Raw genomic sequence first — 121,896 nt, 5'->3', positions numbered from 1 at the left:
GTCTTTATTTGCTGAATGAATGCACTCTGTTAAAGCGCTTTACTTATGTTATCTTTCACTAATTAATTCCGTTAAAAGTATTTACTGAACGTATATTAAAGTTAAGTTACCGGGATCGGCAGTATGACGGCCGGTGGGCGCGGTGGGAGGGCGGAGCTTTTCGGTTCTCCGCCTATGAGAGCGAGGCCCAATCAGACCCTCGGAAAAGGTGGGGTCCCGCCCTCTTCGCCGTTGCAGGCCCGGAAATTGGGTAGGGTCGGCTGCATGTATTTCCGGTAGAAACTAGGGGCCGTGGGAGGTGTGGATTCTGATTTCCAGCCTACTCCGGGAAGATGTTCTACCACGTGAGCAGGGAACCGGGTGGCGGCACGGGCCGGGTAGAAAGGAGCTAGACCAGCGCCGGGGCTAGGGGCCGCTTCTCGCCCCATAACCTAACCTGGCCTGGTCTACATGCCACTTTCCCCCGCAGATCTCCCTGGAGCACGAGATCCTGCTGCACCCGCGCTACTTTGGCCCCAACTTGCTCAACACGGTGAAGCAGAAGCTCTTCACCGAGGTGGAGGGGACCTGCACGGGGAAGTGAGTACCGCGCCAACCACACCGTCTGATCGGTGCGGATGCGCACGGGGGCTATATCTGCAACCCTTCCCCAGCTCCCACTCATCCTGCAGGGTCCTAGCGCCGACTCTTGGGTACCCTCTCACCCTCCCAGGCACCCCAAGCAGCTAACTGCTTCCTGCTTTGGGTTCCCATGGCGCCCTCGTGAATGCTGGATAATAAGACATCCTTCAGCTGAGGCCATTCATTTATTTACTCCACAAACATTTTTAAGACTCCTGCTGCATTCCAGGTCCTATGTTTGGCTCTGGGAACATGCAGTGAACAGGAGGCCAACCCTTGTGGAGCTCACAGTCTAATCATTGTTCCTCTTTATGCTCTCCTGTGATTCTGCTTGTTTTCTCTATCTCCTGTACCCAGGGACCGGCATAGCACATCATGGGCCTCTGTTTCTGAACAAATGACCAGAGAAAGCATATTGAGAGTTCTAGGAAGAGGGAAGAGGATTAATGAGTGAGGACTCACTGTCCAGGGCAGTGGGGTCCTTGGGCCACCAGCCTCAGAATACCCTGGGGCGGTTTTTGAACATGCAGGTTCCTGAGCCTTATTATTTGCTACAGAATCAAGACACTCTGGGGGCAGGCATGAAAATCTGCATTTTAATAAGATAATTCTGAAGCCTCCCAAAGATTGAAGTCTGTTGGTTCAAGGACTGCAGCCTTATAGGGGATTTATTGTAAAATTACCAGAGCAGCATTTGGCCTTATAGATATTGATCTGTGCCCTGTCTTCTGGTCATTAAGTCCTCCGGGGACAGAGGTGCTATCTACTACTTTTGCTTCCCCCTGCTTCTGAAGCTCAGTGACTTTTGTTGCAGGTGGCTTTAGAGGCTCTTTCACCCACAGTCCATTCTCTTTCTCATCCTTCTCCCAGGTATGGCTTTGTAATTGCTGTTACCACCATCGACAATATCGGTGCTGGTGTGATCCAGCCAGGCCGAGGCTTTGTCCTTTATCCAGTTAAGTACAAGGCCATTGTTTTCCGGCCCTTTAAAGGGGAGGTCGTGGATGCTGTTGTCACTCAGGTCAACAAGGTGAGACCATACATAGGGAAGGCAGTCTAGGAAGGACTGGGTTGGATCCTGGCTTGACTCTGTGCCTTTGGTTAAGTCACTTGTGCTTAACTTTCCTCACCTGTCAAATTACGTGGTAATCTTGCCCTGCCTAACTCAAGGGTCAAGGGAGTCGAAAATAATATTCATAATGAGGGAAGTATGCATTGATTGAGTAGTTACTGTGGGCCAGGTAATGAGCAAGGCCTCACAATGATTGTAAGGTGGGTGTACTTCTGTCTCTTTTTTTTTTCCCCCTTTTGAGACAGGGTCTTGCTCTGTTGTTCAGGCTGGGGTGCAGTGGCACAGTCATAGCTCACTGCAGCCCTGAACCCCTGGGGTCAAGTGATCCTCCCTCTTCACCTTCCCAAGTAGATGGGATTGCAAGCATGAGCCACCATGCCCAGCCACTTCTATCCTTTTCTACAGAAACCGAAGCTTAGAGAACTTAAGTGTACTGATCAAGGTTATGTGGTCAACAAGTGTTCAAATCTTGGACTAACAAGTTCCAGGCCTAAGCTCTTTATTGTATTCGCTTAATTGCTTTCCTTCTTTTCTTTCTTGCCTTTCTCTCCCTCTCTTTCCCTTTCTTTCTCTCTCTTGTTTTTATTGAGATGGAGTCTCACTCTGTCACCTGAGCTAGAGTGCTGTGGCATTAGCCTAGCTCACTGCAATCTCAAACTCTTGGGCTCAAACGATTCTCCTGCCTCAGCCTCCTGAGTAGCTGGGACTACAAGCGTGTGGTACCATTCTCGGCTAATTAAGTAGAGACAGGGTCTTGCTCTTGCTCAGGATGGTTTGAACTCCTGAACTCAAGTGATCCTCCCACCTCAGCCTCCCAGAGTGTTAAGATTACAGGCATGAGCCACTATGCCTGGCCTCTCTTTCTCTCTTTCCTTTCTTCCTTCTCTTTCAAGATGGGAGTCCATGCTCTATTGCTCAGGCTGGAGTACAGTGGCACGATCATAAATCATGGCATATATTTACTTAATTTAAAATGAAAGATTAGGCCGCGCGCGGTGGCTCACGCCTGTAATCCTAGCACTCTGGGAGGCCAAGGTGGGAGGATCACTTGAGTTCAGGAGTTCAAGACCATCCTGAGCAAGAGCGAGACCCTGTCTCTACTATAAATAGAAATAAATTAATTGGCCAACTAATATATATAGAAAAAATCAGCGGAGCATGGTGGCGCATGCCTGTAGTCCCAGCTACTCGGGAGGCTGAGGCAGTAGGATTGTTTGAGCCCAGGAGTTTGAGGTTGCTGTGAGCTAGACTGATGCCATGGCACTCACTCTAGCCTGGGCAACAAAACGAGACTCTGTCTCAATAAATAAATAAATAAAATGAAAGATTAAAAAAGAGAGAAGCCAGGTGCAGTGGTTGAAGTCTGTAATCTCAGCTACTTGGGAGGCTAGGGTGGTAGAACCACCTGGGCCCAGGAGTTTGAGACCAGCTGGGTGATATAGTGAGACCCCCATCTCTAAAAAAAGAGAGAGAGAGAGAGGCTGGCCGCAGTGACTCGCCTGTAATACTAGCACTTTGGTAGGCCAAGGCTTGAGGATCACTTGAAGCCAGGAATTTGAGACTAGCCTGAGCAACAGTGACACCCTGTCTTTACAAAAACACTTAGCCAGGCATGGTAGGCAGCTACTCAGGAGGCTGAGACAAGATCTCTTGACCCCAGGAGTTTGAGGTTGTAGTGAGCAATGATGGCACTGCACTCCAGGCTGGGTGACAGAGTAAGACCCTGTCTCAAAAAAAGAAAGTGAAATGAAAAAAAGCTACAATTCAGATTAGTTTCAAAACATGAATAATATTATTAGGAATCAGATAAAAGTGGGAAGCTTAGAGGGGCAATATAAAAAGCAAGATCACTCGTTTTTCTTCTAGGTTGGACTCTTCACAGAAATTGGGCCCATGTCTTGCTTCATCTCCCGACACGTAAGTCTAGGCATTCTGAGTAGGGCTAAGCGCACCCATTCACGGCCATCTATTGAAACATCCATTTAAAGTGCTGACCCAGTCTCACTTTCCTTTCAGTCCATCCCATCAGAGATGGAGTTTGATCCTAACTCCAACCCACCATGTTACAAGACAGTGGATGAGGTGAGTGGTCAGGAAGAAGTCAGTGAGAGGGAGGAAAGAGTCGGCCACTGTGAGGGAGAATATTGGCCTGGGTCGGAGCACAGCCGGTCCCCAATTTACAATGGTTTGATTTATGGTTTCTCGACTTTGATGGTGGCAAGCTGACATGCATTCAGTACATTTGGTTATCAGGAAGTAATTCCATTGTAAGTGAAGGAGCATCTCTACACTGTTCCTTCCTCTCCCCAGGACATTGTGATTCAGCAGGATGATGAGATCCGCTTGAAGATTGTGGGGACCCGTGTAGACAAGAATGACATCGTGAGTCTCTTCCTGCCTTCCCGCCTGTACCAGGCAGAGCTGAGAGCTGTTGTTTTTTTGCCACATACAGTTTCTGGGGATTTTATGCTCTTCTGCCAGGAAGAAGGGATGGGCGGGCCAAAGGCCTGGGGTTGCGGGGAGAAGGATGGTTCTGTGCTTGCCTTGGCTCCATTTCCTTTTTGCCTTCCCTCCTGCAGTTTGCTATTGGCTCCCTGATGGACGATTACTTGGGTGAGTGCCTGATTGTACCTGCCAGGGCCATTGCCTGGGAGAAGGGGTATGTGGGGGTGGGGAGCAGATACAGGATTTAATGCCTGAGTCAGAAATGTAAGAACTTTCATGCTGTCTGCTTGGAAGATCCAGGACATGTGCCCTGCCCTTGGGATGGGAAGTACATGGTTGTGGTTGCCTCCAAACTCTAACTGATGTGCTTTTTCTGTTTTCCCAGGGCTTGTGAGCTGAGCACGGGGGCCTCCTACCTTGAGTCCTAATCTAGGAAGTATAACTGTCACATTTACTGTGTTGTCCAGAGGCCCAGTCTGGCTGCTGTTAGGGAGGCAAGGAAGGTACCTTGTCCCCAGAAGACATCTGGCACTCCTTTGGCTTAGCTGCTGCTCCCAGCTTTTTGACTATGTGTTTTCACCATAAAGTGTTCTTAGTTCTCATGGAAGTGTTATCTTTTTCTGGTAGGAGCAGCTCTTTTTTTAAAAACGCTGTGGGGTCTATTGCTCACTAGCCCTGCTTCTCCTTAGCCTGATGACTAGCCTCAGCTACCCATGGGTCTTGACTAACCTGTTTGCCACTGTCTAAAGTTGACCTCATAGAAGGCAAGGCTCTTATGTTGGGTCTTCAGCTTTCAGCAAATGATACCATCATTGGTGCCATTCTGAATCCTAATCTAGTTCCAGAGTGTTTGCCTTCCCCTGCCCTTAAAAATAACCAAGAGTAGCTTATGCCTTTGGAGGACTACTTGAAGCTAGGAGTTCAAGACCAGCCTGGGCAAAATAGTGAGACTTCATCTCTTTAAAAAAAGTAACCAAGAGTATAATTGGGAAAGAGGGGAGCGGAGACAATAGATAGAGAAAAACAAGAGTCTAATAATGATACAGATTATGAGGTCCTAACGTAGCCCTTCCTTTGATGGGCATATAAACACAGGGTCCTTTATTTGCTAATTAATCAGTATATTAAACTGAACTGAAGATGTGAAAGGTGTTACTCTAACTAGATGTGCCCATAATCTAGGTAGGGTAACACAAAAATACATGAAATACCTACAAGATTAAACAAACATGCTATTGTTCCCTCACACTTATATCTTTGCAATACTATTTGTCTACCTTGGAATGCCCTTTCCCAGTTTGTCCACTTGCTATCTACTAATCTATCAAATCTCAGTTCAGTTATGGTCTCCACCCCACCAGATTTCCTTGACTGACTTGGGAAGTGGAGCTGTGTAGTAGAAAGCAAGAAAACATGGTATATGAATTGATACAGAGCTGGCTTCCATTTTAGCTGGGTGACCTGTTTCCTTATTGTAAAATGGGCAGGAAACCCTCTTTGTATCACAGATCATGTATTAAATTGGCTAGCATAAAGCCTGGCCCATGATAGGTTCCCAGTTGTTAATTATAATTATTATAAAGTACATATAATAATGCACATCAGAGCTGAGTGCAGTGGTGTGCACCCGTAGTCCCAGTTGCTTGGGAGGCTAATGTGGGAGAATCGCTTGAGTCCAGGAATTTGAGGTTGTGGTATACTGTAATATCATTGGGCCTGTATTGTGTGTATTGCCACTACACTCCGCCTGGGCTACATAGTGAGAAAAAAAAGCATCTGAACTGGGCTGGTGTTGGCCCCTGATGACATTTGGCAATGACTGGAAACATTTTTGGTTGTCACGACTGGCAGGGGCATGCTACTGCCTTTTAGTGAGTAGAGGCTAAGAATCCTGCTAAACATACTACAATGTGCAAGAACAGTCCCTCACAGCAAAGAACTACCTGACCCTGAATGTTAATCGTGCTGAGATCTAGAAACCCTGATAAGGTGAATCATCTAGGATGATGCCTGGAACACGGTAAAAGAGGCACTTAAATGTGATTCCCTTCCTCTTTCCATCACCACTCCTAGACAGACAGCAGGTTATTCCTTCAAATTCTTATTCATACTTCATATTTTGTTAGAGTGTCTCTCTCTGTCACCTAGGTTGAAGTGCAGTGGTATCATTATAGCTAACTGCAGCCTTGAACTCCTGGGCTCAAGTGATTTTCTTGCTTCAGCCTCCAATTAGCTGGGATAGACATGCACCACTTGCATGGTACCTCTTCATTGTCTTCATCTTTTATTATATAACATTTTTTTTGAAGACAGAGTCTCGCTTTGTTGCCCAGGCTAGAGTGAGTGCCCAGGCGTTAGCCTAGCCCACAGCAACCTCAAACTCCTGGGCTCAAGCTATCCTGCCTCAGCCTCCCAAGTAGCTGGGACTACAGGCATGTGCCACTATACCCGGCTAATTTTTTGTATATATAGTTTTAGTTGCTCAATTAATTTCTTTCTATTTTTAGTAGAGACAGGGTCTCACTCAGGCTGGTTTTGAACTCCTGACCTCAAGCAATCCTCCCGTCTCGGCCTTCCAGACTGCTAGGATTACAGGTGTGAGCCACCACGCCCAGCCTATAACATGCTTTTTAATTGAAATTTTATTGATAAAATTGTATATTCAATGCATCCATTTTTGGCACTGTGCTAGGTTTTCAAAGTTTGTTGAATCCAGAAAAATTTCTTTGCTGGATTTGCAGTGAATTTTCCAATGCAAACAATGTTACAGTTATCTAGATACCACTCCACATAATATGAGTTGGTTGCACAGGTTGTAGAATTTTTCCTATCCTTTAAATACCGTGTGTCTTGCTGGGAGTAAAATTCTTCCCAAGTTCTTAAGTGGAATCACCTATTTGTAACTTGTGTACATGATAACCCAGAAGTAACACCAAGCCTGGGCTGGGTGCAGTGGCTCAAAACCTGTAATCCTAGCACTCTGGGAGGCCGAGGCCAGGTGGATCACTTTGAGCTCAGGAGTTCGAGACCAGCCTCAGCAAGAGTGAGACCCCGTCTCTACTAAAAAAAATAGAAATTAATTGGCCAACTAGAAATATATATATATAAAAAATTAGCTGGGCATGGTGGTGCATGCCTGTAGTCCCAGCTACTCAGGAGGCTGAGGCAGAAGGATTGCTTGAGCCCAGGAGTTTGAAGTTGCTGTGAACTAGGCTGATGCCATGGCACTCTAGCCCAGGCAACAGTGAGACTCTGTCTCAAAACAAAACAAAACACCAAGCCTGGAAGGAAGAGACTGATGCACAGAGAAGAAGCATCAGCAGGTGGGTGCTGGCAACATGCTAAATCCTTCATATACATTCCAGAATCTTCACTACAGTTCCATGAATTAATTTCTCTATCTTTGCAGATGATCAAACAGGTCAGAGAGGTGAACTAATGTGCCTGTGTTCACTCAGCTAGTGAGCAGTGTAGCTATTTTTGTGTGTGTGTGTACAGTCCGATTCGAAAGCCATCATAGTTCAGGCCAGGCACTTAGTGTCTAGAGGGAGTGAGCAGTAGCTACCTCTCTCTCATTTGTCGCCATGGGAGTCTCATTACTGCCCTCCCTGGTCCCTGCCTCCACTCAAGTTGGGGATAAATAAGCCTCAGACGGGTTGGATACATCTTCACTACATCTGACAGTGCCTGGCAGTCCTAGGGCCTTCCTTTCTCCATACTCTTGTGTTTCCAAGTTTGCCAGTGGCTGTCCAGATAAGTAAACCTTAGCAAGGAGATCGGCCAGGATCCCAGATCTGGCTGAACTGATTTTGAACTCTGACCTCAGAAGGGCTTCCCTCCTTCCCTTAACACATAGGTGGGAAGACATTTCAGAGTCCAAGCATTGAAACCACTCTGTCATTCTGAAAGTGACGGGAAGAGAGCAGGGTCAGAGTTTCAGGTGGAGTTGCCATGGCAACCCCAGTAGCATCCATCTGGCTTTCCCAGCTCAGGTCCCAGAGGATTTTCTAGCCCTGAGAGGGAGGAAGGGAGAGAATGTATACATTCATGCTCCCCTGTAGAGAAAGCTCCCTTCTGTAATGAATAGCCCAGAACAAACTACCCCATCGTTGATGAACATAAAGGAATTCACTGTGTGCCTCATGATGTGTGAGGGAAGGAAAATTTAACTTCCATTTCTGCCAGGTGCTTTCACAGACATCTCATGTAATCTATAACTTCTCTGTGAAGTGGACGTTATTACCCTATTATCCCATTTTGTAGATGGGGGAAATTGTGGTTAGGTAATATGTCCAAAGGCAGTGTCAGAATTTGAACCCAGGTCGGTCTCACTCCAAATACCATGCTTTACTCACTAAACCCATTGCTCATCAACTGAGAACAGCCCAAGTCGCTGCTGTTGCAGTGAGTTACAGAAAGAGCCGTCTGTGTACTGTGCGCGCGAAACAGTCATGGAAGTCCGCAAGGCAGGTGAGGGCTTATATTTGGTTCACTAGACGGGCATGGGCAGGATACGAGGTAGGTGCCGAATGAGCAGAGGTGCCGAGCCTGGAGTCCCAAGCTTGCACGGAGTGTTCGGTCTGGTCAGAAGTCCCCCTGGCTTGCAGAGAACACCCACCCAGAGCCCCATTTATCCCTTCCGGAAGGGGAAGTGGCAAGTGATGTTGGACAGGTAGGTTGAGTAGGAAAACTAAGCCTGACCAAAGTCGCGAAAATGCAAATGCTAGGAAACTCCAGGAGCCGACGAGGCCAAGGGTGTGGGGATGCTTTCCTAGAGAATATACATATTAAACGTATGCCAAAGCATACACACCTACTCGCAAAATTAGCAAGAACTGTTGCTTTAAGAAGCGCGACTCTTTAGCGTCACATGACCCTGACAGGTTCTTTACCGCACGGTTCGCATTGGCCAATTACGTAGCGGGAAGCCTACTGGAGGGCGGGAACCTCGCAAGGCGCCCAGTAATTGGTTGTGCTCGTGGAGGGCGTGGCCTGGGCTCCGAGCGAGGGAATTAGCGTGAGCTGGTGGAGTGGGAGCTGCTGCCGCCGCTGGCGTCTCGCTAGCCGCCTTCTCCGCGCCAGAGCTCTCAGGTGAGGAGGCCTTGCCTGAGTTCAGGGACTCCCTCTCCCTCTGCGGGCCGCTCACTCACCAGCCTCGGCGCCCACTCCGCGGGAGCCCGCCCCTTCGCTGACCACGTGACCCAAGTTCGGTGACCCCTGACCTTCTCTACCCCACCCCCTCTGGGTCTGGGGCGAGCGAGGTTGGGTGGGAGGATGCGCATCCCCGAGACCTGCAGAGGCCAGTTCCCACGCTTCCTTACCGGTGCGACTAGTGGCTGAGGACGCGGAGGAGAGCAGGCTGAGGAGGGGGAGACCTTAGTTAGAGTGTGGACTTTGTGAGGTCTTAATATGGGCACATAATAGGGAAACTGGCTCCGCACCTTCTGCGTGCGCAAGAGTTAATGCTTCCATTTTACAGAGCCGGAAACTGCACTTTAGCAAAATCTGTTAGCGGGTCTGGGGTCACTGAGTGGTGGGCATTGCCAACGCTGAGTCTTTAGGCTGAGATTCAGGCCTTGTTCTCCACACAGTTGGCCGCTCCTGAATGTCGTGTAGTGTGATGATCAGGAACAAGGGTTTGAGTTCCTGCTCCCTACTTGACTTAGTGCTGCTTACTGGATGATCTTGGACAAGTCATGTAACATTTAATGTCTCTGAGCTTTGAATTCCTTGCCTGTAAAATAGACAATATACGTAATTATTTATTGATGAAGATACAATGAGGTAACCCATATAAAGCACTTAGCTCAGTGCTTTAAGCATAGCGCTATTCGTTTTCAGCAAGTGTTTATTAAGGGTGTATTATGTATTGACACTGTGCTGGACACTGGGTATGCAAAGGTGAGCAAACAGACATGGTCCCTTGCTGGCCGGGGGCTTACAGTCTCGTGGGGCAGTAGGTGTTAATCAAAAAGGTACACAAATATATAATTGCAAACTTTTATAACTGTTTCGAAGGCAGAGTATGGGGACATTAGGGGATCTGGGAAGACTTCCCTGAGCAAGTCACATTTGCACTGAGAGCTGAAGGAGCGAGTAGGAGTTCGCTGGATAAAGGGATTGGGGGTGCAGGACTAGGAGGAGAGAGCACCAAGCAGAGGAAACAGAATGTACAAAGGTCCTAAAATAAGTGTTTTTGAGGAAATGAAGGGAGGCCACAGGTGGGAATGCAGAACACAAGAGAGAGCATGGTAAGAGGTGTAAGAGGTGTCGCAGAAGTAGGCAGCATATGCAGAGCCCCTGGAGCTATTTATTCCAGAAGCAGTGGGGAGCCATTGGTAGGAATGCTGTGGAAAGACCTGGTAGGATGTCCATTGGATCTAGGGACGTGGGTCATTGTGGAGCTGGGCCTTGCTGCCGGTGGTGCTGGTGCCTCACTTTGGCATGTGTGAGCCTACTTGCCAGTGGTGGTGTGCATTGTTGGAGTCAGTCGCCAGCTGCTGCTTTTGTTGGGTTCTTATTCTGCCATATTCTGTGAACAGAACAGGTTCACACATTTAGGCCTTGCAGCCAAACTGGGGAAGACCATACACATGGGCATGTGACAGTCCCAGATGGCATTTGGAACAGAAGACATCAGAGACGGGGAGGGAGCAAGCCTGAGCAAGGCCTGATGATGGGTCATAGACGAGGCTGGAAGACACTGGCTGGTTCTGTGGGGAAGAGGGCTCAGGTTCAATAGCTGAGGGGATTTGGGGCCAAATGCAGAATGTGAATTTGAACTGGGAATTTGAACTTTCTTTTTGTAAGCAGTATTGAAGATTTTTGAGCAAGGGAATGTCAGAATAAAAGTAGTGTTTTCATGAAAGTGTAGTGAATAGTGGCTATAGTAAGAATTGGAAGAAGACATAACATTTTTGTTTATAATTGACGGTGGTGACCCTTTCCGTTGGTGTACTATTCTAGTCCCTTACTTTCTCATACTTCATCTCATTTTATCCTCGCAGCAATCCTACAAGTTAGAAGGGGCAGGGATTATTAAGCTGGTTTTACAACTTAGAGCTCAGACTGATGAACGTCCTGGCCAAATTTACATAGTAAGGGACAGGGCAAGGCTGGGGCCTACCTCTGTGAACCCTAAGGTCAGGTGCTTTCTCTGGCTTCACTGTTGTCTGCCCACTGGCCAGTGTGTTTCCTTCTCTGCCCATCTGCCTCAGTTTCCTCACCTGGTGCTTAGAGCTCCTTGTTCAGGAACTCTGCAGCAAGAGCAGCAAGACTGGTTTGGAGGATCATGTGTTTTGAGTCACTCTCCTGGGAGAGATGGAGTTAGCATTTCTAACATTCCCTTCCAACTCCCAGCTCCACTGGGGCCATGTCGGAGCGAGAAGAGCGGCGCTTTGTGGAGATCCCTCGGGAGTCGGTCCGGCTCATGGCAGAGAGCACAGGCCTAGAACTGAGTGATGAGGTGGCAGCCCTGCTTGCAGAGGACGTGTGCTACCGTCTCAGGGAGGCCACACAGGTATGTTCCCTCAATCCCCAGTACCCCCAATTCTCCTTGTCCCTGCCTTTTTACCCATCTCCTCCCACACTGCTTGATTCAACAAGCATACACTGGGCACCTACTCTGTGCTTTGAGGGCATACGGTGTAGGCACTCCACGCCTTTACAGAGTTCCCCTTGTAGCCATCTGGGCTTCCAGCAAGCAAAGCGCTCGCTGGGCATCATCTCATGTACTCCTCACAGTAGCCCTGTTGGCAGGAAGAGCAGATAGATAGTCACGTTCTGCACATGAGAAACTGAGGCACAGAGCGGGGATGTGGTGTCCTCTTTGCCTTCTCCGAAGTCTGGCCCACCCCACGTAGGGGTTTCCACACCCCTACTCCCCATCCCTGACTCTGGCTTCTGTTCCTCCTTCCCAGAATAGCTCTCAGTTCATGAAGCACACCAAACGGCGGAAGCTGACAGTTGAAGACTTCAATAGGGCCCTCAGATGGAGCAGTGTGGAGGTGAGTGGGGCGCAGGCCACAGAGGGCTCAGGTGGCACGAGCCTACTCTACTCTGGATCCAGTTCAGGGCCAGTGATGTGGTGAGACATGAAGACCAGACTCATAGGCCAGGCGTGGTGCCTTACGCCTGTAATCCTAGCACTCTGGGAGGCCGAGGCGGGCAGATTGTCTGAGCTCAGGAGTTCGAGACCAGCCTGAGCAAGAGCGAGACCCCGTCTCTACTAAAAATAGAAAGAAATTAGCTGTACAACTAAAAATATATAGAAAAAATTAGCTGGGCATGGTGGCACATGCCTGTAGTCCCAGCTACTTGGAAGGCTGAGGTAGGTGGATCACTTGGGCACAGGAGTTTGAGGTTGCTGTGAACTAGGCTAATGCCACAGCACTCACTCTAGCCTGGCCACAGCAAGAGCAGGCCAGGTGCCAGGTGCTGGGCCCAGTGCACAGGGCTGTGAGTTCAGCAAAGAGGGAGAGGAGGCCCTGGAGGTTAGGGAAGTCTTTTTGGAAGAGGTGGGACTTGAGCTGGGCCTTAAAGGGTGGTGAAGAACTTGAGCTTGGCTTAAATTAGGACAAGAGGTAAAGAGGGCATTCTGAGTAAGAGAGGAGTTCAAGCAAAAATGTGGGTGTTAGGATGTCCTAGTATAGTTATTCTGAGGCAAGGAGTAAAGGGATGAAGGTCATGTTTAGAAGAGAGTAGTAAGTTTTCAAAATTGGGTGAGTGAGAATGAGGAGGACCAGCAGCTTGGAGCTGGGGCTCAGGACCCCTGCAGTTACATGAGGACTCAATGAGCCTTGGATGTTCTAGCCCTTGACTCAATGAGCCTTGGATGTTCTAGCCAAGTTCCAAATGGTGGCTCTGAGCCCCAGGCTTCCCCCATTTCTGTTGGGTCCTCTGTGCTTCTCTTAAACATAGTAAACATAGGTCCTGGTCAGTAGAGCCCCATCCTGGATTCTGGCTACCTGTTCCCTCCCTAGATTCAGGCTGCTCTCCAATCCTCTTTCTTCTTAGGCTGTGTGTGGTTATGGATCCCAGGAGGCACTGCCCCTGCGCCCTGCCAGGGAGGGTGAGCTCTACTTTCCTGAGGACCGAGAGGTGAACCTGGTGGAGCTGGCCCTGGCCACCAACATCCCCAAAGGCTGTGCTGAAACGGCTGTCAGAGGTGGCTGCCAGGGTCCTGCATGGGGTGGGGATTAGAGCTGGGCCATCAGAGGAGTGGTGATGGGATGGCTGGAGGGAAGGGCAGAACTTGGAGTAGGTGGTGCTACAAGGGCCAGAACCCCAGGCCGACACATCTCTCTGCTCTGGTTCTAGTTCATGTCTCCTACTTGGATGGCAAAGGGAACCTGGCACCTCAAGGATCAGGTAAGGGTGCTAGATGGGGTGGCTTACGCCTATAATCCTAGCACTCCGGGAAGCCAAGGCAGGAGGATTGCTTGAGGTCAGGAGTTCAGACCAGCCTGAGCCACATAGTGAGACCCCGTCTCCACAAAAAATAGAAAAATTAGCCAGGAATGGTAGTGTGTACCTGTAGTCCCAACTACTCAGGAGGCTTAGGTAGGAGGATTGCTTGAGCCCAGGAGTTTGAGGTTACAGTGAGGGCTGTGATGATGCCATGGTACTCTAACTCAGAGCAAGACTCTGTCTTAAAAAAAAAAAATTAGGATCAGGTAAGGGGTAGTGTAGGCAATGGTCCCTCTGGATGGACTTTGATCCCTTAGGTGCTGAGGGTAATGCCTCTGTGCCTCTAGGCCTGCATCTGACGAGCATTTACTAGTGCCTGCCTTGTACCATGTCCTGAGTGGGCACTGGTCCCTGCCTAGAGGGCTTGGAGTTGGAGATGGGAGCCCAGACCTGTAACCAGTCATGACACGGTGTGTTAGATGCTAGAATGGAAGTCTTGGTGTCATGCCGGGGTCCCTGAGGGGAGGAGGAGGTATCTCACCTCCAGAGTATACTGAGCAGAGCTTCACAGAGCCTGAGGCTTGTGGGAATCCACGTGGCAGAGGATGGGTAGGAGCCAGTGGATAGAGCACAGAGATGTGCAGAGGCTGCATGGTTAGGGCTGAGCAGTGGGGGTCCCTGCCCTGGCTGTCCCATCGGAATAGCTCCTTGTGGATGTGGGTGGGGGGTGGCGATTGTGGGTAGCAGGCTGGGGAGGCTGGAAGAGAGCCAGCTGTCACCCCTCCCACTTCCTGCCCATCCTCTCACAGTGCCCAGTGCCGTGTCCTCCCTGACAGATGACCTTCTCAAGTACTATCAGCAGGTGACTCGGGCTGTGCTAGGGGATGATCCCCAGCTAATGAAGGTGAGCGGAGTGGGCTCAAGTTGGGGGCACAAAGTTGAACTTTTAAACTCCCATGATCTTGAACATGCCTATTTTCTGTACTCTCCAGACTGATGGACTGAGGTGAGTGGAAGCTGCTCTCAGCTGGGTGTGGTGTTCTAAGGTTAGCCCTCCTGTGGGGGGCTCAGGTGATCAGTCTCCCTACACCTTAATTCTAGAGCCCACTCTCTGGGGTTTCTACTGACTGGGGCCAAATGGAGCATCCACATTGCAGCCTTCATTTGTCTGGACTCGGGAAGGAGAGAGGGAAAATAGAGGGGCCAGGGCCAGGTGCCCAGCCAGGCTGCTTTGAGACTCCTGCTCTTCAGCTTTTTGTCCCTAGGCTTCACACCAGCCCCTGCTGCTTTAGCCTCTGGGATCCAGAGGGCCTGGCCTGCTGGATGCCACCCACAGTCAGTCCTCTCCTGTACAGAGTCAGATGAGGGCTGGTTTGGTGGTTTGCTCAATCATGTGGCTGTTCCCACGTGAGAGTTTACATGCTGCATGTCTTCACGTGTCTGGCTGCTGCTATTTCCCTTGCAAAATTAGGCACCTTGCTACCATAAGTTCCTGCCTTCAAAACTTGGCTCCTGGCCGGGCGCTGTGGCTCACGCCTGTAATCCTAGCTCTTGGGAGGCCGAGGCGGGCGGATTGCTCAAGGTCAGGAGTTCAAAACCAGCCTGAGCAAGAGCGAGACCCCGTCTCTACTATAAATAGAAAGAAATTAATTGGCCAACTGATATATATATAAAAAATTAGCCGGGCATGGTGGCGCATGCCTGTAGTCCCAGCTACCCGGGAGGCTGAGGCAGAAGGATCACTCGAGCCCAGGAGTTTGAGGTTGCTGTGAGCTAGGACGCCACGGCACTCACTCTAGCCTGGGCAACAAAGCGAGACTCTGTCTCAAAAAAAAAAAAAAAAAAAAAAAAAACTTGGCTCCTGTTCCCCAGGCACAGTGCAGGTGGCTGGCTGTGGGCCTGGAAGCTGAGCTGCTTCCTCACTAGTCTGTTGTCTGATTTCATGCCTGCTAGGCTAAAGATCTTTTTTTTTTTTTTTTTTTTTTTTGAGACAGAGTCTCGCTTTCTTACCTAGGCTAGAGTGAGTGCCGTGGCGTCAGCCTAGCTCACAGCAACCTCAAACTCCTGGGCTCAAGCGATCCTCCTGCCTCAGCATCCCGAGTAGCTGGGACTACAGGCATGCGCCACCATGCTCGGCTGATTTATATATATATATATTAGTTGGCCAATTAATTTCTTTCTATTTTTATGGTAGAGACGGGGTCTCGCTCAGGCTGGTTTTGAACTCCTGACCTTGAGCAATCCACCCGCCTCAGCCTCCCACAGTGCTAGTATTACAGGCGTGAGCCACTGCGCCCATAGGCTAAAGATCTTTATCCAAAGGACTTTGGAGGGCATGGGTGGTGGAGGTTCAGGGCTTTTATTCTTTTTTTCTCCTTGTAAAAGTAATACCAGTATATGTTTATTGTAGAAGTATATATAGTATATATAAAAAGTACATATAAAGACATACAAAGTAGAAATAATCCTATTCCTCCACACCCCTTTTTTTCTGTGTATACACTATTATTAGTATAAATCTAAGTGGTATTATATTAAACATCTTGTTTTACAGCTTTTCTGAATTAAAAATATGTTGGATATTTAGATTTATTCACTTTTTTGTTATTACAGATAATGCTATGTGTGGGTATATGTACGAGTGGGTTTCTGTGGGTTAAATTTATAGAATTACTGGGCCCGGTGCAGTGGTTCACACCTGTAATCCTAGCACTCTGGGAGGCTGAGGTGGGAGGATCGCTGGAGCTCAGGAGTTCGAGACCAGCCTGAGCAAGAGTGAGACCCTGTCTCTACTATAAATAGAAAGAAATTAATTGGCCAACTAATATATATATAGAAAAAATTAGCCCGGCATGGTGGCGCATTCCTGTAGTCCCAGCTACTTGGGAGGCTGAAGCAGGAGGATTGCTTGAGCCCAGGAGTTTGAGGTTCCTGTAAGCTAGGCTGACGCCATGGCACTCTAGCCTGGGCAACAAAGTGAGACTCTGTCTCAAAAAAAAAAAAAAAAAAAAGTAGAAATGCTAGATCAAAGAATATGAACATTTAAAATTACAATACGTGAATACGGTGCTAAACTGCCCTCCAGAACAATGGCAGTTTATACTCAGGGCAGGTGGATCCAGTGCAGTCTGGGCCCTTCCTTGTAGGTCGCTCTCCAGGACTTGCAGACGAACTCCAAGATTGCAGCACTCCTGCCTTACTTTGTTTATGTGGTCAGTGGGGTAAGTGACCAGGCTGGGGCAGGGAGAATGTTTTGTGGGGAGGAGTTGATACAGGAGTGTGTAGGGCTCATGGTAGGCGATGTCAGAATGGTGGGCTCCAGCCTGCCCCCTTACTAGCTTACATCCCCCTAAGCTACCTTCTTCTACCAATAGGTAAAATCTGTAAGCCATGACCTGGAGCAGCTGCACCGGCTTCTGCAGGTGGCACGGAGCCTGGTTCGGAATCCACACCTCTGCCTGGGACCCTATGTCCGCTCCCTGGTGGGCAGTGTCCTCTACTGTGTCCTGGAGCCACTGGCGGCCTCCATCAACCCCCTGAATGACCACTGGACTCTGCGGGATGGGGCTGCCCTCCTGCTCAGCCACATTTTCTGGTAGCCACTGGGCCTAGAGTGGAGCAGAGGGTGGGACTGCTGCAGAACAGAGTGGGTTGGGGTAGAGGGATGGGGTGAAGCCTCTGGCTTCTGTGTTGAGAGGATGGGGAATCTCTTCCCCTAGAGGTTCCTAGCTGGTGTCCTTGTGGGCACACTGGGATTCTAGAAATGGATTACAAGGTATCCAAGGTATTGGTTCTTCAGCCCTCACTTCCTGGGCCAGTCACCTTTGGCAGCCTCATTCATAAATCCCACCACACCCTAGTGTGCCATACAAATGCTGTTCTCTTTGTGTGCTGTGTCTTGTGCCCAGTGGGCAGTGCCAAGTCTCATTCCCCTCCCTGACTGAATATTCCTCCCACAGGACTCATGGGGACCTTGTAAGTGGCCTCTATCAGCAGATCCTGCTCTCCCTGCAGAAGGTCTTGACAGACCCTGTGCGGCCTCTCTGCTCTCACTATGGAGCTGTGGTGGGGCTACATGCTCTTGGCTGGAAGGTGAGGACCCTGGCCTTTCTCACAGAGAGCCATGAGAGCTCTTAGTTGTGTTAGAAAAATAGTATGTGTGTGTTTTTTATGATAAAAGTGATAAATGCTTTCTGCCACTATGTACTAAATTCTTGCTTTAGGCCAGGCTTAGTGATAGCTTTAATTTTTTTTTTTTTTTTTTTTTGAGACAGAGTCTTGCCCTGTTGCCTGGGCTAGAGTGCCGTGGCATCAGCCTAGCTCACAGCAACCTCAAACTCCTGGGCTCAAGCAATGTTCCCACCTCAGCTTCCCAAGTCTCTGGGAATACAGGTGAGTGCCACAATGCCCAGCTATTTTTAAAAATTTTGTGGAGATATGTTCTTGCTATGTTGCACAGGTTGGCCTCCAACTTTGGGCCTCCCATGATCATACGCCTCAGCCTCCCAAAGTGTTGGGATTGTTGGCTTGAGGCCAGGATTTTGAGACTAGCCTTGACAGCACAGCAATACTCCCATCTCTACAAAAAAATTAAAAATTAGCTGGGTGTGGTGGTGCTCAGCTGTAGTGCCAGCTACTTAGGAGGCTGAGGTTAGAGTATTGCTTAAGCCCAGGAGTTCAAGGCTGCAGTCAGCTATGATTGCGCCAGTGCACTTCAGCCTGCATGACAGAGTGACTCTGTCTCTAAAATTAAAAAAAAATTACTTTGTATTGTTAGTTTTATCATTAATTTATATTGAACTTTTATCAATTGCTTTTTCCCCGCATCCTTTGAAATGATTATAAGGTTTTTCTGCTTTTGTCTGCCAATGTGATTAATTATAGATTTTCTAGTATTAATAGTAAACCATCTTTACAATTCTAGGATAAACTCAATTTGGTCATAGTATAGTCTTTTTTTCCCTATGGCTCTCTCCTACCCCTTGATCATGGTATAGTCTTAAACCGAAACTCTTTATTAGAATATAATGTTTTTTTTTTTTGAGACAGAGTCTCACTTTGTTGCCCAGGCTAGAGTGAGTGCCATGGTGTCCTAGCTCACAGCAACCTCAATCTCCTGGGCTCAAGCGATCCTGCTGCTTCAGCCTCCTGAGTAGCTGGGACTACAGGCATGCGCCACCATGCCCGGCTAATTTTTTGTATATATATTTTTAGTTGGTCAATTAATTTCTTTTTTTTTTTTAGACAGAGTCTCACTTTGTTGCTCAGGCTACAGTGAATGCCGTGGCATCAGCCTAGCTTACAGCAACCTCAAATTCCTGGGCTCAAGTGATCCTTCTGCCTCAGCCTCCTGAGTAGCTGGGACTAAGTTTTTTTTTTTCTATATATATTAGTTGGCCAATTAATTTCTTTCTATTTATAGTAGAGACGTGGTCTCGTCTTGCTCAGGCTGGTCTCAAACTCCTGACCTCAAGCAATCCGCCTGCGTTGGCCTCCCAGAGAGCTAGGATTACAGGTGTGAGCCACTGCACCTGGCCAGAATTATTTAAGTTTTTATATTATTTTTGAGTCAGCAATAAGTTACATTTTTCTAGGAATTTCACAATTTTGTCAACATTTTCAAATGTTTATGCTGGGGATGAATGACCAAAGAACTCTGCCTTATCCATCAAAGCTCATCACAAATGTCATCATTTCCTCTGTGAATTCTTAATTGGTTTCCCCAAAATTAATCACAGGATTTAAAATTGTATAATTGGAGTCCAGGTCTCTGATTGGTGGTTTTTGTGCAGATGGTCTGAACTGAGTCCCAAGGTACATCTAAGTGGGGCCAGTATTTGTACTAGATAGTGGCGTGCAAACTGTAAATTTCTTTGTTGTTAGCAACAGACATTATTTAGCCCCTCTTAGCCTTTGGCACATATGACAGTGATAGTGGGGTCACTTTTGATTGTGTTTTTGTCCCCCGTCTGTATCCCTAGTGCTTACCAAAGGCTTGGGCATTCAGGAGGTTCCCAATAAATGTTGAACATGCCATCCAGGGAATTTAGGAGGATTGAGCCTTGTTTAGGATCAGAGATAAAAGTCGGTCTTTAAGGGGAAAGGGTTCTTGAGAGGCAGTAAGCAACAAAGAGGTGCTAACTGTATTCATTCTCTTTTAGGCAGTAGAACGAGTTCTGTACCCACACCTGTCCACTTACTGGACAAACCTGCAGGCTGTGCTGGATGATTATTCAGTATCTAATGCCCAGGTCAAAGCAGATGGGCACAAAGTCTATGGAGCCATTCTGGTGAGTGCCAGCCCCTTCCCTATTTGAGGTCAGCAACTCAGCGGGCTTACTTTGGAATAGTTGGTGGGCCCAGATTCCTCCCAGTTCTTGTCTATCGCAGTCCCCTGCTCTTACAGGTGGCCGTAGAGCGACTGCTGAAGATGAAGGCCCAGGCAGCAGAGCCCAACAGGAGTGGCCAAAGCGGCAGGGGGTGCCGGCGTCCGGACGACCTGCCTTGGGACAGCCTTCTCCTGCAAGAGTCCCCCTCCGGTGGCGGTGCAGAGCCAGGCTTTGGGTCTGGACTCCCGCTGCCACCAGGGGGCGCGGGGCCAGAGGATCCTTCTCCTTCGGTGACCCTGGCGGACATCTACCGGGAGCTCTACGCCTTCTTCGGTGACAGTCTGGCAACTCGCTTCGGCACAGGCCAGCCCGCCCCCACGCCCCCGCGGCCGCCCGGGGACAAGAAGGAGCCAGCCGCCGCCCCCGACTCGGTGCGGAAGATGCCCCAGCTGACCGTCAGCGCCATGGTCAGCCCGCAGGGCGACGAGAGCCCTCGAGGAGGCGGCGGCGGCCCCCCGTCGGCTTCCGCGCCCACCGCCTCTGAGAGCAGGCCGCTGCCGCGTGTGCACCGAGCGCGGGGGGCGCCCCGGCAGCAAGGTCCCGGCGCCGGCACCCGCGACGTCTTCCAGAAGAGCCGCTTCGCCCCGCGCGGCGCCCCCCACTTCCGGTTTATCATCGCCGGGCGGCAGGCCGGGAGGCGCTGCCGCGGGCGCCTTTTCCAGACTGCCTTCCCCGCGCCCTACGGGCCCAGCCCGGCCTCCCGCTACGTGCAGAAGCTGCCCATGATCGGCCGCACCGGCCGCCCCGCCCGCCGCTGGGCGCTCTCAGACTACTCGCTGTACCTGCCGCTCTGAGCGGCGCGCACCCCGCCTCTGTAAATAAAGCCCGCCCGGAAGTGACGCGCCCGCGCTCGTGAGTCGCGCCGGATGAGGCGGGGCTTGGGCGGTTGGCTCCTGCGGCGGCGCTTCCTGGTGGCTGGGGCGCCATGGCGCTGCCCTGGCTGCTGCGCGTCGAGCTCGTGCTCTTCGCTGCCGCCTTCCTATGCGGGGCCGTGGCGGCCGCGGCGCTGACCCGGACCCAGGTGCGGCTGCGGGGCGGGGCCGGCCTGGGGCCGGGCCGGGTCGGGTAGGCTGGGGGGCTGGCTGATCCTGACTTGAAGAAGCCACTACTGCTTTTTGGCCCCGCTTGCTGCTGCTAGGAGTTGTGAGGCCTGGCGGGCGCCAGCCTACAGCTGAAATGCAGTGACGTTAATCGCACTCTGGTCCGCCCGACTAGGTCATACTAAGAAGTCGTTCGCTCTCCAGAGGGACAAGTTATCAAGAATATGTCACAGCACCAGACATTCGGGCCTGGTGGCTCCTGCTGCATAGCCTTACCCTGGTTTTGAAACAGAAGTTGGCCCAGGCCCTGCCTCCATCTGTTAAATCAGAAGCCATTGTGCTTAGCTTTGCCGAGGAATAATACATAGTGAAGAGGAGATGATTGATTAAGCCACCACATGATTGCAACACAACGTGTTAAATGACAAAACAGCGATGTAGAAAACGCTTCCGTTAGGCAGAAGCCAGTAATTTACATTGAATGTTTACTCCAGCCAGCCAGTCTTGTTAATAAACACGCGTTGATTTAAGCCCCATAAAGTAAGCACTAGTATACCTATTTTGAAGATTTAACATCAGAGATAGTTGTTGAAGGTTACACAGATATGAATTTACTGTAGGATTCCTGCAGAGGGGAGACCGGATCTTGTGACATTTCTGTTAAAGCCTATTTCCTGATCCTTCTGGCCACTGCAGCTGTGTTTCCCCAATGGGCTCTCTCCTCCAATCTTCCTGTCCCCTAAGTAGGAATTTTTTTATTATTTTTTTTTATTTTTCTTCTTTCTTGGCATATAATACAGGACTTATCTAAGTAGGAATTGACAATGCACAAGTAACTTATCGAGTGGTCCTGGCCTAGGTTATCCCCAACACTTGCCATGAGCTTGCATCCAGAGGCACTAACCTGAAATCTAGGACTCAGCAGCTTTTCTTCACAGGGTTCCTTCAGGGGCAGCTGTCCACTGTATGGTGTGGCTGCTCTGAATGGCTCCTCCCTGGCCTTATCCCACCCATCGGCCCCATCCCTCTGCTACTTTGTAGCTGGGGCTTCTGGTCTCCTGGCCCTCTACTGCCTCCTGCTTCTGCTCTTCTGGGTCTACAGCAGCTGCATCGAGGACTCCCACAGGTGACCGCTCCACCCTGAGGGTCAAGGGCTAAGGTGGGATGTGTCCCATCTCTGCCACAAAGCTTGCTCTTTCCTCCTCACAGAGGTCCTATAGGGCTCCGCATTGCACTGGTCTTCTCAGCTATAGCCATCTTCCTGATCTTAGTGTCTGCCTGTATCCTTCGATTTGGCACCAGTTCCTTCTGCAACTCCATTGTCTCCCTGAACAATACAATTAGGTAATGACAGAGGGAGGGAAGCCTGGCTGGGTTGTCTACCGTCCTTCTGCCAAGTGGGCCCTGCAACTTCTCTTTTTATCCCCACCAGTTGCTCTAATCTTAAAGGGTACCTGGGCACAGGTGTGTATACCCCCCTTTACTCACAACTGTCTTTTTGACCTCACAGCTGCTCTGAAGCCCAGAAAATTCCATGGACACCCCCTGGAACAGCTCTGCAGTTTTACTCCAACCTACACAATGCTGAAGTGAGGCCCTGGAATATGAAAGACTGGGTGAAGACACAGAGATACATAGATATTCATTTTAAGTATTTGTACTGTAAAGGTCCTCACCTGGGCTTGGCCTACCAGTAAGAGACTTGAGAGAAGCTTAGGGGCTTGTCAGTTTGACACCAAACAGATAAGAAAGGTGTGGGTGGGAAGGACTGGATCTGTGATGACCCCATTCCTCACACTCCTGTTCCTGTCTCCCACAGACCTCTTCTTGGGTGAATTTGGTACTGTGGTGTGTGGTCTTGGTGCTCCAGATCATGCAGTGGAAGTCTGAAGCTACCCCATACCGGCCTCTGGAGTGGGGGGACCCTGAGTGGAGCTCTGAGACAGATGCTCTCGTTGGGCCACGCCTTTCCCATTCCTGAAGAGTAACCAGAGTGCTTCTTGCAGCCAAAGACTCCGAGCCCAAGTGCCTGCAATCCTCTTGCCCCCACATTGCCCTGTTTATGCTGGGAGCCTCCATTTTCCCTCCACGAGGGAAACATGATGACAGGCCCCCCCACACCTCTCTTCCCATAGCTGTTTTTGTACCAAAATATTATATTACTTTCTTCCTCTTGGTACTGAGTTCTTGATATTAAAGCAAGTAGATGGAAGGAAGGAGGAAAGGCTAAAGAGACATGGATGGAAATTTAGATGTACTGTCAGGCAGCAGCCTTTGCATGGAATGACTGCTCCTTTATTTGTTATTAATGAGTCTTGGGCCTCCTTGCATGAGCCAGGTTGTCACGTCATCCTAAGGTTTAGTTTCTGTCCCCCTCTGGGAGAGGCAAGTGACCTGAGGTGGTTTCTTCACAAGCTCCGGTAGGCACCCACAGTATTGTCAAAGAGTTTGGTGTTGGGGAAGTATCCAGCTTTGTCCAGGAGGAAATAGAAGCGCCGGCCTTTGATCTTCAGAGGCAACATGGCAGGGACTTCACCCCGGTGGGCCATGCATGATACCTGGTTCAAGGGAACAGTGAAATGGGCCCCCAAGCCAAAAGGGGCATGAGTGGTGAGGGTCACCTGCTGTCCTCCAGCTCGAAGCATCACTGAGCGCACAGAACGAAGGGAGAAGAGAAGACTGGCACCAACTACCAGGGCTCCTGCAGGAAGAGCAAAGTTTGGGGTGTGGGGTTCTCACTGGAGGGCTAAGCACCTTCCAGTGCCCCTGAATAAAAGAAATTGTGTTGACAGTTAACATATACTGAGCTCTTCTCACACCCCAGAATCTTTAGTTACTCCTCTCCACAACCTTAACAGACATCCAGGCTGCAGAGTGTGGGGCAGACCTTAGCCAAGAACTGGGTAGGGCAGGATATTCGAGGCCTTCAGAACTCCAAAGTATGGGGGTAGCCCTCCCGCCACTACTGCTCGTTTGAGACAGGAAGCCCCTTATTCCTCGAGTAGGCAGAGTCGCACCCAGCCATCCCACGCCTTACCGATGGCGCCGCAGCCGACTGCCAGCCCGTAGCGCCAGAGCCCGGAGCGCAGGTCGAAGGGGCCACCATCCGGGGCCTCCGCGTCCAGAGGCTGCACAGGGACCGGGGGCCGGGACAACGTTGCCACAGCCAGGGAGGCCCAGAAGACGCCCTGGCTGGCGCAGAAAAGCCCGAGGACTGCGAAGCGGCGGCCCCGTTCATGCTTGAACAGCAGCACGTCCTGTGGCGGGGTCGCGTCGTACAAGAACCGGCGCGTGAGCAGGGGCCGCAGCGCGACCGTCAGCCCCGCGGGCCAGCGGAGCCACACCGCCGCCATGCCCCGCGCCAGCCCACTTCCGGGGCGGGACTTCCTGCGCCGCTTGCCCGCCCCTCAGGCTCACCCGCTGGGCGGAGCCCGCCCTCCGGCTCTGGCTGGCCCGAGGAGAAAAGATCCAGCACGCATGACACGAAATACAAGGTCACTCTTTATCTTAAAAAGTAAGGGGGATCCTGGGGTTAAGTACACAAAGCACCTAAGTCCTTCGGGTAGTTTAGTGTCAGTTCTACAAAGTAAGCTTTGGCTTCCTGGCACCAGTGAGGCTCAATCTTCTGGAAGTCTTCCAGAAGGCAGGTGAGGAGAGGGGTCCAGCAGCTCTCCCTCCTCAGTCACAGTCACAGGGTGGCCTCAGGCCGGACAGGGGCGACAGAGATGATAACGAGACAATAATATCCAAGGGCTATTTACAGGAGGGCTTCTTCTGAGACAGGACTGTGGATCACTTCATGAATGCCACTTCTGGGATCTCGCCCTTGGCCTGGAGAAAATGAAAGGTCAGTAGAGGCAGGAAATCCCCAAAACTTACTCTACCCTGTTGAAGGAACCGAAAGCCCAGTCTCTTTTCCACTGTATTCTCAAACCTTACCTTTAGATGAGTGAAGACCCGGGCAGATCTGGTATAGTCCCAGTTGTTGTCCTGAAGGCACCTGGAGTGGGGGAACAACAGGTAGCTCCGTGAAAACCATCCACTAAATGCCACTTCAAAATCCATTCTATAGAAACACTCACCAGATTTGCCAACAATTATATACATTCTCATACATCCTTGCACTATTTATACAAATGAAAAATTAGTAAAAGTCCAATTGTCCACCAATAGTCTGTCAAATATAAGGAATATTAAATAGCTGTCAAGATCAGTTTTTTTATACTGGTAGGGAAAGACACTCATAGTATATAGCAAAGAAACTAAGTTGCAGGGCAGTATATAAAAAGGAATTTCAGGCAGGATTGCTTGAGGCCAGGAGTTCTAGCTCAGCCTGAGCAACATGGTGAAACCCCCACCCCCCACCCTTTTCTACAAAATTGGCTGGGTGTGGTGGCAGCACATGCCTATGCTCCCAGCTACTTGGGAATTTGAAGTTGCTATTAGCTATGACTGCTCCACTGTACTCTAGCCTGAGCAAGAGAGCAAGCCCCACGGCCGGGCGTGATGGCTCACGCCTGTAATCCTAGCACTTTGGGAGGCCGAGGCGGGCAGATTGCTCAAAGTCAGGAGTTCGAAACCAACCTGAGCGAGACCCCGTCTCTACCAAAAATAGAAATAAATTAATTGACCAACTAAAAATATATATACAAAAAATTAGCCGGGCATGGTGGCACATGCCTGTAGTCCCAGCTACTCGGGAGGCTGAGGCAGTAGGATCGCTGAGCCCCAGAGATTGAGGTTGCTGTGAGCCATGCTGATGCCACAACACTCACTCTAGCCTGGGCAACAAAGTGAGACCCTGTCTCAAAAAATAAAAAGGAACTTCATTCTGGCTTTAAAATTTTTTATGCTAATTTATGCATAGGGTAAATTTTCTACAGACTACTTTTTTTTAAGCAACAAAAAAAAGTTTTGGCTTTTAAAATTTCAGCACTCAATTATTCACTACCTGCCCCACCTCAGTTCATCCCTGTCCTACACATGCCCAGCACTCACTTCTGGGACCACTCAAGGTTCATGCCAGACTGGGTAGAGAATGCCTGCAACATTTCCTGCTGCTCCGGGGAGAGGGTGGGCACTGGGCTGGAAGAAGGCGTGGGTGCAGGCATGGCGAAGGCTCTTTGGATCTCTTCAGAGCTGGCATTCCGCACAAAGAGCTCATCGTTTACGATACATAGCCTTGGGGACAAAGAGCACCTTAAACAGCTGGACAGACAGATGACTTCATCCTCCAAACGTCATTCCTATCCTCACTGAAACCTGATACTCAGATTCTTTCAATACTCACAATCCCCTTTCTACTCTTAGCTATTGCCTTTTATCATTTACCCCCTCCAATGGACTCCATGTTTAGAAGGATTATCTACCAAACACGTTAGAATTATACATGCTCCCCCAACCCATGGACAGTTCTTAGCCCTTTTATCTTTTATTTGTTTTTATTTTCACAACCAACTTCGGAAGTGAATATTGTAATACAAATTTTCAGATGAGGAAACTTGTGTGCAGCTAGAAGGGGTGGAGCCAGGATGAAAACCCAGACAGTCCAACTCCAGAGCCAAGCTCTGAACTACTATGTGAGCCTCCTCCTCTGAATTCCCACTGCCTTTGTGAAAGTGCCCTGAGGACTAACTCTACCCTCCAGTTACCATACTGCTGGCCATGGCCTGGGACTCAACATGGTAAGCAGAACACTAACCCTGAATTGCTGGCAGGAACAGCAATGAATGTCCGGGTAAAGGCTCGCAGAGAATCCCGAGACTTTCCATCTACTGCAATGAGAACAACAGAAGTGACCCCTTAGAGTTGCTCGTGTTTTATGTTTACAAACAGCTTCTTGAATCATGGTCTTCTTTGATAAAAAGAACCCTAGTGGGTCAGACAGGGAAGATTATGTTTGTAAGAGGAGCAGAGTTGGGTGAACGGTCAGGTCAGGAGGGACGATAATAGTTAACAACTACTGACTCACTGATAGAGCATTTGTGTGCCAGGCCCTGGGTCAAGCATTTTATAAGTCACTTCATTTACTTCCTCCAGCACCACTATGAGATGGCTATTACTAATCTGATGTTGCAAATAAAGAATCTGAGGCTCAGAGGTAGTGTAACTTGCCCATAGACCCACAGAACCAAGACTGAGATAGAAATTTGGGCCTGCCTGACTTCAAAGTCTGTGTCCTCCTAATCACCAGGCTTTTCCCACATCCCAGACAAGACAGAGGGTAGGCCAAACCAAGGTAGCATGGAGGCAGGATGAAAGAAGGTGCTCAGGAAAAGGGAGGAGAAGGTAGCTGGGAAGCTAAACATGCTAAGAAAGATTCTAGCTGGGGGAGGGACCACACAAACTCAGGACTCAAGACATTCTCACCTTCCTTGAAGACCCCGTTGACAGAAAAACACAGCAGTGTGCTCTGAAAAGAGAAGTGACATCAGGTACAATGTAGGTTTACTAGCCAGAGCCTGAGCCTCCCTTCCATTTTAAATGCGACCCTGTACCTCAATTCTAGGCTTTTCTTTTTTTTATTCAGTCCCTGTAGGGACCATCAAAAAATGCCAATGCCAACTCTATTACAAGTCGTCACAGCAGGGTGTTGTGAAGTTTTCCAATTAGCAATAATTGCTAATTGATAAACCTCATTGGCTACGATACTGCCACTGCACAAAGCTGATTCGAGGCTTCTGTCAGAGCAGAAATAGGTGCTTACTGTCTGGGCGCTTATGTCTACCACGAAGGAATTGATGTCATGTTGGGTTTTGGGTAATTCATTGAGGAAGGCAACAACGTTGAGACGTGTGTGCTTCAGCAGCCGGAACCGCAGGGCTGTGGGCAGAGGAGAAAGCAAGGTAGGGTCTGCCACACTCCTGAGTGCTATGACCGATTCCTTCCCATGCCCTTCTCCCACCGTATTTTGCTCACATCACACACTTACTAGGGTCTTTAAGCTTCTTCACATTTCTGCTGTCCTTGAAGTATTCGGCCAAGTTGCTTCTGGGGGAATAAGAAGAAAAGGAGGTGGTGGTCAGAGAAGTGTGGCTGCTAGGAGGTGCTGGCCTGTATCTGCTGGGAAACCCTGTGGTCCTGGGCAGGTTCTGGGATGTGATACACACCGGGCAGGATTCTGGGGTATGAAAGGAATGCTCAGGGAACAGCAGGCCCCGTCATGGTAGGCATCCAGGAGCCCCTGCCGGTCTCCAGAGTCATAAATTGCATAGTACCTGGGGGGAGAACAAAAGGGAAAGTCTTAGTTCTGCAGTCTGGAGCCATAAAGGCACCCAGTAGCTTCCAAGATGAGCTGTGCCTGGACCAGCCCACCTCTTCCCAGCCTGAGGTGCCCTGGGATACTTACTGCTGCAGGAAGTGCAGGACCAGACTCTTAAGGTTCTCTGTTCCAAAATAGCTTCCCTGGAATCAAACAGGTATTAGGACCATGAAAGCAGTACCTTCCGACACACAAGTTCTAACTGTGTCCCCCTTCTCACCTTGCAGGGTGGTAACATTGTGGGGGCTTCAACATCAAAGGCAATTGGTGGGGGTAACTCATGCCCGTCCTATGGAAAGGAAGTGAAAACTGATGGTGTAAACCAGAGAAAAAAAAGACTGGATGTGTAAGTAGACTGAAGATCTAAAAATGAAAGGTCAGAAGTCAAGTGTAAAAGAGGTGTGAAAAGTGTCTTTTGCCTACAAGCATTTTTCTGGGAAGACAGATTATAGCCTTTATCAGATTCTCAAAGGGATCCATGTCCCCAAGTTAATGGTCACATAAAAATATGTTAGGCAAGACTTGGAGAGTGGAAGATGCTATGGTTGTTAGAAGAGAATGAAAATGTCACGGACTTACCAGGCGTAATAACTTGGGAAATCGTTCTCGAATGGCGCTGTCAAGAACGGGACAGGAGTGAGTGATGCTTCAGAGCCACCGTGCCTCCTGGGCTGCTCTAGAGCAAATATACTAACACCCGAGGGACAGCCCATCCCATCCTGCTCATCCCTCCACTCCTCCCCAGCCTGTGCTCAGAGAAAAATGGCCCCCACTCCCCACCTTACCCGGGGCACCCAGACATGGACTGCCTTGAAGGCTGACTGTCTCTTTTCTCTCTTCCTGACCCCAAGTGCTGCAAGGAGCAGCACTCTCAGCCCAGGCTTTAAGCCTAGGAACTCCTCCCCTCCCTGCCCCCCTTACCTTCCACCTACTCACCTGTACAGCCCCGGGAGGAGGGAATGGGGTGGGAGCCCAGGGGCTCCGCTGCCTCACCAGGTATCCATCTGTTCTGCCAGGTCTGGCCTTGGCCAAGACCAGAACACACCACAGGGATGGCACAGGATGTTGGGGCAGGGAGATGAGCAAGGTGGGGCTTAGGAAGAGGAGAAGCAAAAGAAGAAGAGAGGAAAGGAAAAGAAGAGAAAGAGAAAACGGTAGGAGGGGGCAGAAAAAGGGAGAGATGGGGGAGATATAAGGGAGTTGAGAGTAAAGGAAAGAGGAAGCAAAGGAAAAGGAAGAGAACTACAAGGCAAGGAAGCGTTTAGAAAAACGAGGGAAATAAGGGAGGAGGACACCCTGACACAGCCCTTTCCTTCAGCTGCCCCACCCCTGTGGTCCAAGGTAAAAACGGGGAACAAATCCTTGTTGCAATGAGTGGGAAGTTGCTGTTGGCCAGGTCTGTCTGCTACCTGGGTCCCGGTCTGAGCTGGGCGTGGGAAGCAAAGCAGCCATGGGGGCAGGAGACCTCCCTCAGAAGGGGTGAGGGTTCAGGCCCCTGCAAGGTTGGGGGGGTGAGGGTCTGTGCCCCACCTCTGTTGGCCCCCAAGTTCTCTCCTGATGGCCCCTCTGCGACTGTGCCTGTCTTAGGTTGTTCCTTCCCTGAGGAATCTTACCCGTCTCTGGCTAACCAGCCATCCTCTGGGGCCAAACAGGGTGATGTGAGGTGTGAGTGAGGCGGGGGCAGTGCCCCCGAGAGGGTCAGTTCTCTGTCTCCTTAGCAGCCTATGCCCCCGTGGCCTCCACGCCCAGCACCTGCCTTAGGACTCCCTCGCCTGCTGGCGGGGCCCAGGCTCTGGTCACATGTCTTGGGGAACCCAGGTTTCTTCTCCAGGGAGGGCCCAGCTCATAGCACTGAGCAAGAGAGACAGATTGCATGGCACCAGACCCCAGGAGGCCTCAACCTCAGCATGGGCAGAAAAGCCCAGGCAACAGCCTTGGGCAAGTGGATCATGAAGAAAGGGTCCCTCTTGGCATAAAGGCAAGAGGGGCCATCAGAGTACAAAGGAAGGAATGCTCATCTCATAGGAAGCCCCAGGTAGGAAGGGCTTTCTCAGCCCAAGTACAAGGCAACCCCATGTATGGGGCATATAAAACACCCCTTGATCAGAGTCGAAAAGGGGAGATGCCCTTCCTGGAACAATAGGGTAGGGAGATTCCAGAAAGGGCTGTGTTCAGGAAAGAAAGAGAAAGACCATAGAACCAGCAAGGAGTCAAGTGAAAAGAAAGAAGAGGAGATCTCAGGGCAAGGCTGGCAGACACAGACAGACCGAAGGGAGGAGCACGTGATCCTCTCAAAAGACAGGTGGTTCCAGCTCAGGGCTGCACATCTCCTGCAGACTGGCACTGGTCAGGGTGCATTAGCTCAGCCTCCCAGGGGGTGAAGGTCCCCAGGAGGGGAGACAGAGGCTACAACTGACCTGATGTAGGTAGACTGGTCTCGGAAGGTATCACACAGGGGGTTTCCGTCGAGCCACAGCTCTTCTAGCTTCAGCCCTTTTACCTTGTCCAGGTCCCGCTCAGACTTCAACTGGCATGGGTAGGAAAATGGCAGGGAAGAGGCACTGGTGAAGAGAGCCAGCTGGACCTTGACACCCTCCATCCCTACCCGCATCTTTGTGTTCCCACTCTTGCCACTCGCCATCACCAGGCAAGATCCCCCAACCCTCTGCCCACCCCATCAAAAACAAAGCTGGGCTATCAAATTCTCACTTCGTTTCCAGAGAGGTTTAGGATCTTTAGGTTGGGTGCCTTCTGCACAATACTGGACATATCATCTAGCCTGTATAGTCTATTGTTGCTCAAGTTCAAGGACAACAGCTGTGGGGAGAGAAGGGTTTAGTGGAAGCACCACCACTGAGTAGATCAGAGACAAATCTGCCTCCCAGGCTATCCTGTCTATTCCACCCCTCTTCCTTGTGCCTATTACAGGGCCAGAGGTCTCACCTCAGGGATGTTCTCTTCAATGATTCGCAGGGTAGCTGCCATACAGCTCCTACGATTCAGGACAACATCGATGTTCTGGGCCACCAAATCTTCAGGAAGCAGAAAAGAAGGGAAGGGAAGCCTCAGAGTGCTTGCCAAGGCCAGTGTTAGCAATAAACCATCCTCAAACCTTCCGTCCCTGACAGATCTCCCTCTCTCCACCTATCTGACAATTACTGCTATCAACCATACCTGGGTCTGAACGGAGGCCCTTGAGGTCAAGTGCTTGCTGGGAGCCATCGTATCGTTTGCTCATGATCAGCTACAGAGGGAAAAAAGAGTTCGGTGTTGGCTGGGGTTGTGTGGGGTAGGGTGTGAGAAGTGGTAAGACCGGCTTGGAAACACCTTAGTTGAGTCTGCCTCACCTTTAGCTGCTCTACTTGTTCTGGCTTCAGTTCGTTCTGTACCGTGTGGGGTGGGGTAGAGGAGTTGATGATGATAGATATCTGGAGAGAAGACACAAAGGGCACAATAAACTCCAGGGATGTCTAAGACCCAGGAACAAGACCCAGTCCTTGCACTGTGAAACCAATCCCCACCCCCAGCCAAAACAGGCCCTCTACACACACCCTTCGATTCTCCCGATCCAGAATCTTATAGTTGACAGCCTTCAATGCAGACGCAGTGCTGGCATCCTCAACAAAGAACTGGGCCCGTGTGTTCTCATAATGAAACTGCAAGAGGAAACAAGAACATTACACTTGGAACCCAGAGCCCCTTGCCCGCCCAGCCAGCCAGCCTGCCTCTCAGGCCTTGTCTTACCTCAATGGGGGTGAAAGGGACACTGCACTTGCTCTGAATCATGCTCAGGAGCCATGACTTGTCATACTTTCTGCCATAAGGAATCTAGAAATGAGAGAAAAAGAAAAGAAGGGAACAATTTGTAACTAAGGCTGAACAGCAGACACAATCCAGCACTCCTTTTTTACCTTCTGCTAAGCTTTAAAAGATTTTCTAAAGAGAGGGCTGGGCACAGTGGCTCATGCCTAAAATCCCACCACTTTAGGAGGCCAAGGTGGGAGGATCACTTCAGGCCAGGAGTTCAAGGTTACAGTGAACTATGATCATGCCACTGTACTCCAACCTGAGCAATAGAGTGAGACTCTGTCTTTAAAAATTAAAAATACATAAATAAAAATTCCAAGATGGGCCGGGCGCGGTGGCTCACGCCTGTAATCCTAGCACTCTGGGAGGCCGAGGCGGGCGGATTGCTTGAGGTCAGGAGTTCGAAACCAGCCTGAGCAAGAGCGAGACCCCATCTCTACTATAAATAGAAAGAAATTAATTGGCCAACTAATATATATATATATAAAAAATTAGCCGGGCATGGTGGCGCATGCCTGTAGTCCCAGCAACTCGGGAGGCTGAGGCAGAAGGATTGCTTGAGCCCAGGAGTTTGAGGTTGCTGTGAGTTAGCTGATGCCACGGCACTCACTGTAGCCTGGGCAACAAAGCGAGACTCTGTCTCAAAATAAATAAATAAATAAATAAACCTGTTCTTAGGTTTCTCTAAACTATTCTAAGATATTGATTCTTAGGAGAAAAGATGGATACCTGATTGACTGATTTTTGTGGAATAAAATGTAAAGACTTTCACTGAGCCAACTCCCCCCTCCCCCCATACCATCTACCTTCCCAAAGTACTCACTGTAATCTTGAACCAGTTCTTCGAGGTCCCATCCTGGCTGGTGCCAGCCCCTCCTCTCTCTGGAGGAGCTCTGTCTCTCCGCACAGTAACATGAATGCGATCTCGATCATGCCAAGTATCACCTCGACGGTTAGGTCGGGTGGTATAGGGGTTGCTGTGGGGAAGCAGAGAATAAGACAGCCATAAATTCTAGGAAAGTCTTCTCTAAGACCTTCTTGCACTGTCAGTGGGACTACAACTAAGACTGTTCAGCCATTAAGCTGGTCCTGGCATTCCTCACTCTTCCAGGTGGGGAATTGACATGGACAGTAAGAGAGCCATATAATCTAGTGGGTCACTTACTATCGTACTCGGGGACCATCCTGCGCATCACTCATTGCTACATCTCCATCATCTTCCTCAAGGCGGGAAGACCGAATACCAGAACCACCTCTTCCAGATCGACGGTTCCCCTCACCATATTTCCACCGGAAAGGACCCCGGCCTTTCTTCCTTCTTTGAGGGAAACTAACACGGTCATCATGCTCTGGAGTTGGAAACAGGAACACAAATTAGAATTACGTCACTGGCCCGGGTACTTTGGTGTGGCAGTTTCTAGAACCCTGTACTACTGGAAGAGATACACACTAACAACAAAGGCCAACTCGACGCAGACTCCTCTGCCTGCCCAGAGGAAAGAAACCTCTCTGCGGAATGGCAGCATCAGGGAAAACCTATTGGAAAACTGTGTAGGGTTTTTGAAAAATGAAGCTGAAACTGGAACTACAAAGAGAAGTAAAACGTAGAGGTCTGAGAGACCCAAAAGTGTAACTGGCCACAAATGAGCCATCTAAAAGCCACCTGAAGATCAGCTACTCCAGACTCTGTTTGTCCATACAGTACTAATGCTAGTTACAAATATGACCAATTAAGGGCCTCCCCCCAAAATTTCCTTATTCTCAAACTGCCACTCTAAAAGCTTTGTGAGGAGCTTTTCATTTCCTTGGCTAGAAATGCCTTTTAACTCAGGAGACACTTCTAGACTCAGGCTTTGGTGGCAGCTCCAAGGCCCTGGAATGCTCTCCAGGAATATGTCCTTCTGACTCCTGTTGTGTAGGAATGGCTTTTAAAAGAAGGTCCACAACATTCACAAAAGGTCTGCCTAATGCCTGGTACTCTGCAAACAATGAACTTCAACAAATGCCCTAGGAAAAAAGGAGGCATGCATAGAAGGCCCAGCTAACACAGGCTAAGAACTTTCTCCAGTGCCAGCCACTATGGTTCAAGGCACTCCACAGGAATAATCTCGTTTTAACACACACACACTTGGGAAATAGATACTGTTACTAGCCACGTTAAGGGGGTGTAAGAGTTGGCCTGAGAGTTTAACTCACGATTTAAACCTCAGCTGTCATGAGCTCCTAACCACCTCGATGGACTAACACCCAGTGTAGTGTTCGTAGTAGAACATCCAGCTGGGGTGTACGCCAAAGCCCAGGACGGAGGGGTCAAAACCCACTGGCCACGGTGAAAAATAGGGCACCAGGGCAGCCCACGAGCAGGACACTGACTCTCATTAAGGGAAGAGTCAGGCCTGCCACGCTGAACTGACAGGTTACCACCCACAAAGTTCAAAGGCATCTCGACACCCCATCTCCGAGCCATCTGCTCCAAGCCGCAGGTCCTCCTCCAGGATACCTGAGTCAACAACTCGGGTACCCACCTCGAGTCCGGGCGGTCTCCCGGGGCTGCCTCGCCCCCGGCCCGCCCCGCGCCGCCGCAGCTCCCCGCGGACGCCGGGCCCCTCGCGGCCTCACGCCCAGGGACTGCGGCCTACGCCGGCGCCGCCCACTCAGGCCCCAGATCGCCCGCTCCCGACCCGAGGACCCGCACTGACCGTTGTACGACTTCCCCTCGTCCGCCATGGCACAGCGAAGAGCAGGGGCGGGCTCAGGCGCGAGCCGCGACGCCTCCAAACGTCCGAACGCCCAGGCGCTCAGGATCGAAGCTCTCCTACGCCGGGCGCCACCGCATTTATCCGCGAAGCACGTCGCGCGCAGCTGACGTTCCCAGGCTAGGAGAGCGGCGCGGGGAGGGAGCTCCGCCGCTGCGCGTGCGCACATTTTCGGCAGCCGCGCGGAGGGCGGGGGCCGGCCCTCCACGCCCCGCCCAAGACCTGCGCTCGCGAAGGCGGGGCTCGAGGCCGGGTAGTCCCCGCCCCTCCCCAGCCCTCCGCAGAGAACTCGGCAGCTGCAGAGTTAATGCTGGAGCGAAGCGCAGGCTGCGGAAGACTGCAACTGCGTGGGGTAGGGGCCCGCAGGAAGGGCTTCCAAGAATTGGGGATCTGGCCTTGGAGTGGGAGTGATCGCTCACAAACCCCTAGCGGAATCTGGGCAGTGTTTCTCGGCTCAGCTCCTTCCCAGCTGAAGACCTAGGCCCGGCTTTCCTCGGCTGTTAAATGAATTAATAATCACAAAACTGAACTAGTGGGAACAGGAACCTTAATTCATGGCTCTTTTTCTCCAGCGCCTGGCTCAGTATCACACCAGCACACAGTAGAAACTGAATAGGCCAGGCTCGGTAGCTCACACCTGTTAAGCCCAGCACTTTGGGAGGCCCAGGCTGGAGATTTCTGGGTTTTTTTTTTTTTGAGACAGAGTCTCGCTTTGTTGCCCAGGCTACACTGAGTGGCGTGGCGTTAGCCTAGCTCACAGCAACCTCAAATTCCTGGGCTGAAGCAATCCTCCTGCCTCAGCCTCCCGAGTAGCTGGGACTACAGGCATGCGCCACCATGCTCGGCTCATTTTTTCTATATATATTAGTTGGCCAACTAATTTCTTTCTATTTATAGTAGAGACAGTGTCTAGCTCTTGCTCAGGCTGGTTGCGAACTCCTGACCTCGAGCTATCCGCCCGCCTCGGCCTCCCAGAGTGCTAGAATTACAGGCGTGAGCCACCACGCCGAGCCTCAGGCTGGAGATTTCTTGAAGCCAGGAGTTTGATACCAGCCTGGACAACATAGCAAGACCCCCGCCCCTACAAAAACTAGAAAAATTATCCGGGCATGGTGGCATGACACCTGTAGTCCCAACTACTCTGGAGGCTGAGATGGGAGAACCAGTTGAGCTGGGATTTGAGGTGGCAGTGTTATTGATGATTCCACTGCACTCCATCCCAGGAAACAGAAGCTGTCTCAAAAAACAAAAAGGCAACCCCACAAATATTTGTGAAATAAATTTGTTCTACACATTCCCCCCCCAGAGTTGCTGAGTCAAATGAGACAGCAGTCAGGGCTTTGATGAGCACTGTCTTCACAAGCCCCACCCATCACTGGTGTGCCATGCTAGCCCCCCACCCTGTGTCAATGGGGCAGAGAAGCTAGCCAGCAGTGGTAGACCACTCGAAGAGGTGCCAAATAGAGAGGAAATTTTAAAATGCAGGAGGCTACAGGCTCTCCCAGATCCCCTAAAATACTAGGACCAGCCCGAGTACAGTGATGATTGTTCTCTCTATAGCTTGAACTTCTTGTGGGATGAGCGACTCAAGTGACCTCAAAATATTGTGGCTGTGTGGTTCTGGTCAGGAAGGGCAAAGCAGCACATTAATCTCCCTGGGGAGAGGGTAATCAAGCCAGGTCTCTCCTCCATTTCTTCGTGACTGGCTTGGATTTGGTGAGGGGCTTGGAGAGAACCAAGTGACTCTGCTGGAACTTGGAAAAAATTCTTCACTCTGCTCCTGGCAGCAGGCAGAACTCCTGCCTCACTCAGTTCAAGGAAGAATTAGGGCCAACTGGTTGGAGGATACAGATGATACAGGTCCAAACAGCGCTTGAGATGGTCCTGGAGGTTGCCACCAATCGAGGGTCCACTCTGGGATCCTGCTCCCGTATTTGCCATATTTGCAAGGAAGTTTCCATGCTAATGAGGTGTTGCCGCATTTGGTTATCCCCTGCCTGTAGGCAGCTATGTGGACAGAGCCCAAAGCTGACTGGGTCAGCAGTGGGGTCCCTCAGAGCCATGAGCCCAACCCTTTCAGTTCTAGTAGTGGGCAGTGGGCTCACTCCACTCACTGCCTAGGCCCTTCGACGCTCCCACCCAGAAATGATGACATTGCTAGTGAGGCTGACAGTCTTGCTGTAATTGGGAGAAAACGGACTGCTGCACATTTGGCAGATTGAGTCACCAGCAGCCAATGTCAGGGGTTGTGCAGGCAGCTGAAGGGCTCAGGGCCCCCTGCCTCACATGGTGAAGAGAGGAACAAGAGGTCACAAGTTATAACCCAGATGGGAAAGTTGGTCCCTGGGACAGTTTTGCTTCCTCTCCTCACTCACAGGAGGTGGGCAAGGGCATCATTTCCCCTTGCTGCCAAAGTTTCATTTGGGAGAGGCTGGGGAGGGTTTATAAAAATTTCCTAGTGGAGACAACTTCCCCTACTGACCCCCAGCTGGCCTCCGCTCTCTTCCAGCCACTTCACAGCAGAGTCCAAATTCAGAGCTGTGTGTGTTTCATGGGCCTGAGGGTGCTGAGGGGAGGACAGGGTGGCCAGAAACAAGGAGTGGGAGATCATGGGCAGTGGCCATTCCTAGCAGTTCCAGGAAAGCAGGGCCTTTCTCCCAAGTACCCTGCACAGGCTCAGTGGCAGCACTGGCCACCTGCCTTCCTAGGAGGGTCCCAAACCCTCATGGACTGCCTCAGAGTGAACAGGGTTCAGGCAAGGAAGACCACAAAGATGATGAAGAAGACAATGAGGATGAGGAAGATTTTGACCATGAGCCACCGGTTGGAGGTGACTGACTGGAAGTACTTGAGGATCTCTGAATGGGCGGCCTCAACATCCAGCTGGGCTCCTAGCACGTTCTCGTCGATCCTGGGGACAGGGCCGGGAGAGGAGGAAACAAAAGGACACTGGATTAAAAAGAATGCTTTGAAGTCTATTTATTGACATGGAAAGATGGTCCCATATCGGAGTAAACAGTGTTTATATATACTATGATCCCATTATTGTGTATATATATATTTATGTATAGAAAAGACTCTAGAAGGGTACTAAAAATATGTCTTGCTTCTCATTTAAAAACTAGCTCTGCTACTTACTAGCTTACTAAGTTAGTCACTCAACTTCAAATCTCATTTTCCTCACCTGCAAAATGATGATAATGTCCCTACCTCCTCTCAGGTTATGGTCTTCAGTGAGTTAATGTAAAGTCCCCAACCTATAAGAGTCCCCAAAATGTTGTTCTTATTTTTGTTCATCAGTATTTACTGATTTTTATCTAACAAACATGTACTGCATTTGTAATAAGGGGGAAAAAGTTCACAGACTATTACAGTCAGGAAATCTTGGTTCTGAGTGAAAATGAAAGAAAAACCTAATGATATGGACAAGAAGTCAGGGGACAAGAAAGCTCTACATTATTAGGAGAATGTGTCTCTCCATAGTATAGAGAAGTCTTCAAAGGAAGTACAATCTCCTGAAAGATTTCTGAGAAAAATAAAACATTCCCCAGCCAATGTGTATATGCAATCCTAAAAACCAAATACAAACTCTGTTCTTTGCAAAGGAAGTCCCTGGGAACAGAGACCTTGGCAAGCCAAGTATGGAAAAGCCAGTGGGGCCTGGCAGTCCAGTTGTAAAGTGAAAAAGAAGGTTGGCCCACTGGCTACAAGGCCATGGTCCTGGGAAGGTGGGGAACATGATCATGAGAACTGTGTCTTAATTACAGAAGCCTGCACTATAATTCCCTATTTAAGTCAGATAGGCTAACTAAAGTGCCAGGTTTCCTAGCTTTTGGCTATAACTACATCCCTCAGCGTGGGTATACTTGTTATCTCATACTGAATAATGCTCACTTTGGCAACTGTGAATGGCTTTGGTTAACAAGAATGGATAAATGTGGAGCTTCCAGGGTGGTGAACACAATGACGTGCTGGGAGGACAGCATGGCCAGAGAGGCCACGGAAGCTCCGAGCTCCCCAAGGAGGCGCCACTGCCCATACCTCAGCCTATGTGTCTCTTCCATTTTGCCATTCCTGAGTTGTATGCTTTATAATAAACCAGTAAACATTAAAAAAATGAATAAACTATTCTGTCCAAATGACACATCAAAAAAAAAAATGAATAAACTGAATAAATGTAATTCGGCATATAAAAGATTTTAAACAAGAATCCATGAATGAAAACTAATAGAAGGGAACTCCAGTGGTGAAAAAAACAGCAATTAATGGGCTACTCAGAGGAAGTAGCAGGGAACTAGAAAATGGAAATGAATGAGGTAGAACATAAAGGCATGGGGTACAGAGAACTAAGGACAACAGAAAGGGAAAAGTATACTTGGGAAGAGGATGAAAGAACGTCTATGGAGAGAGAAAAAATTATAGAGGTAAGGAATCAAGCAATAAGCAGCTTGATCTGCACAGCAGAATCTGCATAGAAAGGATGGATGATGAAACTGATGTGACAAGATTAGAAGAGAGTATGAGAAGGTGGGGAAAAAGAAAAAAGGTTGAACCTAAGAAGACAGTGAGTCTAAGAACTATCCAGATTTCTTGACCATAATTAGACCTGAGATTTTAGTTTTCTAAGTTTCAGTTTGCCAAAACTTTCTGACACAGAGTAATGGGGTCATGTTAAGAAGACAGAAGCTGACTTGAAGTGGCTCCATATGGTCAGATTTAGGAAACCTGATTGTCATAAAGAATAATGATAGTCCAGGTACCGTGACTCATGCCTGTAATCCCAACACTTTGGGAGGCTGAGGTAGGAGGACTGCTTGAGCCCAAGAGGTAGAGACCACCCGGGGCAACACATTCAGACCCTATCTCTATTAAAAAAAGAAAAAGAATGGCCGGGCGGCTCACGCCTGTAATCCTAGCACTCTGGGAGGCCAAGGTGGGTGGATCGCTCGAGGTCAGGAGTTTGAAACCAGCCTGAGCAAGAACGAGACCCCGGTCTCTACTATAAATAGAAATAAATTAATTGGCCAACAAATATATATAGAAAAAATTAGCCGGGCATGGTGGCACATGCCTGTAGTCCTAGCTACTTGGGAGGCTGAGGCAGCAGGATTGCTTGAGCCCAGGAGTTTGAGGTTGCCATGAGCTAGGCTGATGCCATTGGCACTCACTCTAGCCTGGGCGACAAAGTGAGACTCTGTCTCAAAAAAAAAAGAATGAAAAATCAGCCAGGAGCAGTAGTGTATGCCTATAGTTCCCGCTCTTCAGGAGGCTGAGTCAGGAGGATCGCTTGAGCCCAGGAGTTCGAAAATAATAATAAAAGTAATGGATTATAAAACATTATAATCATGATTCCACAGTGGTAACTTAAAAGAGAAACAGAAGCTGGGCACGGTGGCTCACACCTGTAATCCCAGCACTCTGGGAGGCCAAGGCAGGAGGATCACTTGAGGCCAGAGTTCAAGGTTGCAGTGAGCTACGATCGCACCACCACACTCTAGCCTAGGAGATTGAGCAAGACTCCATCTCAAAAAAAAAACCAACCAGGATGGTTGCATCTGTACTGAACATGTATCGACTTTTTTTGTCATTATTCCATAAACAATATAGCATAACAACTATTTGCATAGCATTTACATTGTATTAGGTTATTACAAGTAATCCAGAGATGATTTAAAGCTGTGGTCCCCACCCCCCTGGGGCCAAAGACCAGTATTGGTCTGTGGTCTGTTAGGAACCAGGCTGCAGAGCAGGAGGTGAGTGGCTGGCGAGCAAGTGAAGCTTCATCTGTATTTACAGATGGTCCCCATTGCTCACATCACCACCTGAAATCCACCTCCTGTCAGATCAGCGGCAGCATTAGATTCTGCATTATGGTGAGTTGTATAATTATTTCATTATATATTATAATGTAATAATAGAAATAAAGTGCACAATAAATGTAATGTGCTTGAATCATCCCGAAACCATCCTCTCCCCACCCACTTCCATCTGTGCAAAAATTGTCCTCTATGTAACCGGCCCTGGTGCCAAAAGGGTTGGGGACCACTGATTTAAAGGATATGGAAGGCCAGGCACTATTTTCAGTAGAGATGGGGTTTTGAACTACTGACCTTGAGCAATCCTCCCGCCTCGGCCTCCCAGAGTGCTAGGATTACAGGCATGAGCCAGCACACCTGGCCTTTAATCAGGGTTTCTAAACAAAGTGCTAAAACCCAGATCCATTCACATGCAGGGAGCAAACACTGAATGTCTATGCCTATTTAAAAAATTGCATCTTTTCAAAATTTATTTTGCATATGGGTTGCCCATAAATTCCCTCTGCTTCCTTATTTCCCTTTTATGCTTCAACCTTCTGTGAAATGGCTACTGAGCCAATCAACTGAAACTACTAGCAAGGATCCAATTAATTCTAGCTCCCTAATTCACACACATCCTTACCCCATACTTTGCTTCTCAGCAGCAATGAGAACTCCTCCTTTCTTCTTAAAATTCCTCCACCTCAACTTCTGAAGACACATCCGCCTCTCCACTTTCTCCTCTCATCTTCATCAACCTTATTCCTCAGTCCCTCTGGACAGATCCTTCCTTCCCTTTTCTGTATGTCCTTTGGCTCCATGGGGATCTGTCCTGTCCTTTTTTTCACTTTACCCATTGGCCCTGAGTGGTCCGGTTCATGCCTATGGTTTCCACCAAGAGGCCAGTGACTCCCAAGTCCTTATCTGTAGCTCACCCTCTCTTCTGAACATCAGACCAATTGTTAAATGCCTGTCAGACTCTGCCCCTGGGCTGTACCATGAGATCCAACACGCAGCATTTCTGGAACAAACATTCTCTTCACCCGGCATCGGATGCTTCCTCTTCTGTTCTCTGCCTGAGACCAAATTTCCTGCAGGGGCACAAGTCATTTATGTCCTGGTCCTGCCTCTCATGACTCCACCAGCCACACCGAATAATTCTGCACTCCTGAATCTACCCAGCTCTTTCTCATTTCTGTTTTTTTTTTTTTCCTCACAAGGAATGACCTTTCCTTTCCCCTTTCTTGGCTGGTATTCCCTCTCAAGTCTTACCTTGGTATCACTTCTGGGAAGGCCCCCTGTCCCCATCCAGGAGAGGTATGTGCTCTGAGTTCTCTCATCATCTTCTTTTCTTGCCTATCACACTGAATTGTCATTGTCAACTTATGTCTCTCCTACTAGATTGTGAGCTCCATGAGGACTAGAATGGTCTTTTACCTTCCCATCTCCAGACCCAGTAGACTAACACATAGCAGCAACAGTTTGCTAAACCAATGAACAAATGCATACCAACAGTGAAAACTACTTTATGACACCATTTCAACGAAGACTAGTGTGTAAAGTTGCATGTATGCTACAATTCTAACCACTTAAAACACATACAGGCCGGGCACGGTGGCTCACACCTGTAATTCTAACACTCTGGGTGGATCGTTTGAGGTCAGGAGTTGGAGACCAGCCCGAGCAAGAGCAAGACTCCCGTCTCTACTAAAAAAATAGAAAGAAATTAGCCGGACAACTAAAAATATATAGAAAAAATTAGCCAGGCATGGTGGCGCATGCCTGTAGTCCCAGCTACTTGGGAGGCTGAGACAGGAGGATTGCGCAAGCCCAGGAGTTTGAGGTTGCTGTGAGCTAAGCTGATGCCACAGCACTCTAGCCTGGGCAACAGAATGAGACTCTGCCTCAAAAAACCCCAAAAAACCACATATGCATTGGGTAAGGAACCCAAAGATCTTTTGTAATTTTGTTTCACTGAAATCTGTAACAATATTCTGATATTCAAAAAAAAACATGGCCCAAGGGACTATAGTGTTTATGGCCTAACTTGGCAAGGGGTTCCATAGATATCAGCTGCACCAGATAAGAATCAGTAAATTCTCCTGATTGTAGAATCAAGACAGCTGTACTCACAGTGCCTTATAAATGGCTGGTGCTCAATGTACAGTAGTTGAATAAATAAACAATCTTTTGGCTAGGCACAGGGGCTCATGCCTATAATCTTAGCACTTTGGGAGGTTGATGTGGATTGCCTGAGGCCAGGGGTTCAAGACCATCTTGGGCAACACAGTAAGACCCTGTCTCTAAAATAAATAAATAAATAAGAAAAATCAGCTGGGTGTGGTGGTGCAAACCTGTAGTCCCAGCTACTCAGGAGGCTGAGGCAGGAGGATTGCTTGAACCCAGGAATTTGAAGCTGCAGTGAGCTATGATTCAGCCACTGCATTGTAACCTGGGTGACAGAGCCAGACGCTGTCTCAAAAAAAAAAAAAAAAGGCAGTCATTCCTTCATTCCTTTAAAAAAATAAACTATTTTTTTTTTTGAAACAGAGTCTCATTCTGTCACCCTGGGTAGAGTGCAGTGGTGTCATGATAGCTCAGTCACTGCAACCTCAAACTTCTGGGCTCAAGTGATCCTCCTGCCTCAGACTGCTGAGTAGCTGGAACTACAGGCTTATGCCACCATGCCCGGCTAATTTGTCTATTTTTGGCAGAGACGGGGATCTCAATCTTCTTCAGGCTGGTCTCGAACTTCTGATCTCAAGTGATTCTCCTGCCTCGGCCGCCCAGAGTGCTAGGATTATAGGTGTGAGTCAGCATGCCTGGTCCAAACAACCTTTTAATCAGTGGTTCCCAAAAACCTGTATGTTCATCAGAACCCCTGAAGAAGTTTGTAAAAAATGCAGCTTCCTGGAAGCCCATGCTATTCACATCTATGGAATCAGAATCTCCAAGTGTTTCGTTTACCTCGCCCAGTTAAATGTATGAGGCTGCTTAGTGGACTAATGTTGGGAAACCTGCTTTATACTAACGTAGATGTGCACTCAGTTTCACATGATCAACAATCTAGGATTAAGAGTGCTCGGTTGGGTGCTATGCGGCATACAGATCAACCAGGAGTGGAACTTGCCTAAAGGCAAAAGAGCAAGTGGGCAGGATTGTGCCCACCTGTGGATTCCTCAAACCTGCCACACGTCCTCTTCCATGCTCTCTCCTAATGGTCTTTCTTCTGAAAGACCACTGAACTGAACTGAGAAGACTGAAGGGGCCTGAAGACAACTGCCACCCCACGCCCCAGCCCTTCATCTGTCACCCCCAGGATCTGTAGGGCATATTCTGCCTTCCCACCTATCTCCAGCTCCTCTTACAGCCAAGCCCTACACTTTCACACAGAAACACACTTTTATTTTCTCCTTTAAAAAAACAAACAGAAAACCTCCAAACTTCTTGGCTGCCACCAGAGGGACAATATGAGCATTGAAAATAATCATTACACTGATTATAATACAAAGAACAAATTAAAACCATTAGTCTACAATGATGCCCAAAATAGAAGAAGAATTAAAAAAAAAATAGAAATTCTTGTCACTCTTCATGGCAACTGCTCTATCAACCATTTACTCCAAAATACAGGAAAATAATTAAGGTATCATTTAACCTGGTTAGGAGGTAGTTCAGTTCTTACAGTTAATAAAGGAAAATCCTTTATGGAAAAATGCACACCAATGAAATAAACTGATTCAGACAAGCATTATAAATGATGCTAGAAACATTATGTGGAAGGTCTGGGGAACAGGGTATCACAGAGAATCCAGAAATTATTTGCTGATTGCAAAGATGAAAATGTACTTTTAAAAGGAGAACTATGTCTGTGACTACCTTAATCGACTGACCATACTTGTCCTCAGTAATATAGGGACAATCTAATATTAAATGCTTCCTAATGAGATATAATATGAAGCACACAGCACCTCCTGTGAAGTATTCCTTTCTAGAATGTTTAGCTAATCCAGTAAAACCATCAGAGTCTACTTCCAATTTGCAGGAAATACAGGGGATAGAACAGTCAGACAAATTTAGGATGTAGGACACTGAACAGGGCATATAGCTTTCTCTCTTCAGAGTCAACTTAAGAACAAGACTGAGTGGGATAAAAGAAATAGAATACAAGAGAATAAAGAGATGTAACTAGGCTGGGTGCGGTGGCTCACGCCCGTAATCCTAGCACTCTGGAAGGCCGAAGTGGGAGGATTGCTCCAGGTCAGGAGTTTGAGACCAGCCTGAGCAAGAGGGAGACCCCATTTCTACTAAAAGACAGAAAGAAGTTAGCTGGACAACTAAAAACATATAGAAAATATTAAAAATTTTAAAAAAGAGAGATGTAACCAAATAACATGTAAATCTTGCTTGATTTCTGATTCAGGTTTTTTTTGTTTTTTTGTTTTTTTTTTGAGACAGACAGAGTCTCACTTTGTTGCCCAGGCTAGAGTGAGTGCCATGGCGTCAGCCTGGCTCACAGCAACCTCAATCTCTGGGGCTCAGAGATCCTACTGCCTCAGCCTCCCGAGTAGCTGGGACTACAGGCATGTGCCACCATGCCCGGCTAATTTTTTGTATATATATTTTTAGTTGGTCAATTAATTTATTTCTATTTTTGGTAGAGACGGGGTCTCGCTCAGGCTGGTTTCGAACTCCTGACCTTGAGCGATCCGCCCGCCTCGGCCTCCCAAAGTGCTAGGATTACAGGAGTGAGCCACCACGCCCGGCCTTGTTTTTTTTTTTGAGACAGAGTCTCGCTTTGTTGCCCAGGCTACAATGAGTGCCGTGGCATCAGCCTAGCTCACAGCAACCTCAAACTCCTGGGCTCAAGCAATCCTACTGCCTCAGCCTCCCAAGTAGCCGGGACTACAGGCATGCGCCACCATGCCCAGCTAATTTTTTCTATATAATCAAGGCGCCCGGCCTTGATTCAGGTTTTAAAAGGTAATAGGCCGGGCGCAGTGGCTCACACCTGTAATCCTAGCACTCTGGGAGGCCGAGGCAGGCAGATTGCTCGAGGTCAGGAGTTCGAAACCAGCCTGAGCAAGAGCAAGGCCCTGTCTCTACTATAAATAGAAAGAAATTAATTGGCCAACTAATATATATAGAAAAAATTAGCCGGGCATGGTGGCGCATGCCTGTAGTCTCAGCTACTCAGAAGGCTGAGGCAGGAGGATTGCTTGAGCCCAGGAGTTTGAGGTTGCTGTGAGCTAGGCTGACGCCATTGGCACTCACTCTAGCCTGGGCAACAAAGCGAGACTCTGTCTCACAAAAAAAAAAAAAAAAAAAAAGGTAATAAAAAAAGTTTGGGGACAATTAGGAAAATCTGAACACTGACTGGATGTTAGATAATATTAGGAAATTGTTAATATTCATGGATGTGATAACTGGATGTGGTTTTTAAAGAGAATTCCTTTACTCTTAGCAGATGTATGTCAAAGTATTTAGGGACGGAGTATCATGATATCTGCAATCTACTTTTTTTTTTTTTTTTTTTTTGAGACAGAGTCTCACTTTATTGCCCAGGCTAGAGTGAGTGCCGTAGCGTCAGTCTAGCTCACAGCAACCTCAAACTCCTGGGCTCAAGCAATCCTCCTGCCTCAGCCTCCCAAGTAGCTGGGACTACAGGCATGTGCCACCATGCCCGGCTAATTTTTTTTTTTTTTTGTATATATATATTAGTTGGCCAATTAATTTCTTTCTATTTATAGTAGAGACGGGGTCTCACTCTTGCTCAGGCTGGTTTCGAACTCCTGACCTCGAGCAATCCGCCCGCCTCGGCCTCCCAGAGAGCTAGGATTACAGGCGTGAGCCACCGCGCCCGGCCTGCAATCTACTTTGAAAATTTCTTAAAAATAAAAGATAAAGCAAATGTGGCCAAATGTTAACAACTCTTAATTAATCTAAATGGTAGATAAATTAGTATTTATTATGGTTCTTTCGACGTTTTGTTAAATTTAAAAATTTTCTTAATAAAAAACTAAAAAGGAAAACTTCCAACTCACTTCTCCTATCATTCTGTTTCCTTGCTCCTTTTTAAAACAAAACTCCTAGAAAGAACTATCTATTCCTACTCTTTCTAATTGCTCTTCTTCATTCTGTCTTAAACCCCACTCCATTCAAGCTTTTGTTCCCATGCCTCTACTAAACCTGACTCAAAGTCACCAACATCATCTACATCACCGAGTCCAATGATTTTTTTTTTTTTTTTTTGGAGACAGAGTCTGACTTTGTTGCCCAGGCTAGAGTGAGTGCCCTGGCGTCAGCCTAGCTCACAGCAACCTCAAACTCCTGGGCTCAAGCAATCCTTCTGCCTCAGCCTCCCGAGTAGCTGGGACTACAGGCATGCGCCACCATGCCCGGCTCATTTTTTATATACGTATTTTTAGTTGGTTAATTAATTTCTTTCTATTTATTTTAGTAGAGACAGCTCAGGCTGGTTTCAAACTCCTGACCTCGAGTAATCTGCCCGCCTCTGCCTCCCAGAGTGCTAGGATTACAGGCGTGAGCCACCACGCCCGGCCTCCAATGATTATTTCTTACTCCTTGAGGTTCTGCTTCCTGTAATAGCTGGCTAGCTCCTGTCAGACCAACCATTCCATAGATATCAATTATAAACTGCAAGTATGAAAAACAACTACCTCCTTAGTTCAGCCAAAACAGCCTGCTAAAACAAAAAAGTCAGTATTACTTGGAGAAACATAATCCAGAATCCCTGTCATGCACCAATCACAATAGAATCCCAAATTAGTAGACACAGAATGAAACAGGAAACCATTACCCATATTCAAGAGAATATGCAAAGAATGTGACCAAGCCTAAGACAATCCAGATGTTGGGAATCAGCAGACATAGATCTTATAGCAGTTATTATAGCTGAAGGAAAGCATTCCTGTAATGACTTTAAAAAGATAGTAAATCTCAGCAGAGAAGCAGAAGCTATAAAAAAGAACCAAATAGTAACTCCCCCCCCCCCCCCCCCGACATACAGTATCACTCTATCGCCCTGACTAGAGTGCAGTGACGTCATCATAGCTCACTGCAACCTGAAACTCCTGGACTCAAGTGATCCTTTGGGGCCAGGCGAGGTGGCTCATGCCTATAATCCTAGCACTCTGGGAGGCCAAGGTGGGAGGATCACACTTAAGGTCAGGAGTTCGAAATCAGCCTGAGCAAGAGCGAGACTCTGTCTCTACTAAAAATAGAAACAAATTAATTAGCCATCTAAAAATATATAGAAAAAATTAGCCAGGCATGGTGGCACATACCCATAGTCCCAGCTATTCAGGAGGCTGAGGCAGGAGGATCGCTTGAGCCCAGGAGTTTGAGGTTGCTGTGAGCTAGGCTGATGCCACAGCACTCTAGCCACTGCAACAGAGCGAGACTCTGTCTCAAAAAAAAAAAGTGATCCTCTTGCCTCAGCCTCCTGAGTAGCTGGGACTACAGCTGCATGCTACTGTGCCTGGCTAATTTTTCTATTTTTAGTAGAGACAGGGTCTTGCTCTTGCTCAGGCTAGTTTTGTGTGTGTGTGTGTGTGTGTGTGTGTGTGTGATCCTTGCACAGGGGCCATGCTAATCTCTGTATCATTCCAATTTTAGTATGTATGCTGCCAAATCGAGCACGCTCAGGCTGATCTTGAACTCCTGACCTCAAGCGATACTCCTGCCTCGGCCTCCCAGAGTGCTAGGATTACAGGCCTGAGCCTGTAAAGGCTGTACAGCCTCAAATGGTAATTTTAAAACTGAAAAATACAGTATCTGAAAGGAAAAATTCACCAGATGGGCTTAACAGTAGATTGACTGTTTTACATACACACACACGTATATATAGAGGCAGTCCCCAGGTTATGGACCATATACGTTCCTGAAAACATCTTTAGGTCAGTTTCATATGTAACTCGGATCCCTGATGAATAGCACATATGTAGTAATAATAACAATACTCTAATCCTAGCACTGGCTAGGCAATGGCTCATATGTGGTAATACAGTATAACACTGTAATAATAATACTCCTGTACTATAATAATAAGTTACAGAAACTATTGTGCTCTGTAATTCAAACAAACGACATAAAAAGAAACTCATACAAAAAGTTTACATAGGAGACAGGAGAAATTTCAAAAAAGAATATTAAAAGTTAACACCCAATGTTGCATCATTGCTAGGCTAACAGGAATGTTATGCATATTTTGATTTTCTAACCAAATCAATAATAACCTTTCCATTTCAATAATTAATCTACTATGGGCTGGGTGCGGTGGCTCACGCCTGTAATCCTGGTACTCTGGGAGCTAGGCTGACACCATAGCACTCAAGCCCAGGCAGCAGGGTGAGACTCTGTCTCAAAAAAAAAAAATTAATCTACTTATGGTGCTTAGTAATAACTGATGCTTACATTAGAGCACTGCCTTTCACATGTTCCATTATTCTCACTTTATCCTTTATAATTGTTCTGATAGTTGAGTGACTGAAGCCTGATAGTTTCCCAATGAATGGTGGCATCTGGCCTTTCTCCAAACACTTAATTGTTTCTACTTTCATTTCCATTGTAATCACCTTTCTCTTCGCTGCAGGCTCACCAGGACCTGCAGTGGACTTTTGCTTTGGAGACATGGTCATAAGGGTGAACACAGACTCACAAAATCCAATGAGAAAGTTAAGACAAAATTGATGCTGTGCATAAACAACCATCCAAAAAATGAGACTAGCCGCTAGCATAAGGACACTGCACCAATGAACCACTTATACCATGCAGGCTTGTGTACCCTAAATGAAGAAATTAGTTCCCAAATTATTAATTTAAATATTTTATTATGAATTATCCTCGTGGAAAGCCTTGAGAGCCTATTCATAAGTATGGAACACCAATAAGTCAGGACATCTGTAACCTAGGGACTGCCTATATTCCTTTCCAATGTCATCTTACATATCAAATACACACATACACACAGACATCCAGAAAGAGGGGATAGAAAGAGGCAGAGACATATTGGAAGAAATAATGGCCAAGTAATTCCTAAATTTGGTGAAAGACATAAATTTGCAGAAAAAGAAGCTCAGAGAACCCCAAGCCAGATAAATTAAAAGAAAACCACATCTAGATATACCATAGTCAACTGCTAAAAAACGAAGATAAAAAAATATATATTGAAAAGCAGCCAGAGAAAAAATACATCACACATAACAATTAGAATTATCGCTGACTTCTCATTTAAAACAAGACAGACCAGGCCAGGCGCGGTGGCTCACTCCTGTAATCCTAGCTCTCTGGGAGGCCAAGGCGGGAGGATCATTTGAGCTCGGGAGTTCGAAACCAACCTGAGCAAGAGCAAGACCCCGTCTCTACCATAAATAGAAACAAATTAATTGGCCAACTAATATATATAGAAAAAATTAGCCGGGCATGGTGGCACATGCCTGTAGTCCCAGCTACTCGAGAGGCTGAGGCAGGAGGATCACTTGAGCCCAGGAGTTTGAGGTTGGTGTAAGCTAGGCTTGATGCCACGGCACTCTAGCCCAGGCAACAGTGAGATTGTCTCAAAAAAAAAAAAAACCAAGACAGACCAAAAGACAGAAAGTGTGATACATTTAAGGTACTTAAAATATGCTTAAAGAATAAAACTGTAAACCCAGAACACTTTTTTTTTTTTTTTGAGATCAGATCTCACTCTGTTGCCCTAGCTGGCCTGATATGGTGCAATCATAGCTCACTGCAGCCTCAAACTCTTGGGCTCAAGGGATCCTCTCACCTCACCTCAGCCTACCCAGGAGCTAGGACTACAGCCACGTGCACCACACCCATCTAATTTTTCTTACTTTTTTTTGTAGAGATGAGGTCTCGCTATGTTGCCCAGGCTGCCAGAATTCTACATCCAGAGAAAATATACTTCAAAAATGAAGGTGAATAGAATTAAGGACAGCTGGGGAAGACTGAAAAAATGAAGGAAAAAAAAAAAAGAAACACCAACAACAAAAAAATAAATTAAAAATAAAAATGGGCAGGGCGTGGTGGCTCACGCCTGTAATCCTAGCACTTTGGGAAGCTGAGGCGGGTGGATTGCTCGAGGTCAGGAGTTCAAAATCAGCCTGAGCAAGAGCAAGACCCCGTCTCTACTATAAATAGAAAGAAATTAATTGGCCAACTAATATATATATAGAAAAAATTAGCCGGGCATGGTGGCACATGCCTGTAGTCCCAGCTACTTGGGAGGCTGAGGCAGCAGGATTGCTTGAGCCCAGGAGTTTGAGGTTGCTGTGAGCTAGGCTGACACCATGGCACTCACTCCAGCCTGGGCAACAAAGCGAGACTCTGTCTCAAAAAAAAAAAATAAATAAATAAATAAAATAAAAATGAAGGTGAAATAAAGGCATTTTCGCATGTAAGAAAACTAGAAGAACTCGTTGTCAGCAGATCTGCACTACAAAAAGTGCCAAAGGAAGTGCTTCCTCAGGTTAAAGGGAAGTGATACCAGATGGAAACCTGGATGTTCAAGAAGGAATGAGGGGCCGGGCGCGGTGGCTCACGCCTGTAATCCTAGCTCTCTGGGAGGCCGAGGCGGGCGGATTGCTCAAGGTCAGGAGTTTGAAACCAGCCTGAGCAAGAGCGAGACCCCGTCTCTACTATAAAAATAGAAAGAAATTAATTGGCCAACTAATATATACAAAAAATTAGCCGGGCATGGTGGCGAATGCCTGTAGTCCCAGCTACTCGGGAGGCTGAGGCAGGAGGATTGCTTGAGCCCAGGAGTTTGAGGTTGCTGTGAGCTAGGCTGACGCCACGGCACTCACTCTAGCCTGGGCAACAAAGCGAGACTCTGTCTCAAAAAAAAAAAAAAAGAAGGAATGAGGAACACTAAAAATGTGTAAGATTTGTTTTTCCTCTTAGTTCTTTAAAATGCATTTAACTTTAAAGCATAAAGTACAGTATTATACTCTGGGATTTATACACATGCAACAAACATGATAACTATAGAATAAATGATGGAGTGAGAGGGTTGCAATATTTTGACATTTTATATGAAGTACACTAGGAAAAGTTAATGATGCCTATTGTGATCCCTAGAACAACCACTAAAAAAGAAAAGGAATGACATACAGCAAGAATAGCAACAGATGAATATCTAAACAAAATCTCCTTTAGTTCAAAAGAAGACAGGAAAGGAGAAATGGAGAACAAAGAACAGAAGAGAAAGACAGAAAACAAACAATAAAATAGTTGACCTAAATCCAACCTTATTAAAAATTAAATGTTACTGAACTAAACGTTCCAATTAAATTCTCAGCTCTCATCTTGTTTGGCGTATCAGCGACATGTCTCCTAGCTGATCACTTGTTCCTTGGCGCATTCCCTGTCTTATCCTCTCCTGGCTCCTAGGACACCATGCTTATGTATTTTTCTTCCTAACTCACCAGCTGTCCTCCTTTCAGTGTTTACCCAGGACTGAGACTTGAGTTTAAAAATGACCACAGGATTCAGCGCTTCATCCTCTTTTTTTCTGAGATAGGGTCTCGCTCCATTGCCTTGGCTAGAGTGCAGTGGCTTCATCATCACTCACTGCAACCTCAAACTCCTGGGCTCAAGTGATCCTTCTCCCTCAGCCTCCTGAGTAGCTGGGATTATAGGCATGTGCTACCAAACTCAGCTAATTTTTCTATGTTTTGTAGAGACGGGGTCTTGCTCTTGCTCAGGCTGGTCTTGAACTCCTGGCCTCAAGTGTTCCTCCTGTTTCGGCCTCCCAGAGTGCTAGGATTACATGCATGAGCCACTGATTCTGGCCCATGATTCTCTTCTTTACAAGCACTTCCTTATCCAGCTTCAAAGTTTAATTCTGCCCACCTTCTTATCTCTGACCCAGGCCTGTCTCCTGAATTCTATACGTCCACCTGCCTGTTCAACATCTCCACTTAAATGTCTAACAGGCTGGACACAGTGGCTCAGTGGGGGCCCTAGAGTAAAGGCCCTATGATAAGACAGTTTTGCTATACGAAAAAATCAAGAAGGCTAGTGTGGCTAGAAAGTCATGAGCAGGGATACAGAGGTACAGAGTGGTACTGGAGGGAGGTAGGCAGAGCAGAGGTCTACCAATGGACTGACTTCTCTGTTCCTCTCACACCACCTGCTACTGCAAGTGGCATTTTATCTGCTTTTCTGTGGCACTTAGTGATCATTTATTCAGTTACCAGGATTCAGCAGTGGATATAAGAGACAAAGATCACTTGCCCTTGTGAAACTTACATCTTAGTAAGGAGATGGATAATAAGAAATAAATAAGTAAATGGTCCAGTATGTTAAAAAAGTGATAAATGCTTTTTAAAAAAAAAAAGGTAGAGTAGGATACACAGTATGGGTGCTACGTTTAGAGGTGCAAGCTGTGATTTTAAATAGGATGGTAAGATAGGCCCTGTGGAGAAGGTGACATCTGACTTGGGAGAAGGTGAGGCAGTTAACAGTCTTTCTCTCTACCTGGCATGGCTAAATCCCTCTTGTCATCACAGATCTCTGCTTAAATGTCATGTCTTCAGAGCAGCCTTCCCAGTCACCCAATCTGATGTACCTACTCGGTCACTTTCTTAACACATCATCCTACTTTAATTCTCTGTATAGCCCTTATTATTACCAGAAATTGTCTCGTTTGTCAATTGTTTATAATAGGTGTCCTTGCCTGCCCTATCCATTCCATATACATGCTACAAAGTGAGTTCCGTGAAATAAACTTTACTGTTCTATTCTCTGCTATATCTCCAGCACCTAGAACAGTGCCTGACATGGGACAGGTGCTCATTAAATGCTTGCTGAGTGGACAGAAGCAGGTGAACTGGGCCCGAAGCGTGGGCAGAATTCACTCTACTCTTTTAAGTCCCTGGGGACTTCAAGATGCCAATCCACAGGGAAGAGAAGACTCCTCTGTTTAGGGTGAGAGAGAGAGTGTCTCACCTCTGAATGGTTTCTTCCTGTTCCTTAACCATGTGTGCCAACTGCTGAAAGATGGAGCCCAGCTCAACAATTGTAGACTCAATGTTTTGCATGGTGTCTGCGCGACTCTGGATGTAGGAATCCTTCAGGAGAGGGAGAGAGCACATGAAAAGCATGAGCTTCTTCGGGGTAGGGCCTGAGTTTTCAGGACCCTCCCAGTCATTCTGCCCATGGCACACTCCAAACACTTTCTTGCAGACAACAGAGGAGCTGATCCTCCTAGGTTCGGAGCCTGGATACCTGCTCATCAATGAGCTGTAGCTGCTGGCTGGTCCGAGAGTCCATCATGTCGATGGCCACATCCTTGGAGGCACGGGACTCCGCCCCCAAAACCACAGCACCACCCCCTGGGGGAGAAAAGAGGACATGGCACATCATAACAATTAGTTAAAAGCCAGGTTCAAAGCCCACATGCTCTGGATTTGAATCTGCTAGTAAGCTCTGGCACTCACTAGCCTTGCGACCCTGGACAGGTCATTTAACCTCTCTGAGCCTCAGCTTCTTCATCTGTAAAACGGGGGATAATAACAGTTGCTTTCTCAAAGGGTGGTTGTGAAAATTAAATGAGAGAATATGAATAAAGTAACTGTACAAAAAATATTAGATACTGTCATTCTTCTGAATATGACTGAATTCACCCCTGACAGCAAGAATGTGGGAGACTATGTATGGATCATGAACCCCAACAATCCAGTCTGGCCTCTAAGGACAAAGCCTAGCAACTTCCTTGCCCTTCCATTCTGCTACTCAACACCTGCCTTTAGAGGATGCCATCATAACCAGAGTAACTAGCTTTACCCCTCAAGGCTTCCCATAATGCCTGTGACTTACCCAGGTGGTTGGGGGCAAGGGGCAGGGCTGACACAGGTGCCTGGGAGAACTGTTCCCTCCGGCTCCTCTGCTGCTTCAGGTTCTGGGGTTGGGGAAGAAATGAAAAAGTCCTGAGGCTGCTGGAAAGCAGGTACATTACAGAGATCCCCTTTGATGGTACCATAACCCTGTGGAACTTGTCCCTTTCCCATTTCCCTCTTGGGCCCTTACCCCCAAATTTCTATCCCTCCTACACAGGTTCTTCTCACCTCTGTCCTCACTTCTAAAACCGATTTGAAGTCATTGGACATGGAAGCCAGTTTTGACTAGAAGAAAAGGAGAGGATTAGCCAAAGAAGATGACACCTTCATCCCCTTTATACCTCCCTCCCTTCCTCCCCAGGTCCCACCTGCAAGGAGACCACAATGGTGTTGGAATGGGTCTGGAGGTGCCGGCCACTCTGGCTGCCCTTGGCTCTCACGAAATCTTGAAGCTGAGCAATTTGTTTGTTGAGGCTATTGATGTCCTGGTAAAAAAGCACCCCCCCCCAAAAAAACAAGTATTAACCAAGAAGACCTTAGCCATCACCTCTCCCTTTGGGTGGAAGTTACAAACAGAAGCAAGAGTATCCCAGACAGACCAAAAGGGCCTGCTACAATTTTCCCAGCTCAGTTGCTACAGAAAAGAGCCAAAATAGGACTTCATCCATTTGTAAATGACTTGTTTACCCCTCTACCCTACTGTCTTGCTCCACTCCATGAGGCCAAGCTCATGGTTTCAGAACTCTTTCAAAGGCCAAAATCTTGGACCCAGAGCATGCTGACCAACAAAGCACGTGGACAGCACTCAGGAAAAGGGAAAAGTCAAAGGCACCATAGTTTCCCAGAGGCATCAATGAGATGATTTTTACATACAGAATTCCTTTTTTTTTTTTTTGAGACAAGAGTCTGGCCCTGTTGCCCAGGCTAGAGTGTCATAGCATTAGCCTGGCTCACAGCAACCTCAAACTCCTGGGCTCAAGCAATACTACTGCCTCAGTCTCCCAAGTAGCTGGGACTACAGGCATGTGCCACCATGCCCAGCTAATTTTTTTTTTCTATATAGTTTTAGTTGGTCAATTAATTTCATTTTATTTCCAGTAGAGATGGGGTCTCGCTCTTGCTCAGGCTGGTTTCAAACTCCTGATCTTGAGTGATCCTCTCGCCTAGGCCTCCCAGAGTGCTAGGACTACAGGAGTGAGCCACCACACCTGGCCAGAATTCCTTTTAAAAATAATTATTACAAAAGAGTAAAAGCTGTGATTTGTCCGAGGTGACACAAAATGAATCAGTAGCACAAACAGACTTTTCCCACCAGACCAATGTATCATCTACTTGTCAGTCCAGCTTGCCAAGGGCCAAGTGAGACGAGGAGACAGAGAAAGCTTGCCCCAGTATAACCAGAACCAGGTAGGGACCATAAGGAAGGGGTTAAGAATAGTGAGTGTAAAATATAGGGTAGAAGAAAAACCAAGATTAGGCCAGGCGCAGCGGCTCACGCCTGTAATCCTAGCACTCTGGGAGGCCGAGGCGGGAGGACTGTTTGAGCTTAGCAGTTCAAGACCAGCCTGAGCAAGAGAGAGACTCCGTCTCTACTAAAAATAGAAAGAAATTAATTGGACAACTAAAAATATATAGAAAAAATTAGCCCGGCATAGTGGCGCATGCCTCTAGTCCCAGCTACTCGGGAGACTGAGGCAGGATTGCTTGAGCCCAGGAGTTTGAGGTTGGTGTGAGCTAAGCTGACACCACGGCACTCTAGCCCGGGTAACAGAGTGAGACTCTGTCTCAAAAAAAAAAAAAAAATTGAAAAAAAAAACCAAAAACCGAGATTAGATAATTTCTACAGTTCCTCCGATTAATATCCCAACCCCATTCATCTTCTTGAGACTCTTGGACTCACTTCTACTGATGACCATTCTTGTTCTTTTGGAGTTGCTGTAGCCTTCTCACAGCCATGCATCCACAACTACATTCTAGGTTTTTGCCCCACAAACTCTTCTCCCCTGGGGATTCTAGCTTAGAAAATGGCACCACTTCCCACCTAGGCACCCAAGCTAGAAGCCTCTAAGTCACGTGTTCACATCTCCTTAACTCAACTATATGCCATAGTTAAACTATAATCTACCGAGTGGAGTTCTGAATATGGATGCAGTACTGTGTCAAACGTAACAGCTTTGTATTAGCTTACTGTGTGTCATACAACATGTTAAGAAGCATGTTACAGAGTTACAAAGATAAAGTTGTAACAAAGATAATTAACTTTATCTTTGTCCTTAAACTTAACATACAAAACAGAAGATATCTTAATTTTCCCTCCACAAAAGCCATTCCCCCCCCCTTCCTTCTTTTCCACTTTGGTAATTGGCATCATGACTCACCAGGTGCTCGGACCAAAAAATGAGATCAAATTGCTCTCTTTTCCCTTAAATCCACATGAAAACTATCAGGAAACCACAAAGAATCTGCCTCATTCCAACATATACTCTGTGTGTATTTTTTTCTTTCTATATTGCCCAGGCTGGCCAAAAAGTCATGGGCTCAAGCAATCTGCCTGCCTAGCCTCCCTGATGGCTGAGACTACAGGCACATGCCACCATGCCCAGCTCCAACATATACTCTGAATCTATCCACATCTCTCCTTCTCTACTGAACCCACCCTAGTCCAAACCCTCCTCTTTTCTAAATAAAAAAATCTCCAAGAGCCTCCTAAGTGACAGTCCTATTCCCAGCTTGCCTTCCTACAGTCCATACTCTATACAGCAACCGGAGTCATCTTTTAAATCAAGGTATGTCATCTCCTTGCTTAAAATCTCCCAAGAGTTTACAACTAAGTTTAAAATACAAACCAAATTCCATAGCTGGCACACACTGGCTCTCCCTGGCCTGGCCCATGCCTGTTTCTCTGACCCTACCCCCTGCCAATTTGCTCCTCACCTGCTATTCTGCAGCCACACTGGCATCCCCAGTGTTGCCCAACCTTCAGGACCTTTCCCTTTGTTATTCATTCCTATGTTCTGGAATATGCTCCCCAAAGATCTTTGGATGACTACGTTTTCCTCATCATTCAGTTCTCAAATGTCACTTCTTCTGCCAGGCCAGCCTACCCCATCTAAAGCAGTCTCAGCCCTAAGTGCAGTCTCAGCCCTAAGTCACACAATAGTGTCAGTGATTGAAAAAAAATAAACAAATGGGCTGGACATGGTGGCTGACGCCTGTAATCCTAGCACTCTGGGAGGCAGAGGTGGGAGGACTGTTTGAGCTCAGCAGTTCGAGACCAGCCTGCGCAAGAGCAAGACTCAGTCTCTACTAAAAATAGAAAGAAATTAATTGGGCCGGGGGCGGTGGCTCACGCCTGTAATCCTAGCTCTCTGGGAGGCCGAGGCAGGTGGATCGTTTGAGCTCAGAAGTTCAGGACCAGCCTGAGCAAGAGAGAGACCCCATCTCTACTAAAAAAAAAAAAAAGTTAATTGGCCAACTGAAAATGGAAAAAAAATAATAATAAAGAAATAAAAAAACAATTAAAAAAAGAAAAAAAAAAGAAAGAAATTAATTGGCCAACTAAAAATATATAGAAAAAATTAGCCAGGCAGGGCAGCATATGCCTGTAGTCCCAGCTACTCGGGAGGCTGAGGCAGAAGGATTGCCTGAGCCCAGGAGTTTGAGGTTGCTGTGAGCTAGGCTGACACCACAGCACTCTAGCCTGGGCAACACAGTGAGACTCTCTCAAAAAAAAAAAAGTCTACTATGTGTCAGATACACACTTGGGCTACATTTGTGAAAAAGTGGGGAAAAATGAATCCTTTTGTGCTAATTATGTTTTTCTTTTCTTTCTTTTTTTATGAGGGGGGAGATTGGAGTATCTAGGAGGGAACAGAAACAAACCATAAACAAAATAAGTTAATTGTAGGGAATGTTAGGATGTATGAAGTGCTACAGAAAAAGAAAACAGAGCAGGGTAATAGGGATCAGAGTTTGGGGGGAGGTGCTATTAAACACCAAAGTCAGCATGGGCCTCCCTGAATAGATGACATCTGATCAAAGACTTGACCCTTCCATTTTATAAGCCATGTCTCTGCATGAACAATTTCCTCTGCCTGGGATGTCTTTCCACTGCATTTACACAAGCCTTGGACCAACTCAGATTTCACCTCCTGTCTCAAATTTTTCCCAGTATCTCCAAACTGTGTCATTCCTCCTTTTGTAAGATCTTTTCTGTATCACTCACACCTCCTACTCACTGTAAGTATGGGTTTATGGAGCTGGATACTCTTTCTAGACAATAAGCCCCTGAAGGCAAGAATCTTGTCTCACATTTATGTCACCAGTGCCTAGCTTGGTGCTTTGCACATGGTAGATGATTTAATAAGGGTCTACTGACTCAATGCAGGAGCAAAATGTGTAGGGCTGGCTCTAAAGACTTGCTCTGGGCCTCCATGACATTGGAAAATGATGGAAGTGATCTGATTGGAACACTGGCTGGGCTCTCTTGGTGGCTAATGGCTCACCTGTTTGATGATATATGTTAGCTCCTCAATTTCCACTGCTTTATCATCAAAGAGGGACTTGCGCTTTGCCACTATAGAGATAAATGAGAAGCCACCACAGGTGAGGTTAAAGACAAGGCTCAGGGAATTTGACTCTCAACCCTTTTTGTTTCACTGTCCCACCTCTGAAAAACCCCAAGAACACTCACAGATTGTCAGCTTCTCCAGTTTGGCAAATGTGTTGCTGAGGTCTTTCCCAATACGCCTGCAAATGATCATTAGTGAGAACACTGTGAGAAAAGGTAGGAGAGGACCTTTTCCTACATTACCTCCAGCACAACCAATCCCAGCCCTCACAGCCAAGGTGACCAGAGGCAAGTGTACTTTTCAGACGTTACATCACCCCACCACAAAGCTTCTCCCAACTCACTTGGCCATGACGGTGAATTCACTGCGCTGTCGGACAGCACGCAAAGCTGGCTTATTTGGCTGGATTCCATTCTGAAAAGCGATGACTAGAGGTGACAACTTTAGTTCCCAACCCCATCCATCCCGCCCCCCACCCCATTTCCAGCTTTCACCCTTCCTCAGGTGTCTACTAAACTCTTTCTCTAGTACTGGTGGCATCCACCATCAGACGATCTAGATTTATCAGTGGTAGCAGTTTAGAGCCCCAATTCAAAGACAGGTAGACTTGGTTTCAAATCTTGACTCTACCTCTTACTAGCTAGAAGATTTGGGGCAAGTTACTTAAATCATTCTGTATCTCTATGTCCTCTCCTACAAAATGACACAGTCCACCAACCTCCTATTGCTGTTGCCAAGATTAAACAACATAACAGCTGAAAAGTACTTTAGCCAACTATCTTATATGTTGTAAGCACTAAATAAATGACAGGTAGCATTATGGCTCTCTTTGTTGAATCAGGGAATCAGAGAATAGCTGGAAAGCTCTTGGAGATCATATTGAATAGCAGCTGTTAACAAGAAAGAGCTGAACAGTACAAATATTTTATTTATTTATTTATTTATTTTGAGACAGAGTCTCACTTTGTGCCCAGGCTAGAGTGAGTGCCATGGCATCAGCCTAACTCACAGCAACTTCAAACTCCTGGGCTCAAGCAATCCTACTGCCTCAGCCTCCCGAGTAGCTGGGACTACAGGCATGCGCCACCATGCCTGGCCAAATTTTTGTATATATATTTTTAGTTGGCCAATTAATTTGTTTCTATTTTTAGTAGAGACGGGTCTTGCTCAGGCTGTTTTCCAACTCCTCACCTCAAGCGATCTGCCCGCCTTGGCCTCCCAGAGTGCTAGGATTACAGGCGTGAGCCACCACGCCGGGCCAGTACAAATATTTTAAAATACAGTTACTTGGGTCCCACTTAGATTCGAGAAGTCTGGACTGAAAGAAGAGAATCTACTTTTTAAAAAAAGCACTCCAAAGTGATTTTGATATAAATTATTGATCTAGAAAACTTTCTTTGTTTTACCTAGATTAACTAACTTCCCCATGGTCACAGAGCAAACTTGTTGTAGAACTATACTGGAACTAGAATTCAACTTGCAAGTCTCTCAGCTAAAGGCTCTTTCCAGAACTTGTTCCTTATTCAAACCAAATACATTGCAGCCACCTCTGGCCCTGAGGTATTCCTTTCAGAATTGCAATCCTGTTCTCCAGGGGATTCCTCACAAAAAAGTCTAGGACAGGTCTTAGTCTCTCCTTAGCTAGCCCACCTTTTCTGTTTGTTGCTTAGTAGACCCTATGGGGTCCATCTAAGCCTATCGGTTCCACCAGGTTCCCCCAATAATTACTGCAGTTAACACTGCCCGAGCACAGCCCTTTCCAGATTTGAGTAAGGCTCGCTCCTGGCCTTTTCCACTCCAAATCCTTACCTGACGGCTCTGCAGTGACTTGCAGGCAGACAGGAACTCCTGGGTCCGATCCCGGCAGGACATGGTGTCCGGAGTGGGAGGGACCAGGGCCACTGAGGGGGGCAGAGGGGCGATGTCGCTGCTGCTACTGCCAGCAGTTGCAGGGGACAGGACCTGTGTCTTTGAGAGACCCAGGTAGACACCCTGATCCGTGTTCTTAGACCCGTAGCGTTTCCGCGGGATCATTGAGACGCATAACCTCGGACTGTTGTGGAGGGGAGAGTGTCATTCCCCAGGCAGCTTCCTTCCCCACAAAATCCCCCGTTAACCAGCAAAATTCTCGGACCCTTTCACTTGGTATGGACTTTCGCGCCCAAGGCGCTCGCAGATCCTGGGGCTGGCCCACACCAGAAAGGGCCCCGCTTCCTCCCTGGCCCACGTCGAACCCTCCTCAGACTCTTCTTCCAACTTGGCTCTGGCGACCAGAGCGCGGGCCCGGGGACCCTGAAGCAGAGACTGACCCAGAGCCAGGTCCCGTGGCCCTGAGACTCCAGCCCGGTTTGTGCAACTGCCCCAGGCCCTAACCCGGTCCTTTCGTATCCTTGGTTTCCTTCGATCCCTCAGGGAGAAACGGTGACTGACCTCCGGAGAGGGACACACTTCGGTGGGCGGAGGGGGAAACCTCTAGGTGTTTATTTGAAACAGGAAGTCCCACCCCCCTTGCCAAGTTCCGCCTTCTGGAAGACTGCAAGCACTGATTAGCTAAAGCCGACGTCTTTCTCAACAGGGGTTTTCCTGATTGGACAGCAAGGTATTCGCTCACCCGGAGCCGGGCCGGCAGGACTTGCCGCTCGCCCCTGGTTCCCTTCCCCCCGCCCGTCGTCGCCCCAGTAGAGCGGCTGCCCCGGAGCTGACACGCGGCCAGACCCCCTCTTAGAGCGAATCTTACCTCCTCTCTGCCTCCTGCCGCCGCCGCCACTGCCACAATCTCCCGGGCCGTCACAGCCTCCTCCCCGGGCGCTAAAGCCGCCGAAACCCGACCAAAGGCGAGAAGCCGCCACGTCACCCACACGTAACCCCACCCCCGGTGACGATGGGCGGTGCCACGCCTTTTCGAGCTCAGCGACCCGAGAGACACGCCCCCTACCAAACGCAAGTGCGATCCCGCCCTCCCATTGGCTAGACCGGCACCGTGACCGCACCCCGAGGAATCGCAGCAGGAGACCTGGGGGCTGGGCCCGCCTCGGGGGAGGAGCCTTAAAGAGCCCGCTGCTGTGTGGTGTCCGCGCCTAGAGCGCCCAGAGCGGGCAGCAGAGGCACAATTGCTCGTGCAGGTCCACGTTAGAAATTTTATTCTCTGGAGGCTGGGGCGGACTGAGAGCAAGCCTGGAGTCACCCCTTCTCCGGCTCCTCCTGGGTCTCTTCCTGGGTCTCCTCCTCGTTATTCTCTTGGATCGGACTGTCCCTATGGACCCCCTCTGACTGCCTCTTGCCTGATGACCGCGCGGAGCCCCGACGACTGAACATGGATAGCCGCCGCCACAGTACGGTGATCAGAAGGCTTTCGTTCGACTTAGACCTCCGATTCCGGTTGCCCGGGGAGTCCAACTCCGTATCTCCCGCGCCTAAGGGGACGATGAGGCTGCTCAGCTCAGCTCAGCTCTCCCTTCCCACCCATTCCCATCCAATCTCCTAAGTGAGCCCCTAGGGCAGCTCCCTCGCCCTCTCCCTGGGCCCTCTGTCTGTCTGTGATCCCACCGTCCTCAGAGTCGCTGTCCTTGCCCTGTTCATCGGAGGTCGCAAAGTCCTTGTCTTGGCAGCAGCCCATGGCCCTCCGCAGCCCCGAACTCTGTGCCACCCACGCCAGCCTTCCTGGCTCCAGGCCGGGCTTTTGTGACGTCAGATATCCTGCTGCCCCAGCTCAGGGAGCCCCCACCCCAAGCTACCTCTCCTTTCTCCCATCACAAAAGGCTCAGGGTCATGATGGGTGTTCAGCTGTTTATTTACAAAGTGGGCATAGGGGCTTCAGGGGCTGGTGGACCCAGGCCGCTTCTTCTTTCTTCTTTTGGTTTGGAGGGCCCCCTGGGTCTGTTTCAAATCAGGGAGCTTCCGCTTAGCAGCTGCCTCCAAGGACGCCCAAAGTTCATCTGTTTCTGTGTCTTCCGAGGGTACCTTGTTGGGATCCTGAGGTTCTTTAGGCTCATCCTGGCGAGGGGGAAGAAAGCTTAGATGGCACAGTTCCTGACAGTCCAGAGCAAAGGAGACCCTAGCTGAAAAACAACCCCTCTGTGTACCACCATCTTTATTCCCTGCTCCCAGCAACCATTGACATCCGTGCCCTTAGGTGTATCACCCTTGGCAATAACCCTGTCAGGATGTTAATTGTTAACACCCCTCAGAGAAATTAAGTAACTTGGCAGGTAAATAGATAGCCCCAGGTCTGTGTTCCAGTTGTTCCACCTGCCTCCTTTTTCTCTCCACAGGGAAATCCTCACATCTATGCCCTTGGCTCCCACACTCCCAGGCCATCTGCTCACCTCCCAGTTATCCCTGCCTGACAGGAGGACGCAGTTCAGCTGAGACTTGAGATAAACCTGCAAAAGATGAGAGGCCTTAGGGAGCACAGGCATGCTGAGACAGAAACATCAGTGGCGGAACACCCAGCAGAGGGGTCCACAAGACCATGAGATAGGCAGAGGGAGTGATCTCACCTTATGCTCCAGGCCCCGTGGATTCTGGATCCTGTGTACCCTCAAGACTCTGTCCAAGCCACAGGAGGCTAGTAGGGGCTTTGAAGGGTGGCACTGCAACCCACGGACACTGCCTGCCAGTCCCTTCAGACAGCCCACTAGGCGCCCTGGAGAAGGGGGAGATATCAGTGCTCTCTGACCACCAGCAACCATTAATTGAGTGTTTTGTGTACATTTCAACATTTAATCCTCAACATAACGCTGAGACCGAAGTTAACACTAATATTTCTATTTTATAGGTGAGAAAACTAAGGCATGGGAAGTTGAAATAATTAGTCCAAGGTTATATAGCTTTAGAGAAACCAGGATTTGAACCCAGGTAATCTGGCTCCTGAATTAGGGCTCACTGGCTCCACTGCACTGCCTTTCCACCCTGCCCCCACCCCTCCCCAAAACAACCCCTAGCCAAACTTACCTTGCCGGAAGTCAATTTCTGCCAGCTGCCCGTGCGTGTTGCCCACGATCACTGAACTGAGGTGGAAACCAGAGGCAGATGCAGTCAGCATGAAACTACTGGAGCCCTTCCCAAACCCCACCCTCCCATATCTTCCCCTCTAAACACTCACTTGCCCCCAGGAGTGAGGGTCATGGCTGTCAGTGGGTACTCTCCATAGTTGGTCTCTAGGACTGGCCGGCGCTGGGGGGAGGCTGGATCATAGACCCGGACCTAGAGGAAGGCTGAGACATCACAAGAGTATCCTCACCTTGCACCACCCTCTGGCATCTCTGTATCTTCACCCTCTCCTCTGGATACTGCTTTCTTGTTTATGACCCACTCTCAGAAAAACTTTCTCATTTGAAATGTATGCCTCTTATCTGAGTGTTGAAGTGTGGGGGAGAGCTGCTTAGGAACATGAATGGACACGGCTGAGAGGAGACGTCCTCCAGGCTTGGGGTGTGAACATTTCATCCACCAATACTCCCATGTAGGGAGGAGTGGAGGAATGGAAAAGCAAGTAAATCCAGTAATTAGTGGGTGCTGAATTTCAAGCAGAGAGTTTAGCCGGAGGGAGGGAGGGAGGAGAGGAGATGCCTTCATGTGTTTTGAACAAAGTATAGCACCAATATCAGACTTCATTGTGCAAAAGCAAAGGAAACAGGGCAAATACAGTGGTTCAGCCCTGCCTGTGTCTCAGGACTTCAAATGAGACAAACCATAAAGATCCCCTTCATGTAAAGCTAAGGAGCTGAGGCTAGAGATGGGACGGTCAGGCCTGAGTTCTGAAGCAAATCAGAGAGGCTACATTAGGACCAAAACAAATGATACCCAGTGTCTTCTCATGATACCTGTACCCTGTGGATCCCACTGTGAAAGGGACACACTCCCTGCTCTCCTCTCTTCCAAGTGGGAGGAAAAGGAAACCCCATAATTTAGGAAACTCCATTCTTTTTTTTTTTTTGAGACAGAGTCTCACTTTGTTGACCAGGCTAGAGTGAGTGCCGTGGCGTCAGCCTAGCTCACAGCAACCTCAAACTCCTGGGCTCAAGCGATCCTACTGCCTCAGCCTCTCGAGTAGCTGGGACTACAGCCACGCGCCACCATGCCTGGCTGATTTTTTCTATATATATTAGTTGTCCAATTTCTTTCTATTTATAGTAGAGACGGGGTCTCACTCTTCTTGCTCAGGCTGGTTTCGAACTCCTGACCTCAAGCAATCTACCTGCTTCAGCCTCCCAGAGTGCTAGGATTATAGGCGTGAGCCACCGCGCCCAGCCAGACACTCCATTCTTGAATCAGTAAAGGAAGGTCACAGGCTCAGCGATGGGGCTGGAACAGATGGAGAAGCGCTTGCTCCTCTGAGAGCTCAGGATGGTGAAAAGGGCAGCTGTGCCACACCATGGGGCCCAGTTCTGCACAGGCAGGCTGTTTCTCAAGAAGGCTGCTTTAGCCCAAGAGGAGGTAGGGATGATGAGGTGGCACCTCACCTGGTGGTACCCTGTGCAGGTTACAAGCTTCTGTGACCCAGGGAGGAACTGTATGTCTTGGTCCCAGATGGGAACCCGCAGGTCCAGCCAGTCATTCCGCACCTGGGAGTGTGGGTACATGGGGACAGGGTTGCTGGGGGCTCAGTGTGCCCCTCCCATCCCCTCCTTCATTACCCTCTAAAGACCATCTGGTCTCTGACTCAAAGTGGCCTCGGACTCCCTCAACCTCAGATCCAGCCCCTCCACACCCATTACTCACATTCTTGGCCCTGAACACAGGTTCCTCAGACCCCTGTAGGTCCCACACCTTCAAGGCATTCTCCTTTCCACCTGTGGCAACCACATGGGGGTGTGCTGGGTCTTGGCGCATCCTACACACCCCAGGGCCCACCCTCAGTTCCAGGAGCTGAAAAGAATGGAGATGAGAGTCACTTCCAGGGTCCTTAATCCTCCCTCCTCCAAAGCCTGCATTAGGCTTCTACCCTGACCCTACATTCCTCAACCATCAGGGCAGGGGAGGCTTACTGGGTCAGAGGATGCCTCCTTATCGCCGTCACGCCAGACTCTTAGAATCCCAGAATCCACACATGTGATGAGGGTGCTACATGCAGAGGGAGGATAGAGTTGGGTTGAAAAAAAATAAGTCAGTAGTCGGTTATTAGCACTTAACATTGGTGTCACTAAAGTTGGCATACACCCCCCAACTGCTAAATTTGACTGGCTTAAAAATAAAGTGTAGGGCCAGGCATGGTGGCTCACGCCTATAAACCTAGCACTCTGGGAGGCCGAGGTAGGAGGATCGCTCAAGGTCAGAAGTTCGAAACCAACCTAAGCAAGAGCGAGACCCCGTCTCTACTATAAATAGAAAGAAATTCATTGGCCAACTAATATATAGAGAAAAAATTAGCTGGGCATGGTGGTGCATGCCTGTAGTCCCAGCTACTCGGGAGGCTGAGGCAGCAGGATCGCCTGAGCCCAGGAGTTTGAGGTTGCTGTGAACTAGGCTGACACCACGGCACTCACTCTGGGCAACAAAGCAAGACTGTCTCGGAAAAAAAAAACATCACTCAAGAAGTCCAAGTGAGTCTCTCCCAGGATCTACACAGCCTGGGCCTGTGTTCTTTCTCTTTTTTCTTTTTCTTTCTATTTTTTTTTTTTTTTTTTTTTTGAGACAGAGTCTCACTGTGTCGCATGGTCTAGAGTGCCATGGCATCAGCCTAGCTCACAGCAACCTCCAACTCCTGGGCTCAGGCGATCCTCCTGCCTCAGCTTCCCGAGTAGCTGGGACTACAGGCATGCGCCACCATGCCCAGCTAATTTTTTTTTCGATTTTTAGTTGTTTGGTTAATTTCTTTCTATTTATAGTAGAGACAGGGTCTCGCTCTTACTCAGGCTAGTCTCGAACTCCTTAGCTCAAGCGATCCTCCGCCTAGGCCTCCCAGAGTGCTAGGATTACAGGTGTAAGCCACCGCGCCCGGCCACCTGTGTTCTTTCTTACACCTGTCCACCCTCCCCAACTGGGTTCAGGCTCTGTATCGCTTGCCTGGGGTGTGGCAACAGTGTCCCAGTTGCCTGGTCTCCAGTCCCTCCTCCATACTCCTACAGGTTCCCAACTCTGACCATGGCAGATCCTGCTCAAAAACTAATAACTCCCCACCATCTATAAAACAAAAGTGCAAATCTCTCAACCTTTACATTTAATCCCAACCTAATACAATGCCCATCTTGTATTAAAATGCTTCCTTGGCATCAACCTCCAAATGCTATTTATCCTACTTATGTACTCTGTAGCCTCTACTCAGGCAGTACCCTTTTTCAAGAATGCCCCCATCCCTTACTCCACCTGTCAAAATTCTACCCACCCTTCAAGACCCAGTTCAACCGTCCTATCCCCCAGAGTCTTTTCAGACTTCACCTGTCAGAATTACTACCAAAATCTATACAGCGTATCCACAGTCTTCTTTTTTCATCTTCTGAAGAAAGCTGGGCCAGGCTAACCTAACACTAGCACCCTCCTATTTTTCACTTTGGGAGCTTCATCACTTTGTTGGTGGTTGCTAATTCCCCTTTGAAAGCATACTCAAAACTATTCAATGACTTGCTCAGGATTTCTCAGAGGGTTACAAAAGAGCCAGGAGAAAAACTCTAGAGGATGCAAACTTTTCGAAGACAGAAACTTCACCTGCAGCCCCCACACTTCACCCAGTGCCTGGAACTCAGTAGGTGTTGTTCGATAATTGTGCGTTAAAGGTAAGAACTAACGAAGGCAGAAACCCAGCTCCCTGTCACTCATCTCAGGCCGCGTCATCTAAGGGTTTGTCGCCATTATTCCGTTATCCTCAGGGAGCCTCAACGCTCTGCCACTGCCTGAGCATTCAGCAAGGAGGATCGATCTTACCCGTCGGCCTGGGCGAGGCCCCGGAACGTGCCTTCCCCGCCGGGGCAGTGCCTCTGACCCTGGAACGTGCCCTCCTGGATATTGAAGTGCTTTACTGTCCTGTCTGCGCAGCCCACCAGAATCTGCAGGCAGAGCAAGGCGGGATGGCAAGGAGAGCGAGGTTGCGGCGTCCCGGGCCCCGAACTCCGACCCAGCCAGTGGCCACTCACCTGGGTCTCTTCCCCTGCGCCCCAACACAGAGCGGTCACCGCCTCCTCTCGTCGCGGCTGTCCCGCCGCCGTGAAGTTCACGGCTTGCTTTCGTTGAAGGTTCACCCCTGCGGGTCGAGGGCGTCAGTCGCGCCGGGGTCGCGAGCGGAAGGCCCCCGCACGTCCCGCCGCCCGACTCAGTCAATACCAGACCGCGCCACCCACCTTTCAGGATTCCAGTCTCGGTGCCGACCCACACATGGTTCCAGCGCGCTGCGGCAGACGCCATGACAGAAACCGGAAGTTGACGGCTCGCACTTCCGGCGCAGGATGTGCGCCACAGGCGGCGCCCAGCCGGATCCGATCTTCCCAGTCGCTGGGGACTTAAAAGGCCCGAAGAGTGAAGTTCCCCTGCTTGCCCTACTTTTTTTTTGCTTCAGGAAAACTAAATCAGGAGATTCTTGTTTATGGAGATCTGAAGAATAAATTGATCATTTTGCACTTGGAGTGGAACGCATCCTTCCTGAACCGCGATGCTGGATGGAGCCAGCCCTAGTCCGTCTCCCTGCTCCATCACGTAATGTCATGTAATGTTTTCTTTCCTTTTTTGTTTCTTGAGCCAGAGTCTCACTCAGTGGCCTAGGCTAGAGTGCAGTGGTGTCATCATAGCTCCCTGCAACCTCAAACTCCTGGGCTCAAGCGATCCTCCTACCTCAGCTGCCTCAGGAGTAGCTGGGACGACAGGCTCGCACCACCACACCCGGCTAAGTTTTTCTATTTTTAGTAGACACTGGGTCTTGCTCTTGCTGAGGCTGGTGGCGAACTCCTGAGCTCCAGTGATCCTCCCGCCTTGGCCTCTCAGAGTGCTAGGATCACAGGCGTGAGCCACCGCGCCCGGCCTCCTGTAATGCGTTCTGTACTATTAGACAAGAAAAGAGCCCACTTCAGGAACGAATCAAATCGTTAACGAGGTCTATGGCTTCATTCTGGAGTGTCAAAGTCACAAAGCAAAGATGGGAAAATGCGACTGACGATCTTAAAACACAACTCTGTTTTGGAAAATGGAGTGAGTTAGGGGCGTCGTTTTTTATTACCTCGCACTGAGGCTTCGCGATGATAAAAAAATTAGCTCAAACTTAGTAAAAATCTGTAAAGTTAACAGAAAACAATACTTCTCCTAAGGGTAAGTTAGTTGCAGCTATAAAATATAACGCTCCTCTTCTATGAATGACAACTGTTTTCTCCATGAGAAACTTTGTTCAAACTGTACTGTTTGAAATTATGTCGGTAAGAATAAAGCAACTTTGGCAGATCTCGCGGATCTCTGTCCACAGAGAAGCAGCCTTAATTTCCAATTCAGCTACAGAGCTTGAGATAAGGATTATCTGAGCATAACATTTCACATTTATTTTAAACAAGAAACAGTATTCTGGGTCCACTTCACAGTCCACAGCTGATCTTGACCCCTTTGCACTTAGAGCCCTGGGAGCAAAACCCGACCATATGAGAGTCCCCTACTTTGTACTGAGCCTACCAAAATACTACTTTATTTAAACAAAGTTAAATCTAAACTCCACCTTTCCCTAACGTGCTATAACTGTATTTTCCTTCATTTTGTGAGACACCCAACAATCTACTCTTATATGCAGCCTCCCTTTTGTACACTTCAGGACACACCGGGTGTTTTAGGCTGATTGGGCTAGACCAGTAGTCTCCCATACAACCTTGTATAAATCGATGATAGCTAAACAAAGACAAAAAAGCTAAGTATTTTCTCTCTCATATGCTAAATTAGGGATTTAAAGACCACACACCATTCGTATAATAATAACCAGCCAAGCGTAGAGCGAAGCTGCTCCTTCACCTCCCATTCAGAAACTGTCCAGCGGTAAAGAATGCATAAAAAAACCTGATAAGCAAAATACTGGCTTAAAAACCGCGAAAACCAGCCGGGTGCGGTGGCTCACGCCTATGTAATTCTAGCACTCTGAGAGGCCCAGCGTAAGCAAGACTCTCCGTCTCTACTAGGGAAAAGAAAGAAAGAATTAGCCAGTGCAGTCGTGTATGCCTGTAGTTTCTTTCAGCTAAACGCCAGGCTCATCGTTTGAGCCCAGTTAAAGTCGTGAGCTATGATAGCACCACTGTACTTTATCCAGAGCGCTTGAGTGAGACTCAAGAAACCCATGAACAGTACCAGCCACAACTTCAGTTTCGCCTACGCTCAAACCCCACAGACTGCAATGCACTTCCTTTTTCAGAAGACCTTCAACAAAACTTACAACGGTCTCTTGGTCTTAAGCATGAGGGAAATAACACAAACCAAACCTTCCAAGACAGAAAGCACCTTAACTGTTAAAAAAGCATCACACTGCTGCCGGGCGCGGCGGCTCACGCCTGTAACCCTAGCACTCTGGGAGGCTGAAACATCAGCATTGCCTGAGTCCAGGAGTTTGAGACATACTAGGCTGAAGAAACTACGGCACTGTAACGTAAACAACAAATTGAAACTCCATGACGAAAAAGCAAAAGTGCATCATAAAACTCATTTCCACAACAACAAAGAAATACACCAAGAAAATGAAACAATTAATGCCTTGTTCTAACTTTGAAAACAGTCTTATTTCCCCCAAGGGGGGGTGCACCGTTCCTGGAAGCACTGCAATACCAGGTCGATGCGTGGAGTGGACGGAGCAAGCTCCTATTCCATCTCCTATTTCCAAAAATCCATTTAATATATTGTCCTCGGATAGAGGACGTATCAGATATTAAACTGATAAGAACAGATACTACACTTGATCTTAGCCAAAAGGCCGAGAAGCGATACCAGACAACTTGTCTCCCAGCCACCCTTAGTCTCCGTGTCCCTTTTACAGTTGTGGTGATTTTCATGATGTTAAATATTAGATTATTTCCTAATACATACCATTTCCAAAAACTAATTTTTCATTATTCTTACTTCATAACAGGAACTTGACTTTTGGAAATAGACTTTAAATCGAGTCCTTTATTGCTTCGCCCGCCCGCTCACCGAACAGCATGCTTTGCATAAACCCGTCCCTCCGCTTTTTTACATTCTTGGGATTGGTCCACACAGCGGTCGTGATCTCAAAGCCGGAGTGGTCTCTTTCTTTCCCAGATTGTGGCGTCAGTTTCCCTCCCGCCTAAAGGTTTTCGGGCGCTCCCTGGGACGGCGGGACGGCCGGTGGTGGCGCCCCTTTCCGGGACATTTAGTGGGGGAGGCCGCGGCGCGAATTCAGAACACAGGTTCTGGGGCCCAAAGAACTGGGTTGGGATCCTGCCCGCCAGCTCCTGACGTGATGACATTGAGGCGCTGCCCAAGCTCTGTCTCCCCTGCGAGACGGCGGAGTAGCGACCCGCACCCTTGGGGGCGCTGTGGGAACTGAGGGCGCCGCGCCAGAGACTCTGGGCGCGGCCCAGTCCCAGGCCTGACGGCGCAGTTGGCCTTTATGACTGTCCCTGCGGCCGCCGGCCGGTTCCCTTCCGCACCCTCCGCGCCGCCTACCGCACCCTGACTTTACCATGACCTCCACCCCGTCCACGGACAGGGAAGGATTCCCTGAGAAACCCATTCCTTAGGTTCTTGATTCTTTTTTTTTTTTTGAGACAGAGTCTCACTCTGTTGCCCCAGCTAGAGTGCCGTGGCATCAGCCTAGCTCACAGCAACCTCAAACTCCTGGGCTCAAGCGATCCTCCTGCCTCAGCCTCCCGAGTAGCTGGGACTACAGGCATGGGCCACCATGCCCGGCTAATTTTTTCTATATATTTTTAGTTAGCCAATTAATTTCTTTCTATTTTTAGTAAAGACAAGGTCTCTCTCTTGCTCAGGCTGGTTTCGAACTCCTGACCTTGAGAGATCCTCCCACCTCAGCCTCCCAGAGCGCTAGGAGAGGTTCTTGATTCTTGAAGAGGGGTCCTGCCGTGGGAGAGAGGTGAGGCCTCCCACTCCCGCACTCTTTAAATGGTGTTCTTTCCAGGCCCACCGAGAAACCGCGGGGCCTCTCCCCAAAGGCAGAGACAGGGCTGTTAGAAGATTGGGATGGGGGAGTGTAGGCAAAATTTAAACAAAGCAGATTATTTTTATTGCTCAAAGCAAAGCTCGGGTATAAGGAGGGATTAATGTCAGGCCCTGGCTGAGAAGGGACTTGACGTGTTGTTTCCTTAGAAACTATATTAACATAAATATGGAATGTTTTGTTGGAAACCGCCTTATTGGGTTGGAAATAGAGGTAGCGTCTGTGTCAAAGCTGCCGTGGGCCGTTTACAGGACGGGGGATGAACACAGAACATAATGACACAGACACACAAGGACAGTTACATGACTCGAGTACCCAATGCACTGGTCACTTTATTTTTATACCCTCCAGACCCAATGTTAGTTCCTTGTACTTGAACATCTGAGCATAGCAGCCATAACCATTAATTCTGGAGTTGTATCACAAGGGAACAATGGTCCCATGATCTCAGACCTTAAAACAGTTACTTAAGGTGCCAGACATAGCTCAAAAGCCAAGGCTGAGATAAGCAACATGGAGCAATGCAGCCATCTGAAGAATTTTTTCTTCTGTTTCCCAGCCAGTGTCCAGCCCCCACAGTTGTGTCTGTCTTAGGCTGCCCCTCCCTTGAGGAGTCTTACCCGTCATTGACTACCAACCATCTCATGGGGCCGGGCCTTGGGAATGTTCTTCTTATCTTTATGGCCTCCAGACTCCCACCACCGGGGCCCACCATGTGGGAGCTGGGCAACATTTGCTTACATGCATAAACTCAAGCCTCTTATCATGTCACGAGGCAGCAACCGTGTCTGAAGAAAATGCTGACTACCGCTGCGTCATGCAGCACACGTACATTACAGGCTATAGTGAATGATTAGTATAAGGCATAACGCCAGAATCAGCCCCCAACACAAAGCGATTCGCTTGGCTGAGATCCTTCAGGCAAGAGTTGGACAATGGGACGTCACATTCTCACTGATCAGATTTCAACCAACAAAGTTTCTGTAATCTGTGATTTTATGTCCTTGGTGTTAATAAACAAAAGAAGTTTCTACAGTATACTCATGCCTCCAGGGAAGGGCCAAATCAAGGAGGTATAGAAGCAGGTAGAATTATGCTCCCGCCAAAGATGCCCACGTCCTAATTCCCAGAATCCCAGAGTATGTCACCTTACCTGGCAAAAGGCACTTTGCAGATATGATTGTCATTTGCAAAGGATGTTGAGATGCTGAGATTATCTGGCTTATCTGGCTGGGCTCAGTGTAATCACAAGTTTCTTTATAAGGGATGGAGGGAGGCAGGAGAGTCCTGGTCAGAGTGATGCAGCTGAGAAAGATTTGAGCAGCTGTGGCTGGCTTTGAAGACTGGAGGAAGTTACCAGGCAGACAACACGGGCAAAGCTGGAAGAGACAAGGAAAAGGATTTGCCTTTGGAATGCCTCCAGATGGAATGCAGCCCTGTCCCTTGATTTTAGCTTATTGAGACCCATTTTGGATCTCTGACCTCTAGAACTATAAGATGATTAATTTGTTTTGTTTTCAGCCACTGAGTTTATAATACTTTGTTACAACATCCATAAGAAATTAATACAGGGCAAAAACAAACTTCAGTTTCTTTTGGTCCCAACCTTTCCCAAATTCTGCAAGATCGAACCAGGGGTAACCAGCCACAGCCCTCTAGCTGAGCAGGTTCAGCCCAGGCTACAGTGCAGCATGCAGGAGGTGTGCCGAGGTGCCTCCCAGTCCTGGAGCACACAGAGCTCCTGGAGGCTGTCCAGGCTTGTCTCAGCAGCCTGCTGTAGCCCTCTTTCTCTCTGAAGCAAAAGGGGAGTAGAGAGTCACTACTCCACTGTCACTCTGTTACCTACCCCTGCTTCTTCCTGCAGGGGCCAGGAGGCCGATAGGGCCCCACAAGAACTTAGAAATATTGATATGCTTACTCCCTGGGAAGCCATTTATTCATTTGTTTATGCTTATTGAGCAAACATTGTACGATAAATCAGGCAAACTCATGGCCTTCATGATGTTTTTATTTTTTTTTTTTTTTTGAGACAGAGTCTCGCTTTGTTGCCCGGCTAATTTTTTCTATATATGTTAGTTGGCCAATTAATTTCTTTCTATTTATAGTAGAGACAGGGTCTTGCTCTTGCTCAGACTGGTTTCGAACTCCTGACCTCGAACAATCTGCCCACCTCGGCCTCCCAGAGTGTTAGGATTACAGGCGTGAGCCACCAGGCTCGGCCTGTTTTCTTTTTTTTAATGGTACTTTCCTCCATGTTTATAAATTGATGTAAGTTTTCGAATGTTTTTTCTTCCCTTAAGAGGCAGATGTTATAAACTTTAAAAACCAACACAACATAGAGTAGGTTGGTGTATTTGCCTTACACAATTTTGCATACAATTTCTGGCGGGTGATTCTTAGAGCCCCGCTGAAGCTCATTCAACGAATCTACAAATTAACAACCACAGCCCTAAAGAAACAAGAGAACCTGACTGAAGGTATCCAAACATCTAGAAGAGGCCACATCAATCCAGAAAGGGTGGTCAGAGTGAAGGAACAAGATCTGGAGATCCTAGAGGCCCCTGTTGGCAGCCTATTGAAGGGCTGACCATGTCTTGGAGACCTGGCTCAAGGACTTAAGAGTGGCTAGTGGTGACTCTGGCTTGGAGTTGGGGAGGCCCTGGGAAAGAAGTACTGGCTCTCCTGTGGGCCACCAACCTTACCCTGGCTAATTTGTATTAGCTCCCTGGTTCTCTAGGAATTTGAGTTTTCTCTTATCTATACTTTCTGCTGAAATGATCTCATCTGGGGTACTGGCTTGCCCTCCCATCTATTCCCTGGTGACAACTGTTTCCACGTCTCCAGCCTGACTGGTCAATGGTGCCAGGCACCATTCCTGGTGCTTTATATGTATTAACAACCTTAAGAGATTCTCTCTTGCCCCCTTTTTATTCCCTTCTTTTCTCCCTTCCCTCCTCCATCAGTCAATCCTGTTGCTTCTACCTCCAGAATGCATTCTGAATCGCTCCCTTATTAAAGAGATAAATTGGTACTATTTTCTTCCCTCATTTGCAACAGAAATAAACTCAGGGCCCATAATCTCAGCACTTTGTTTTTTATTTTTTAATTTTTTTATAAAATAATTTATTATAAAATTTTTTATATCTCTTTTTGCTGACTTCATATTACTTCCACAGCAATATTTTTTATTTTTTTGAGACAGGGTCTCACTTTGTTGCCCAGGCTAGAGTGAGTGCCGTGGTGTCAGCCTAGCTCACAGCAACCTCAAACTCCTGGGCTCAAGCGATCCTCCTGCCTTAGCCTCCCAAGTAGCTGGGACTACAGGCATGTGCCACCATGCCTGGCTAATTTTTTTTTCTATATATATTAGTTGGCCAATTAATTTATTTCTATTTATAGTAGAGACGGGGTCTCGTCTCTCTCTTTTTTTTTTTTGAGACAGAGTCTCGCTTTGTTGCCCAGGCTACAGTGAGTGCTATGGCATCAGCTTAGCTCACAGCAACCTCAAACTCCTGGGCTCAAGCAATCCTACTGCATCAGACTTCCGAGTAGCTGGGACTACAGGCATGTGTCACCATGCCCGGCTCATTTTTTCTATATATATTAGTTGGCCGATTAATTTGTTTCTATTTATAGTAGAGACAGGGGTCTCACTCTTGCTTAGGCTGGTTTTGAACTCCTAACCTTGAGCAATCCGCCTGCCTCGGCCTCCCAGAGTGCTAGGATTACAGGCGTGAGCCATCGCACCCGGCCTATCCCAGCACTTTCGAAGGCTGAGGCAGGTGCATTACTGGAGCCCCAGAGTTGGAATTTGCAGTGAGCTATACTCAGGCCAATACACTCCAGCCTGGGTGACAGAGTAAGACCCTGTGTCAAAAGAAAAAAAGAAAGAAAGAAATTGAGGCACTGCAGCATGGTAAGTGACTTTCTTACGGTCACGCAACAAGTAAGTGGCAGAAGCAGGCCGGGTGTGGTGGCCCACGCCTATAATCCTAACACTCTCGGAGGCTGAGGAGGGAGGATTGCTCAAGGTCAAGAGTTCAAAACCAGCCTGAGCAAGAGCGAGACCCCATCTCTACTATAAATAGACACAAATTAATTGACCAACTAAAAATACATAGAAAAAAATAAGCCAGGCATGGTGGCGCATGACTAGTCCCAGCTACTGGGGAGCCTGAGGCAGGATTGCTCGAGCCCAGGAGTTGGAGGTTGCTGTGAGCTAGGTTGACGCCAGGGCACTCTAGTCCTGGCAACACAGTGAGACTCTGTCTCAAAAAAAAAAAAAAAGTGGCAGAAGGAGACTCCAAATCTGATGGTATATGGATTACTGGTATATGCAACGGCCTAGAGACTTTGTTCTTTAACTAATAGACTGCGGCTGTTGGGTTACATGATGATTATCGTAGCATTCAGTTTGTGTACAGAATAGATGTGGCTTATCTGCCTTTTCTTAGAAACAGTTCTAAGTAAGAGTTATTATTTACTTATTTATTTTTGAGACAGAATCTTGCTTTGTTGCCCAGGCTACAGTGAGTGCCGTGGCGTCAGCCTAGTTCACAGCAGCCTCAAACTCCTGGGCTCAAGCAATCCTTCTGCCTCAGCCTCCCAAGTAGCTGGGACTACAGGCATGCGCCACCATCACTGGCTCATTTTTTCTATATGTATTAGTTGGCTAATTTATTTCTTTCTATTTATAGTAGAGACAGGGTCTCGCTCTTTCTCAGGCTGGTTTCGAACTCCTGACCTCGAGCTATCCACCCGCCTGGGCCTCCCAGAGTGCTAGGATTACAGGTGTGAGCCACCGCACCTGGCCTAAGTAAGAGTTATGTGTTCCTGTTTTAGTAGGTAAACAAAGTAATTAACAAAACTTGTGACTCCTTGGGGAGCCTGGACAATTCTATACCTTGTGACTCATGATTTTTTTCACGTGAAACCCTAATGATCTGTATCACAAAGTAGAGAATAAAAGCGGGTGCTGGACTTCAGTCGGTACCACCTGGCCCATGGGAGTGCTGGTGGTCCCCCAATTTCCCCACATCCTTATACCTTTTACCCTGTATCCATGTCTCTCTTTCCCATCTTGTGCAGCGCACACTGCCTGGGGATCCGTATGTATTGGGGGGATCTCGAACCTCCGATACACACCAAGGCAACCTGGCTCTGGAGCCCACATCTTAAACCCTATGCCTGCTTGACTCTTCTTGGATGTCTGGGAGGCATCTCAAATTCAGTAAATCCAGAATGATTCTCTCCTTTCCTACTGGAATTTTTTTTTTTTTTTTTTGAGACACAGTCTTACACATTTGTTGCCCAGGTTAGAGTGAGTGCCATGGTGTCAGCCTAGCTCATAGCAACCTCAAACTCCTGGGCTCAAGCAATCCTTCTGCCTCAGCCTCCTGAGTAGCTGGGACTACAGGCATGAGCCACCATGCCCAGCTGATATTTTTTCTATATATATTAGTTGGCCAATTATTTTCTATTTATAGCAGAGACTGGGTCTCACTCTTGCTCAGGCTGGTTTTGAACTCCTGAGCTCAAACAATCCGCCTGCCTTGGTCTCTCAGAGTGTTAGGATTACAGGCGTGAGCCACCACGCCTGGCCTGGAATATTCTTTATGGTCCGCCTCCATCAGTCAGTCCTGTTGCTTCTACTTCCAGAATGCAATCTGAATCACTTAAAAAATATATATATATATTTTTTAGCATACCAGGATGCATTAAAAAAATAATAATAAAAAAAAAATTTGAGTTTCACTTTGTTGCCTGGGCCACTTTGTTGCCCGGGCTAGAATACAGTGGCATCAGCCTAGCTCACAGCAACCTCAAATTCCTATGCTCAAGCAATCCTCCTGCCTCAGCCTCCTGAGTAGCTGGGACTACAGGCATGCGCCGCCATGCCTGGCTATTTTTCCTACATATTTTTAGTTGAACAATTTGTTTCTATTTATAGTACAGATGGGGTCTCGCTGTTGCTCTAGCTGGTTTTGAACTCGACCTTGAGCAATCCTCCAGCCTCAGCCTCCCAGAATGCTAGGATTATAGGCATGAGCTACCACACCCAGACTATATGTAGTTTTCATATTACCTGGCTGGATACTTTCTGGACAGTCCTTAAGCCATGCTGAAATTCACCTTATGATCCACTGACTTAAGGCACACAACTCTATACCCCACAGGCTAGCTATTTCCTCCTGTACTCTCTTCCCCAAAGTCAATGGAAAGGCAGATTTGGTCAGCAGTGATTCATGCCTGTATCTCAGCATGCTGAAGCCAAAGTGGGATTGTTTATGGCCAGGAGTGCTTACTGCTATAGTTAAACACCACTGCACATTAGCCTAGGCAAGACTGTCTCAAAACACAAGGGGCAGCCGGGCGCGGTGGCTCACGCCTGTAATCCTAGCTCTCTGGGAGGCCGAGGCGGGCGGATTGCTCGAGGTCAGGAGTTCAAAACCAGCCTGAGCAAGAGCAAGAGCAAGACCCTGTCTCTAAATAGAAAGAAATTAATTGGCCAACTGATATATATATGTAAAAAATTAGCCGGGCATGGTGGCACATGCCTGTAGTCCCAGCTACTCGGGAGGCTGAGGCAGGAGGATCGCTTGAGCCCAGGAGTTTGAGGTTGCTGTGAGCTAGGCTGACGCCACAGCACTCACTCTAGCCTGGACAACAAAGTGAGACTCTGTCTCAAAAAGAAACCAAAAAACCACAAGGGGCAGCTAGACACCGTGCTAAGGATTCCTATGTAGGAAGTGGGTGACACAGTAAGCCCAACACAGCCAATAAACCTTTCCTTTAATCGCCATGTCTTCTTGCCTGGCCCCTAGTGTCTTAATTCAAGTGGGCTGAAGTCATTTAAGGTATAGCTAAAATGCTGCTGAAACCCTACTAGGGCTTCATGTGGGATTCCTACAGTAGGGGTACATGAGGAAAAATCCCCTTAAAAATACAATTAATCTAGTTGAATACTGCTTCCTTAGTCTTAGAAATCCAGCATTAGGCAAACTGCTACACTAAGCACATTCTCAGGGCTTATTTCCTTGTGCCCAGCTAGACCCACCCAAAGACATGAATCACAGTACATGTTTAAAAAAGTAACTTTATTGTGAAAACTAAGACATGACAGTATACTCAGACAGCTAGGTTGTACAACAAAGGACTTACAAATTCCCTTTCTGATGGTCTCCAATTTATTTAGTGGAAAATCATGAGTTCTACAAATGTAATGGAGGAGAACTTTATCTTTGCATGTTATCTACATAAGACCCATATTCACTCTGGGGTGGAAACTTATGTCGAAATTATCACATTGGGGCCCTATGCCTCAAACAGTGAAGCAGGGGCACAAATGCACTCAAGGATGCAGCAGCTCATTGTTGGTGGCCACTCAGGAGGAATATTACTGAAATCAGTCTCTTGTCCAATTAAAGCTGTAGTTATGGCTTGTGGTATAGGAAGTCTGGTGTTGGATGAGCTCCTATTGCTTATCCCAAGGGCAGTGCTTGTTTAGCTGGTGGAGAAAAACGAAAAATCTCATATGACAGTTGGAATATTAAGTGTAGGGATGGGTGACTTAACCCTTCCTGGTATGGACTCGGGCATTGTTTACAATTTATCATCTTATTGCCACAAAGAAGCCATTCTGATTTCTATTTTAACATTAATTTGTCATTTATATCTAAACTACAAAAGGGAAGGGGGTACAATAAAGCATGTCTAACCTCTTGTCTTGTCATGGCCAAGAATGTCCCCTTGATCAAGAGGGGGGGTCCTCTTCAGTAATTTGGGGAGCTCAGAATTTAAGTTCTCACTTCTTACTGAATGAGAAAGCATAAATGTATGCACGCACCACTCTATAACTTCTAAGTTTACAGGAGGGTACTCTAACTTATAATCTATTAAGGACTAAGCACCAATAAATATTTGAGCAGATACCTACCATTCAGGTGTGTGTTTTGTCCTTTTCTCAGACCTGGAAAAAAATAAACAAATGTTTCAACAAGTGATGATTCTTCCCCTGTCCTTGTACAGAAATCCTTATGAGCCCTCAGACAGTTCCTTCTGGAACAAACTTTCCTCTTCTCTCCCAGCCAGTCTCAGTGGGTTCACCTTTACAGGCTCTGGGACTGGGACAGGAAGTAAGACGTGTGAATGTTTCTTCATCGGGAAATTTTAGCTTAGCCCATCTTACATTTAAGTTTATTTACCTCTAATTTCAGTGTAGAGCTCTGCAGAAACATGACTTAGTTTCCCTGCAAAATAAATCAAGAATTGAGTTTCTCAACCACTCTGTTGCTTGGAAGACAGATCTGTATAGGTTATGTAATTTTCAAGACACATTTTATAGAAACCACTAGTGTGAAAAACTTTCTAATTAGCTGTAAAGCCTACTCAATTAACTTTGTTTTAGAACTTGTCACTGCAAGGCAAGCTCAGTTCAGAAAATACCTTTCAGTCACAGTGATCAGACTGGGGCGGTATTCAACTCATCACTGGTGAGCAGAAATTCATGACAAGTAGTTCACGAATGGCTTTACATAGCCACCCAGACCAACTGCCACAACACACATAAACTGACAGCTAATTTTATTGGTAAGTGTTGCAAGGGCATTTACCTCAAATCATTTCAAGTGCTTCAGACAAGGCGCTGGACCTGAAACAAACAAGACCAAGTTATTACTAATGTTTATATCCTGCGCTAAGTTGTTCCCACTTAAGCCATCATTCATATAAAATCAGATTTCCAATTCTCAACAGCCAAGTCATCAGCCGAACGAGATTCCATGTAAGTCATCATATATAGACCTAAAAAGGCATTTTTCCCTACTCAATACACTGCACACATGGAGCATATATTGAAATCACTCACCTTAGAACCAACAAGCAGGTTACTGGTCATAGTACCTAGGGGAAAAGAAAGCCATGGGTAAAAGGTTCCCTAAAAATGCTATCTCTTCACTCCCCTTTTTCTCCAGTTTCTCAGGTGTTCACGTGTTTTCATTGTCAATCATAGTGAGCTAGTTTGATTCATCACAGAAACTACCTACTCGTAGCATAAATCTTAAGAAACAAAAAACTAACCTCTCAACTTCAAAGGCTTTTCAATAGACACAGGAACAGGCTGCCCCTTAATTAAACAAAATCATTTAATTAGCAAAGCATCCAAAACAGCCGTAGCTATTCTAGCTATACTTGTCAATGGACATGCCAAGAAAAACTAAGAGCTATCTTTAAGCATTTGCTATACCTCAGACAGTTCCTTAGGGAACAAGTTCTCATCTTCTCTCCTAGTTACCCCAGTGGGTTCACCATTACTGGCACTGGACCCTGGGCAAGCTACAATTGAGAAATACTTACCACGTTCAACTCTTCCTAGAAGCTTGACCCTGGGCAGATCGGCTTGCATCTAGGAGAAATAAGTAGAGGTCAAGAAACATCACTACAGGCAATTAAGAACCAGATAGCTTTATGGCTCAAACAGGCTTCAGTGACAAATACCAAAAAGGTAAAGCCAATTTTGGGATAATGAGCTCAAATACATAATCCATTATAATATCTAGAGAATCAACTTACCCTAAGATAGATGGACATACTATCATTGGGATGATCTGGAAAAAAGGGAGCAAATGGTTATTTTAAAGTATCAGGGTAAAACAAGATTTCTTCATCAACACCACTGCCATCAGAACTCTAACATGCTATTAACTGTTGTACCTCACAGAGCATCAGCTTATCAATTCAAATCATCTGACAGTGATGTGATATGTGGACAAAGGAAGGGCACACGTTCACAAAGACCCAACTTTACTGCTGAGTTGTGCTCTCCCTCCCCAGAAAAATCACCTCAGGAGGGATAAGATGAAAGGAGCAAAAATGCAACATCACTCTGCCGACCATTTTGCCCTCCTGATCGTCGAGACCATTTACAAGACGACATACCCTGAATTCCCATTTGGCCAATTACCTGTATTCACCCTGGCAGGCAGTTGAGTTCCTCAGGAAGGGTTATGAGATGCTGGAGACAGAAAAGGGAGGCAATGTATGTACCTAACAGTGGCCATTCAAAGACCCCTGAAAATACCCCTGGCCCACTTCTCAGTAGTAAGATGACATCACTTCTAAGTTCAGTCATATGCTTGTCATTTTGAGTTCATCATGGAGTGGTCATCTAGTGTCCCCTTCCCAATAATAGCATAAACACCTACCTGGAGCATCATTTCAATGCTGGCTTTGCAGAAAGATGGATCTTGTCTCATAATCCCACCAGTAAGCTCCTTTGAGCTAAACATCTGAAAAACACCAGGCTTTACTAACACTTCAGAACTGAAAACCAGAAGACCTCAAATATTTGCCGCATGCGATGCTACTCAGAATTTTTTGTGCTTTCTCCATTAATTCATCAGAAAGAGAGAGTTCAATTCTTAAAATCATCACCGTAGCACATCCCATAGGACTGCCACATACTCAACGAGAGGTACAAAACCGCCACAAGCACTTACTTCCACGAGTGAGCTCTCTTCTATTCAAACGTGCGCCGGAACCCTGTAGACAAGAGCCCAAGACACCATAAGGTTAATACCCGATATGTGCAAAACGCTGTTTTCTGGAGCAATGGCCGAGTCGAAAGCTGTGCAGGGCCCGTCTCCTCAGAGTTACTTATCCTCACGGAACTCAGTACAGGTCTGTGACAAGGTCCTCATCATAGGGAGGGCCACGAGCACTGCCCGCCATCGCCATTTTGTCCTTCACAAAGCCCCACAGCTGCTTCGATGCCTCGAGGCCACGGACTACACCTTATCCGTCCCCCGCCCTGGCCACCAACCAGGTAAAACCCAGGTCTAAGGCACGCCACGCTCGCACGATCATTTAAATGGGTGGGTGGGGGAGGAGAACCCACAAAATGCAACAGCTACAACACAGACAATAGCACTCACCAACAGTAACACAAAAAACGAGAACGACCAGCCGACGGGAGACACTTAAATAGCTCTCCGCAGAGGCCCCTGGGATTTGAGGGCGGGACTCTATTGGGCGCACGCGCATATGGAGACGTCATGTGAACCCGGGGAGTTGTGGGTAGAGAGTTTCAGGCTATGGGGGCAGAGAGGACCCGCCCCTTGAACTTGCGGCGCGAAAAAGGCGCGCATGCGCCCTCGGGAAACGCGCAGATGCCGCAACCGCACTGCGGCAGAGCATCGTCTCTCTGCCGGTTGCTAGAGGAACGCCAGCCCTGAGGCCCCGCCTTCGCGCCCATCCTGCACGGCCGCCTACCCTTAATCCCCTAGCCTGAGCTCCCTTTGCCCATACACACACTAAGCCAGTGTACAGCATCCGCCTCCATGGATCCCGTGCCTCTTGAACCCTCGACCAGTGTCGTCTCGGTTCCGCACCAGCCGCCCAGCGCGCATACGGAGCCTGATGTCCAGGGTCTCAGCGCGGGAGGCGACTCAGGTACTGGGCCCCTGGCTGAGTTTGGGTGGAGGTCCTTTGCGTGGAGCCATTTTGGGAAAGTCAGGACTAAGTGCTCCACTTAATTCTTAAGACGGGGTCAGATTTTTCCTTTCCTGCCTTTTGGTACGATTTCCATAGGAGCTTGGCCTGTTGTGGTAGGGGTAACATTTGTGGAGCACCGTTTTAAGTACACTGTGTGAATTGATTACGCCTCCAAAACCCTAATATGTAGGTACAATGACAACCCCATTTTATAGATGAGGAAACTTAGGTGTCAAGAACTCTTGTAGAGCTGGTGTCGTGGTGGTTGGAGTCGGCTATTAACTGTTGTTATTGAGAACAGCTAGCATTAGTTCCTCAGTCTTTTTTTTTTTTTTTTTGAGACAGAATCTCGCTTTGTTGCCCAGGCTAGAGTGAGTGCGGTAGCATCAGCCTAGCTCACAGCAACCTCAAACTCCTGGGCTCAAGCAATCCTCCTGCCTCAGCCTCCCGAGTAGCTGGGACTACAGGCATGTGCCACCATGCCCGGCTAATTTTTTCTATATATGTTAGTTGGCCAATTAATTTCTTTCCATTTATAGTAGAGACGGGGATCTCACTCTTGCTCAGGCTGGTTTCGAACTCCTGACCTAGAGCAATCCGCCCGCCTCGGCCTCCCAGAGTGCTAGGATTACAGGCTTGAGCCATCGCGCCTGGCCTAGTTCCTCAGTCGTTTGTGGTAGATACTTATGTGTACAGGCACGCTTTATAAACATTTATTGAGCTCTTATTGTGTGCTCTTCTATATGATCTCACTTAATACTACATTAACACTCGGAGAAAGGTGTTAAGGTAATGTTATAGATGAGATTAAGTCATTTGTTGAGTGTTATCACCCTAAGAAATATGAGAGCCAAGGTGCAAATCCAGGCAGTCCGATTCTAGAGCCAGCACCTAACCACTATGCTTTACTGCGTTGATAACACAAGTTCTGTTCTCAAGGTAGTTGGGGAGCAAGCACATACACAGAAAACAAATGAATAATCCTTGGGCACTGTTTCTAATATTTTTTTCGTCGTTATTCCTTCCAACCTAAAAAAGACATTCTTTCCTTCTTAATCTGCCCTGCCCTGGAATTTTAATACTGTAGATATATTGTATACCTGCCTATGTACCATGGCCCTTTGGAGGGCAGAAACCTTTTTAATATCTGAGATTAACTACTGCTCCCCACCCCCGCAACAAGAACCAATTTTGACTCTTTTTTTTTTTTTGAGACAGAGTCTCACTTTGTTACCCGGGCTAGAGTGCCATGGCATCAGCCTAGCTCATAGCAACCTCAAACTCCTGGGCTCAAGCAATCTTTCTGCCTCAGACTCCTGAGTAGCTGGGACTACAGGCATGCACCACCATGCCCAGCTATTTTTTTCTACATATTTTTAGTTGGGCAGTTAATTTCTTTCTATTTATAGTAGAGACGGGGTCTCGCTCTTGCTCAGGCTGGTTTTGAACTCCTGACCTTGAGCAATCTGCCCGCCTCAGCCTCCCAGAGTGCTAGGATTACAGGCGTGAGCCACCAAGTCCCGTCCAATTTTGACTCTTGAGGGCAATGTTGTTCCCCTGCATGCCTCAAATACTGAGATAACTCTGTTTGAACAAAGTTATTACAGACTGGAATAAATTCATTTATTTAATAACTACTAAGTGCTTGTTCTGTGAATGATACCACATATGGCATTAGGGGGAGAGAGAGAATAAGACACTCTGCCCTCAGGGAGATTTTCCTCTGAGGAGAATTTAGATGTGTATACCAATAGCTTTAGTACAAGATTGAAAAGTTGCAGCCCGGCGCAGTGGCTCACGACTGTAATCCTAGCACTCTGGGAGGCTGAGGCGGGCAGATTGCTCAAGGTCAGGAGTTCGAAACCAGCCTGAGCAAGAGCGAGACCCCATCTCTACTATAAATAGAAAGAAATTAATTGGCCATCTAATATATATAGAAAAAATTAGCCGGGCAAGGTGGCGCATGCCTGTAGTCCCAGCTACTTGGGAGGCTGAGGCAGGAGGATCGCTTGAGCTCAGGAGTTTGAGGTTGCTGTGAGCTAGGCTGACACCACGGCACTCACTCTAGCCTGGGCAACAAAGTGAGACTGTCTCAAAAAAAAAAAAGTATATTAGAAAAGTTGTGACAAAATGTATAGAAAGTGGAAGAGAAACTGGAAAATCAAGAAGGTCCAGCGTAGGCAGCCCAGGCTGGGGAGGTTGTGTGTGGGAATGGGAATTGGGGGAAATGCTTTATGTAATGTCTGAGCCTGGAAGTGTAGATGAACAGATTGGGGAGAAGAATTCCAGTTAAACAATCTGAACACAGCTTGGTTCTAGAAAATGAAGGAAGTACATGGATAGCAGTAGTTGAAAGATGGGCTAAATGGGAATAGAATATCAAACTGGAAAAGATTTCCTGGGGAAGGCCAGATGAGGAGGGCCTGGAATATAAAGCTAAATCATTTGAATTGTGTATAGTGAGAAAGAAGCTAGTGAAAGTTTTTAAGCAGGGAGGTGATAAGAAATTGGGGGATAAGATGGAGACAAGGACATTAATTGGTATGTCACAGTAATTTAAGCAAGAAGTAAGTGGATTCAGTGCTAACAAGTATAATGACAGTGGAAATGGAAAGGAGGGGATTTAGGTCAGACATCTCCAACTCCAGTACCTGCAGAATTCAGGCAAGGAATGTAGATAAGCAAAATGAACTGAGCAGAACTCTGATGAACTGAGCAGCCCTTTCTCAGCTGCAGCTGACTGTTGGCTTGCTAAAATATTGTCTCTGTGTGATCAGATGTTCACTGTTTTCAAGAGTATCCAGAAATCCAGAATTGTGTATTGGTTTACCCATTTTTAAAAATGTTGAGATCTATTTTAAACATTTTTTTTTTTTTCGTAACAGAGTCTCATTCTGTTGCCCCAGGTAGAGTGCAGTGGTGTCATCATAGCTCACTGCAACCTCAAACTCCTGGACTCAAGTGATCCTCTGGCCTCAGCCTCCTGTGTAGCTGAGATTATAGCCGACCCATCTAATTTGCTTAAAATTTTTTTCCAGGTGCCACTGGCTTGCACCTGCAGTCCCAACTACTTGGTAGGCTGAGTGAGGAGGATCTCTTGAGGCCAGGAGTTCAAGGCAGTAGCGTTCTGTAATTGAGGAAGTGAATAGCCACTGTGCTCCAGCCTGGGCAACATAGTGAGACTGTCTTTTTAAAAAAGACAGGGTCCTGCTCTGTCACCCAGGCTGGAGTGCAGTAGCCTGATCATAGCTCACAGCAGCTTCAAACTCCTGACCTCAAACAATCTTCCTGCCTCGGCCTCCCAGAGTACTAGAATTACAGGCATGAGCCACCACACCCAGACCCTTGCCAGTTTCTTAACCACCACTCTTTCCCCAAGCCTGATCCACCCAATCCCCACCTTGGAGAAATACCCTGAGGTCTGATTTTATCTGGGTATAAATCATTCTTCTATCCCTATTGCATAGCAGAATATAAGATACAGAAAGCACTCAATATACATTAGTTATGTCTATAATCTTTATTTTTTTGCCCAGGCTAGAGTGAGTGCCGTGGCATCAGCATAGCTCACAGCAACCTCAATCTCCTGGGCTCAAGTGATCCTACTGCCTCAGCCTCCCGAGGAGCTGGAACTACAGGCTTGTGCCACCATGCCCGGCTAATTTTTTGTATATGTATTTTTAGTTGGTCAATTAATTTCTTTCTATTTTTAGTACAAACAGGGTCTCGCTCAGGGTGGTTTCGAACTCCTGACCTCGAGCAATCTGTCCGCCTCAGCCTCCCAGAGTGCTAGGATTACAGGCGTGAGCCACCTCGCCCAGCCTTTTTTTTTTTTTTGAGACAGGGTCTATCACCCTAGCTATGACAGTGGTGTCATCACTGCAACCTCAAACTCCTGGGCTCAAGCAATCCTTCTGCCTCAGCCTCCCAAGTAGATTATAGGGGACTATAGGTGCCCCACACCATACCTGGCTAATTTTTTCTATTTTTGGTAGAGACGGGGTCTCACTCAGACAGTCTCAGACTCCTGAGCTCAAGTGATCCTTCTGCCTTGGCCTCCCAGAGTGCTAGGATTATAGGCGTGAGCCACCACTCCCGATGCCTCTATAAATTTTTGAGTGATCTTTTTCTAGCCCCAATTTATGGATTATCCTATCCAAATGAGCTTGCTCTTAGGTCTAGAGTTTGTTCAAGGAGCAACCCTGCCCCCTCCTGGCAGCAAGAGGCACTGCCTGGATTAATGGAGGATGGAGATATGCTAATAACCAGTGCTTGGCTGGAAACTGGGAGAAGACAGTAACCTCAGTGGAGAAAAGGCCCAATTTGAAAATAGAGTTTTCTGGGTTGTGGAGGAGTGTGATATTGTGGTGGTCTCCAAAGAGAGGATTAGCCATTGAGGAGATGAGGATGTTGAAGATTGTAAGGACAGGTTCAAACACTGTGTGGACCTGAGTGAGGAAGGTTTCACACTTGGGACTGGAAGTGCTGAGCGTAAGTTGATACTGGTAGTACCGCTTCTCTACCTTTTGACTAAAATCAAGTTTAGTATAAATTCTTACCAGTTTAACATCTGCTATATACTCGATGTTAGGAGTATGTACTCGGCCGGGCGCAGTGGCTCACACCTGTAATCTTAGCACTCTGGGAGGCCGAGGAGGGCGGATTGCTCCAGGTCAGGAGTTCAAAACCAGACTGAGCAAGAGCGAGACCCCTGTCTCTACTATAAATAGAAACAAATTAATTGGCCAACTAATATATATAGAGAAAATGAGCCAGTCATGGTGGCGCATGCCTATAGTCCCAGCTACTCGGGAGGCTGAGGCAGGAGGATTGCTTGAGCCCAGGAGTTTGAGGTTGCTGTGAGCTGGGCTGACACCATGGCACTCACTCTAGCCTGGGCAACAAAGCGAGACTCTGTCTCAAAAAAAAAGAGTATGTACTCTATATTAAGAGTACATAGTTAGGGGCCGGGTGTGGTGGCTCACGCCTGTAATCCTAGCACTCTGGGAGGATGAGGTGGATCGTTTGAGCTCAGGAGTTAGAGACTAGCCTGAGCAAGAGCAAGATCCCATCTCTACTAAAAATAGAGAGAAATTAATTGGCCAACTAAAAATATATAGAAAAAATTAGCCAGGAATGGTGGCACATACCCATAGTCCTAGCTACTCAGGAGGCTGAGGCAGAAGGATTGCTTGAGCCCAGGAGTTTGAGGTTGCTGTGAGCTAGGCTGATACCACGGCACTCTAGCCCAGGCAAAAAACAAAACAAAACAAAGAGTATGTACTCTATGTTAAGAGTACATAATTAGAAAAAAAAAAAAGAGTACATAGTTAGTAGTGGGGCAAAGGAACAGGGGCTTGCTCCATCCATTCCTCACAACAACCTGGTGTTGCAGGACTTCCAGAAATAGTGCACTCCTCTGGGAATATTTAGTTGCTCAATAGAGATTTGTGAGTCATAACTTTGTTGGAGTTATGTCTTCTTTAGAAAAATGAACATTATAAATTATGGCAGCTGGATTAATTAGTAAAAGATTTGGTTATGGACTTATAAGAGGTAGTGGAAACCATATGAAACAGTCCAGAACTAGACTAACAAACATATCTATTATTCCATTAAGTAGTGATTACTCTAGTAACTGTTCGTATAATGGCAGAATAGGGCAGTTGTCACCAAACTTTTTTTTTTTTAAGAGATGGGGATCTTGCTACATTGCCCAGGCTGGTCTTCAGTTCCTGGCTTGAAACAGTTGTGCCTCAGCCTCCCAAGTAGCTGGGATTACAGTCTTGAGCCACTGTGCTTGGCCACCAAACTTTTTTGATTATGCTCCATCAGTTAAGGAAAAAAATATAGAACACTCTAATTTTTTTTTTTTTCTTGAGACAGAGTCTTGCTCTGTCACCTGGGCTAGAGTGCCATGGCATCAGTCTAGCTCACAGCAACCTCAAACTCCTGGGTTCAAGCAATCCTCCTGCTTCAGCCTCCCAAGCAGCTAGCACGCCACCATGCCCAGCTAATTTTTTCTATTGTAGTTGCTTGGCTAACTTTTTATATTTTTATTAGAGATGGGATCTTGCTGTTTCTCAGGCTGGTCTCCAACTCCCAACCTCAAGCGATCCTCTTGCCTTGGCCTCCCAGAGTACTAGGATTACAGGTATGAGCCACCATGCCCAGCCCACTCTAATATATTAATATGAATATTTTAAGTATATTATATCTCTATACATTATCAATTATTTGTTAAAGGTAGAAAATTATTTTCCTGTGTCTGCTGCTTGAATCAGGGGGGAAAAAGGTAGAGATGGGCATGGTGGCTCATGCCTGTAATCCCAGCTACTTGGGAAGCTGAGGTGGGATGAGAATTGGAGTTCAAGGCTGCAGTGAGCTATGATCATGCCACTGTACTCCAGCCAGGGTGAGAAAGTGATACCCCATCTCTTAAAAAAAAAAATGGCTAGAGTCAAGTCGGACTGCCTGGATTTGAGTCTTTGATTCACCATATGCTTTCGGATGAAGGTTGGCTAACACCACCAGCTAAGTCATTTTATTTCCTTGGTTATTCAGTACTTCTTTCATGGTACATGCTTTTTGGTGGACATTAACACATGATACCAAAATCTCCACACTTTGCTCATGCTCCCATGTGTCCATCAACATACCTGTACCTCGGACTTCATTGCCTTTAATCTCCCAGTCCTTTTCCTTCTGTGCCTCTAATCAGATTGCCAGGCCATTTGCCACTGTCCTCGAATTTGTATATTGTTTCATCTTGGGCTATTTCTGTATCCACATAAAGTAGATTATCAGGTGCATTGCTAGATTTTCCCTCTTCACTGTCTTTTATAGCCACTTCTGAATGTGACTGCCATCTGTTTTCAGCTGGCATCCACAAACTTGGTCTTTTACATCCTCCTTAATCAGATTATACAAGACACCCCATGTAACGGTAGATGGTTTTTTGCATGGAAGAAAGGGTGCTCTTACATCTACGGCAGGTAAAGTGGGGTCTGGGTTGCCTGCTCATACAATTTACTCATGTTTTCTGGTTTGGTTTGGCTTCATCCTGAATGTACCATTTCGTTTTTTTTGAGACAGTCTCACTCTGTTGTCTGGGTGAGTGCTGTGGTGTCAACCTAGCTCACAGCAATCTCAAACTTGTGGGCTCAAGCAATCATCCTGCCTCAGCCTCCCAAGTAGCTGGGACTATAGGCACACATCACCACGCCCCAGCTAAGTTTTTCTACTTTTAGTAGAGACGAGGTCTCCCTCTTGGCTCAGGCTAGTCTCGAACTCCTAAGCTCAAACAATCTTCCGTCTCAGCCTCCCAGAGTGCTAGGATTACAGGTGTAAGGCACCTTATAGTTCATGTTGCTAGATAGTGTAATGGCAACTTTAAAAAATCTAATTGTCTGCTACTTATATATAAGAAAGAAATTGTTTTTGTGTATAATTTTGTATCTAGTATTTTATTTAATTCTTTTATTGTAATAATGTGTAAACTCACTTTGATTTTCTGTATAGATTTTTATTTTCTATAAGTAGGGAAAAACATTTATGTCTTTTCAAAATCAGATGTTAGTTACCTATAAAAGTGTTTTGTAAATTACTGGTATTTATTTATTTATTATTGTTTTTGAAACAGAGTCTCACTCTATTGCTCAGGCTAGAGTGCTATGGCGTCAGCCTAGCTCACAGCAACCTCAAACTCCTGGGCTCAAGCGATCCTCCTGTCTCAGCCTTCCGAGTAGCTGGGACCACAGGCATGCGCGCCACCATGCCTGGCTAATTTTTTCTATAAATTTAGTTGGCCAATTAATTTCTTTCTATTTTTAGTAGAGACGAGGTCTCGCTTTAGCTCAGGCTGGTTTCGAACTCTTGACCTTGAGCCATTCTCCTGCCTTAGCCTCCCAGAGTGCTAGCATTACAGGCGTGAGCCACCAAGCTTGGCCTGGTATTATTTTTCTTTTTCCTCCCCTCCCCTCTCCTCAATATTGACCCCGTCCTAGTTTTTTTTCTCCCTAGAATAAAAAAACTTGCCATGTGGTAACTCAATTCTAATGCTATTTTCTAATATGAAAAGGGAATTCTCTTTCCAGATTCATTGTTCTTAAACTTTTGACTTTTAATTTTCTCTGTAGTCAACACACACCTTTACTTGTACAAATTTATGTTTGAAATTACTTATTTTATTTATTTATTTTTTTGAGACAGAGTCTCGCTTTGTTGCCTAGGCTAGAGTGAGTGCCATGGTGTCAGCCTAGCTCACAGCAACCTCATACTCCTGGGCTCAAGCAATCCTCCTGCCTCAGCCTCCCGAGTAGCTGGGACTACAGGCATGTACCACCATGCCCTGTTAATTTTTTCTATATATATTAGTTGGCCAATTAGTTTCTTTCTATTTATGGTAGAGACGGGGTCTTGCTCTTGCTCAGGCTGGTTTCAAACTTCTGACCTAGAGCAATCCGCCCGCCTCAGCCTCCCAGAGTGCTAGGATTACAGGACGAGCCACCGTGCCCGGCCTGAAATTACTTATTCTTTCAGTAGAAGAGTGATAACCAGAATCTATATTTCTGCTGTTTCATAATGTTTCTCTAAATGCCTAAATTTCCATAGGTATTTTGCACCTTCTCTGTTCACTGTAATGAATAAAAAAAAAACGTTTTCTTAAATAGCATTTCCAGTTTTCAGTGCAGTTTCTCCTTGTCCACCAAGGATTTCTGAGAAGTTGCTGTTATGTCCTGGTATTATAGTACCTCTGGGACCAGATATTACTGGGAGGCTTTATAATAGTTAAAAGAAGTTTGTGAAAATGGGGCTTTGGTAATCATGCAACAGTTAATTCTTTAGTTTCCATCCTATTCATTGTGTGTTAGTTCAGGGAAGACTTTTGTTTCTTTTCCGAGATTGGTTACATTCTAACTAGCATCTCATTAGTGTTACAATGTCTACTTTGAAATAGGAAAGAGAATTTCTCTTCTTCACTTTTATTTAAAAAATAATTTGTCTTGGCCAGGCGCGGTGGCTCACGCCTGTAATCCTAGCACTCTGGGAGGCCGAGGCGGGAGGATTGCCGAAGGTCAGGAGTTCAAAACCACCCTGAGTAAGAGCAAGACCCCGTCTCTACTATAAATAGAAAGAAATTAATTGGCCAACTAATATATATAGAAAAAAGTAGCTGGGCATGGTGGCACATGCCTGTAGTCCCAGCTATGCTGGAGGCTAAGGCAGAAGGATTGCTTGAGCCCAGGAGTTTGAGGTTGCTGTGAGCTAGGCTGACGCTATGTCACTCACTCTAGCCTGGGCAACAAAGCGAGACTCTGCCTCAAAAAAAAAAAAAAAATTGTCTTTAGTTTTTCTGTAGTTCAACCTCCTTTTCAAAGACTTGACATTGAAATTAACTACTTTTTAAGTTGCAGAATGAGTGATATTTCAAATTCAGGTTTCTGTTACTCCATACCATACTCTAAATGTCTATTTCTATTTCTCTCTTTTCACCTTATTGAACATAAAACATTTTTTTTTTTTTGAGACAGAGTCTCACTTTGTTGTCCAAGCTAGAGTGAGTACCGTGGCGTCAGCCTAGCTCACAGCAACCTCAAACTCCTGGGTTCAAGCAATCCTTCTGCCTCAGCCTCCCGAGTAGCTGGGACTACAGGCATGTGCTACCATGCCCGGCTAATTTTTTCTATATATATTAGTTGGCCAATTAATTTCTTTCTATTTATAGTAGAGATGGGGGTCTCACTCTTGCTGAGGCTGGTTTTGAACTCCTGACCTCGAACAATCCGCCCACCTCGGCCTCCCAGAGTGCTAGGATTACAGGCGTGAGCCACTACGCCCAGCCAAAACATATTTTTTTAAAAATAGTCAATCATCTACTTTTCTATTTGGAGATTCCAAGAAGATTTTGCTGTAAATGATTTAAAAGGGAGACTAGGTGGGAACAGAGACAGATGTGGGTGGGGTTATTCAAATTACTGAGTTATTTGCAGCCAGGTAGTAGGGGAGACTTTCTAGAAGTTCAAGAAGCATATATTGAAGTCTAATATCTCACCTTCTTATTATGTGTGTTTAGGATTGTATTGTCGGAAAGCTCTTAATATATGATAATGGCTCATATGAGCCTATAATCCCAGCACTTTGGAAGGCTGAGGTGGGAGGATCCCTTGAGCCCAGGAGTTCAAGACCAGTCTGGACAACATAGTTAAACCTCATCTCTAAAAACTACATATATTTTTTATAAAAAATAAATATATATATTTAGAGACAGGGTCTTAAATATGTATATATGTATATGTAAAAGATTCTGGTAACCTTCATCATTTTGGATGCCTGTGAAAATCAAAAGTGCTTCAGTACATGGTTTATATGACTATGAATGTGACAGGAAAATGTGCAGAAGTTGGGTCTGGCACCAGTGCTAACTATAGGGTACTTTTCAGATGGTGCATTTATTTCTCTTCCACAGGATGGCTTTGGTTGTATTTCTTTCACCCTTTCTGGCTTTTATCTACCCCCTCCCCCTTGCATTCCTCACCCTTTACTAAGACAACCTTGGCAGTTTTCTTCTTTTGCAGCCAGTGTCCCTCTGGTAAGATTCATAATAAAAGTAATATTATTCCAACATCAGTTCTTCAAATATCAGCAGCCAAGTGAGCCCCTTTACTTGGGGTTAGCCTCCTCTGCTTTCATTTCAGCTGCAATTTGACTTCCAAATGTTCAATTCCTTAACCTCAGCCATCATCCATTTTTTAAATGGCTAAATTCCTCAAGACTTCTAGCTGATGGATATTTAGTAGCAGAGCTTGGATACTTTGTTTCTGGGGCTTTGGAATAGAGCCATAGGCTTTGGCAGGGTTGCACAGGCTGTTGGACAGAGAGAGTCTTCCGAAGAGTTTCTAGCTGTTCTCCCATCTGTCTCTCTCCCTCCCATCTTCTTTCTCTGCCTTTAGAAATCCTTTTTACATGTTAAGGGGAAAACAACTTCCTTATCTTTTGGCTAAGATCAAGTAATCCTCATGTGTTGGGAAACATGTGATATGGATATTTGCAATGGGGATTAGGAAGGAACTTGCTTTATATACTTGGTCCTCTGCATTTCAGAGCCCCACCCCCATCTGCCTGCCAGAGTGTGAGTAAAGTACTAAAGTCTGGTGGCCTCACATGGTTGTTATTGGCCTCTGGACTGCTGAACTGCTTTTTTTTTTTTGCTTTGCTTTGTCCCAGCCTTCTCTTGAAGTCTGAATTCTTCCTGAAAAAGTATATATTTTACATTCCTATGCTAAATATTAAGTTTTACATTTATTAACACACATTATAGGATCTGAGGCTCTCTAGGTACCTCTAGCCTCTTTTTCTATAGTCCTTTGTTTTCCTACCCTCCATCCCCTTAGATTTATTACTTTATTTTGGTTGAACAAAAATAAGTCTTTGTTTGTTTTCCTGCATAAACAGCTCTTTATCTTGATATAATATAGTGTTGCTTAGATTCCTTTTCATTTTTATCTGTTTATCTTCACATACTACTTTTTTTTTTTTTTTTTTTTTTTTTTGAGACAGAGTCTCACTCTGTTGCCCGGGCTAGAGTGCCATGGTGTCAGCCTAGCTCACAGCAACCTCAAACTCCTGGGCTCAAGCAATCCTCCTGCCTCAGTCTCCCGAGTAGCTGGGACTACAGGCATGCGCCACCATGCCCGGCTAATTTTTTTCTATATATTTTTAGTTGGCCAATTCATTTCTTTCTATTTTTTAGTAGAGACGGGGTCTCACTCTTGCTCAGGCTGGTTTTGAACTCCTGACCTTGAGGGATCCACCCAACTTGGCCTCCCAGAGTGCTAGGATTACAGGCGTGAACCACCACATGGAGCCCACATACTACTTTTGTTCAGTTGTTGTGAAGGGGGGAAATGTTTGGGCTTGATTGATATAGTTCATCCACTCATTTACCAATTATGAAGTGCCTATTATTTGCTGTCTCTAAACAGGCATGTTCATCAACAAATAGCACAAGGCCTCTACCACTTGTTTTCAAGGGCAAGCAGACATCCAGACAGGGAAATGTAATAAACAAATGTGACATGAGTTATAGCAGAGGCAATTGAATGGTGAAGGGAAAGTAATTTTGTCCAGGGGGTTGAGAAAAGCTGTCACTTGAGCTAGGTCTTGAATGAATAGGAGCTCATGAGGTTGAGTGGCAGAACAGGAAGGGCCATACAGCAGAGGAATGGCATGTGCAAGATACAGAGGCCCAAGAAAGCCTGGTGTGCTGTGAGGCTAGCAGGTGTTTGAAGGCTGATATGGCTGGAGGCTAGTGCCTGTGGAAGAGGTGGTGTCTGATAAGATTGGGGAGGTAGGTTGTTTGCCTCTTTATGCATGCAGAAGGAATTGGCTTCTGCTGTCTGGAGCCATGGGGGGCTGTGAGTAAGACGTTGCTAGGGGGCATTATGTTGGACCATGTCAAGAAGGAGAGCTTCTGATCCCACAGTTCTCAACCTTGAGCTTTCATTGTATGGACAAAGTCCATTAAGAACCCCTGGTTGGCCCTTCTTATCTGGCATGTCTAGGGCACCTTGGACCTCTTATCGGCTTTGAGCGGTGGTATGAACCTCAACCCATAGCCATTTGCCTGCCTCCCCCTAGGAGCTGGTTCCAGCTTTCCCAGGGTGGACAGGGATGGATGCTTTGGGATACAGAAGGAGACTAGCAGAGGATGAGCCTTTTCTCACCCTTTTCTTTCTGCTATTACTTCAGATCTTGGCTTCTGCTTTCTTCCAAATACACAGCAATCCTGGCTCCCAGCCTAGGTGGGAGAGGGAGAAAGAACCGATTTCCTTCAGCTCCTCTCTGAAAATAGCCCAGCCGGCACTGGCACTGCTCAGGAACAAGCAGTTCCTGAGAGTGCTGGCACCTCATAGTGTTGATGTCTGGTAGTCCTTGCTGTGAACCTTGTCTCTGCTCTGCTAACCCTCTATCCAGGGCTCTCTCTGGGGGGAATTCGGGAGGTCTTCAAATCCTCTGCAATACCAGCTGCCTCCAAGGCGTAGCATAGTGAAGTGACAGGGAGGTAGGGGAACCTTGGCACCCTGGGGGAATTGGGGATAATCTGTGGGAGGCCCTGCAAGGTGGGGAAGAGTCTGGTCATGGCACCTTCTGGTCTGTTCTAGAAAGGGTGGGTGCTCCTGAGGCCCAGCTCTGGAATGTTCACTGCAGCCCCATCAGTCTCTTCTGGATATCTGATTGATTGCTGCCGGACTTCCTAGAGCTAGCGACTGGGGGTGGGGTTAGAGTCAGAATCAACCTCAACTTTCCTGTCCAAACAGATTCATTTTAAAGCATCATGAAAAAGACTATTAGAGTTAGTTAGGTAAAGTTAATGAAGCAAAGTATTGTAGCGAGTGCTCAATAAATAGTTGCTGCATGAGGAATTACTTGAAATAAACTCAAGATGAGTCTTGAAAGGCTAGTGGGAGTAACCTCTGCAGGGGAGCAGAGGGGGTCTGGCGCCAAGCCCCAGAGGCTTGAGAGGGCAAAGTTTGGTGCGGGGGGGGGGGGGGGGGGAGGCAGAAGTTGGGTCTGGTTTGCTCTGAGAGTGCAAGTGGCCGTGCGAAGTTGGGAAGACCAGGCGGTGGGCCAGGGCAAATGGAAGGTGGTGTGGGGTGGTCACTACACTGAGTGGGCGAACAGGGGCCTCCGGATCCGGGGTGGACAGACTTTGTCCACCTAAAGGTGGCTTCCTGCTAAGCCCTCCCAGCGTCAGGCCGGAAAGAACCTTAGGGAGAGGAAGGTTCGACCTCGCCGCAGTCGAAAGCGAGCTCCGGACATTACTGCCCTGCGCCGCCCACCGCGGCCGCGGCCACAGCCATTCCCGACGTTCCACTTTAAGGGGCGGGCCAGGCCCGGGCGGGGCTCAACCTCTTCCCCCCGGCCGCGCCGCCGCCGAGCAGAAGCTGTAGCGGAAGCGGCGCGGCATCGCTGGGACCTGTAGGCTCGGGAAGGGGGTCGAGCTACCACCTGATCGCAGGCTGCTTTGCCATCGGTTCCACAGGCGCCATGAGCCAGAACACCGAGGTGGATATGAAGGAGGTGGAGCTGAATGAGCTAGAACCGGAGAAGCAGCCGATGAACGCGGCGTCAGAGGCGGCCATGGCCATGGCGGTGGCGGGCGCCGAGAAAAACGGTCTGGTGAAGATCAAGGTGGCCGAAGACGAGGGGGAGTCGGCGGCCACGGCCAAGTTCACCGGCCTGTCCAAGGAGGAGCTGCTGAAGGTGGCGGGCAGCCCCGGCTGGGTGCGCACCCGCTGGGCGCTGCTGGTGCTCTTCTGGCTCGGCTGGCTCGGCATGCTGGCGGGCGCCGTGGTCATCATCGTGCGGGCGCCGCGCTGTCGCGAGCTGCCCGTGCAGCAGTGGTGGCACACGGGCGCCCTCTACCGCATTGGCAACCTTCAGGCCTTCCAGGGCCCAGACGGGGGCAACCTAGCCGGTGAGTGCAGCGCGCCCCCGGGGGCTTTAATCTGGTCACCTGCGCCAACCCCCCTCCCCGGTGGTCCTCGGGCGGTCTTTGGCCGTTCTTCATCCCAGCCTTGTCCTTCCCTCCTTTCTTTGAGAAGAACCGACCCCGCCCCCACTCTTTCCCGAGGGCGGCTGACTCAGCACCCTCGTGAGCCCGGAGCCAGTCACAACTGGTTTCTGAAGTAATGTACTAGGCCCCTTACATCAGCTGCTGTGAATCTCATGATCCAGCTTTATCCGCAGCCCACCAGTCCCCATCCTTAGGCTCGGAGAGAGGAGAGAGTGGGGGAGATCACGGGCCTCACTTGTTAACTTAGCCTCCCCATTTCAGGTCTGAAGGGGCATCTCGACTACCTGAGCACTCTGAAGGTGAGAGGCCTTGTGCTGGGCCCAATTCACAAGAACCAGAAGGATGACATTGCTGAGACCAACTTACTACAGATTGACCCCAGTCTTGGCTCCAAGGAAGATTTTGAAAGTCTCCTGCAATCAGCCAAGAAAAAGAGTGGGTGTCCTGGGGTTCCCAAGGAAGCAGCTACTAAAGGCTTGGCCTTCTGGCCAGAGGAAGAGCAAGATAGGACTTTTGTCTGGTTTACTCCTAACTGTATCAGTTTTCCTAGGGCCTGTACAAGGGACGTTTGTTAAGCTTTTTCCTAAAATGAGTTGGTGTGTGGTTCAGGGGCTTTCTACTTGGCTGTGTAGTCTTGGCAGGTTATTTAACTTATGGCCTTTAGTATCCATATTTGCAAAATGTTGGCTTTTACTAAATCAGTGGTTTTTTTTTTTTTTTTTTTTGAGACAGAGTCTCGCTTTGTTGCTCAGGCTAGAGTGAGTGCCATGGCGTCAGCCTAGCTCACAGCAACCTCAGACTCCTGGGCTCAAGCCATCCTTCTGCCTCAGCCTCCCTAGTAGCTGGGACTATAGGCATGTGCCACCATGCCCGGTTAATTTTTTCTATATACATTAGTTGGCCAATTAATTTCTTTCTATTTATAGTAGAGACGGGGTCTTGCTTAGGCTGGTTTCTTACTCCTGACCTTGAGCAATCTGCCCGCCTCGGCCTCCCTGAGTGCTAGGATTACAGGCGTGAGCCACCGCGCCCAGCCTAAATCAGTGGTTTTTAAACTTGTAAAACAGTGGATCCTTTTGGGGAAAAAAATCCAAAATACTGTCTTAAAATTCAATATAGAAACAAATTTAAAGGGTTCACTTTCGGGGTGGAGAGCTGAAGACCCCGTAGCTCAGCCTTCTTTACTATACTACATATCTTCTGCCTTCTAAGATCTTAAGGTCCCTTCTTGCTCATGTCTGTGTTTCAGTGGAATGAGTTTTCCCAGGTTTCAAATCTAAGCTTTTGTACCAAATAACACATAGAAAACACTCAACAGACTTGTGTTTGTGATTTCCTCATTCTCCCTTACCCCCATTGTTCCAGGCATCCGTGTCATTCTGGACATCACTCCCAACTACAAGGGCGAGAACTCGTGGTTCTCCACTCAGGTTGATACTGTGGCCACCAAGGTGAAGGTGAGTGTATTGGAGCTGATGGCACGGGGGAGCCAGATATTGTGGCTGGGTTGGCCCTTTTCAGCCCTGTTAACCTAGCCTAGTTTCAGCTGAGGGGCCTTTTTTGCTCCTTGGGGCCAAGCAGGAATGCCTCCTCCCTTGGCTCTGAAGACAAATTAAAAAAAAAAAAGAAAAAGGAAAAAAAAAAGGAATGCCTCCTCCCATAGCTGAAGGACATGCCAGCTGTGCACCCCTGTTTTTCTTGTTCCTTTTCTGACCACTCATTTTTTTTGTTTCCTTGACTCTGAGGGAAAGACCATGCCAGGAAGGGATTTTCTCAGATGTCACTCTGAAGGTTTGATTTTTCTTCCTTTTGGGAGAGGAAGCCCTTTCTCTGTGGGAATCCTGTCCTGGCTGGTTTCCCAATTCTTGTTTGATGTGTTTGGAGTGGAGCCCAGTCTGCAGTTACAAGGACTGGGGTCTTCCTATGCATCTGGGACTATGCCAACTATTTTATAGCTGTTTTCTAAGTCCCTGTATAACCATACAAGGTATCTATTATTATCCCTAATCTGTAAATGAGGAAGATAAGGTTCCTAGGTGCTTCAAGTGCCCAAGATTTGAAGTAGTCTTTAGTCTGCCTTCCCTGAAGGTATAGGTTCAAACTGTACACCGAGCAGGCTGGGCACGGGACCTTGAATGTCACCTTAGCTCCTGATGGCTGGGTTCTAGGACACTGATAAGTCAGAATGGGAAGAACAAAAATGAAGGCAGATCCTGACACTTTGCTGTCAGGGTCTGAGGTAGAATTCTGGACTGCCAGCATTTGGATAGGATCTCTGGGATCCATCCAGTTTAGTCCTTGCCAGTTGCTGGGAGACTCTTTAAAAGTTACTGACAGGGCAATATTTTCAAATGGTTTGGCATGAGGTGGTCGCCTCAGATGGAAATGGAGATCAGAGGAGAGAGCACTGGCACAGAGAAGGGAAAGGAAGGGGCAGTGGGGGTCGGGTTCCATGCTGTGTGCCAGCTGACCACCAGGCTGTAGGCCTGGGCCTGTTCTGCAGAGCTGGCCTCTTTTCAAATCTTCTAAACTGTCCTGGGCTATGGTTTGAATTTCTATCTTTCGTCTTTAGCCTTGCTCTCCCTAGCTCACTCCAGAAGTAAATACACTTGCCTTGGGATCTTGACTGACATTTAGGTCTGTCTCTGTTGCTCACTGATTATGATGTTGGGAACGTCTTCTTGCTTGTCTAAGCTTGTTTCTTCATCTTTAAAATAGATATACTAGCATTCCACATGCTAAGGGTTAAGTGAACTTATGTTTATGGACCCATTTTTCTCTTGGACCTTTTCTGTGGCTGTCAAAGGTGAAGCTGTATGATTTACCAGAAACAGGAATGGAGAAGTGAAGTGCTATAGCATAAGAGAACCCTTGGGAGGTTAGTGCTGAAGGGAACCAAAGGCCAAGACTTGTCATCCAGGTGAGAAAGACCCAGGAAAGGCAATGGATTCTCTCAAGGTCGTAGGGAAGTATGTAGTGGGCGAGGTTTGGCATTGGCTGGAATTTTCTGAGTATTGATATCTTTCCTTTATTCTTTTGCCCCCTGTAGGATGCTCTGGATTTTTGGCTGGGAGCTGGTGTGGACGGGTTCCAGGTTCGGGACGTGGAGAATCTGGCGGTGAGTTACCTGACACATGAGAGGCAAAGCTTGGATGAGAACAGAGAGACTCAGGCCAGGCCTGGTCGTGTTTCCTATTCCTTGACTCTTGCTTTTTTCTTTCTAGAATGCATCCTTATTCTTGTCTGAGTGGCAGAACATCACCAAGAGCTTTGGCGAAGATAGGTGAGTGCCAGAGGCCACCTTCCTGACTCGGCTTCGCTGTGGTAGCTCCTCAGTGGACCATGGGCCCTAAGGAGAGGGGGAAGGGATTCTTAGTCCAGAGAACTTTCTTTACTTCCATTCTTACTTGTACCAATCTTGGCCTCTGCTTTCTCCCGTGCAGGCTCTTGATTGCAGGGACTGACTCCTCCAACCTTCAGCAGATTGTGAGCCTACTTGAATCTACCAAAGACCTGCTGTTGACTAGCTCATACCTGTCAAAGTCCAGTTTCACTGGGGAGCAAACAAAAGTCCTAGTCACCAAGTTTTTGAATACCATCGGCAATCACTGGTGCGCCTGGAGTGTGAGTAGCACAATGGGGGCAGTGGGGGCAGGGGGCTTTTGGAGGAAAGGGTTGTTGGGAGATAGAAGCAGAGGTGGGCTATGTGGCTCACCAGAGTGTCTGTCCCTGCAGTTGTCCCAGGCGGGGCTCATGACTTCCTTCTTGCCGGCTCAGCTCCTCCGACTCTACCAGCTGCTGTTCTTCACCCTGCCGGGGACCCCCATTTTCAGCTATGGGGATGAGATTGGCCTGCAGACAGCTGCCCTTCCTGGACAGGTACTGCTCGCTGTCTGCCTGGTACCGTGGGGGAGGTTGTGTCCGTGCGTCTTATGATGGTTCTGTGGATGGCGGCAGATAGACATGAGCCTTGAGGTGAAACTGCGTTTGATTCCTATACTAGTCAGTCACCTGGTCAGTAGCTGTGGCTCTGGGCAAATTATTTCACCCCTTGATTTTGGTCATGTCTTCTGTGATACTGCATTCTTACAGGGTTAAATCTTACAGGATTAAATGAGGCCATGTTTTTAATGGTAATACAGGCACATCACCATACCTGGTAGATAGATGTTTACTGTAGTAGTCACCATATATTTCATTCCTTCATTCTTTAGAGAGAGAGTACTCTTTGCTAGGATCTGTGCCCTCTAGGAGCTCATAGTTTAGTGAAGGAGCCAGATGGATAAGCACAGTACATGGCAGTGAGTACTGTGACAGGGAGACTAGCAGGAAGGCATTCACTAGCTTTAGCTATAGGGTTAGAGTTGATCTATAGGGTTAGAGCTTAACCTGAGGTTTCTTTTTTTTTTTTATTTTTTAACATCTAAGCTGAGAAGTACTAACCTGAGGTTTGTAGAACTAGTCATTCATTTATTCCACATATTTTTATTGAATAATTTCTATTTGTTAGACACTGAGAATACAGCAGTGCACAAAAGTGCTGGAGGTGGTTAGTTAATTAACGTGCAAATATAATAAAATGCCAGTGCTGAAAAATGCTATGCCAAAGAGGGCAGGGTATGGCCTAGAGAATAGGGATGGGGTATATTTCATAGTGTGGCCATGGGAAACTTGATGAGATAACCATGCCGAGACCTGAGGCAAGTGAGGGAGTCGGCCTGGGGACCCTCTTGGGGTAGCCTGCCCTGCTCGTCCAGTAGAAGTTAGCCCAGAATGGGTTGGGTGGTTATGCCGTAGTGAGGATGGGAACAAGAAGAGGGATAAGGAGGAGTAGATCTAGGCCTTTTTCTTTCTTTCTCTTTTTTTCAAGAGATAGGGTTTTGCTCTCACCCAGGCTGGAGTGCAGTGGTGCATTCATAGCTCACCGCAGCCTCAAACTTCGGGCCTCAAGGGATCTTCCCGCCTCAGCCTCCTGAGTAGCTGGGACTACAGGTGCATGCCACCACGACTGGCCCAGGCCTTTTTCAAGTCCTATTTCCTCTGCTTTTCAGCCTGTGGAGGCCCCAGTCATGCTGTGGGATGAGTCCAGCCTCCCGAACATGCCAGAGTCCATAAGCGCCAATGCGACTGTGAAGGTAAGGGCCCTGACCAGAGAGAGGGTGGGCAGGGCTTGTAGAAGTCTGTACTCCAGTGGACTCACTCACCCTCTCCTCTATGTCTTCATCATTCTCAGGGCCAGAATGGAGACCCTGGCTCCCTCCTTTCCCTGTTCCGCCGGCTGAGTGACCAGCGGAGTAAGGAGCGCTCCCTGCTGCATGGGGACTTCCATGCCCTGTCTTCTGGGCCTGGAGTCTTTTCCTACATCCGCTATTGGGACCAGAATGAACGTTTCCTGGTGGTGCTCAACTTTGAGGGGGCAAACCTCTCAGCCAAGCTGGGGCCCTCCAACTTGCCTGCAACTGCCAGCCTGCCAGCCAGGGTTAACCTCCTGCTCAGCACCAAGCCAGGCCAAGAGGAGGGCGCCTCCCTTGAGCTGGAACACCTGAACCTGGAGCCTCACGAAGGGCTGCTGCTCCGCTTCCCCTACGTGGCCTGACCGGGACCCACTACCCCTCCCCTTCTTCTCCTTGCCACAGGCCCTTTGGGTTCTGGTTTTTTTCTTTCTATTTTTTTAAACTGTTGCAGATACAGATGAACCCCAAATAAGGTGTTTTCTGCCTTTAAATAAAAGTCACCCCTGCCTGGTGAGGTCATGTCTTTCTTCTGCTCCTCTGTCACCACAGGAATTTCTCACCTCCCCTCTCAGATCTGCTCCAGAGTGATCTTGGCCAGAGCTTCGTTATTCACCTGGGGACCAGGACCCAGAGAAGGGGTCTTTCAAAGTCACCAGCAAGGAGGTGTTAGGGTTAGGACATATCTGCATGTCCTCACTCAGGCAGGGCCAGGTGGCTCTCCTGGAGGTCTTGCTGACTCTTACCTTATCCCCTCAGCAAGGGTCTCCAGCCAAGTGTGGTCAGTTTCTCTGTTTTTGGAGACTTAGCCTTTCAGGGAGAAAAAGATGGGATGGTCTGGTTTTTAAGAGAGGTACTTCTGAAGAATACTAGAGTTCACTCGGAGAATTTCTTGGAACACTCAGCTCGTACCAGAAACTGTTTAAGGTCTTGGGATTACTGCAGGGAACAAAGAGCAGAATTCCTGCTTTGTGGGGAGATGGAGAAGAAGAAATAAGACAACATTTACAGTGTGGTGGATGTGGTGATAGTATTGGAAGAGGAAAAAGCAAAGCAGGCAGGGTTTTGAGGGTAGTGGGGTTTGAGGTAGGGGCTGGAGGAGGCCTTATCAAGGAGGTGAGCTGTGAATAAAGGCCTAAAATAAGTGAGGGAGTTTACCTGGCAGGAATCCGGGGAAGGAGCTTTCCTGTGCCAAGAGTGGGAGCCTGGCTGGTGTGAGTGAGGAGGGAGCCAGAGGAGACAAGTGAGATGAGGTCTGGTCTGGTGGGCAAGGAGTGGGCAGGTCATAATGAGGTGGTCACAGGGTGCAAAGAGTTTGGCAAAGTGCACAGAGGGCACAGTCCCAGTCCCCACAAGTCTGCCCTCACTTCCGACACTAGCTGCTAGTTCAAGAGTTGCCCACGACCGTCCTTGGGTAAGTAGCATGCTAGACTGATTCACAGAACTTGGGAAAGCACTAGGATTACAGTTATTACAGCAAAAAGATACACAGAGCCAGCCGTAGGTGAGAATCTTAGGGTGGAATCTGGTAGGGGGCCAGACAAGAAGCTTTCTGTCCTAGGCACCAGACTGCCTCCTGTCTGATGAATGTGTAACAACCAAGTGGGAAGCTACTGCAGAGTCTTCCTTAAGGGTTAATCACATAGTGCTGGTGTGGCTGATCTTAATCTCTAGCACCTGCCAGAGTTTTGGGCTAATACCTTAAAAAACAAAACAAACAAAACTCTCCAACATTGTTTGACACCCCTGTCAGGCAGGTCATTCCAGGGGCCTAGAGGTCAGTTTCCAGTAGCTGAAAATATGAAGGTAAAGACCAGAGTTCTGCGGCCGGGCGTGGTGGCTCACGCCTGTAATCCTAGCACTCTGGGAGGCTGAGGTGGATGGATTGCTCGAGGTCAGGAGTTAGAAACTAGCCTGAGCAAGAGCGAGACCCCTTCTCTACCATAAATAGAAAGAAATTAATTGGCCAACTAATATATATAGAAAAAATTAGCCGGTCATGGTGGCACATGCCTATAATCCCAGCTACTTGGGAGGCTGAGGCAGCAGGATTCCTTGAGCCCAGGAGTTTGAGGTTGCTGTGAGCTAGGCTGACACCATGGCACTCACTCTAGCCTGGGCAACAAAGTGAGACTCTGTCTCAAAAAAAAAAAAAAGACCAGACTTCAGGGTGGGATGAATTCTTCACTGTATATAGGGTTGGAGGGAGTGGAATGCAAATTGTTGGAAGGGGGTTTTGAGCAGAGCAATATGGTCTAATTATTATTTTTCTAAGAGCCAGGATCTTACTCTGTTGCCCAGGCTATATTACAATGTTGCAGTGGTAACTCCCTGTAATCTTGAATTCCTGCACTCAAGCCATCCTCCTACCTCAGCCTCCTGAGTAGTTAGGACTGTAGGTATGTGCCACCACACCTGGCTAATTTTTTAATTTTTTTGTAGAAATGAGGTCTTACTATATTGCTCAGGCTGGTCTTGAACTCCTGACCTCAAGCTATCCTCCCTCTAGCATCAGCCTCCCAGAGTGCTGAGATTATAGGTGTGAGGCACTGCACCTAGCCTGGGCCTTAATTTGGGTCTCTCTTGATCTGTCCCCTATACCAGGATACCCTCAGAGGCCCAGGCCCAGTCTAAGCCACAGCCCATGGGAAGGAAGCCCCTGCCAGTGACCAGTGTTGTTTACTGTAAGAAAGCTAGGAGGGCCAGACTAATCCCAAAGCTCTGGATCTACCTGCAAAATCAATGTAGGATTCAAACACTTCTTACCACCTCCACTGCTACCATCCTAGTAAGTATTCTAAGTTGCAGTAGCAAATCACCCTAACCGGCCTCCCTGATTCCCAGCTAGTCAAACAGCCAGTGACCTATTAAAATAAGCAGAAGCTCACACCTAATCCCAGCACTTTGGGAGGCCAAAACCAGAGGATTTGCTTGAAGCCAGGAGTTCAAGACCAGCCTGGGTAACATAGCAAGACCCCTGTCTCTACAAAATATTAAAATAAAAAAGGGCCCAGACCTTGTTTGCTTACCCTTGTTCGCCTTGCCCTCAACCGTGCCTGAAGCCTGTGAGGGTACTCGGGTGCTGGAGCACAGTTTCTGAGAAGATATACCCAGCCTGGCCTCGCCTCTCCACCTAGGGTTTCCCTTCTTTCTCCTGGCAACCCCTCCCCTCTGGCTCTTGTCTACTCTGGGCCTCTTCCTGAGGCTCCCCACCCTTCCCTCTCCATGTCCTTTCCCAGGGTCCCAGCACCAGCCCTCCCCTCGCCCCCTTTCCTCTGCCTCCTGGCCTCCCCTCTGACACAGTTGTTATCATTGTGTTGCTACGGATGGAGCCTCAGCATGGTTATGTGCTTCACAGCTCACTGTGGGTTTTCACTTTTAAAAAAATTGTAAACTACAGATGACATAAAATTTACCATTTTAACCAATTTTAGGTATACTATTCAGTGGCATTAAGTATATTCACATTGCTGTGCAACCATCACCTCCATCCATCTCCAGAACTATTTATCGTCCCAAATCATCCCAAGCTGAGACTGTACCCATTAAACAATAACTCCCTTGAATATTTGTTTTTTTTAAACATTTTATTGTAAGAATGCTTAGCATGAGATCTACCCTCTTCACACAATTTTAAGTGTATAATACATTACAGTTGACTGTAGGTGCCCTGTCATTTCCCCTTCCCCCCGGCCCTAGCACCCACCCTTCCACTCTTGAATTCTATGACTTTGATATTTTATTAATAAATACCTTATATAAATGGAATCATGCAGTGTTTTTCTTTCTGTGACTGGCTTATTTCACTTGGCATAATGTCCTCAATGTTCCTCCGTGTTGTGCATATTGCAGAATTTCTTTTTTCAAGGCTGAATAGTATTCCATTGTATGTATGTTTTCTTTTTCCATTCAACTGCTGATGGACATGTAGGTTGTTTCCACATCTTGGTTACTGTGAATGATGCAATGACCATGGGAGTGCTAATATCTTTTGGGGGTCCCGATTTCAATTCTTTTGGATAAATGTCCAGAAATAGGATTGCTGGGCTATACGGTAGTTCTATTTTTAGTTTTTTGGGGAAGCCCCATGCTGTTTTCTATAGTGGCAGCACCATTTTGCATCCCTTCCAACAGTGTGCAGGGCTCTGATTTCTCCACATCCTTGACAATGCTTGTTGCCATTTTGATAATAGCCATCCTGACAGACACGAGGCAATAACTCATTGTGGTTTTCATTTGCATTTCCTTGATGATTAGAGATGTGAGCACCTTTGCATGTACATGTTGGCCATTCATATGTCTTCTTTGGAGAAATGTCTATTCAAGTTCTTTGCCCATTTTTAAAATCTGGTTACCCTTTTTTTTCTTTTTGCTATTAAGTGGTAAGGTTCCTTTTATGTTTTATAGATTAATCCCTTATCAGATATATGGTTTGTAAAATTCTTTTTCCCATTCCCCCCATAGGTTGCTTTTTTACTCTGTTTCCTTTGGGCAGAAGCCTTTTAGTTTAATGTAGCCCCACCTGTTTGTTTTTGTTGACTGTGCTTTTGGTGTCATAGCCATGAAATCATTGCTAACCTCAAAGTCATAAAGATTTTCCTCTATTTTTTCTTTCAGGAGTTTTCTAGTTTTAAGTCTTATATTGAAGTTTTTAATCCACTTTGAGTTGATTTATTTTAAATTTTTTGAGACAGAGTCACTCTGTTGCCTGGGCTAGAGTGCCGTGGTGTCAGCCTAACTCACAGCAACCTCAAACTCCTGGGCTCAAGCGATCCTTCTGCCTCAGCCTCCTGAGTAGCTGGGACTACAGGCATGTGCCACCATGCCCGGCTAATTTTATATATATATATATATATATATATATATATATATTTTTTTTTTTTTTTTTTTTTTTGAGACAGAGTCTCACTTTGTTGCCCAGGCTAGAGTGAGTGTCATGGTGTCAGCCTAGCTCACAGCAACCTCAAACTCCTGGTCTCAAGAGATCCTTCTGTCTCAGCCTCCCTAGTAGCTGGGACTACAGGCATGTGCCACCATGCCCAGCTTATTTTTTCTATATATATTAGTTGGCCAATTAATTTCTTTCTATTTATAGTGGAGACGGGATCTCGCTCTTGGTCAGGCTGGTTTCAAACTCCTGAGCTCAAGCAATCCGCCCGCCTCAGCCTCCCAGAGTGCTAGGATTACAGGTGTGAGCCACCATACCCGGCCTTTTCTATATATTTTTAGCTGTCCAATTAACTTCTTTCTAGTTTTGGTGGAGACGGGGTCTCGCTCTTGCTCAGGCTGGTCTCGAACTCCTGAGCTCAAACAATCCGCCCGCCTTGGTCTCCCAGAGTGCTAGGATTACAGGCGTGAGCCAGCACGCCCGGCCTGATTTTTGTGTATGGCATAAGATAAAGGCCCAGATTTGGTCTTTTGCACGTGGATATCCAGTTCTCTCAAGACTATTTCTTGAAGAGACTGCCTTTTCTCCATTGTGTATTCTTGGCACCCTGGTCGAAGATCAGTTGACTGTATGTGTGTGTCTATTTCTGGGATCTCTATTTTGTTCCATTGGTCTATATGTCTGTTTTTATGCCAGTAAAATACTGTTTTGATTACTGTAGCTTTGTAATATATTTTGAAATCAGGAAGTGTGATGTCTCCAGCTTTGTTCTTCCCTCATACTTGTTTTTAAAATAGACAATGAGGCCAGGTGAGGTGGCTCATGTCTGTAATCCTAGCACTTTGGGAGGCCAAGGCAGGAGGATCACTTGAGGTCAGGAGTTTGAGACCAGCCTGAGCAAGAGCGAGACCTCGTCTCTACTAAAAAAATAGAAATTAGCTGGACAACTAAAAAAAAAAAAAAAAAAAATATATATATATATATATATATATATATATATATATATATATATATAAATTAGCCGGGCATGGTGGTGCATGTCTGTAGTCTCAGCTTCTCAGTAGGCTATGGCAGGAGGATTGCTTGAGCCAGGAGTTTGAGGTTGCTGTGAGCTAGGCTGATGCCACGGCACTCTAGCCAGGGCATCAGAGTGAGACTCTGCCTCAAAAAAAAAAAAAAAAAAAAAAAAAGAAAGAGAGGAAGGAAGGAAAATAAGAAAATAAATAAACCAATTTTTTTTGTGTGGGGTTTGAGATAGAACAGAGCTGTCGTAGGTGGCCTTCAGATTTGGTGACAAGGAAATTATTGGTGGTCTTCTACAGAGAACTTCCAGGGGAAGGTGGAAAAATGGATTTGTCTAATTTTCAGGGTGGGAGGGATTTGTACATGTTTCTAGATGGTATCAGTTGGAGTACCTGGTTGTCTTTTTTTTTTTTTGAGAGAGAGTCTCACTGTGTTGCCCTGGCTAGAGTGCCATGGCGTCAGCCTAGCTCACAGCAACCTCAAACTCCTGGGCTCCAGTGATCCTCCTGCTTCAGCCTCCTGAGTAGCTGGGACTACAGGCATGTGCTACCATGCCTGGCTAAATACCTGGCTGTCTTAAGCAACAAAAGAATGTATTGGAAGGCCACCAGGAACTTCAGGGAGGAAGCAGGACCAGACTTGGAAAATGAGCAGGAAGTAAGCACCAAGAAGCAGGAAGTACAATTGTCCTTTAACTGGAACAGCCTGGGATGCTGCCACCGGGGGGCATACTGCCAAGACGTGTGTGGTTGGGCCCTGTGTGTGTCCTGAGTTCAAGGACAAAGGGGATTACATTTTTCTTGGGCTCTGTCCAGTCACCAAGCCGTGCACCTGCGGTACTGCCCTGCACCGATGGGGCACTGTTTCTAATTCACACAGTGATGCCGATGAGACTAGTCTAGACCCTAGACACACAAGAGTCACAGATGATTTTAAGGTTTTTGGTTTGAGCAGCTAGAGGATTAGATTTGCTGCTCAAGTGGGGAAGGAGTGGGCTTAACCGGGGAAAAGGGCAGCTCGGTTTGGGCCATAATGCCTTTGGGATCTTAGACATTCAAATGGAAATGTCAAGGTATCCGTTGAACATACTGCTCTGGTGTTCATGGAGAGACCTGGGCTGGAGATGTGAATTTGTCATGTGTGCAGCTGGTATTTAAAGCCATGAGATGGCCAGGGGAGTAAGTATGGAGAGGAAGGAGAAGAGGACCAAGGACCCAGCTCTTCGGAGGTTGAAGAAATGGGGTGGAGCCAGCAGTGGAGACTAAGAAGCAGAGGACAGTGAGGTAGGGAGGAGGGTGTGGTCCTGGGGACTGTTAAGTGCTGCTGAGGGGTCATGTGAGAGGCCAGAAGGATGGCTATGGGGTTTATCAGCATGGAGGTCTTTGGTGGCCTTGACAAGAGCAGTTTTGGTTGGGGAGTGGCTAGTGGAGGGGATTTAGAGAAAGACAGAGGAGAGAATTTGGAGTTAGTGACTATAGGACTACAGATGGCTCTTTTGGAGTCAGGGACTACAGTGTTGCACTAAAGGGAGGGAGAGAAATGTGGCAGTAGCTAGAGGAAGAAGGGGGCCAAAAGGTGTTCTTTGTTTTTGTTTTTTTAAATAGGAGCAATAGCAGCCTATTTGCTTCAGTGCAGAGGTGGAAACTGATGTTGAGAGAGAGGGGGAGAGGGTGGGAGGGTCAGATAGATGCGTTTGAGTCTGGGAGGGGGTGGGGAGGCCTGACCTTGGCTGGGAGCTTGGTCACAGAGAAGGCAGAGTCTATGAGCACAGAGTTGGTGGGTAGAAATTTATTTTTTCACAGTTCTAGAGGCTGGAAGTCTTAGATCAAGTTGCCAGCAGGGTTGGTGTCTGTTGAGTTTTGCTGCAACCTCTCCCCTTGGCTTGCAGACAGCTGCCCTCTCACATGGTATTTCCTCTGTGCAGACATGCCCCTGGTGTCTCTCCAGATTGCTTTTTTTTTTTTAGATAGAGTCTTTTTTTTTTTTTTTGAGACAGAGCCTCGCTTTGTTGCCCAGGCTAGAGTGAAAGCCGTGGCGTCAGCCTAGCTCACAGCAACCTCAAACTCCACATCTCAAGCAATTCTGCTGCCTCAGCCTCCCGAGTAAGCTGGGAGTAAAGGCATGTGCCACCATGCCCAGCTAATTTTTTCTATATATATTAGTTGGCCAATTAATTTCTTTCTATTTATGGTAGAGACGGGATCTTGCTCTTGCTCAGGCTGGTTTTGAACTCCTGACCTCTAGCAATCTGCCCACCTTGGTTTCCCAGAGTGCTAGGATTATAAGTGGATAGAGTCTTGCTCTGTCACCCTGGCTAGAGTGCCGTGGCGTGGTGTAGTGTAGTCATAGCTCACTGCACCCTCAAACTCCTGTGCTCAAGCGATCCTCCTGCCTCAGCTTCCTGAGTAGCTGGGGCTACAGCTATGTGCCTTGAAGCTTGGATGATTTTTCTATTTTTAGTAGAAATGGGGACTTGAACTTGCTTAGGCTGGTCTTGAACTCCTGAGCTCCAGCAAGCGATCCTCCTGCCTCGGCCTCCTAGACTGCTGGGAGTACAGGTGTGAGCCACCATGCTTGGCCCAGATTGCTTTTTAAAAATTAAGCTAAATTAAAATTTTAATTGACAATTAATAATTGTATACATTTATAGGGTATACAATCTGATGTTTTGATATATGTATGCCAGATTGCTTTTACTTTCTCCAGCGAGGGAGGAAACAAGGCCATCACCTGAGAGTGAGAACTGTGTCCCCCAAGTGTTGGGAGTTCCAGGAGAAAGCAGAAACTGAATAAACTGGGCTTTCCCATTCACAGTAACAACCGCTTGTTGGAAATGCAGAATCTCAGGCCCCCTGCAGACATATTAAGTCAGAATCTGCACTTTAATGAGATCTCAGGTGACTCCTATGCACACTGAAGTTTGACAAGCCCTGCTGTATGTAGCAGAGTGGGAGAGCTCCTGTTAGGGACACATAGGCTGATTGTCAGGCAGTGGGTGGCAGGAGCAGCTGGCTCTGCGAGGTCAACCTCTCAGACCTGCCTTTGTTTCTCCTGGTGCTGCCTTGAAAATTCCAGGTCCTTCAAACTGGTGGTAACAACAACAACAATAACCCCAAACTGAAGGAAAAAAAAAAAAGCCCAAAACCCTCAGTATGATAATAAGGAGAAAAATGTTCCCTCTTCTTCTGCAGCAGCAGAAATAAAAGCAGATTATTTTCTGCCTCATAAAACCATCCTTGCAAATGTTATCTCTAATAAGAGAGTCTTGTCAGACAATCCAATTTAAGAGGATATTGCTTTGTCCTGTGAAAGTAACCTTTAACTTTTAAAAAGCTTGTGATTCTGATTGCTTGTCTTCCTTAATAATGTGTTGCCTTGGCAATAATATTTAAATTCACACCTCTGTTTTCTAGAAGGTATAAATGAGTTCTCTTTGTTAAGCCAGAGGGGGAGCATTTGCACATCGCTCATCTCCCACGCACAAGGTAAAATAAACCCAGTGACTGCAAGATTTCTTAATCAGAGAGTTTCAGAATCTTGTGTCATTTAACTCAACATGCAGGAGGCAAGTGGAGATAGGGGCATGAGGAAAGAGGTGGAAGTTGAGAACAAATACCGGCCTCTGGAGTAAGGCCAGGTGAGCTGGCCCCAGGAGGCCCCTGAGCTGAGGCCAGGACCCTTCATTGGTTCTGGTGCCAACCTGCCAGGGGGTAGGGTTATTTCCCCAGCAATGCTCGACGGCCCGTGCGTAGAGTCAGGGAAGATCAGGGGTCCTCAAACTTGTTAAACAGGGGGCCAGTTCACTGTTCCTCACACCGTTGGAGGGCCAGACTATAGTTTAAAAAAAACTATGAGGCCGGGCACGGTGGCTCACGCCTGTAATCCTAGCACTCTGAGAGGCCAAGGGGGGTGGATTGCTTGAGGTCAGGAGTTTGAAAACAGCCTGAGGAAGAGTGAGACCCTGTCTCTACTATAAATAGAAAGAAATTAATTGGCCAACTAATATATATAGAAAAAAAATTAGCCGGGCATGGTGGCGCATGTCTGTAGTCCCAGCTACTCGGGAGGCTGAGGCGGGAGGATCGCTTGAGCCCAAGAGTTTGAGGTTGCTGTGAGCTGGGCTGACACCACGGCACTCACTCTAGCCTGGGCAACAAACCGAGACTCTGTCTCAAAAAAAAAACAAAAACAAAAAACAAAAAAACAACTATGAACAAATTCCTATGCACACTGCACATATCTTACCTTGAAGTAAAAAAACAAACAGGCAAAAACACCCACATGTGGCCTGAAGGCTATGGTTTGAGGACACCTGGGGAAGATGGATGATGGGACTGACCCAGGGTGGTGAATTCACAGTGGAAGCAGGGGCCAGGGTGTCATGAGTATCTGTGGTAGGGATGAAAGAGTGCATGAGCAGTCCAGGCTGCTCAGGGAAGTGGTGGTGGGGAGGGTACTGAGAGATTGGGAGGAAAAGGACAGGGCCTGGAAGATGCGGGGCTCAGGGGGTGAGGTACATTAGGGTGACACTGACACTGTGAGACATTGGGGCTTTAGCTCTGGAAGAGGGAGCAGTTGAGGCTCCTGGATGTGGCTGACGTGGGGTAGAGGGTAAGGTCCCTGGGGCTGAAGAGATCATGACACTGTTGAGTGAGTCACCCAGCCAGGGTGGCAACCAGGGTCAAGAAGAGGAGAACTTGGGCTTTCAGATCATTTTGGGGTGGAATCCTTGTCCTACCCCTGCCTAAACCTCCTAACCTCAGTTTCCTCCTCTGGGAAATAGGGACAATAACGTCTATCTCGGGGGACTCTCAAGATTCAAAGAGAGAGTTTGTCCATATGTCAGAGGGGCTACTAGGAATCAGAGATACTGATGGACTCCGTGTCTGGTTTTCAGTTGTCCAAGGCAGCAAAAGCGAATAATGATCACCTATTGTCTACTATGTCACAGACAATGTGCCTGGGGCTTACTGATCCTGAGGGGCCAACGTCTGCAGTGTGCACCCCTGGGCTTGGCTGGGCAGAGGCAGAGAAGCATGAGAAGGGGAAAGTGAAGACCGCAGCAGGCGGGGAAGGAAACCAGCGTTTTCTGAGTGTTTAACATATGATAGTCATAGCACAATTATCTCCCTTTTACAGATGAGGAAACTGAGGCTTAGAATAATGAAAGGATTCGCTCATGTTTCCAAACTGGCTCCCACACTCTTGCCATACTCCACATTGTCTCCTTTGGGGAGCCTGGGAGAAGGGAGGAGGAAGGAAGAGGTGGAGAACCAGGCATCAGGAAGGCTTGAATTAGGAAGCACATACTGGGGGGAAGGATCTAGATCTGGTGTGCGCTTTGAGAAGTACATTGAGGCACAGTATTTTTGCCCTCCAAGAGTTCTGCACTGGGTAATGAGAACAGGAAACTGAAGGTCCTGGTGGTTTAGTACCTAACTCCAGCACCAGACTCAAAGCCCTGGAGTTGCAGGCACATGAATACTCCCAGGGGGGCTTTCTGCAGGGACAGTCCCAAAGAACTGTCCCTGAGAGTCTGATGTGGTGGTGAGCACTGTCCCATGCTGCTGTAGGTTGGATTGCATCCTCCAAAAAGCTATGTAGAAGCTCTAACCCTCAGATTAGTTAAGATGAGGTCACACTGGAGTAGAGGGGGTCCTTGTCCAATATGACTGGTGTCCTTTTAAGAAGAGAAGAGACAGAGCGGCAGATGTAGGAGGGGAGAATGCCATGTGATAACAGAGGCAGAGATTGAAATGCTGCAGCTGCAAGAAAAGGACCTCCTGGGGCTACCAGCAGGTGGAAGAGGCAAGTAAGGATTCTCTCCTACAGGTTTCAGAGGGAGCAGAGCCCTGCCAGCACCTCGATTTTAGGCTTCTAGCCTCCAGAGCAGTGAGACAATTGATTTCTGTTGTTCTGAGCCACTCAGTTTGTGGCACTCTGCTACGGCAGCCCCAGGAAACGAAGCCTGCAGCCCATCTCATTCAGCCCTTTCAGTAACAACTCCCTAGTGCAGTGCTCAAACCTACTTTCAAACTCCTAGTGCCATATTCCACCGTTAGAAATACTTCACATTACGACCTGGTGCATGCACACGTGTGTGTTTTCTTCTTCTAAACTGAAACAAAAGTTTCAAAAAGTACTCTTTACCCTCACTATGTGCGACACCTGATGTTTTTAATTCTATTCAACTAATTCATTTAAAAAAATGCTGATCATGACTCTGATTTCATGACTCACTAATGGGGTCACAACCCACATTTTTAAAAAGTGCCTTAGAGTATGTAAGCTTCTCCAGGCAGATGGTGTCCTATTCATCTCTACGTCTGTCCCCGCCCCCAAGTCTCTGGAACAGAATTGGGGGTCCCAGTACATATTTATCTGAACCGATTCCCTATCAGGTAGGTATAGCAGCTCTATTTTCTCAGTAAGGAAATGAAAGTTTGTAGAGGTTGAGTAAGTTGCATAAAGTCATCCAACTTATCAGTAGAGGAGTCAGTGTCGAGATAAAACTTTGGCATGTTCCTCTGGCTTAGGACAGCCCTGGCTTCCTGGTCTGAGCCTGCCATTATCAGACAGGTTCCAAGTAAGCACCCCACTGCCCAAGGAGGAGCCCTCTGGGCATTTCTTCAGCAGAGATCTCTCCCCTGGTAACCAGACTCCTTCAGGGCTCAGAGAAGGCCACAGTAGGGTGTTGGAATGGCACTGAGGTGAGGTGAGGGCAGAGATAGCCATGAAAGATAGTCAGAGAGAGACAGAGACAGACACTGTACGTCCATCCTCTCCAGGACCTTGGAGCTGGCCCAGTGCACAAAACTCCTCTAGGATGGGTCTTCAGGGAGGAGTGGGCCCATGTGGGCCATCTCTGCTTAAACAGCCATCTCCCTACCCACCCCCCACGTCTCCGCATACCCGCTCCCTCTACTGCCCGGGCCTTCCTCCTGGACCTCTCCACTGTGCTCTCTGTTCTGGGGTCTGCCAGCGCCCATGCATCCCAGCCTCCTCTCTGACCGCCTCATCTACCTCCTGGCTTCAACCAAATCCTGCTCTCCCCTGAGGATGCCCTGCAACCCTCTCAGGTGGGGCTGTGTTTTCTTTCAGAATCTTGAAGGAAGCAAAGGAGTTTTCCAGGTGAAGTGGGACAAGAATATTCTAAGCAGAGAAACTGGGAGTAAAAACTGAAGGAGTGAGTGTAGGGCCTGTATGAGGCCCAGGAGAATTCCAGAGGCTGGGACCAGGGTCTGTGGGAGGAGGGTCACAGAAGCAGCTGAGGAGGTAAGCAGGGCTGAATGTGAATGCTTTGGAAGGTTCGCGCGATTGGCTGGTACTAAGCAAGGGATTGAAAGCATCAGATCAGTGTTTTGGTAAAATCACTTTGGGTTGAGGCTGGAGAATGCATGGGAGTGGGACCAATTAAGGCAGGGGTCGCACCTGACCTGTGGCTGCTGGGCCTGTTTTTGTACCAACCATGAGTTAAGAATGCATTTTGCATTTTAGAAGGTTGAAAAACAAAAGATGAATATTTGTGACACATGAAAAATTATATGAAATTCAAATAAAATTTTATTGGAACCTAGCCATGCTCATTCACTTATGTATTGGGTATGGCTTTTTTTTTTTTTTTTTTTTTGAGACAGTGTCTTGCTCTGTCACAAAGGCTAGAGTGCAGTGGCATTATCATAGCTCACTGTAACCTCAAACTCCTGGGCTTAAGTGATTCTCCTGCCTCAGCCTCCCAAGTAGCTGGGACTATAGGCATGTGCCACCCTGCCCAGCTAATTTTTGTATTTTTTTTTTTTTTTTTGTAGAAATGGAGTCTCACTATGTCTCTCAGGTTGGGCTTGAACTCCTGGCCTCCAGTGATCCTCCTGCCTTGCCCTCCCAAAGTGCTGGGATTACAGGCATGAGCCACCACACTAGGCCTGCAGCTGCTTTTGTCTGCAATGGCAGAGCTAAATAGTTGTTCCAGAGACTGTTTAATATATGAGTACCTACATAATATCCTCAATTTTGTCTCTTGGCCAGAAGGGTCTAAAATATTTGCTACCCGTCCTTTTTCAGAAAAAAATTTGCTAACCCCCAAGTTAAGGGATTGTTTTAGCATTTTTTTTTTTTTTTGAGACAGAGTCTCACTCTGTTGCCCAGGCTAGAGTGCTGTGGCGTCAGCCTAGCTCACGGCAACCTCAAACTCCTAGGCTCAAGCGATCCTCCTGCCTCAGCCTCCCAAGTAGCTGGAACTACAGGCATGCGCCACCATGCCCGGCTAATTTTTTCTCTATATATTTTTAGTTGGTAAATTAATTTCTTTCTATTTTTAGTAGAGATGGGATCTCGCTCAGGCTGGTTTTGAACTCCTGACCTTGAGTGATCCTCCCGCCTTGGCCTCCCAGAGTGCTAGGATTACAGGCATGAGCCACCGCACCCGGCCTGTTTTAGCATTTTAGGCAAGAAGCACTAGGTTAGTAGTAGCGGTAGTGGGGATGGACAGAATGGGGGCATTTGGGGACTGTTTGGGAGATAGACTGGGTGCAGGGAGTAAACAGGAGAAGGCGTCTGGGGTGGCTCCCCGCTTTCTGTCTTGAGCACGGTGTGAGTGGTGGTGCTAGCTGGGCCAGGAGTAGGAAAAGGGAAGAGGGAGAATGAAACTCATGGGCAGGGGAGGGACAGGGGCTGGGGGAAGAGTGAGAACTGTTTCCAGGCCTGACTTGTGTAATAGTCTGATTCTGGGAGTTAAGCAGTTTGTTAACAAAGATGCTAACAACAGAGATGTCAGAAGCAATAACCTCAAGCCCTTTAGAGCCTGAGGCTAGTGTGGGGGCACCTGGGCATTCAAAAGGTTTTTGTGCTTTAAAGGTGAGCAGGGGCGGGGCGCTGTGGCTCACGCCTGTAATCCTAGCTCTTGGGAGGCCGAGGCGGGCGGATTGCTCAAGGTCAGGAGTTCAAAACCAGCCTGAGCAAGAGCGAGACCCCGTCTCTACTATAAATAGAAAGAAATTAATTGGCCAACTGATATATATATAAAAAATTAGCCGGGCATGGTGGTGCATGCCTGTAGTCCCAGCTACCCGGGAGGCTGAGGCAGAAGGATCACTCGAGCCCAGGAGTTTGAGGTTGCTGTGAGCTAAGCTGACGCCACGGCACTCACTCTAGCCTAGGCAAGAAAGCGAGACTCTGTCTCAAAAAAAAAAAAAAAAAAAAAAATTAAGGTGAGCAGGGACCTGTCTGGATTTCCGGTTGGGTCAGCCTGAGTTCTGTGAAATCTAAGCCAGGCTTCTAAGAATGAAACCAAGGATTCCAAAGGCCTGGCAGTCACTGGGAGAAGATGGAGCTGTCTCTAGATGCCAAGTTGCCTCTTTCCCATATCCTAGTTGGCGAGGTTGGCATACTGGCCAGAGAGGTAGGGCCTGTCTCCGCAGGTTTATAGTAGTAGCCAAGTGAGCTGATCCTTCCGGGGCTTTATGTTCCTGTCCAGGTTTAGGGCAGGAACTGGGATGGCCAAGACCACCTACTCCACTGTGTGTCCTGTGTTTGGTCCCGTTGTCTGGGAAACAGGCCCAGGCAGGTTCCATAGGTGGGGTCTCGGCAGGGCTATTCCCATGATTGCCAGTAGATGGCGCGAAAGGATTCGGTGGGAACGGAGTGGGGTGGGGAGCAGGAGAGGATCCTGATGTGCTCCCCCTTCTTCAGACCTGCTCCAACCTGGTGGTAGCCGTAGGGGAGGAGGTGGCATTCACAAAGCCACCTCATTCTTTCCCTACTTCCTGCTTAGCCACGAAACAGCCCTTGTTTCTGGGGCCAAGAAGGACTCCCTCAGGGTGGGAGGGGTGCAGTGTTTGGGGTGGACAGATGCCATGTCCCGCCACCTCTCCCTTCCGGCCCATGCCATTTCCTCCATTCCCTGGCAGCTGGGTCTGCAGGAATCTTGCTTCAGAGGCCTGCAGGGCACAGACCTCACCTCTGAGAAGTCTTCTGGGAACGCGTGGCCTCCCTCTCCCACCCTCTGCTCCTTTAACTAACCTGTGTGGTGTTGGAGTTCAAGTTTCTTCTCCCAGGGCTTGGCACAGGGCACTCTGGGCTCTTCAGAGCTCAAGCTGGAAGTGCAGGGAAGGAGCTGGGTCTGAAACTGGCCCTGGTGTGTGGCATTTACCTGTGAGCAGCCTTGTCCTGGGGTAACACTGATTAGAGGGCCACCCAGGTCCTTGTCCTACAGTTCATCCCATCCTCCTAACTCTGCTGCCAGGGCTCGTTCCTCTTTTGGAGATGAGGACACTGAGAATAAGAGACGTGTCTCAGGTTGCTCAGTGAGAGACATGGCAGGTAGGACCTGCGTCTGGGACAAGGAACAAGTGTGGCCTGCTAGCCCCATTCCTGATCTGAATGCCAGCTTTGACCTCCCACTTCTGGCCTTCAGTAGAGGTCAGATTAATCGGACTCCATAGATCCTGCTCTCCCAACACTGCTCGGCTACCTCAGTTCTAATGCCTTCAACACAGGGCAGAGCATTTCGCCCAAAGGAGGCTTCTGGGCTATGAGCGAAGGGAGGTGCCCACTGAGGGTATTGAGCTCACAGTCTGTGCTGGTTGGAGAAGGGTATGGGGTTTGTGTCCTAGGGTCATTCCCACAGTGCGAGGCTTCCTGCTGGCTTCCTTGGTGGATGCCCTTCCAGGGGTCCTCAAACTTTGTAAACAGGGAGCCAGTTCACTGTCCCTCAGACGGTTGGAGGGCCGTTGGAGAGTGCGGCGCACATTCCACACATGCGCACTGTGGGCCCAGGACGAGTTGAGTCAGCTGCTAAGCAGGACTGGCAGCAGCGGCAAAAACACCTGGTGGGCCGGATAAATGTCCTCAGCAGGCCGCATGTGGCCCGCTGGCCATAGTTTGAGGACGCCTGCGCCTTGCCCATAGTGTTGGAAGCTGTTTTCCACAGGCTTCTGGCAGTCCCAACAACTATGTGTGAGGTGAATCCCCACTCCTCCTTCTGCAAGGATATATCTCCACTCAGGACCTCATCCCTCTGGTCAGAGACTCTCACGCTATAGCCTGTATCCGAATCACTTGGAGGGCTTGTTAAAACAAATGTCTGGGCTCCACCCCCAGAGTTTCTGATTTAGTAAATCTAGGGTGACCATGAGACTTTACATATCTAACAAGTTCCCAGGTGATACTGATGCTTTTTTTTTTTTTTTTTTTTTTTGAGACAGAGTCTTACTTTGTTGCTCAGGCTAAAGTGAGTGCCGTGGCATCAGCCTAGCTCACAGCAACCTCAAACTCCTGGGCCCAAGCGATCCTCCTGCCTCAGCCTCCTGAGTAGCTGGGACTACAGGCCTGCGCCACTATGCCTGGCTAATTTTTTCTCTATATATTAGTTGGCCAATTACTTTCTTTTTATTTTTAGTAGAGACGGGATCTCGCTCTTGCTCAGGCTCGTTTTGAACCCCGGACCTCAAGGAATCTGCTTGCCTCGGCCTCCCAGAGTGCTAGGATTACAGGCGTGAGCCACCACGCCTGGCCACTGATGCTATTGGTGGTCCTAACCACTATGAACTAAAAGAGTCATTCAGCAGGTCTGGATGACTGTCCAAAGCCTGCACATTTCAAAGAAAGGGTTTGGTCTTGCCTGGCTCCCAGGAGATAACCCTAAGCCCTTGGAATATGCTGCCCAGTAAGAGTGTTTTTGCTTACCTGTGTGCCTTAGGCCATACCAGAGAGTCTATGCTAACAATGGGATTTATGGTGGAGGCCTTGGGCCATACAGTATCAGTTTAACTTCTAGAAGGGCTAGAAAGTAGGGCTAGAGAGTAAGTAACCAAGGTCAGCCAGATGGGTGGTCAGCCATGCCTATATGACCAATCCAGTGAGAACACTGGACACCAAGGCTCTGGTGAGCTTTTTTGGTTGGCAGTACTTCACATGTGTTGTCACACATCATAGAGAGAATTAAGTACTGTCTGCAAGACTCCACTGAGAGGACAGCTGGAAGTTGGCACCTGGTCTCTCCCGGACTCTGCCCCATGCACCTTTTTCTGCTGCTGTTTTACTCTGTATTCTTCCACTGTGATAAACTGTAACTACAAGTATAACAGCTTTGCCGAGTTCTGCGCATCCTTCTATTAATAGCAAATCATTGGACCTATAGGTGATCTTGGGGACCCCCAGTAACAGCCACACTTTGAAAACCACTGTTCTAGGCTATGGAATTAACCTCTTTAGGATTCCATTATGTTAGGCTTTGGAGAACCCTCACCAATACCTTATAACCTGGCCTGAGGGTCACCCTGATGGAGCATTTTGGCCTAAATACCACCCAAGCCCTGAATCTCCGTGGTCCAGGGTCCGGAGGCTATGGATTGCTTGGAGGCCTGGGTGTTGCTCTGCAGAATAACTCTGAACAACCTCCTGGGCCTCTGGGCTTTATTATCCCCACCTGTAAATGGGGGTTTGGAGCAATTCTGTTCTCCCTGGGTATGGCAGGGCCAATGGAGAGTATGTACGGGTGTCAGCAGGGGCAGTTTATTTTGCCTAGTGGCCCCACTTCCAAAGCCTAGGTCTGGTCGTTACAGCTCCACTCACCT

General features: G+C 47.7%; 10 protein-coding genes, 2 long non-coding RNA genes, 11 other non-coding genes and 1 pseudogene across 31 annotated transcripts in view; 5 read left to right on the top strand and 19 right to left on the bottom strand.

Annotated features, from left to right (window-relative positions):
- Nucleotides 1–208: 208 nt before the first annotated feature.
- Nucleotides 209–4,740, top strand: POLR2G (RNA polymerase II subunit G). Of its 2 annotated transcripts, none has more exons than XM_076001808.1 (8): nucleotides 209–344; nucleotides 470–579; nucleotides 1,492–1,576; nucleotides 3,560–3,610; nucleotides 3,710–3,775; nucleotides 4,004–4,075; nucleotides 4,273–4,306; nucleotides 4,524–4,740. In XM_076001808.1, exons 1-8 carry the CDS (start codon nucleotides 333–335, stop codon nucleotides 4,535–4,537), a joined length of 444 nt encoding a protein of 147 aa, XP_075857923.1. In that variant the 5' UTR covers nucleotides 209–332; the 3' UTR covers nucleotides 4,538–4,740. The 2 variants fall into 2 exon arrangements, with proteins under 2 accessions (XP_075857923.1, XP_012633657.1); XM_012778203.3 differs by having other exon boundaries at nucleotides 211–344; nucleotides 1,492–1,651.
- Nucleotides 4,741–9,137: 4,397 nt separating this feature from the next.
- Nucleotides 9,138–20,774, top strand: TAF6L (TATA-box binding protein associated factor 6 like). Of its 2 annotated transcripts, none has more exons than XM_012778191.3 (11): nucleotides 9,138–9,229; nucleotides 11,498–11,657; nucleotides 12,058–12,144; nucleotides 13,154–13,304; nucleotides 13,457–13,507; nucleotides 14,356–14,450; nucleotides 16,693–16,767; nucleotides 16,921–17,141; nucleotides 17,506–17,638; nucleotides 19,708–19,836; nucleotides 19,953–20,774. In XM_012778191.3, exons 2-11 carry the CDS (start codon nucleotides 11,511–11,513, stop codon nucleotides 20,727–20,729), a joined length of 1,866 nt encoding a protein of 621 aa, XP_012633645.1. In that variant the 5' UTR covers nucleotides 9,138–9,229; nucleotides 11,498–11,510; the 3' UTR covers nucleotides 20,730–20,774. The 2 variants fall into 2 exon arrangements, with proteins under 2 accessions (XP_012633645.1, XP_012633646.1); XM_012778192.3 differs by lacking the exon at nucleotides 9,138–9,229 and adding an exon at nucleotides 9,291–9,461.
- Nucleotides 20,775–20,790: 16 nt separating this feature from the next.
- On the top strand, nucleotides 20,791–23,151 carry TMEM179B (transmembrane protein 179B). The gene is made up of 5 exons (XM_012778196.3): nucleotides 20,791–20,956; nucleotides 21,914–22,101; nucleotides 22,185–22,319; nucleotides 22,486–22,564; nucleotides 22,795–23,151. The coding sequence occupies exons 1-5, from the start codon at nucleotides 20,861–20,863 to the stop codon at nucleotides 22,954–22,956; spliced, it is 660 nt and encodes a 219-aa protein (XP_012633650.1). The 5' UTR covers nucleotides 20,791–20,860; the 3' UTR covers nucleotides 22,957–23,151.
- Nucleotides 23,152–23,230: 79 nt separating this feature from the next.
- TMEM223 (transmembrane protein 223) lies at nucleotides 23,231–24,357 on the bottom strand. Its single transcript, XM_012778197.3, has 2 exons — nucleotides 24,013–24,357; nucleotides 23,231–23,676 (listed from the first exon to the last, which is right to left on the bottom strand). Exons 1-2 carry the CDS (start codon nucleotides 24,326–24,328, stop codon nucleotides 23,384–23,386), a joined length of 609 nt encoding a protein of 202 aa, XP_012633651.2. The 5' UTR covers nucleotides 24,329–24,357; the 3' UTR covers nucleotides 23,231–23,383.
- Nucleotides 24,358–24,463: 106 nt separating this feature from the next.
- On the bottom strand, nucleotides 24,464–34,950 carry NXF1 (nuclear RNA export factor 1). 2 transcript variants are annotated; one of them, XM_076001804.1, is made up of 21 exons: nucleotides 34,743–34,950; nucleotides 33,209–33,392; nucleotides 32,867–33,020; nucleotides 31,981–32,064; nucleotides 31,788–31,892; nucleotides 31,584–31,664; nucleotides 31,411–31,480; nucleotides 31,180–31,268; nucleotides 30,946–31,053; nucleotides 30,654–30,763; nucleotides 28,816–28,852; nucleotides 28,457–28,525; nucleotides 28,324–28,379; nucleotides 28,085–28,192; nucleotides 27,907–27,965; nucleotides 27,682–27,797; nucleotides 27,345–27,387; nucleotides 26,677–26,746; nucleotides 25,974–26,156; nucleotides 24,915–24,975; nucleotides 24,464–24,806 (listed from the first exon to the last, which is right to left on the bottom strand). In XM_076001804.1, the coding sequence occupies exons 1-21, from the start codon at nucleotides 34,768–34,770 to the stop codon at nucleotides 24,768–24,770; spliced, it is 1,854 nt and encodes a 617-aa protein (XP_075857919.1). In that variant the 5' UTR covers nucleotides 34,771–34,950; the 3' UTR covers nucleotides 24,464–24,767. The 2 variants fall into 2 exon arrangements, with proteins under 2 accessions (XP_075857919.1, XP_012633643.1); XM_012778189.3 differs by having other exon boundaries at nucleotides 26,677–26,749; nucleotides 34,743–34,949.
- LOC142870706 (U4 spliceosomal RNA) lies at nucleotides 27,505–27,643 on the bottom strand. Its single transcript, XR_012919055.1, has one exon. It is a non-coding gene; the product is annotated as a U4 spliceosomal RNA (small nuclear RNA).
- On the bottom strand, nucleotides 28,821–30,598 carry LOC142870581 (uncharacterized; annotated as a pseudogene).
- A 2,010-nt stretch (nucleotides 34,951–36,960) lies between the features above and the next one.
- On the bottom strand, nucleotides 36,961–61,930 carry STX5 (syntaxin 5). 3 transcript variants are annotated; one of them, XM_012778187.2, is made up of 11 exons: nucleotides 61,768–61,930; nucleotides 60,840–61,083; nucleotides 59,374–59,444; nucleotides 59,153–59,208; nucleotides 58,965–59,035; nucleotides 54,828–54,944; nucleotides 54,688–54,744; nucleotides 54,440–54,521; nucleotides 53,849–53,955; nucleotides 53,570–53,691; nucleotides 36,961–37,710 (listed from the first exon to the last, which is right to left on the bottom strand). In XM_012778187.2, the coding sequence occupies exons 2-11, from the start codon at nucleotides 61,062–61,064 to the stop codon at nucleotides 37,551–37,553; spliced, it is 1,068 nt and encodes a 355-aa protein (XP_012633641.1). In that variant the 5' UTR covers nucleotides 61,065–61,083; nucleotides 61,768–61,930; the 3' UTR covers nucleotides 36,961–37,550. The 3 variants fall into 3 exon arrangements, with proteins under 3 accessions (XP_012633641.1, XP_020141950.1, XP_075857920.1); XM_020286361.2 differs by having other exon boundaries at nucleotides 60,840–60,931; nucleotides 61,768–61,929; XM_076001805.1 differs by having other exon boundaries at nucleotides 60,840–60,998; nucleotides 61,768–61,928.
- Nucleotides 48,152–48,256, bottom strand: LOC142870769 (U6 spliceosomal RNA). Its single transcript, XR_012919110.1, has one exon. It is a non-coding gene; the product is annotated as a U6 spliceosomal RNA (small nuclear RNA).
- A 223-nt stretch (nucleotides 61,931–62,153) lies between the features above and the next one.
- TEX54 (testis expressed 54) lies at nucleotides 62,154–62,708 on the bottom strand. The gene is made up of 2 exons (XM_076001806.1): nucleotides 62,577–62,708; nucleotides 62,154–62,443 (listed from the first exon to the last, which is right to left on the bottom strand). Exons 1-2 carry the CDS (start codon nucleotides 62,644–62,646, stop codon nucleotides 62,211–62,213), a joined length of 303 nt encoding a protein of 100 aa, XP_075857921.1. The 5' UTR covers nucleotides 62,647–62,708; the 3' UTR covers nucleotides 62,154–62,210.
- On the top strand, nucleotides 62,251–63,717 carry LOC142870583 (uncharacterized). The gene is made up of 2 exons (XR_012918922.1): nucleotides 62,251–62,362; nucleotides 63,302–63,717. It is a non-coding gene; the product is annotated as an uncharacterized LOC142870583 (long non-coding RNA).
- Nucleotides 62,803–68,446, bottom strand: WDR74 (WD repeat domain 74). Its single transcript, XM_012778186.3, has 11 exons — nucleotides 68,306–68,446; nucleotides 68,102–68,208; nucleotides 67,893–68,014; nucleotides 66,020–66,095; nucleotides 65,754–65,900; nucleotides 65,495–65,596; nucleotides 64,135–64,235; nucleotides 63,984–64,039; nucleotides 63,530–63,675; nucleotides 63,356–63,412; nucleotides 62,803–63,023 (listed from the first exon to the last, which is right to left on the bottom strand). The coding sequence occupies exons 1-11, from the start codon at nucleotides 68,367–68,369 to the stop codon at nucleotides 62,844–62,846; spliced, it is 1,158 nt and encodes a 385-aa protein (XP_012633640.2). The 5' UTR covers nucleotides 68,370–68,446; the 3' UTR covers nucleotides 62,803–62,843.
- A 2,265-nt stretch (nucleotides 68,447–70,711) lies between these two features.
- LOC142870679 (U2 spliceosomal RNA) lies at nucleotides 70,712–70,902 on the bottom strand. The gene has a single exon (XR_012919040.1). It is a non-coding gene; the product is annotated as a U2 spliceosomal RNA (small nuclear RNA).
- An 8,289-nt stretch (nucleotides 70,903–79,191) lies between these two features.
- On the bottom strand, nucleotides 79,192–83,073 carry LOC105878571 (uncharacterized). Of its 4 annotated transcripts, XR_012918921.1 has the most exons (13): nucleotides 83,046–83,073; nucleotides 82,611–82,653; nucleotides 82,317–82,400; nucleotides 82,076–82,126; nucleotides 81,685–81,719; nucleotides 81,469–81,517; nucleotides 81,193–81,238; nucleotides 80,981–81,015; nucleotides 80,727–80,764; nucleotides 80,319–80,363; nucleotides 80,051–80,083; nucleotides 79,833–79,928; nucleotides 79,192–79,621 (listed from the first exon to the last, which is right to left on the bottom strand). It is a non-coding gene; the product is annotated as an uncharacterized LOC105878571 (long non-coding RNA). The 4 variants fall into 4 exon arrangements; XR_001157384.3 differs by lacking the exon at nucleotides 79,833–79,928; XR_012918920.1 differs by lacking the exons at nucleotides 79,833–79,928; nucleotides 82,076–82,126.
- On the bottom strand, nucleotides 80,154–80,279 carry LOC142870801 (small nucleolar RNA SNORD22). The gene has a single exon (XR_012919134.1). It is a non-coding gene; the product is annotated as a small nucleolar RNA SNORD22 (small nucleolar RNA).
- On the bottom strand, nucleotides 80,543–80,611 carry LOC142870800 (small nucleolar RNA SNORD31). Its single transcript, XR_012919133.1, has one exon. It is a non-coding gene; the product is annotated as a small nucleolar RNA SNORD31 (small nucleolar RNA).
- Nucleotides 80,842–80,912, bottom strand: LOC142870799 (small nucleolar RNA SNORD30). The gene has a single exon (XR_012919132.1). It is a non-coding gene; the product is annotated as a small nucleolar RNA SNORD30 (small nucleolar RNA).
- On the bottom strand, nucleotides 81,086–81,150 carry LOC142870795 (small nucleolar RNA SNORD29). The gene has a single exon (XR_012919128.1). It is a non-coding gene; the product is annotated as a small nucleolar RNA SNORD29 (small nucleolar RNA).
- On the bottom strand, nucleotides 81,355–81,474 carry LOC142870802 (small nucleolar RNA SNORD22). Its single transcript, XR_012919135.1, has one exon. It is a non-coding gene; the product is annotated as a small nucleolar RNA SNORD22 (small nucleolar RNA).
- LOC142870796 (small nucleolar RNA SNORD28) lies at nucleotides 81,789–81,863 on the bottom strand. The gene has a single exon (XR_012919129.1). It is a non-coding gene; the product is annotated as a small nucleolar RNA SNORD28 (small nucleolar RNA).
- Nucleotides 82,202–82,273, bottom strand: LOC142870797 (small nucleolar RNA SNORD27). Its single transcript, XR_012919130.1, has one exon. It is a non-coding gene; the product is annotated as a small nucleolar RNA SNORD27 (small nucleolar RNA).
- LOC142870798 (small nucleolar RNA SNORD26) lies at nucleotides 82,474–82,550 on the bottom strand. Its single transcript, XR_012919131.1, has one exon. It is a non-coding gene; the product is annotated as a small nucleolar RNA SNORD26 (small nucleolar RNA).
- A 253-nt stretch (nucleotides 83,074–83,326) lies between the features above and the next one.
- SLC3A2 (solute carrier family 3 member 2) lies at nucleotides 83,327–103,928 on the top strand. Its single transcript, XM_012778183.2, has 10 exons — nucleotides 83,327–83,562; nucleotides 97,649–98,083; nucleotides 98,444–98,617; nucleotides 99,548–99,639; nucleotides 101,232–101,300; nucleotides 101,407–101,465; nucleotides 101,626–101,806; nucleotides 101,918–102,061; nucleotides 103,234–103,317; nucleotides 103,416–103,928. The coding sequence occupies exons 1-10, from the start codon at nucleotides 83,451–83,453 to the stop codon at nucleotides 103,776–103,778; spliced, it is 1,713 nt and encodes a 570-aa protein (XP_012633637.2). The 5' UTR covers nucleotides 83,327–83,450; the 3' UTR covers nucleotides 103,779–103,928.
- A 16,716-nt stretch (nucleotides 103,929–120,644) lies between these two features.
- The window catches only part of CHRM1 (cholinergic receptor muscarinic 1), a 12,757-nt gene continuing 11,505 nt past the window's right edge, over nucleotides 120,645–121,896 (bottom strand). The window contains exon 2 of the mRNA XM_012778185.2: nucleotides 120,645–121,896. This exon is cut by the window's right edge and continues 2,683 nt beyond it. The gene's annotated coding sequence lies outside the window, so the exon portion shown is untranslated.

This window comes from Microcebus murinus, chromosome 4, assembly GCF_040939455.1.
Source record: "Microcebus murinus isolate Inina chromosome 4, M.murinus_Inina_mat1.0, whole genome shotgun sequence".
Lineage (NCBI taxonomy): Eukaryota > Metazoa > Chordata > Mammalia > Primates > Cheirogaleidae > Microcebus > Microcebus murinus.
Note: the sequence above shows the minus strand (reverse complement) of the source record. Positions and strands in the feature narration are given on the sequence as shown.

Excerpts from the sequence above, each read along its gene's own strand:
- POLR2G (XM_012778203.3), top strand. Across the intron at positions 1,652-3,559 it reads TTGTCACTCAGGTCAACAAG|GTTGGACTCTTCACAGAAAT; the intron begins GTGAGACCATAC and ends TTTTTCTTCTAG. Across the intron at positions 4,076-4,272 it reads GTGTAGACAAGAATGACATC|TTTGCTATTGGCTCCCTGAT; the intron begins GTGAGTCTCTTC and ends TCCCTCCTGCAG.
- TAF6L (XM_012778191.3), top strand. The coding sequence starts at position 11,511 with ATGTCGGAGCGAGAAGAGCGGCGCTTTGTGGAGATCCCTCGGGAGTCG. Across the intron at positions 13,305-13,456 it reads TGCTGAAACGGCTGTCAGAG|TTCATGTCTCCTACTTGGAT; the intron begins GTGGCTGCCAGG and ends CTCTGGTTCTAG. Across the intron at positions 16,768-16,920 it reads TTGTTTATGTGGTCAGTGGG|GTAAAATCTGTAAGCCATGA; the intron begins GTAAGTGACCAG and ends TTCTACCAATAG.
- TMEM179B (XM_012778196.3), top strand. The coding sequence starts at position 20,861 with ATGGCGCTGCCCTGGCTGCTGCGCGTCGAGCTCGTGCTCTTCGCTGCC. Across the intron at positions 20,957-21,913 it reads CGGCGCTGACCCGGACCCAG|GGTTCCTTCAGGGGCAGCTG; the intron begins GTGCGGCTGCGG and ends TTTTCTTCACAG. Across the intron at positions 22,320-22,485 it reads TCCCTGAACAATACAATTAG|CTGCTCTGAAGCCCAGAAAA; the intron begins GTAATGACAGAG and ends TTGACCTCACAG.
- TMEM223 (XM_012778197.3), bottom strand. The coding sequence starts at position 24,328 with ATGGCGGCGGTGTGGCTCCGCTGGCCCGCGGGGCTGACGGTCGCGCTG. Across the intron at positions 23,677-24,012 it reads AGTCGGCTGCGGCGCCATCG|GAGCCCTGGTAGTTGGTGCC; the intron begins GTAAGGCGTGGG and ends CTCTTCCTGCAG.
- NXF1 (XM_012778189.3), bottom strand. The coding sequence starts at position 34,770 with ATGGCGGACGAGGGGAAGTCGTACAACG. Across the intron at positions 26,750-27,344 it reads CAACGGGGTCTTCAAGGAAG|TAGATGGAAAGTCTCGGGAT; the intron begins GTGAGAATGTCT and ends TTCTCATTGCAG. Across the intron at positions 24,976-25,973 it reads AACCTTGAGTGGTCCCAGAA|GTGCCTTCAGGACAACAACT; the intron begins GTGAGTGCTGGG and ends CCCCCACTCCAG.
- STX5 (XM_012778187.2), bottom strand. The coding sequence starts at position 61,064 with ATGATCCCGCGGAAACGCTACGGGTCTAAGAACACGGATCAGGGTGTC. Across the intron at positions 59,036-59,152 it reads ACTGGAGAAGCTGACAATCT|TGGCAAAGCGCAAGTCCCTC; the intron begins GTGAGTGTTCTT and ends TTATCTCTATAG. Across the intron at positions 54,945-58,964 it reads TAACATATATCATCAAACAG|GACATCAATAGCCTCAACAA; the intron begins GTGAGCCATTAG and ends CTTTTTTACCAG.
- TEX54 (XM_076001806.1), bottom strand. The coding sequence starts at position 62,646 with ATGGGCTGCTGCCAAGACAAGGACTTTGCGACCTCCGATGAACAGGGC. Across the intron at positions 62,444-62,576 it reads GGACAGCGACTCTGAGGACG|GCGCGGGAGATACGGAGTTG; the intron begins GTGGGATCACAG and ends TCGTCCCCTTAG.
- WDR74 (XM_012778186.3), bottom strand. The coding sequence starts at position 68,369 with ATGGCGTCTGCCGCAGCGCGCTGGAACCATGTGTGGGTCGGCACCGAG. Across the intron at positions 64,236-65,494 it reads CCTGCACAGGGTACCACCAG|GTCCGGGTCTATGATCCAGC; the intron begins GTGAGGTGCCAC and ends GCCTTCCTCTAG. Across the intron at positions 64,040-64,134 it reads ACCCTCACTCCTGGGGGCAA|TTCAGTGATCGTGGGCAACA; the intron begins GTGAGTGTTTAG and ends TTTCCACCTCAG.
- SLC3A2 (XM_012778183.2), top strand. The coding sequence starts at position 83,451 with ATGGATCCCGTGCCTCTTGAACCCTCGACCAGTGTCGTCTCGGTTCCG. Across the intron at positions 101,466-101,625 it reads AAGAGCTTTGGCGAAGATAG|GCTCTTGATTGCAGGGACTG; the intron begins GTGAGTGCCAGA and ends TCTCCCGTGCAG. Across the intron at positions 102,062-103,233 it reads CAGCTGCCCTTCCTGGACAG|CCTGTGGAGGCCCCAGTCAT; the intron begins GTACTGCTCGCT and ends TCTGCTTTTCAG.